This window comes from Lygodium microphyllum, chromosome 8 (assembly GCF_053477565.2).
Source record: "Lygodium microphyllum isolate KBCC chromosome 8, Lygodium_microphyllum_v1.1.10, whole genome shotgun sequence".
Taxonomy (NCBI): Eukaryota; Viridiplantae; Streptophyta; class Polypodiopsida; order Schizaeales; family Lygodiaceae; genus Lygodium; species Lygodium microphyllum.
In genome coordinates, this window is record NC_141142.1 from 82,133,514 (window position 1) to 82,277,692 (window position 144,179).

The 144,179-nt window shown below is 41.5% G+C and overlaps 1 protein-coding gene across 1 annotated transcript; it reads left to right on the forward strand.

The window, feature by feature from the left end:
• The first annotated feature begins 4,895 nt into the window (after nt 1-4,895).
• Nucleotides 4,896-86,019, forward strand: LOC148032501 (phospholipid scramblase family protein C343.06c-like). Its single transcript, XM_087683181.1, has 11 exons — nt 4,896-5,628; nt 33,211-33,297; nt 58,342-58,383; nt 58,499-58,543; nt 58,764-58,829; nt 58,968-59,024; nt 59,216-59,277; nt 59,850-59,970; nt 84,373-84,510; nt 84,603-84,709; nt 85,309-86,019. The coding sequence occupies exons 1-11, from the start codon at nt 5,095-5,097 to the stop codon at nt 85,343-85,345; spliced, it is 1,296 nt and encodes a 431-aa protein (XP_087539307.1). The 5' UTR covers nt 4,896-5,094; the 3' UTR covers nt 85,346-86,019.
• The last annotated feature ends 58,160 nt before the right edge of the window (nt 86,020-144,179 follow it).

The following is a 144,179-nucleotide window of genomic DNA, read 5'->3' on the forward strand; positions in this document are numbered from 1 at the left end:
AGAACTCAGATGTATGCTCTAGAAATGGAATCCATATATCCAACACGAGACAATCACATATACAACAATGATTCACTAGTTGTGTGGGCATTGGCATTGGCTCCTCTCTCCACGGAGTCTCCACGCATGTGATTGACAGATGAGTGACTGAGTGAGGAGTAGGAGCCTCAATATATAGGACAAAAATATGTCCTCAATATGATCATGTCAGCTAGCATTTAATGTTGGTTAGCTAGCAATAAATGCTAAATATGACCAAAATGAAGACCATAAAAAATGCCTAAAATATCGTAAATAATATGCTCAGTCTCTACATGCACAAACTCACATATGAGCTGACATATCTACTAACACCCTCTCTCAGATCATGGGTGATCTGATACAATACAATGGTACAATGAGAATGAATCATAAACCATACAACATAGAACCACCAAGTAGAACCATGGATACCCAAGCAGTGGGTGATCAAGCCACCACCAAGGTGCCTTGCAAAGAACTTGATGTCAAGGTCAATCATACGAGCTCCTAAAAAGAGAGAAGATCATAGCATATCTCTGTGTTTGTCCTAATGTCTCTCGGTAGCATACATGACCATCATGTCAAAAATGCCTCTAGAACATATGTGACCATGGATTCCCCTACCTTTGGCCAACCGCCAAAGTGTCCCTCATGTGAGCTCATGACTAGGAACCAATCCCACTCAAAAATGCCTCTGGAACATACGTGACCATGGAGGTGCAATTGCCCCATCTCACCATCCTCTCACACTCCCTCTCTGGTAGCACTAGAGAGTCATGAGGGATGCCATCATCACCATCACTAGAAAGCAACTAAGGAAGGGGCCATCAATCTCTTCCCTTGAGCCGAAGAAGCTGATCTTTCCACGCCTTTGACTTCTCCTTGGTTGGAGGATCGGAGCCAGAGTTTGAGGAAGGACTACAAATAGTCCATGTCCCGCTTCGTCTTCTTCTCCTTTGTAGTCCTTCCATAAATGACCTTTCTTTCCACAATTGTAACACTAGGTTTTCGACTTCTTGTTCTTTGAACCCCTCTCTGAAGTTGCAAGAGCCTCATTAGAACCTAACGAAAGCCTCCCCTATAACCACAACGATGCCTCATGCTCAAGCAATATCGAGATCATATGTGTAAAATTGACAGGAGTTGATGATGTTTGTGCCCTCAAAGCATTTGCCACTCCATTGAACACCAGAGGGAGTTTAGAGAGTACAAGTCCAATAAGATGAGCCTTAGGAAGGGCAGATTGCATTTGCTGAAGTTGGTCTTGGATTTGGATCACACAAAGTAGAAAAGAATGGATAGTATCTTTGGCCTCGAACGGAATTTATTGGAGGTGTCCATAAAGAGTAATAACCCTCATGGTGGAAGGTGTTGCATACATTAGCTACAACTTTGTTTATAATTTAGAAGATGTCCTACAAGAGGTAACCGTTGCATACATTATCTACAACTTTGTTTATAATTTAGAAGATGTCTTACAAGAGGTAACCATTGGACTTCTTTGGAAATACACCGAAGAGTAAGCACATGCATCATGTGAATCCCATGTAAGCACTGCTTCCTCATGGTTGTCTTCATCAAAATCAGATGGAACAAGAGAAGCCCACTGAGGACGTTCAATAGCTCCGCAAACCACGTACCATAATTGCTTCTATATAAACCAAGCCTTCATCACAGCACTCCATGTAAGATACCATGTAAGATAATCAAGTCCATGTAACTTATCATCAGAGGATGTGCATGGAGGAGCCATTTGGGGAGGCTTTAGAAGAGAAGTAGAGAAAAGAAGGTATTTGGAGAGGGAACACAGCCAAACCACAAGCACAAACCATAGAAAATGAGAGTTCACATGCGACATTCACCAAAATCTGACCAAAGCAAGAAAAAATCTGTTGTGAGAAAAGGTAAATTAGTCAAAAATTACCCGAAACAACAAAAACAACACGGGAATGCAATCACTAGCTTGGAGGAGATGCAGAGACACCAAAATGTAGGAGGTTGGAATTGACACACAGGCAATAGAGGGGTTGACGTAGGCAGTGCAGATGCTAATGTTAGCAAAAACAGGTTGCCTAGTTGGAGCAACAATCGCTTGATCAGTATTGGTCAAAACAATCCTAAAATCAAGAAAGAAAATACAATAGGAGGACAGAACCTGAAATTTGATACCATGTTAGAAGTGGAGTAGCAATGGAAGCGTAAATGTATGCTATAGTAAACTACTTAAACACAAGACAAAAGAGAATGGGAAAGAAAGAACACAATACAAATGAGAACTCAGATGTATGCTCCCAAAATGGAATCCATATATCCAACACGAGATAGTCACATACAACAGTGAGTCACTGGCTATGTGGGCACCGACATTGGCTCCTCTCTCCACGGAGTCTCCACACGTGCTTTACCTAAGCTTCAACAATAGCAATTATAAATTGATTTGTATTTACTTTTGTTTATGTTGTAGAAAGGAGGGACTAACATGGAAGAAAATCGAAGGTAAGAGATTGTAGTAGCTTCCTTCTTTGTGGTGGCTGAGCAAAACTATAATAAAAAGGTGGGTAAAATTGTCACAAAAGGCAAGTTAGTGATAGTGACATACAATCAAACATTAGAGGGTTTGGCATGGGTAATGGAATTTGTGGACTTACCTGATGGAGTTGTAGTAGCTATGGAAAGTGAAGGTTGCCATAGCTCCTCCATTTTCTAATGAGAACCTCCCATGTATCCATTGAGGTGTATCAAATATCTTGAATGTGCTGTAGTTACACACTTATCATGCTTATAGTATTGTTAGTATGCCCCATCTCTTTTTTAGGGGATTTCATTTTCTCATATGTTAGTGCAGCCTGGATTTTTATAGTCCAGTCAATACACATGTATAAAACTAAATATATTAATCTATAATTTGATTTTTGTGAGAGAATTTGTATGTTTCTATTTTTGGAAGTTTGCAATCCAGTTAGCACAACTTTTCCTTCGACAAATTTCATTTATTTTCTAATTTTAAGAAGTTTCATTCAAGTTTTTTTAATTTAGTTTGAAATTTATTATTTTTCAAGTTTTTTTTGGAAGTCTGGCTTGGGATGCTCTAACTAGCTTCTATTTTTAAGAAGCTTCATTTAAGTTTTTTTTAAAATTAAGTCTAAAATTTAAAAGTTCCAAGTTTTATTTTTGGAGGTTTGGCTTGGGATGTTTTGAATGGCTACCACATAGGTTTGGTAGCAACTTAGGTAGATTCCTCTATTATAAGTTGAATAGTCTAAAATTTAAAAGTTCCAAGTTTTATTTTTGGAGGTTTGGCTTGGGATGTTTTGAATGGCTACCACATAGGTTCGGCAGCAACTTAGGTAGATTCCTCTATTATAAGATGTTGTCTACAAAAATGTTGTCAGATAATGTTAGCTATTATGATATGTATACTACATGTAACATTATGTTTTTGAATGTTTATACCATGATAAAGATTTACATTATTATAATGGTAAATGTTATTATAGAACATCTATATACAATGGTATTAATGGACTCTAATAATATTTCGTATTAAATTCACCTTGCATTCCTTGAGGCTATGATAACAACTTGACACATATGCTTTCTCATGTACACTGCCCTCACATTTTGACCTACATTTCTTTATCCTTAAATTTGGAGCTTGAAAAACATCTAGAGCCTAAAGCACATAGACTTTTAATATGCTCCCATCTCAAGCTAATAAATAGATGTTGTTGCAAGGATAAGCACTATTTTGCTTCTAAATGTGGAGAGTGCATTGCTATTGAATATGTCTTAATCTAATGACAACAAGGTATGCTATGGAAGGCGCAAATTTGGATCATAACTTGTGTCAAAAGAGTGCACAATTCTTCCAATACGACTCAACTATGCATGCACATATCAAAAAGAGTACACAACTCTTTGAATATGACTCAACTATGCATGTATGTGGAACCCCTAAGTATGTATGAGCCCACTTAATTTCAATGTGCATGAGCATAAGTGTGTGTTTTGTATGTGATTGGAAGGGAGGCTTTACTCTCTAGCATGCATAGACCTAGGTCTATCTCTACATTTGATTGCACTTACCTTTTGTAGATGCATGCATATACTTATGTGTTAACCAAAATGTATCCCCACATCTTCATTCATGCTATCTGGAATTTACAAAGTCATTGTGAACCTTAAATCTCTCCCAAGCTCTTGAAGGTCAAGATCTTTAAGCATGTCTTAGGACATAAAACACCCTAACTATTAGAGATGTTGGTGTGAAGCATCGGCCTAGCAGATGTGCGAAGCACCAGGAGAATCTACGCATGGTGTGCCTAGTAGAGCATTTGGATCAATTTCGTAATTTGTATCTATTTCATGCTACTCAATATCATCATGAACACAATCTACTTATCTTGTGTATCTATTTTATATTACTCAATATCATCATAACAATAATCTATTTATGTGTTTGAAGAATAAAATGGAATTCGTTTTCCCCTTGAAGAATTTCATTAACTAAACTTACCTACATGTGTCTTACTACTAGTTTACATTGTGTAAGGTGCCTTGCAGTAGCCCATAATAATGGAATCCCTTGCCCTTTAAGTGTCTTAGAGGGGTTTTGCATATGCCCCAATTAGTCCACTTACCAGGATTAAAGAAACTTTGGTCCATTTTGCAAACTGCACCCAAAAGAGGAATCGTTTGAGAAATGAGGCACACGTTATAGTGCGAAGATAGGAAAAAAATCCAGCATTAATTGCAGAGGTAAGGTGGCTCTGTTTAGCTTAGTTTATGTGCGAAAGGCCTTTTATTAGTTAGATTATGTAAGGTGCCTTAGAGTAGCCCATAAGAACGGAACTCTTTGACCTTTGAATAATACACCATCTTTCCAAGGTACCCACGATTTGAGGAGGCCAAAGAATACCTGCTGCGACTTAAACAATTTCCACGCAATTGGAGCGAGGCATGGTTAGCCTGCCTGCCAGGACTCAGTAAATCACTACAGCAAATCTCCCTCGAGCTCTCGGTTTCATCGGCCATGGACACGACTTGATCGCGCTTCCATTGGAAGCTTTGCAAATGGCTGCCCTTGCGAGGGCTCGGACGCGCCTTCGCATCAGGCAGTCTGGCTCGTTGCTAGAGCGATCGTTTGCAGAAGTCCTCGGCGTGAAACATTCAAGCTCAAGTAGCCATGCCGTTTTCTGCCATTTAACGGCTCCGGAAGGTGTAGTCTCTCTTCCAGCCCGTGAGACGTTTTTGCGCTCACGTGCAACCTTGCCTGAGTTAGGAGAGAAGCAATGCTGGTTCAGACCATTCCATTCTACATGGATGAGAACGGTGGATTTATGCTCGTTCGGAGGTCCAACCACGGAAAACAGTCAGATGAAACGTATGATTCATTCAAGTCCCGAGTCCACACACCCTTGGTCCAGAGACAAATTGGCAGAACGGGTTGCACAGTTGAGACAGAGGCGCATTGCAGATCGTTTGAGGAAAGAGAGGTTTCTTAGAGTTTGGAGAGACTGGCAAACCGTTCCATCGTCAATTCGGCCTGGGACAACCATACCAAGTCAACCTTTGGTGGGAATTTTGCAGCCAAAAAACCCCCAAGAAGTGAGTAATTGATGCATTTCTCTACGTACATTGTGCTTTGCACGCTTTCTTTTAACGAGACAGCAATCATGTTAATTTAGAGATAGGTCGTATTAATTTAGAGCTAGACCTATTGAGCAAAACCGAACTCCGAGAGCAAAACTTGCCAAAAAGAAGGAAGACATTGTTTAACACTCACTTGAAAAACTCATCAATCATAGTAGGTTGATCCGGAGGAATTAGATATTCTAAAGCATAGTAAGTCATGGAATTGCCATAGTGAGACTGGTAGCGTTAGAACTGTGCATGTGGTGATTCCAAATTGACCATTTATTGACGAGGTTAAAGGGAGTATGCTTATATAATGCAAGGTTTTTACCTTAGATGGGCACGTACTTTTGCAAGTTTTCCTTAATTGCAAGGGCCCTATTTCACAAAAACACTATATTGATTCATGGGAGATGCAAGGGATAATGCAAAGTATCATGCAAGATAAAATGAAACACAAAGTGTATTGGTACCACTTGAGTTGTGCTCTCATAAGGAATTGTTCACCTGCCTAAGTGCCCTTTTGTAAGCATGATCATCTAGATGCAAGAGGATAATGATACAAATACATATGGATCAATGAAGAAGTTGAATAAAATCGTGTGATAAGTACCAAGAGAAAATAGCCACCTCCTCTCACTATTAGATGGTGGAAGGGTAAGCGATGAGGGCCTTTGAAACCAACCTTCCTTCTTAGAGAGAGTACTAACAACTTGAATTAATCAGTAATTACGGCAAGCAAATAAATCACATAAATTGAAATGCACACTTTACCCCCACTTTAATCTTGGACAATGGATAGCTTGTTGGTCCCAAAATTGGTGCCCCTTACAATATTTCTTTATCTTTAATTGCAAATAGATGGAGTACAAGTGGGATTCTCTAATCTCCTCTGCTACTCCAAGTGCCTCTTGTTGTTATAAATGATTGGCAAGTCTTTAAAACAATTTGCCCTTGGTTTGCTAGGGGATTGGTATTCACCCTACTCCTTGTGAGACAAATTTAGCTCCAAATTTGATATTGGTTGGTTGGTTGCTTGATTCTCCTCGAAATGATTCAATTTTAGCTATTGAAATTCAAGTCCTAAGCTCACAAAGCATGTATCCCAAGGCCTACTAAATGCTAATTTTTACTGTAAATCAAGGTTTACGGCTCAAATTAGCCAAAATCTTTATCTTTGATGGCTCAAATGGCTAGATTTTATCGAGATAACAAGAGAAATTGCTAGAGGATTAAAAAAAAAGTTGTAGAGAGAGAAATTTCAGAGTTCCATTGCGAGAACTTAGGAGTCAAAATCTGTTGTCGCCAGTCTTTTGAGCAGTTGCTTGCTGTCTAGGTTTCTTCCTAATTGTCGCATATACTTGTAGGTCTTCAAATTGCTGTTGCTAGCTCATGGGCAGGTCTTTGATGGCTATAGATCATATCATTAGCCTCTCGTCTCTCTCTAACAGCCTTTTTCTCTCTTTGAATGGCTAGAATAATTGTCCATCAGTCTCCAACAGCCTTCTTTCTACTTTGGGCAAGTATTGCCAAGTGTTAGCCTTCTAATCCCATTTTTAAACATTATTCGACTTATTAAATTTATTTTTAAATTTTAAATTTTGAAAATTAATTAGTATTATTTTAGTGTCCAAAAAATAATTCCACCAACCGATAATTAAATTGGCCTAGCCAATTTGTCTCCCAAGTATACTTGAGCAGTTATTAGCTCTTAGACCAACATTAATTAATTAATTAATGCTGAGTCTTTAATGTCACCATTGATTTTAATGGCCAATAAATTGGTCTAGGCAAAAAAACGGACACTAGGTACCTACCACCTAGTACCTGCCAGGCATAACTTATCATAACTTTTGTCTTTGGGACCGACTAATATATTGGGGTCTTGGGTCTCACATTGTGAAATAATTAACTTGTGTTCCATATTTTGAACTTATATTTGCACATTTGAGTAACTTTTAATCAAATGCTAAGTAAAGAATGAAAACTCTGAAAGGGATAGAGGGTATGAGGGAATCACCAGAGGAGATGGTGAGGGATGGGATGGAAGATGTGGGATGAATGGTGCACAATTGGGAATGAGTGGGGCAATAGAAAATTGCCTCAGAGGGCCTTGCACAATGGAAGGGAAATGGAGCATAGATAGCCCCTCCTGCCAACCTGTCACAAAAGTGGCTTTTGTAGAAGAATCCTCAATAAAGATGGCCTGCTTGGACCATGAATTGAGAGGAGAGAGAAGCCCAAGTTAGAAGCATGTAGGGTCTAAAAAATGGAGCTTGACGGACGGCCATACAATAGTGGCAAGTTGCTAACACCACTAATAGGCATTGAAGAAATGTCACTAGTAGTGACAATACCCTTGGAGGGATGAAAAACATGTAACAAATCACCTCGGGGAGTCATACGACTAGAGGCACCACTAGCAATGAGCGAAGGCTGCTCAAAGGAAGAGAGAGTCAAAGAAGGCTTCTCTACTTGATAAATGTATAGAAACACGGACTCGGTGGTAATAGCAGGTGATGAAGTAGAGGTAGACGAAGGCTCCAATGTAGATCCATTCTTCACTCTCGAACAAAGGTAAGCGTATATCCTCCAACACTTCTCCTCGAGGTGCATGTCATGAGGATGTGTAATTTTGAAACCTCACTTAACATGTGGATTAATTTTTAATCACTTGGTTAAGTAAATGCTGCACATGTGAGATATGCAAAGATATGTGCATTTTAAGCTTTCAACATACATATGCATATTGTGTGAACATTTCATGATCATGTCATCTTATTGATTGTAATTGTTTATTTTGGCAGATCTAGCCCATACTTCAAGGTATTAATTCTTTTTGTGTGCAAGACTTGCCTCGATGTCCTGGAGTTTCGGTCAGGGGCACCCAATCGGGTCATATAGGTGAAAATATGTATTATCTTTTCTTTGATCCATTCTGTGGTTCCACCATAACTAGTGACCACTCATCAATGGGCGAGCTCTAATGCTTTTTTCTTTATATCTAGTAAGTGCAAAGAAAATAAATTAATAAACGATTAAATATGTAAATAATAGAAAGGATACAAAAACTTTTTCTTGTGTTATGACATAGTGCGACGGGAGTTAGTACAATGTATACACATCCATTGTAGGAGAGCAAGGCATAGGCCGATATAGAGATAAAAATGCATGCCAATGTAGAGATAAACACAGTCATCTATCTCGAGCCTCATGTGATCTTGTGGGTAGATCGGTTTGACAATTGTTCTCTTGAAGGCAATCCAACATGTGCCACTTTGCAGGTTGTTGTGACTTTGTAGAGTGCAGGCTATGGCTGATCTTAACATGTCACTCATTGACCAAGTGGTGGCAAATATGGGTTCAGATTTAGAGCAAGAAGAACTAGTGCCATGTATGGAATTATAGCCAGTGGTTAAATATAGTAAGCATGATATGGACGAGCATGTGGTTTTGAGAAATCACTTCTTTAGTTTACATACTTCATTTAGAGTCTCACACTGTTAGCCCCCAAAGATGGATTGGTGTCCACACTTTGGTCACTTTTCCAGTGGGCACCCAAACAGAGGTGTGCCACCCTAGACAACTTATGCCTATAAATAGGTAGTGACTTCATTCATTCTTCACCGCTTTGTTCACTCATTCTTCACCACCTTCTTCAGTCATGACTCACCACCACCACTTCCCTCATCTCACTAGCCCCTTCCACTGCCCTCACACCCTTTAGGAGGACATTGTGGTTCGTGGTTCGTGGCTGCCTTCACCCTTCTTTTTCTGCTTTAGGTGTCCTTTTCCAGCATTAGGCCTTGCATTTGTAGCATCTTCTACCCGGCGTCACCATCCTTTGTTTGGCGTCAGCACCCTTTATCAGCCTCCACCTTTACGTACGTTTTTTAAGTCTGGAGGTTTTCTTCTTGCATAGCGTCGTCATCTCTAACTTGGCATCAACATCCTAGCCTCTGGCCATAGTCTACACCACTTAGCTGCAACGATTTTATCATGTCTATCATAGGGGGCTGTTGGGACCTGTGTTTTTGCACCCTGGCTCCTCCTCTATCACTTGACGCCACTCCTTTGTCAGAGAGGCTGTTGGGACGTGCATTTTTGCAACCCAGCTCATCCTCCATCATTTGGTGTCATCATTATTTACTTGGCGCCAGCATTTGGGCTGCTCTCCCTACGTTTGATAGCTTTGATACTTTGGGATTTGCGCTTTGTTGCCCAGGTCACTCCTTGGCATCGGAGGACTGCTGTTCTATCCCTCGACAATTGGTGATCATCTTCCACATCTCGAACAACATCAAAGGATTGTGGTCGGCTTCCTCAACGACTGTCTTTTACCTTTCACTAGAGTTTGTAATGTTTAGACAATTGACTCATCCTTTTGTGAACTTCCTAGGCAGGTTGCCTTTGCGCCTCGGTTCGTCCTTTCTACAACATGAATAAATAGTATAGAATTCATCATACTTCCCTTTGCAAAAGCAAATATTGCACGTTGCTGGTTCAATCTCTTATGGTTGATTCTCCAAAGGATGCTCTGGTGGTCTCACTATCTAGGTAATTGGCTTATCTCATCAAGCACATTCAGTTGCTCTCTTATCAACAGGCTAAGCTTGCAGCTTTGACAAAGGGATTGTAGGATAATAGATGATAGTTGCATAAATTTTATCAGGGGTTGCATGCCTCTTTTGCACAAGAGAATGTGGTGCAGTTGCAAAATTTTGCCAACCGAATGGCCACAAATCCCTAGACTATTGTGCATATGTCCTGGCAATACTTCATGGATCTAGTTGGGTGGCATCAACCCATTTTAGATAGAATTGCTGATGCTTAGTTTGTGTTTTATGAGATGATTTGGGATTAGGTTTCCCTTGATGTAGTTGCTAGTTTGAAGGTTGATATTCATGAGGATGAGATGATGGATGATATACACTATTAGTAGGGGTTCATCCTCCCAAGTCATGGTTAATGCTGGTGTTACTTGAGCCATTTGTTCTATCCCGGTCGGTTAGGCAGGGCTGCCCCTTGAGTCCTCTTTTCATTGCTCTTGCAATGCACCTCGTTCTAAGAATGCTGTCACATTTGGCTGTTGCAGGTGGGTAACTAGTGGGCTGTCTCTTCCTTTGAATCAGCAGTTTCTTGGCCAAGCATTGGTTGATGATACTTTATGATTTTGATGGCTGATCGGGATAATCTTCACAAAGCTTTAGATATATGGGACTTATTTGCTCATGCTTCAAGGTTACATATTAACACTACCAAATCGGCCCTCGTCAGTCGCATGGAATGCAATTTGCAAGCCTAGGGGTGTCAAGCGGAGGTCCTACCCAAAGGAAGTATTGCATGGCACTTGGATTATCCTTTGGGTGTGAATGTTTTGCCTAGGCAATTATTGGATTGGATTTCTACATGGGTGGAAGGCAAATTTGTTTATTGAAGATTGCAAGGATGGCCTTTTCATGTGCAGCTCAAAGTGGTTTAGACAATTATGCTGCCCATGCTTTCCTAAAATTTACCATTGTTACCTTGTTCCAAGGCCAGCTTGAGGGATATTACTTACTTGATCCATTTTATGCTTCAAAAAAGGATTCTATGCATTCTGGCATATCTTGGATTTTGTATCACATTTGCACACCCAAAGAATGGGTGGTGGTGCAATCTTGGATGTGTTAGAAGTGGATGCAGTGGACGTGTGGAAAATTGCTACAATAGACTGCTGAACACAAAAGAGAGAAAAGAGAAACACTGCAAACGAAAAGAACACTGCACAAAGAACTCTGAAGCAAAGAGATGTGAAAATTGTAAACGCAGATGGCAGACTGGAAAATTCTGAGAAAATAGCAGAAAAATAGGCCAAAAATTAGTAGACCATGGTTGCCCAGGCTGTAAATCAGTCACATCAGTCAGAAACATGTCCAATCAGCAGACGAAAAGTCAAAATGCAGATCTGCACCAGGAGAAAACAGCAGCAAGAACCTAGATCTTGCAATCTAATACCGTGTATGTGTTAGCAGTCATGTTTGTCATGCCTTGTCATCTCCTGCCTGTGAGCCTCAGTCTGAGTCAGATGAGGACTTTAGGAGCTCTGACTTGTCTATCACTTGTTTTGACGGAGGAGGTAGCTCATTCTAGAGCACTCAGTTTATTGTATGTCAGTGCATTTTCTCCTCCAGTCGGGATTTTATGTGCATTTGCCGGGGCAGTTTCTGCATTCTTCAGCTTGCCTCACCTGCCGGACATTGTCCATCCTTTCCGGGATTTTTCTGAGCATTCATGGCATTTTTACCAGCATTAAATGCTGGTCAGACATATTTATGGCCTCAAATTTCAGGTCGGCCAGTTTTTGGGTTTTTTGGCTATTTATAGCCATTTCCCACTTGGCAGTCAGTTGTATTATCATCTTCCCTCCTTCTTTGGCAGGTGCACACTCCGACTCCGTCATCTTCCTCCGTCTTTGGTGCTGCCGTCATCATCAGCTTGATCTAGTGCCCTCACTGATGCTTCGGGCTGCGTGCAGGGACTGATCAGTCCACAATTTTGTATTCAGCATTCATTTCAGTCAATGCAGATTTTCTTCCTTCATTCCCTGCTTTCTCTCTCTCCTCTGTGTTTGTGTTCTTCTTCCGTTGCGCACTCTCACATGGTATCATCGCCTGATTGAGAGCACGGAGGACATACCCACTGGAGAGAGATACCTCACTGCTGCTGTCATCTACTCTGCAACTGCCCAGGCGGCCCTTGTTGGAGGCTTTTCTTCCTGCGTTTGCTGAAAACGCTGTCTTCAGAGGCTACCACGTCATCCAACGACACATCATCCCTGCGTTTTCCACCAGGCTGTCCCTCCTTCTGCTGGGCGACCCATCTACAGCCTGCGTTTTGCAGTTCTGCTGGTCGCTACCACTCCAGGCGGCACATTTCCTGCTGCCGACTCATTTTCTGGCTGTTTCCTGGTGCTGGTGGTCTCTTTTCTGGTGATCGTCATCAGTTATCTTTGCATTTTGCAGATCCAGGTGTTTGTAGGCATTCTCAGTCTGCGTCTTGGTGGTTGGTGACCACACTGCTGGTCATATTTCGACATCGGTATAACTTTCTTTGGTATTTTGCAGATTGGAAGATGTCTTCTCATCAGTTTACAGGCTTTGATGACTCAGATGACGAGCTTTTGTCTCGACACTCATCTGAACGGAGGCGTGATTTCTATCAGGAGGACCGTCGTCCGGAGTCTATTTCTCTTTCCCGTCCCCCTTCTATTCATGTATCTCGGTGATCCCCTTCCAGTGGGCCGAAGATGCAACCTTTGGTACCCCCTGTACAGGTACTCGTACTTCCTCAGCTGCCCAAAGAGGACATGTTGGATGGCTCCAACTTTTCTCTATGGTCCTGCAAGGTGGAGTGTATCTTGGACTCCTTCGATCTTTGGGAGCTTGTTTCTGTTCCTATTCCCAGGCCTAAGGTGGATCCCGCAGATGGGACATCTATGGATCGTGTAGCCTTATGGGATCGGCTTAATTCTAGAGCCAGATCTTTCCTCTTTCTGAGTTTGGAGGATTCTGTCCTTGTTCATGTTCACAGGTTGAAGACTGCAGCAGACGTGTGGAGAAAACTTGCGTCTCTCTGTCATCAGAAGACATTTGCCCACCGGATATCTCTCGAAAAGAAGTTGCGGATGCTCGCTATTGATGATAGTCCTTCCATGAAGGACCACATCAACAGATTACAGGATATGAGGGATGAGCTTGCATCCCTCGGTCGGACGATATCTTCTGAAGACATGGCTATGATTCTTTTGACTCAGCTGCCATCGCCTCGGTTTGATGTCTTCTATACCAGCCTTCTTACATGGAGGACCTGTGAGAAGCTTCTATGGGAGGAGCTATCCTCGCTTGTCTTGGAGCATGACGAGCGACTCAGAGAGGTCAGTGCTAGTGGATCCAACTCCACTAGAGCCTTTGTTGTAGGTTCGGGAGGACAGAAGAAGAAGAAGAAGTCAAAGGCTAAGAAGAAGGACAGTTCTTCAGGCTCTGACTCAGATTCAGAGAGACTGAAGTGCCCACACTGTGGGAAAGGGACACATCCCGAGGAGAAATGTTGGAAGTACCCTCACCTTCGTCCAGGAGCGAAGGGTGGATTTACATCGGAGCCTTCTTCTACCTCTACACCAGCTGTTACCCATGAGTCAGTGTTCCTTCATATCCATGCTTTGGAGGAGGATCCTTCTTCCGTGGCTGCAGTGTCTTCTGCGCAGCGTTGGTTAGTGGACAATGGTGCTTCGAGTCATATGACTCCCCGAGGTGATTTGTTACAAGATCTCCGTCCATCAGAGGGTTCAGTCACTGTTGGTGACATTTTATCGGTGCCTATTAGTGGTGTTGGCACATTGCCTTTGTTTACCGACCGACCTTCGAGCTTCTTTTCACAAGCCCTACATGTTCCGGATTTGGGCCTTCCCCTCCTCTCAGTTTATGGCCTTACGAGGCTTGGCACACGAGTGATCTTCACCGAGCATGCCGTTGTTATTGAGGATTCTTTTACAGGAGCTGTCTTGTCTACAGGTTGGCAGGAGAGCGGGCTTTACAGGCTCCATTCCCCTTCCCCTTCTTTGATATAGGGTCCTCCGAGGCAGTCTATTGCTACACCCGTTCCCGCTTGTGCACCTTCTTTTCCACAAGTTCCTTTCCATCCCCCACCCTCTCCTCCGGTGGTTCCCTCGTACCCCCCATCCCTTTTAGAGGGGGACAATCTCGGTGATGCGGCTGTGGATTCCCTGGCCTCTCGTGTTTTAGAGGGGGATTCCCAGGATCGTGAGGAGCTCCTTCAGCAGCAGTCTACATCGACGGACTTCATTGACCTTGGCATTCCTCTTGCCACCCCAGGATCCGTTTCTCCCTTGGCCTTCCGCCACATCCAGGATCTGAGAGGGGGTGTTAGCAGTCATGTTTGTCATGCCTTGTCATCTCCTGCCTGTGAGCCTCAGTCTGAGTCAGATGAGACTTTAGGAGCTCTGTCTTGTCTATCACTTGTTTTGACGGAGGAGGTAGCTCATTCTAGAGCACTCAGTTTATTGTATGTCAGTGCATTTTCTCCTCCAGTCGGGATTTTATGTGCATTTGCCGGGGCAGTTTCTGCATTCTTCAGCCTGCCTCACCTGCTGGACATTGTCCACCCTTTTCGGGATTTTTCTGAGCATTCCTGGCATTTTTACCAGCATTAAATGCTGGTCGGACATATTTATGGCCTCAAATTTCAGGTCGGCCAGTTTTTGGGTTTTTTGGCTATTTATAGCCATTTCCCACTTGGCAGTCAGTTGTATTATCATCTTCCCTCCTTTGGCAGGTGCACACTCCGACTCCGTCATCTTCCTCCGTCTTCGGTGCTGCCGTCATCATCAGCTTGATCTGGTGCCCTCACTGATGCTTCGGGCTGCGTGCAGGGACTGATCAGTCCACAGTTTTGTATTCAGCATTCATTTCAGTCGGTGCAGATTTTCTTCCTTCATTCCCTGCTTTCTCTCTCTCCTCTGTGTTCGTGTTCTTCTTCCGTTGCGCACTCTCACAGTATGATGTCAAGTGGATGCAGTGATGGAAGCGTGGAAAATTGTTGTAATAGACTGCTGAACATGAGAGAGAAAACTGAAACAGTGCAAAAGAACTCAAAAGCAAGTAAATGCTCGGGAAATGGAATTCATATACCAAGATATGAGAGGAGGGATTGGAGACTTAAGGGTCGATTACATTTGGAGCATGCCTTAGTTAATCGGATTTATCATTCGCATATTAAGGATCATGATTGGCTAATAGGTAAGGGAAATTCCATTTGGGGACTTCACAAAAGCATGAGATGTGGAAATCAATGATAATGGTGGTTTGGATCAACAAAACAGCCTTTAAATGCAAAGTATTTCTTCGACGAATGTTGGTGGGTGACCTTTCTCTTGCTTCAGCTCTTTCTTGATGGAATATCTCTAATGGCTATTGTTGCTTCTACACTAGAAGCACGGAGACTATTCGCCATAGGTTTATTTCCTGCCCAATGGCAAGAAAGATATGGTCCTTTTTGTTTGAGATTTAGTGCAGTCTAAATTTTCAGATCTTGTGCAGATGCACATGAAGATTCTGTTTCACTTCTTGCACTTCTAGGGTTGTTGACATGATTGGACCACTTGAAATGCCTTTATTTTTGACTCCTATTTTGGTGTGCAAAGTCATATTGCTCAACTAAGAAGTCCCCTTCACTGGCAGCTTGATATTGTGCATACACATAGAGGGAATGAAAGAAAGAAAGGTCTATTAGCGTCCTTTGGAGGCCAAAATTGACCTATAGGAAAAAAGCAGATAGTTCATTACATTCCACTAAATGCCATGCAGGCACATAAAAAGAAAAAAGAAATAAACTTTGAGCTCTTATGAATTATAAGAGCTTTAATTACAATCTTGGGTTTCATTACAAATGTAAAAGATAGCTACAATTTCATCACAAGGCGACATCTACTTTTGGGGAGGTGGGTTGGAGAAATCCCTGATGATTGCTTTTCCTCCTCAATGTACTGCCCATTTTCCATTCTTTCTTGCCTCTCTGACTTTGGCTAGTTCTGCTAGTCGGATTTTTGAGTTGGAGTGGGGTCAGCTTATCCACAATCCACACTTTGTCCCTTGTAGGGACTCGGTCTTTTTCATCATTGCTATGTTCTCTATCATATCCATATACATAACCTTTACTTGTATACCTTTTTGGAAATGCTGATAGTCCCCCTTAAGTCTGTGAATGAGACAGCCTTGTTTGATTGCGCTTTAAGTACATCTATTTCCAAAATGAAATCTTGCTGAGACTTTGAGGCAAGGTTCTCAAGTGTATTGAAACAGAGTGACCATCTTAATAATCTTTTGTTTTCGATTTCATTGGTTGGTTTTTTAGTGAGGTATCTAGGCACATGTATTAGGTTAGTGCGGATTGTTAAGGGAACAAATTCAATAAAGATTTTGAATGTTTTGATTGCTTTGATCATTGCCAGAATCTCTCTTTGGTAGGATGGGTAGTTTCTTTGAGTCGTGGAGAAGATTCCTGAGGCGTATTTGCATGGATGTAATTCTTTCGATTCTTCTTCACAAAGACAAGCACCCTAGCCAGTGTCAGAAGCATATGTATATAGAAATAATGGAAGACCTGTGGGCAACCTGAGAGGAGAAAGATTTTGGATTATCTTCTTAATATTTTGGACTACAATTGTGTGCATTGGTTTCCATTTGAATTTATCTTTGTTGAGTAGAGGATAAGAGTTCGTGGGAGTAATGGGCTATATTTGGAGTAGAGGAATTGATCCAGTTTAAACATCCTAGGAACTGCTGTTTTATTGTAGTGAAAGTGTTTGGCATGTCTGTGATTTTAGTCAATACATACTCTTGAAGCTTTATGCTGCCTTGGTTTATTTCTATACCAAGAAACTCTATTGATGTTTGGAACATTACTGATTTAGTAGGTGAAAGTACTATTCTTGCTTCTTCCATTGCTTTTGCAAATTGAGAAAGATGCTCTATATGTTCCTGCACAGTTTCTGAAAATACAAGAATGTTATCAATATAAGTTAGGCAAAAAGGATATTTGTCAAAAATGGAATCAGTCAATTCTTGAAACTTTGTAGGGGTTATCTTGATTTCAAAGGATAGCATTGTCCATTGGTAATGGCCTTGAGAAACATAAAATGTTGTTTTATACCTGTCTTTATTCTTTATAGGTAATTGCCAGAACCCTGATTTAAGATCAAACCTGCTAAAGATATTGGCTTTTTTCAATCTTTTCAGAAGAAGATCTTTTAAAGGAATAGGATAGCCATGTTCTATTAGATATTTGTTCAATGGTTTGTAATTGATCACTAATCTCTTTTTTTTTCTTTTTTGTTCTGAATGCTTGTTGACGTAAAAGGCTTGACATGCCCATGGTGAGTTTGTTGTTTCTATTAAGCCTTTTGTCAGTAGAGACTGAATCTCTTCTTTGCACAAGTGTAAGTCTTCATCCTTCATGCCTGAATGGATTGCTTTGGTAGGGACTGCATTAGATTGGATGGGTAAGGATACCGCAAACTTTTGTCTTTTCTCCTGATAGATCATAGGGTCATCATGCATGAAAGTCTTTATATGTTCTTGTATTTGTGTTGTAGCTTGTTCCTGTTTTTTCAATTTTGTCTTTATCCGTTGAGATCTTGAGCTTTCTTTAGCCTTAGCATTTGCTTCAGTAATAGAGTAAACAGTTCTTTCAGTCTTTGTGAGTAGTGTCATGTTAGCTTGTTTACCTTTGTAAGTTACTGTAAACTTTCTGGCCCAAAAGGTGTAGGTCACCAAATGTTGCAGGATGTCTGTACCAATCAATAAGTCATACCTCATCCGTTTCATGAGTTGTATTTCTATGGGCACTTTGATTGTTCCAAGCTGTAAATAAGCCTATGTCACGTGAATGAGTGTGATTTTTTTGTTATTGGATAATTCTATTATGATGGGTGTAGAAACCTTTATACAATTTTTGGTAAAGAATTCATAGAGGGCTATTGTCAATGAAGATCCTGTATCCAATAATACATCCACAAAAAGAGAAAATTGTGGCATGTTTTTAACATGTACACACACTATAGGAATAGGTCCTCCTGTATCTAAAGCATCTAGTTTGTGGATTCTAGTGTGGGATGACCTTACTTGGTTTACTAGATGTATATTGTCATGTGGAGTTGAGCATTGCAATTCTTGTAAGATTGTTGTAGTTCCTTGAGCTATCTCCTTTTGGCTTAGCAAGATTCTTTTGTGGATTTTACAGAGTGAGTGTAATTCCTGTTGCATTTGTAAAAAGGCATTAGTCATATCCTATCCTGCTTGTTGCATACCTGGAGAGACTGAATTCAGTAATTGTGATGCTGTCCTAGGATGGTGTAGCGTTTCCAGCTTGTGTGAAATGAAAAGATTTACCTATCCTTTTGTTTCTGGGCTAAGAGTGCCTTGCTTTGACAAGTCATATGGATTTGAGAAGAATTCTTGTCGTATCTTATTCTTCTGTTTCTTGTTTTTTTATGAGGAGGTATCTATATCTTCAGATTCTTCTGGGCTTGATAAACTATCTTCAAGTTTCTTTCCTTTCATTTTTGAAGAGGAGACAAAAGCATTTTCCATGAATTTTCCTTTAGAGGAAAAATGATCATTAATAGCTTGAAAGTTGTCTGGGTTTACTTCATCATTTGATTCTTCAGTTATATCAGAAGGTGTGTCTTCTAATGTATCTGAAAAATTGTTTGTTGTATGCCAAGAGTCTGTTTTTGAAGATGTTTTAGAAGATTCTGTTTTTTTTTTTCTTCTTCTGTGGCATAACTGCTGTTGTAGGAATATTATTCATCTAAATAGCTATCATTAGAATAACAGCTATCATAGTCATAATGGTGCATCATGTTGACCTTGGCGGTATCTGCATTATTCTTTTTCTTTGGACATTTATTTGCTAAGTGTGTAGCACTTTCGCAAATAAAACATTTCAAATCTTTGTTTTTTAAACTTTTATCATATTTTTCTTTTTTGAAAAAAGATTTTTGGTGATACTTAGCTTTTCTAGTTCTTTTTGATCTTCTAGAATGCATGCGAAACCTGTGGCTATATGAAGCTTATTGTTCATAATTTGGTTGATGTCCATAATGTCTTTGATGATGATGATGCCTGTTGTTTTTCCTTTTGTAGTAGCTGTGTGTGGAAATATCATAGTGACATTTGTCACATTCAAAATCTGCTTCAAATTTAGAGGTTTTTTTGCATATAGATTGTGGAAACTTTTCATTCATATGTTATTTTTTGTTGATGACAAACCTCTTTGATTGTTTGTTCGATGGTTTGGATGATCTGTTCAACACTATCAGTAAAGTCCCCGTTTTCATTTTTCATTTTTTATTTACAATAGAAAGGAATGGATTGTGGAAAGGAACATACTAGATGCTCTTTCATGGAGTTGTCATGAGCTCCAAGACCTTTATACATAAGGTCTCTCATATATACAAGGTATTCTTTGTATAATTTGGGATCACAGAGTTTGGATTTGAAAAATGCTTCTCTGGCTTCTAGTACATCATCTAGTTTATTTCCAATTAGTTCTCCTAATAATAGCTCAAAGAATATTTGAATAGGGTCTTGATGTTGTACTATAGCTAATTTAACCTGAGGATGAATAGATATCCACCATTGTTTAAGTCCACCCACAAAACCATGTGTCATTGCATTGAGAATGTCTATTCTATCTGTTTGTGGCTTTTCTATCATTTTTTTTTCCTACATATGCATACATCATGTAAATAAAAAGTTTAATTTCTTCGAATGTTTTGCCATCAACAGACCATATTGGAAAAGATCCAACTTTTTCCGGCACACAAATCTTCTTATAGAAGTGATTATAAGAGGGCTTCGTTTTGGATGTTGATACAGAAGTAGTATTCACAGTATTTGTAATAATAGAAGAATTACTTACAGAAGAAAAGTGAGTATTCAATTGAGCTCGTAGTACTGAAGTTAGTGAAGTTGGAGATGGCTGTCGATGTGGATTTATAGGGACAAATGTCTCTTCAATCACACTATCTCCGTCTTCATCAGAAGATGATACAGTGAATGTAATTCTTTCTTGAAAATGTGCTTGATCATGGTAATATCATGCTAGCAATTCTGAAGATGGTTGATTCGGAGCATTTTATTCTATGTATTCTTCCATAATCCTTGAATTAAGTCTTTTGTGTATGCTGCGAGTGAGTTCATCATTATCTTTTTCAGAATAACCAATGCACAGAGGTATTTGGTCTAGTACCTGAGTTGCTTCTTTTTGTCTGTGAATCTTTTCAAGATTCTTTTCATCAATGTCTTCAAAAGCTGTTCTATAGTCATTGTCAGACCAATTTGGGAATATTAGCTCCAGATAATCTGCTAAGTCTGTCATAGTCTTTTCGGACGGAAGATGTTGCTGATAGGAGGAAGGACTGATTTCAAGAAAATCTTCATCCAGATCTTTTAACAAAGGATAATAAATTTGTTGCACTTCTTTTAAAAGAATGCTTTCCAAATCATATTCTTGATCATTTTCAGTATCTGGAAGTGTTTCATAATAGTATATATCCATATCTGTTGGAATAGATGTGTTTGCATTGGAAGTTCTTTCTCCTGTGGAGATAATTTCCTTTTTTTTTTCCCTTTTCAGAGATAATATGATAAACATTGAGTGTACCTGTGGAGGGTGAAGCAAAGTGAGATGTCCAACCTTTTTGTAGTCTCTTGTTGGAGAAAGTAGATCAGTCTGTGGCTGTTTGATATGAGGGCAGTAATGAAGTGGCAGTCTGAGAATTGGGTGCTGCAGTAGGCCTTACAATAGAAGCTTTGTGTAGTTGCTGATATAGTTGAAGAAGTTTGTCTGTCATTTGATGTAGAGATTCTATTTTTTCTATCAATCCTGTAAGGGCAAGATGGGTCCAATTTTCAGCTTGAAGTTCTGCTGTCCATGATGAGTTATCCTATGGACGAAGATATGGGGCTGCTTTATATTGGTTCCCTTCATATTTAAATTCTTGGATATTGTTTATGACTCCAGAAGTTGATCCAGCTTTTTCTATCAGCTTGCGACAATGTTAGCATACTCCTTGTATTATCTGATCATGATTGCATGATTGGGTATGGAACTTAAGAGCGTTTGTCTTTTGGGATTGTGAGTTCCTAAGTTGATTGTATCACTAGCTTTTGAGGAGGTAGTTCTTGTAGAGACAAAGAATCATTCTGTAACTGCTTTTGTCGAAGTAGTAGTGTTTTACCTTTGATGTTTTGTACCTTGATCACTTTTGGTGGAAGTAACTTCTTTTTTTGGATAGAAGAAATGTCAAGTTGCCATTTATGGGGCAACTCTATTTCAGACCAGTTTACACTGTCTGGAAGGAACCTTTGAGTAGTATCTTCGGATTTCATGATGATCGTTTGACCTTTATCTTGTAATGAATTTACTCATTTTACAATTCTTGGAATTGCTAAAGAAATATATCTAAATACCATACGGTATTGGATAGCTAAATGAGCTGATGAAGCTTTCATTTCTAAACCTAGAGTTCTAATATGTAACATTAGAAGTTCAGGTAGGTAGGGATCATCTATAGCTATAACATAAAGCTGAAAATTGGACCCATCTTGCCCTTACAGGATTGATAGAAAAAATAGAATCTCTACATCAAATGACAGACAAACTTCTTCAACTTTGTCAACAACTATACGAAGCTTCTATTGTAAGGCCTACTGCAGCACCCAATTCTCAGACTGCCACTTCATTACTATCCTCGTATCAGACAATTACAGACTGGCCTACTTTCTCCAACAAGAGACTACAAAAAGACTGGACATCTCACTTTGCTTCACCCTCCACAGGTACACTCAATGTTTATCATATTATCTCTGAAAAGGGAAAAGAAAAGGAAATTATCCCCACAGGAGAAGGAACTTCCAATGCAAACACATCTGTTCCAACAGATATGAATATGTACTGTTATGAAACACTTCCAAAAACTGAAAATGATCAAGAATATGATTTAGAAAGTATTCTTTTAAAAGAAGTGCAACAAATTTATTATCCTTTGTTAAAAGATCTGGATGAAGATTTTCTTGAAATCAGTTCTTCCTCCTATTAGCAACCTCTTCAGTCCGGAAAGACTGTGACAGACTTAGCAGATTATCTGGAGCTAATGTTTCCGGATTGGTCTGACAATGACTATATAACAACTTTTGAAGACATTGATGAAAAGAATCTTGAAAAGATTCATAGACAAAAAGAAGCAACTCAGGTACTAGACCAAATGCCTTTGTTCATTGATTATTCTAAAAAAGATAATGATGAACTCACTCGCAGCATACACAAAAGACTTAATTCAAGGATTATGGAAGAATACATAGAATAAAATGCTCCGAATCAACCATCTTCAGAACTGCTAGCATGGTATTACCATGATCAAGCACATTTCCAAGAAAGAGCTGCATTCACTGCATCATCTTCTGATGGAGACGGAGATAGTGTGATTGAAGAGACATTTGTCCCTATAAATCCACATCGACAGCCATCTCCAACTTTACTAACTTCAGTACTACGAGCTCAATTGAATGCTCACTTTTCTTCTGTAAGTAATTCTTCTGTTATTACAAATACTGTGAATACTACTTCTGCATCAACATCCAAAACGAAGCCCTCTTATAATCACTTCTATAAGAAGATAGGTGTGCTGGAAAAAATTTGATCTTTTTCAATATGGTCTATTGATGGCAAAACATCTGAAGAAATTAAACTTTTTATTTACATGATGTATGCATATGTAGGAAAAAAAATGATATAAAAGCCACAAATAGATAGAATAGACATTCTCAATGCAATGACACATGGTTTTGTGGGTGGACTTAAACAATGGTGGATATCTATTCATCCTCAGGTTAAATTAGCTATAGTACAACATCAAGACCCTATTCAAATATTCTTTGAGCTATTATTAGGAGAACTAGTTGGAAATAAACTAGATAATGTACTAGAAGCTAGAGAAGCATTTTTCAAATCCAAACTCTGTGATCCCAAATTATACAAAGAATACCTTGTATATATGAGAGACCTTATGTATGTATAAAGGTCTTGGAGCTCATGACAACTCCATGAAAGAGCATCTAGTATGTTCCTTTCCAGAATCCATTCCTTTCTATTGTAAACAAAAAATGAAAAATGAAAACGGGGACTTTACTGATAGTGTTGGACAGATCATCCAAACCATCGAACAAACTATCAAAGAGGTTTGTCATCAACAAAAAATGACACAGCTGAATCAAAAGTTTTCACAATCTATATGCAAAAAAGCCTTTAAATTTGAAGTAGATTTTGGATGTGACAGATGTCATTGTGATATTTCCACTCACAGCTACTACAAAAGGAAAAAAAACAGGCATCATCATCATCAAAGACATTATGGACATCAACCAGATTATGAACAAGAAGCTTCATATAGCCACAGGTTTCGCAGGCATTCTAGAAGATCAAAAGGAACTAGAAAAGCTAAGTATCACCAAAAACCTTTTTTCAGAAAAGGAAAATATGATAAAAGTTCAAAAAACAAAGATTTGAAATGTTTCATGTAGGGAAAGATTAGTCATGGAGATCGAGGCAAATAGTCGTTATGCGCAGTAAAAGAGACAAAGAGAGTGTGAGAGAGCAGAGTAGAGAGTGAATACGTTTTTTAGTACAATGACAAGTGTACCACTTTAGGTTTTTTTAGATAGATATATGTATGAAAGTGCGATATGCTAAGGATGTGTTCACACCTGTGCACATATAAAAGGCACGATGGCCCTTTATTCCCAACAACCTCCCATCTAATGGCAATGTGTCTTAAGAGGAGAAAAAAATCAGCTAAGTCTAAGTATGTACAAAGCTGAAATAAATATATCTATCCAACTCCCATCATTTGTCGGCAATGAGCAAACCGCTCTGCTGGAAGACCCTTCGTGAGAAGGTCTACAGGGTTATCATTTGTATGCACTTTGACAAGCTCAATGCTCTTGCTATCAAGTACATCTCTAATGAAGTGGTACTTCACCTGTATGTGCTTTGTCTTTGCATGAAAGACAGGGTTCCGTGCTAGCATGATAGCACTTTGACTATCACAATGGAGAACAGGTAACTCTGAGATGCCAAGTTCTCCCACCAGACGTGAAAGCCATAAAGCCTCCTTGCATGCCTCAGTGGCAACCACATACTCTGCCTCTGTAGTAGACAATGCAACACACTTTTGTAGCCTGGAGATCCAAGAGATTGCTCCTCCTGTGAAAGTAAACACATACCCAGAAGTGGACTTCCTGCAATCTACATGACCAGCATAGTCTGTATCCGTAAAGCCAACAACAGATGCCTTCTGCTTTCCAAAGTAGATGCACAACTCCTTTGTGCCTTTGAGGTATCTCATAATACCTTTCACTGCATCCCAATGCTTCTTGCCAGGGGTTGCCATGTATCTGCTAACCACTCCAACTGCAAAAGCAATGTCAGGACGTGTAGCAACCATGGTATACATCAAACTGCCAACAGCTGAAGCATATGGTATCTTGGCCATTTTAGCCTTCTCATCATCAGATGTAGGGTTGTCCTTTGCACCGAGTTTCACATATGGAGGCAATGAAACCTCAATTGTTTCCCCCCCCTCCATATTGAAATGCTGTAAAAATTTGGAGATATACTCTTGCTGAGATAGATAGAGTAAGCCTTTCGATCTATCTCTGAGTATTTGCATGCCAAGAATGTGATTTGCATCACCCAAATCCTTCATGTCAAAGCTGCCATGAAGACTTTGCTTCAATGAATCCAAGGCATGAGTATCCCTGCCAGCAATCAGCATGTCATCTTCATATAAAACCAAGATAATCAGGTTGCCATCTGCTGCCTTTTTGGTGTACAAGTAGTGATCCACTTGACTTCTATGAAAGCCTTGGGAGTGAATGAATGTATCAAACTTATGATATCATTCTCTTGGTGTTTGTTTCAGCCCATACAAACTCCTTTTGAGTTTACATACCATTTTTTCCTTCCTTTGTTCAACAAACCCTTCAGGCTGCTGCATATATATGTCTTCATGCAGATCACCATGTAAAACACAGTTTTTACATCCATCTGTATGAGCTCCATATTCTCAACTGCAACCAAGTCCAAAATGGTTCTCAATGTAGTCATATTGACTACAAGAGAGAAAATCTCATCAAAGTCAATTCCATGCTCCTGCTTGTACCCCTTTGCAACCAATCTTGCTTTGTACTTTGGTGTGGAACCAGAAGTGATCTTCATTTTGTAAACCCATTTGCATGGAAGGATTTTCTGCCCTTTAGGCAACTGCACCAAGTCCCAAGTGCCATTTTTTTCAAGAGATTCCATCTCTAAAAGCATGGCTTTATACCATTTATTGCTGTCCTGTCTGTCCATTGCTTCCTTGAAGCAAGATGGTTCACCACAGTCTGTCGGCATGACATAATCAGCCACATTAATTGCACTAGGAACAAACCTGTCAGGTTGTCTAGTAGCCCTAGACGATTTCCTAACCCAATGGTTATTGTTTGCTGGCTGTTCTTGCAAATTTCCATTTTCAGCATGCTATCCTGGCATTTCAGCCTGCAAATCAGTATTAACAGCTTGCTGTCCTGGCTGTTCTTGCACATGTAATGGCTCATTTTCATGGGCAATAGCTGGCTGATCATTTCCAGCATCATTTCGTGCATTTATAGGTTCATTTACAGTAGGTATTTGTTGCTGTACCACGGTCACATTTTGCTGTCCAAAAGGCATTTATTTCCGGAATACAACCCTACGGACCTCCTCAGTCTTTTTGGGCTGTTTGTGCATGCGATCTTCCCGGAAGATAACGTCATTGCTGCGTACTACTTTCCTTTTCTTGGGATCCCACAATTTATACCCCATTTCACCCTCGTCACTATATCCTAGGAAAATGCATTTATAGGACTTTGGCTCAAGTTTACTGCGTTTTTCTTTACGAATGTGCACAAAAGCCTCGCAGCCAAACACTTTCAGATGAGCATATGAAGGTGGCTTGCCTGACCACGCTTCTTAGGGAACTCCCCCCCAAAAGACCTGTTTGGTGACCGATTAATCAAGTGAACGGCTATCATAACAGCCTTTGCCCAAAAACCATGGGATAATGCAGCATGAGACAGCATCGTACGGACTTTATCGTGTATGGTCAGATCCATACGCTCTGCAACTCCATTTTGGGATGGATTACGAGGGGCAGTGAGCTTCCTCTTTATCCCTTTGCTATCACAAAATGCCTGAAAGGCCTTGGATACATATTCCCTACCATTGTCAGAGCGAAGACACTTAAGTGTTTTATCTGTTTGATTTTCAGCCAATGCCAAGAATTTTTAAAACTTGTCAAGTACTTCATTCTTGCTACGAATAGGGTAAACCCATACTTTCTGTGTAGCATCATCAACAAAGGTGACAAAATATTTCTTTCCCCCTAAAGATAAACCTGGCATTTGACATACATCTGAATGTACTAACTCTAGAGGAGAAGATTTCAAAGAAAGAGAATTTTTGTGAGATGTTTGTGCATGCTTGTCATAAATGCAATGATCACAATGCTCAAAATCAGCATAACGAAGACAAGGCAAGTAACCCAAACGAAAAAGCACTTTCATTCCTGTTTGACTCATGTGTCCCAACCGGCCATGCCACAAAGAAACGATTGGCTGCTCGGTCATGGCAACAACATGGTTACGCACACTAGATACATGAAGTGGATACAAAGTATCACTCTTGTAACCTCTGGTAATAACCCTAGATCCCTTACAGATCTTCCATTTTTCATCACCAAAGGTGGTATGAAAACCATCATCATCTAGCTGTCCTATGCTAATCAAGCTCTTCTTGAGGTGAGGTACATGCCGTACATGCTGAAGTGTAAAGATAGAGCCATGCTGAAACTGTAACTGCACACCGCCAATACCTGCAATCTCACATGCATAGTTGTCCCCAAGATGGACAACACCATGTCGACCCCCTGTATAGGCGGAAAACCACTCATGATGAGGGGTGACATGAAAGGAAGCACCTGAATCAATAATCCAGGTATGCATGTTATCATCAGTATCTGCAAGTAAAGCATGTGCACCAAAATGTGAAGAGGCAAAGAGTACATCACTCCCACTGTCACTGTCATGAGTGACTACATTCACCTCTTCAATTTTTACACTGCTCTTCTTAGGCCGAGTGTCCTTCTTCTCTTCCTTGCAATCATCTGTCTTCTTGCCATTTCCTTTCTCTTTCTTCCATTTGTAGCAGTCACATTTAAAGTGACCCTTCTTGCTACAATGATGGCATTCAACATCTTTGCCACGTGATTTATTGCGTCCCTTGTAATCATATATGCCCTTTTGCTGTGATCTGCCCCTAGTATGCAAAGCATTGGAAGACTTACTGGATGCATTGTTCTGCCGATTCATCTCTTCCATTAGTAGAGCACTCTCTATATCAGCATACAAAAGGATCACATTAGAATTGCTCATAGCAGTCCTGAATGTATCCCAACTCTCTGGTAGAGTGCAAAGCAAGAAAGTAGCCTTGAATTCCTCATCAATCATGAACTTCAAGGCAACCAGCTGGCTGAAAATGGAGTTAAACTCACTCAAGTGAGTAGACATTGCCTTCGTAGACATTGCCTTCTTTCATACGCAAATCCATAAGCTTTTTTAGCCAATACACTTTGCTTGCAACACTCTTCTGTGCATATAGTTCTTCCAGTCTAGTCCATATAGCATATGCAGAATCCAAACCTTCAATGTTGAAGACCAAGGCATGAGAAATCGATAGCTCTATGGTTGAGCATGCAAGCTCATTCAACTCATCCCAATCGTCCTAACCCATGTCCGTAGGCTTTGCCTCTTTAGTTTTGATCGGCTTTGCCTGCTTCTTTTGTAACAGGATATTGTAGCACTGTTTTTGCCACACTGCAAAATTATGTGCGCCTTCAAGGTTCTTTATATGCATCAAATTACTGCTGTCATTGCTGCCAGCCATGGTTTTCAGCCCAAATGTGACCAAAAAACCAGCAAATGCAGGCCTAAACTGTCACCCAAGTGACCAAGGTACAAACAAGTACCAATCAGCAATAAATGACCATGCAGAAGTACGGATTTCAGATCTGTAATTAAGTTTTTAGAAGCACCAAACCAAGTGCTACAACATTATCCAACTGATTACAGCTGTTCCAAAGGGCATGTATATCACATTACATGAGAACTCCCAAAATTTCAGCTGCAATTTCTGTTATACATGTACCGGCGGGCATAAAATTTGACACGAACGGTCAAAAGCCCCAAAATTTTGTGCTCAAAGCGTCAAACACACATTTGCATTTCCTCTGTCATGCATAGGACTGTCCAATTTTGCTAAAATAGAGCAATTTCAGCAAAACCCCCAAATTTTACCAAGTGTTGATGTCCAAATTGTGCGGAATTCAACTTGCATGTACATAAAATGACCAAATGCTGCACAAATTTTGCCCAAATTGCAAAAGCCCCAAATCGCACGAGGTCCAATGTGCCTCAATGTCGAGAAATTTGGTCAATTTCAGCCCAATTTATGCATGTACATGAAAAGCCCCAAATGTTGGGGACAAAATGTCACAAATTCTTGCAATTTCTAAGACAAATTTGCTTGTCCTGCATCAAATTCCTCAAATCTGGGAAAAACCCCAAATTTCTAGGCCAAATGTCGAGAAATTTCACTCAAATAAGCAAAATTTTAACAATTTTTGGCGAAATCCCCAATTCAAATGCGCAAAATGTCTGCAATTTCAAAGCAGATGCCTCAATTTTTCATAAACAGTGCTCAGTTTGGCGAAGCCTCAACTTTCTGGGCCAAAATTGCACAAATTTGAGATTTTATGCTTACACGTGTAAAACCCCATCAGTGGGTATAAGCAATTAAAAAAAAAAAAGAAAATTTTGAAAAGTTCTGACGGGTTTGTTGACCCACCAGGCGTCGCCGTGAGCTTGGAACCCCGCCGGCTGGTTGTGCTCGTCAGCGTCTGCTGCAGTTGCATCGCGTGACCGTCATGCTGCCTTTTCGCCGTTCGCGCTGGTCGCCGTGTTGAACATAGCGCCTGTTGGAGGTCCCTCACGCCGCGTTAGTTGGTCGCCGTGCAGTCACCCCCGTCACCCGTTCACAAGTTTGCAGGTCGACAGTTCGTGTGGAGCCCCCGTTGTGCAACTTGTTACCTGTCACATAGCTTGACTGGTCATGCAGCTGTCGCCTGCTCCTCAATAGTCCACAAGACTGTTACACGAGACTCTGCATGTGGCCTGCACCTCTCAACAGTCCACAAGACTGTTACACTTGTTGATCTACCCCTCAATAGTTTGAGTGAGCCATTGGCTTTGATACCAATTTGTAGGGAAAGGTTAGGCACGGAGATTGAGGCAGATAGTCATTACGCGCAGTAAGAGAGACAGAGAGAGTGCGAGAGAGCAGAGTAGAGAGTGAACACGTTTTTCGGTACAATGACGAGTGTACCGCTTTAGGTTTTTTTAGATAGATATATGTATGAAAGTACAATGTGCTAAGGGTGTGTTCACACCCGTGCACATATAAAAGGCACGATGGCCCTTTATTTCCAACATTTTATTTGCGGAAGTGCTTCACACTTAGTAAATAAATGCCCAAAGAAAAAGGATAATGCAGATGCCGCCAAAGTCAACATGATGCACCATTATGACTATGATAGCTGTTATTCTTATGATAGCTATTCAGATGACGAATATTCCTACAACAACAGTTATGACACAGAAGAAGAATAAGAAGAAACAGAATCTACTGAAACATATTCAGAAACAGACTCTTGGTATACAACAGACAATTTTTCAGATACATTAGAAGACACACCTTTTGATATAGCTGAAGAATCAGATGATGAAGTAAACCTAGACAACTTTCAAGCTATTAATGCTCATTTTTCCTCTAAAGGAAAATTCATGGGAAATGCTTTTGTCTCCTCTTCAAAAATGAAAGGAAAGAAACTTGAAGATAGTTTATCAAGCCCAGAAGAATCTGAAGATATAGATACCTCCTCATAAAAAAACAAGAAACAGAAGAATAAGATACGACAAGAATTCTTCTCAAATCCATATGACTTGTCAAAGCAAGGCACTCTTAGCCCAGAAACAAAAGGATAGGTAAATCTTTTCATTTCACACAAGCTGGAAACGCTACACCATCCTAGGACAGCATCACAATTACTGAATTCAGTCTCTCCAGGTATGCAACAAGCAGGATAGGATATGACTAATGCCTTTTTACAAATGCAACAGGAATTACACTCACTCTGTAAAATCCACAAAAGAATCTTGCTAAGCCAAAAGGAGATAGCTCAAGGAACTACAACAATCTTACAAGAATTGCAATGCTCAACTCCACATGACAATATACATCTAGTAAACCAAGTAAGGTCATCCCACACTAGAATCCACAAACTAAATGCTTTAAATACAGGAGGACCTATTCCTATAGTGTATGTACATGTTAAAAACATGCCACAATTTTCTCTTTTTGTGGATGTATTATTGGATACAGGATCTTCATTGACAATAGCCCCCTATGAATTCTTTACCAAAAATTGTATAAAGGTTTCTACACCCATCATAGTAGAATTATCCAATAACAAAAAAATCACACTCATTCATGTGACATAGGCTTATTTACAGCTTGGAACAATCAAAGTGCCCATAGAAATACAACTCATGAAACGGATGAGGTATGACTTATTGATTGGTACAGACATCCTGCAACATTTGGTGACCTACACCTTTTGGGCCAGAAAGTTTACAGTAACTTACAAAGGTAAACAAGCTAACATGACACTACTCACAAAGACTGAAAGAACTGTTTACTCTATTACTGAAGCAAATGCTAAGGCTAAAGAAAGCTCAAGATCTCAACGGATAAAGACAAAATTGAAAAAACAGGAACAAGCTACAACACAAATACAAGAACATATAAAGACTTTCATGCATGATGACCCTATGATCTATCAGGAGAAAAGACAAAAGTTTGCGGTATCCTTACCCATCTAGTCTAATGTAGTCCCTACCAAAGCAGTCCATTCAGGCATGAAGGATGAAGACTTACACTTGTGCAAAGAAGAGATTCAGTCTCTATTGGCAAAAGGCTTAATAGAAACAACAAACTCACCATGGGCATGTCAAGCCTTTTACGTCAACAAGCATTCAGAACAAAAAAGGGGAAAAAAGAGATTAGTGATCAATTACAAACCATTAAACAAATATCTAATAGGACACGGCCATCCTATTCCTTTAAAAGATCTTCTTCTGAAAAGATTGAAAAAAGCCAATATCTTCAGCAGGTTTGATCTTAAATCAGGGTTTTGGCAATTACCTATAAAGAAAGAAGACAGGTATAAAACAACATTTTGTGTTCCTCAAGGCCCGATATCCAAGAATTACATCCTCAAAAGCCAGTGATACAACCACCTTAACTCAGGATCTCACCATCCCAAAAGGCAAACACTCTTAAGTTCCATACCCAGTCATGCAATCATGATCAGATAATACAAGGAGTATGCCAACATTGTCACAAGCTGATAGAAAAAGCTGGATCAACTTCTGGAGTCATAAACAATATCCACTTTCTCTTGATACTTTCAATCCTCTCATTCTCCTTAATCACTGATACAACCTCTTTGTATAAATATTTTGAGTTAGATAAATTCACCTTTTGTATCTGGCTGGTCAATTCTGCTTGTAATTATTCTGTCATGGGCTCTTCCTTGGCTTTTTGTTGCTCCTTCATGCTTTGTTCATTGTTGCTAACTCTCCTTGAACTTTTTTTAGTTCTTGCAGCAGGTAAGATTCCATGGTGAAGGTTTTGTAGTAGTAGTGGGGCTAAAGGTGCTTGGAGTCTGACTACTGCAGCAAAGGTCTTCTTCTCCATCCCTACAAGGAGCTGACCAGGAACAGGGGCATGCTGCTTTGATCTACTACACTTAAGGTCGGCATGTTGCTTTGATCTCCTCACCTCTTTGAACGGTCACCCCACTTTGTGTATGTGAGGTGTGTGTGGTGACCATTTGGAAGAAGTTGGTGAGCTTTGGGGGGGGGGGGGGGATTACCATGTCGCCATGGTGTGGTGGGATGGGGTGAGGGATACGATGTCGTAGTTGGTGTGTGTTGGGGGAAGGGAGGGGTATGCCATGACATGGTGGGGTGGGTTGGGGTGAGGGACACCATGTCTCCCTTTGTGCATGTGAGGAAGGGGGAGGGTTTTGCCATGATGTGGTGGGGTGGGATGGAGTGAGGGGTACCATATTGGCGTTTGTGTGTTGGGCAGGGGGTTGGGGGCGGGAGGGATGTGCCATGATGTGGCGGGGATGGGTGGGGTGAAGGATACCACGTTGCTGTGGTTTAGGGGACGAGGGAGGGGTGAGCCATGACGTGGTGGGGTGGATTTAGGGTTTCATGTCACTGTTTAGGGATTGGGGGTGGGACATGGGTGTGCCACGACATTGTGGGTGGGGATTGGTGGGGTGATAGGATACCAACCCCCCGAGAGAGAGAGAGAGAGAGAGAGAGAGAGAGAGAGAGAGTTGTATTAGGCCAAATCAGCCTATGAGACAAAAGTAGATACATCTGAAGTTCAAGGCACTGACATGTTTCCCAAGTAGAATAATGAGATCATAATCTAAAAACATCTAGCTAGGAAACAATAACTGAAAATACTAAAAAGCACTAGGGATCATATACAATGTGGGACTGACATGGGGATCAGGATCATCTCAAGATATCCCTCATGGGTCTGTCCAGCATGGATAGGAATTGTTGAAGTAGAGTTGCTCAGTGATGTGCTAGTGTGTGCGTGTGTAGAGAGAGAGAGAGAGAGAGAGAGAGAAAGATTTGGGGGGCGGGGGGGGAGGCAGGGAGGGATTGTGATTATTAATCCTCTCTTGGATGACATTGGGTTTCCTATGTTTGCTAGGCAAAAGTTGCACCTTTACTTGCAAGAAGTGATATTATAGTTACACGAAATATTGAGTGGGCCAATCTTTTGGTTGGTTTTGAACAAGTAAGCTGTATAACCTTCTTCTAACTTTAACTTTCTTCTTGGATGTATAGTTTGTTGAAAAGTTAAAGCTCAATATTATTTTGAAGTTGACTGCTAAAGAAGGCGTTGCTATTTGCTCTGTGGTGATTATTGGTTATAGAAGATAGTTAGGATTTGTTTCTTGTGGTAGTGTTTAAACTATCCTGATGATTGATTGAATTCTTGAGCCAATTAGGAACTAAATTTCAGTAACATTTTGAAGTTTGTCATAAAGAAGGTGGTGCTATTTGTTCAATGGTGGTAATTGGATATTGAAGATGGTTAGAATTTTCTCCTAGTTAGTCTTAAGGCTATGCTGACAATTGACTGAAATTCTGAACCAATGTTTTTTTTTTGGATTCTTAAATCAGGCTGCCCCAGTTCTTACACCTGCCCTTTTGCTGCGGTCTTTGAGAACTACATCTCATTTTATGAATTTAGAGCTGGCTATTCTACAGACCTTGCATTTTACTCAACAATGTAGACAGATCATTTTGATCTGAGTACTGCGATCAACAGTTAAGTACTTAGTTGTGTGCCTGTTCATCCCTATGTTCAGGCCCCCCCTGGTGCTTCTTGGTCCACTTATTGTGGTCTGCAGGGTCCATATGCTTCATTCTCTCCACCTTGCTCTGCTGATTGTCCTCCTGTAGGCAGGGCTGTTCACTGTTGGTATGAGCAGACCTTTTGGGGTTTGTACATTGAAGAATTTTAAGGGACTGCAGATTGGCCTTGTTGTTCCCATGCATTATTGGGGTGGCATCAGTGCGTGTCCTCTTTTCATGGTTATTTTACCACCTCTTCTCCCTTCTCTGTTCAGAGGCTCTTGTTAAGCTACTCAGAATTAGCCTAAAAGTGAATCTTAAAGTATGGGCTTCTTCTTTCTTTGTACTCTTGTATAGCCATAAACTATTTCTAGATCAAATTTATGTAAATACAAAACTGGAAAGTTTTTGGTATGACAACTGGCTCAAAACTTTCTATAAAAGAGGATCATGGGCATGCAAAATCTTTCATCCCAACATTCCTTACTCTCACCAGTTGCCATCAGTCTTGTTAGTCATTTATCATCCTCTGTTTGTGAGCACACATTATTGTGTGTAAGTCTGTCAGTATATAGGTGTGTGAGCCTTCTACACCACCAAGCATTTTGTAAGGGTCAAAAGTGTGGGTGTGTACCTTGGCCTATACATTGAGGTCCTAATTTTGTACTAAAATAATAAAAAGATTGAGAGATTATCTTTTGCCGCTGTCGTCTGTCTTCTGCAATTATTCTCTCTGAGTCTCTCTCTTTAGCATCACATGATTCAATCATTTTGTGCATTATTGGTTACATGTCTTTATGTTCTGTTTTTCATGTTCGTCTATTTCATTATCATATTAATTTCGGGTTAAAGTAAGAAGGTTTTAAGTCACAGTCAACAAAGGCTTCATAACAAAATTGAAAACTAAAGCTAGCAAAACAAAGTGAGCAACAACCCATTGACTGCACCTTGCCTAAGCAAATTGAGTGTTTAAAGAAAGCCAGATAAACATTGTGGAAACAATCAGAGATTACTCTGATTTTGTCACATAATATTTGACACGATGATGCTGACAGAAATCAGCTCTCCTTTAATTAAGAATTCGTATTAAAACTGCTTGCCTTGTCATTTGAATCTAACTTAGCAGATAGCTATTGCCTCAAAAGGAGCGATTGCTAAGCCAGGGTAAAGGAAATGGACTTAAAAAATCACATATTGCCTATTGTATTATGTACATTTCCATTTCTTTTTTCAAGCAAAGTGTGCAACACTTTTTGTTTTTCATAGTTTACATGAATGGGGCTTAGACATTGGTTCTTTCTAACTGAAACCCCATTGGGAAATCCAACACTACGGTATGATGTTAAGCCCATTCATTATGGTGGCTAATCGAGAGCTGCTAGAACACGAGATACAAGAACTACCCAAGCCAATGATAGAGGCAATAAGATTTTCCATCCAAGTCTCATTAATTAAACATAGCAATATTGTAAAAATGCTGCACAAACCCTTATATGTACAAATGGAAATAAAATAACCTTTATATTGAACCAGATTGTGTCCGAAGTCCCCTAAAAACTAGGAATCTTTAAAACGAATGGCCAACCCCCGAAAAAAAAAGAAGGTACATAAACTAGAAGAGTAAAGGCATGGCTCTATGACCAAAGGCCCGATACAATAAGGCCTTTGGGCCTTTCTCTAATGAATAGATTACAGGAATGGTAGGATGATCCAAAATTGTTAAGGTGTCATGACCATTTGGAAGCTGCACATGGGCGAAGAAAGTGAGGACTGCATCATTTGGAGCAGCCTTGACAAAATCTATGATATCCTTGCAAAAAAAGTGCGGAAGCAATGCCGGACCTATGCAAAATCCAAGACCATGATTTGGAGAATGTAATAGAAATAATAACTGCCATGTGTGATAAGGCAATGCAACAAATGAGGGAGGAAATGCTCACAAAAAAGGAGGAATGGAATATATGATGAGCTACAAGTACAATTCACCTCATGAGGAGACAAACAAGGTAATTGAGGAGTTGAAACAAGAGGTAGCCAACTACAAAGTCTAACTTGGCCTATTGAACGGACAACAGATTGACGACTGCTGCTGCCTGAAAACATGATAATACTCAAGGAAGACAGCAGCACCTCTCTCCTAGGATATGTGTGGTTGATATAGCTGGGTATAGTGACAAGCAGGTGATGATGATGATTGCAAGTGCTGATGATAACTCATGAGAATAGGGGTTTTGCGATTATTGGGTTGAAAGAATGGTCCAGCCGATGATTGTTTTAAGAGAACCTTCTAAGCTAGTTGTCCTACCAATAACTCTTGATTAAATCTTATATATAGAAAGTATTGGGGTTGTATTATCTATAGAAAGTCTTGGGGTTGTATAAGAGCTGAGAGAAATCAGCTCTTAATTTGAGATTAGTTTTCAGCTAACTTTGAGTAGCTCAACATCCCCTCTCAAACCTAGAGTTGGATTGCAAGGAGATGAGAAGTAGACCCTTTGCCTGGCCCAAAAGGCCCCATCCAAAAGAGACCAAAGACATCAGTTTGTTGGTGCCACAAAGTGCTGCTCAAGAAGCTACTAGGATCACAAAAATGGGGAACACTTGAGTCACTCAAGATGTCCATCCCAAAGAAACTGAGAGATTGGACCAAGGGTGTTACGAATGATTGCCTAGTATGCCATGATTGCAAAGGTGATTGAAACAACCATATGGGTCTTAGTTTTTTTCTTCTTTTTTTTCTTTTTCTTCCTTTGTTTGGATTGTATTTGTCAATTGGCTAGTATATAGAGTTTTTAAAGGTTGGTATTATTCATTCCATGTGTGAATACACTTTATGTGTGTATAAGGGTCAAAGGTTTGGGCCCTAAGTATCATACTTTCATCATCAATCTATTAAATCATTCTATCTTCTTTTGTATATGTGCCGGAGTTCGCTCTCTCTCTCTCTCTCTCTCACACACACACACACACACACACACACACACGTTCTTTTTTTTCCATGAAGAAGCTTAGATTAAATAAGTAAAAGTATTTACACATACTCTCTCTATCTCTCTCTATCTCTCTCTCCAGCATGGAGCTTAACCCACCTTAGCTCTATACCTAACAATGGTTTGTCTGTGTGTAGCAAATGTTAAATTGGTAGCTTGCATACATTTAAGAAGAGGACAAGAAGCGTGAGAGTGTGCAATGGAAGAGAAACACAAAGATGGAGAGAAAGGAGAAGAGAAAGAGAGCAAGAAAGGAAGAAAAATCTGCACTGAGTCTGAAATGAATGCTGAATACAATGATAGACTGATGAGTCCTTGCATGTAGCCCAAAGCATCAATGAGGCACTAGATTAGGCTAAAAATGACGGTAGTACTAGAGACAGAGGTGGAGACAAACGTTGGAGTGTACAACCTGCAGAGGAAAGACAAGTGATTTGCCCCAAACAAGTGGGCTGCTATAAATAACAGCATATCAGCGAAACTGGCCAAGCTGATGAAAGAGAACAAAAATATGCAGTTGGCTAGATCAGAAACTAGCCAACCAGCCATAAATGCTGTTGAAAATTCTGACATGGCATCATTTGGAGCTGATCGCAAGTAAATAGGCTGTAGAACATGGCTACATGCACAATGCAAATACAGCTCACATGGACACAGGAAGAAATGTATACAAACTGAATGGGCAAACATAGATAGAGCTCCAATGTCTTTGTTATAGACCTATAGGGCTCACAACCAAGAGATGACTGATTGACAAAATGGCAAGCTAACACCCCCTCTCAGATTTTGGGAGTATTTGAAGACCTAAGGACCTCGTGTGATGAAGCATAGAAGCTTGTGAAAGAGGCTTCATGAAGAGATTTTGTTGTAGTGGTCTCTGTGGGATAGTAGGTCATAGCTAACTTGGAATCCACGATTTGCTCTTGTACAAAGTAGTACTAAACCTATAGGGCTAACAACTAAGAGATGACTGATTGACAAAATGGCAAGCTAACACCCCCTCAGATTTTGGGAGTATTTGAAGACCCAAGGACCTCCTGTGATGAAGCATAGAAGCTTGTGAAAGAGGCTTCATGAAGAGATTTTGTTGCAGTGGCCTCTGTGGGATAGTAGGTCATAGCTAACTTGGAATCCACAATTTGCTCTTGTACAAAGTAGTACTAAACCTCTATGTGTTTTATGCGAGTATGAAACACAAGGTTCTTTGCCAGAGCTAAGACACTCTATTTATCCATGCACAATTGTGTGGGTAGTGTTTATGGAAAGCCGATCTCCACCAACAAGTGACGGAGCCAAACTGCCTCTTGAGATGTGGAACAAAGTCTAAAGTGCATGATACTCGATCTTCGTAGAAGATAAGGCCATGATAGGCTGCTTCTTACTGCTCCATGTGATAGCTCTCAAAGCAAATCTTGTAGTGGAGTTCCTAGACTCTACATCACTATCCAATCAGAGTCACTCCATCCAACAAGAGTGGCTTCCTCTCTATATATGATCCCAAAGGATCGAGTCCCTTGTAAATGGTGCAACACACATAAAGCAACTCTCTTGTGAACTTGAGTAGGAATCAATACAAAAGAAGACAATAATCCCACAAAAGAGATGTCTGGCCTAGTATGAATGAGTTAGATCAATGATCCAACTAGACACATATATTGAGTAGCATTTGGAAGGGGATCTCCGTTAGTAAACATCTTGAACTTGGGGTCCATGGGGTATGAAGTGGGCTTGCAATTAGCCATATGAGATTCGAAAGAAGCTTTGGGATGTACTTGTGTTGGGAAATAAAAATGCCCTATGTCATTTGATAAATCTCAAGACCAAGAAAGAAGTTTAGGATTCCAAAGTCCATCATGTCAAACTCCTTTTGCACCTATCACCTTCTGCTTGTGTGGATGCGGAACCAACTCCCAAGACTCATTATACTCGATAGAATCGAGCTCCTCCCATATAGCATGATGCCATACATCCTATGCAAGAGCCTCATCAATAGTAGTTGGCTCATGATCTTATAAAATATGAGACATAAGGGAATAGTTCACATAGAGTGAACTACCTTGGCGGGCTTGTATCTTGGTTGATCTACATGGGTCTATTGGTATTGTGGGAAAATGAGAAACATTTGCATTGTGGATGAGCTGTTATTGTATATACCTTTGGGGAATAACAATAGGATCATCCTATTGTGATGGAGACCGAGAGGCCTCTAGTACCTGTAATGTACTTGTCTAGGATAGGGAATCCCCCTCATTGGGCTAAGGTATATCCCCCCTTATCAAATGAAGAGGGTTCCCTCTCAAATGGTCAATACCCCCGAAGACCCCTAAGGGGATGGGAAAGGAGTAGGAATATTGAAGGTATATCCCCCCTTATCAAATGAAGAGGGTTCCCTTTCAAATGGCTCAATATCCTTGAAGACACTTGAGGGGATGGGGAAGGAGTAGGAATATTGAAGGAAGAAGGAATAGAAGGAGCCGTCAAGGATGGAAGGGGAATTGAAGGGATGGAGGGGGATGAGTCAAAGATGAAGGAGGGGTGCCAATAGATAACTAGGAAGGAAGGGGAGGGGCTGATGGTTGGGGGGAAGGGGTGAGTCGATGATGAAGAACCATTGACAATAGAAGCAGTATCGGTTGGCCCATTCGAAGTTGCAGCCTCATCAAATACCACATCCTTGCTAACCTCAATCTTTCGTTTCTTTGGGTCATAGAGCTTGTTGCCATGCATAGTCATGCTATAACCAACAAAGATAAGCTTCTTTGACTTTGAAGCAAGCTTGCTGCGTTTCTTCTTGTCCACATGGCATAGGCATTGTAGGCGAAGACGCGAACATGAGACACAGAAATATGGAGTCATGTCCTTGAAAGTCGATATCAGAGATTTGTTGTGGATGTACACTGTTGTAGAAATCACCCCACCCCAAAGGGAATGAGGAAGACCTCGATGCTCTAGTATCGAACAAGCCATCTCAAGCATGATCATGTTGGTGCGCTCCACCACATCATTCTCAAATGGTGTGTTTGAATAAGAATACTCCATCAAAATCCCATGCTTTTTGCAAAAACTATCAAAAACTTTGGAGTAAAACTCTTTGCCATGATTTGCTCTTATACCATGAACTTTGAAAGAAGTTTACGTTTTTTTAGACACCTTCCAATCACAAAAATTGGAGTATGCCTCACTTATACTCTAGGAACTAAGGCCATATGTATGTTCTAAATTCATCAACAATAAGCATAAAATATTTGGCCTTTCCAATGGAGACTGTTCCCATAGGTCCATAGTATGCATGAACTCAAGCGAAGTAGTAGCCCTGCGAGAAGCAACATGTGGATGAAGCCGCTTATATTACTTGCTCCGTAAGTACCTAGGGTACAAAGTGGGAATGGGAGATAAAATTGGAAGTATCTTCACTAACTTCTTTTGAGAAGCTTGTCTAATGGAGTCAAAATTCAAGCAGCCCAAGCTCATGGGAATTCTGTGTAGCAAGGGCAGTGAGCTTGTAAAGCTCACCCTCTTATGTAATTGTCCAAAGAGTAGATCCCATAGAAGCATCCTCAACAATCACAACATCCTGGGTAAAGATCATGTGTGTACCTAGCTATCTCAAAGCATAGAGAGATAGAAGATTAAAATCTAAATCTGGTACATAAAAGACTTTGGCTGTTGAAGCCTTATATGTGGCAAAAGGAGAATACTTCCCCTCTCCATGAGCTAGGAGAGAAGAGTTGTCATCAATGGTGACAGAATCCTCTCTGGAATGGAGATCCTAAAGCGAATTCTATCGGTAGGTCATATGTGAAGATGCCCTATTGTCAATGAACCATGGCTTCTCCTCAGTGGTGTTGGAATGAGTGTGGAATGAAATGTGAGATAGAAATGGAGCAGGAGCAATGTTGAGAGTGAGAGTGAGAGAATCCAAAGATGTGTGTACTACTTAGTCATGGTATACAAAGAATAAAATGTATTTATATGTTAGGGTACAAATAAGGGTGTGTTCACACCCGTTAGTATATACACACGGAGATTAAGGGACTTCACACCCAACAACCTCCCACTTAAAGGCCATAAGTGGTATCTTTAAGCTAGCCAACTCCCACTAATAGGATGCAATGCTCATGTTGAGCCTTTGCAAGACTCTTAGTGAGAACATCTGCAGGGTTATGTTGGGTTTTGATCTTAGTCAGTGTGACAAGACCATCATCCAATACCTATCGAATAAAGTGGTATCGAACATCTATGTGTTTGGTACGTGCATGAAACATGGCATTCTTAGCTGGGCATATGGCACTGTAACTATCACAACCAAGCATTGGAGTACATGAAGAAAGACCAAAATCTTTGACCAAATGACCAAGCCAAATAGCTTCCTTAGAAGCTTCTATGGCTGAAATATATTAAGCCTTTGTAGTACTCAGTGCTACAATTTTCTGCAACCTTGAACACCAGGAAATAGCCCTATGAGTCAAAGTAAAGACATACCCACTGGTAGATTTTCTAGTGTCAAGATCTCTTGCCATGTCTGAATCACATAATCCTTGCAACTTTAGTGTACCCTTTTCATAGCATATACACTTTTCCTGTATACCTTTTAAGCATCTAAAGATACATTTCACTACTTCCTAATGTGGCTTGCCAGGGTTAGACATGAATCTACTAACAACTCCCACTGCATGAGCAATGTCAAGACGAGTTGCAACCATGGCATACATCAAAGAACCACAAGTTGATGCATAAGGTATGCCCTTCATAGCAGTAGCAGCTGCATTATCTTTTGGGCAATCAACTTTGCTAAGCTTTGTATGTGGTGGTAAAGGCACGCCAAGAGGCTTAGCATCAGCCATATTAAATCTGTCAAGTACTTTGCTGACGTACTTGTCCTGTGAGAGAAACAATAGGTGCTGCCCTCTATCTCTTTTAATGCGCATGCCTAAAATGTGTTTAGTTGCCCCCAAATCTTTCATTGAGAAGGCTGAACTCAGCTACCTTTTAAGAGCATTTAAAGTATTATTATACTTTCTAGCAATCAGCATGTTATCCACATATAAGGCCAGTACAATAAGGCTTTCATCATCAGCCTTTTTAGTGTATAAGCAGTGATCTGCATGGCTGTGTTTAAATCCATGGCTGAGCATAAAAGTATCAAACTTTTTATACCACTTTCTAGGGGCTTGTTTTAGCCCATATAAGCTGCGTTTCAGCTTACAAACTAAATGCTCTTTCCTCAGAATAGCAAAACCTTTCGGGCTGTTTTATGTACAGCTCTTCATCGAGGTCACCATGAAGAAAAGTAATCTTCACATCCATTTGAACCAACTCTAAATCTAAGGATGCAGTAAGAGCAAACAAGACACGGAGCGTAGTTATCTTCACCATTGATGAAAAAACCTCCCGGAAGTCTATGCCTTCCTTTTGTGTATAGCCCTTAGCAACCAAACGTGCCTTGTACTTGGGGCTTCCCATCAATACATTTCACCTTGTAAACCCATTTGTTAGGGATAGCTTTCCTATCCTTGGGCAAAGGTACAAGTTCCCATGTGTTATTTGCATAGAGAGACTTCATGACCGTGCCTCTGTAAATGTCAGAGGCTCAAATGCAATCCAAAGATGGTTAAAACCACTGTGGCTGCCTTTTGACATGTGTAGATCTTAACCAATGATCTGTATTGTTAGGCAATGGACCTACATCCTTAGGTATGTGCACACCATCACCTGGTGGTTGATTTTCAGCATTTTCTTGCTGCTGTAACCTGTTTTCAGCAAGTTTTTCTTATTATCCTATTCCATATTGTGCATCTCTTTGCTGTCCATTATCTTTTGGCTGTAGCACAATAGGTTGCTGCTCATTTTTAGCATCAAAAGGAACAAAATCTTCAGCTAATGGTTGTTGAATGGTTGGCTGTTCATGCTAAAATTTGACATTCTTTTTGTCAAGGTCATCATGTGTAGCATTTTTCAGCAACTTTGCCTCATTAAATACTACGTCTCGATTGCGTACTATCTTCTTGTCTTGAGGAAGTCAAACTGTACAACATATCTCTCCCTCATCTCCATATGCCATGAAGATGCACTCGATGGATTTCATGTCTAGTTCAGTCCTTTGATTTACAGGAACATGCACAAAGGCATCATAACCAAAGACACGCAAATGGTCATATGAAGCAGGTTTGCCAGACCAAACCCTTCAAGAATGCCATTTTTCAATGCACGATTGGGAGAGCGATTGTATACATGAACTGCAGTTTTAAAAGTCTCTCCCCAAAACTACTGCGGGAGATTAGCTGTGGACACCATGCATTTGACTCTCTCACAAAGTGTGCGATTATATCTTTCAGCCATGCTATTTGATGTAGGATTGTAAGGGGCTATTAACTCCTCCTTAATATCATGCGTCTCACAAAACTTGAACTTATTAGAAACATACCTGTCTCCATTATCTGGCTTTTAACTCAAAGCCCTTTCTGTGTGGTAACAAAGGCATGAAACCTTTTAAAAGCATCCAACACTTTTTGCTCTTAAATATATACACCCATGACTTTCTATTGAAATCATCAATAAAAGTGACAAAGTACCATGCATCACTATGTGAATTAACAGGCATAGTATACACATCAGAGTGTACTAAGTCGAGCATGGGACTTCTTGATGACACTAGAGTAATAAGGAGACTTACACATATTTTTCATATATACAATCATTATAAAAGTCGAGACTAAAGCCTTTTACATTAAATCTCCCTAAAGAGGAGAGAATCTGAAGGCCTGTCTGGCTCATATAGCCAAGTCTTTTATGCCAAAGTTCCATTTGTGAATGAACTTTAGTCTCGGCCAAAAACTTGCAAGGTAATGCTTTACAATTCAAATAGTACAAAGTCCCCTTTTTGCTGCCTTTAACAATCAACATAGAGCCCTTGTGGACCTTCCAAGATCCACCACCAAAGGTAGTAAAATATCCTCTTGCATCAAGCTATCCAACTGACAATAGACTTTCTTTATGCTAGGTACATATTTGACATCTTGTAAAATCAGCTCTTGGCCATTTTCAAGGGTCAAGTGAATGGTACCTACATCCTTTGTTTCACATCCATAATTGTTGCCCAAGTAAACCTTGCCTAGGAAACCTACAGTGTATCCAAAAAATGGCTCCAAAGAGGGAGTGACATAAAAAGAGGCACGTTGTTCAATATCCATGATTGGGACAGCCCATCATGAGCTGAAAGTAAGGCATAAAATCACCTCCTTTTTATGTGATGTGCATATCCCTTGCTACTACCATAACATCTACATCATTGCACGAGGCTAGCACAAGTATCTCTCTAGTGTCAAAGAGCTCTTCAATGACCACACTAGATGCAACATTTGCCTTTGCAACTTCTTTGAGGATAGAGCTTTTTATGCCATTTACGCCCACATTAATAGCAAGTAACATCCTACTGTTTGCCCTTGCTTTTACTCCTACTTTTTCCTTTACTTATTGCATTTCTCCTCTTTTCTGATTTGCCTCTAAGATGATAGGTTGAACCATTGCTTTCTCCACTGGACTTTCTTCTGATCTCCTCATTGAGAATAGAACCCCTAACACCATCAAAGGTTAAAGTAGGGTTGTTGCTTAGTGAAACAACCAAAGACTTCCAGCTATTAGGCAAAGTCATCAACAAGAAAATAGCCTTCAATTTATCATTGAAGGGTTGCAAACCAGAGTTTTGCAATCGACTCAAAATCCCTGTGGAAGCACTTAAATGTTTCAATATTGGCTAAGACTCGTCCAACTCCATGTTCACAAGCTTGCTCATGAGATGCACTTGATTTATTGGAGTTGTATTCTCATAAGTGTCCATCAACTTTTTCCATATGGCATAAGCCGTATCAAGATGTTTAATGTCTATAAGTACATCATTAGATACAACCATTTTAATGTATGCAATGGCCTTCTTGTTGAGTCTAGTCCAATCTTCATCTATCATAGGTGCAGGCTTGGTTTCCAAGAGAGCACCATCACAATCCTTGAGAAACGAAATTCCTTGCATCATGTGCTTTCACAAATCAAAACCAATGCCATCAAACCTCTTGATTTCACGAAAGGATTTAGTGTCACTGCTGCTAGAAGCATCAGTGGCCATTGTTCAGCAAAGTGCTAAGTACCAATGCTGTATTTTATGATAGTAAATATTAGGCTGAATATTCAACGAATTTCAGTCCAAAATTTCAGGAGATAAGAGTAAGATTTGCTCCAAGTTCATGTACAATAGTAGAAGGAATGACTTGCAACAATATAATTGAGATTTTAGCATATAATCCATGTATACACCACTGCAAAGTGACTCCACTTCAGCAATATCACCAAAAATACAATTGCAACAATTTCAGATCTGCAAGTGATCACTAAGACTGTTGTACCATGAATATTCAGCAATAGATGCTCATGATCAAAGAAACAAATCATGAACCGGTAAACCTATACAATTAAGCTCCCCAAAATCTAAATTTGGCAACTCCTAAAATTTAAGAGGTTACTATTTTTGAAAGTTATCCAAATGGAAATCTTGTTCACGTCGAAGAATATAGAATTTCACAAGAAATTTTATTGTCTTCAACGGCTATCTCGAATTCTTAACAAATTGAGAGAATTTTAGAGTGGAAGGAATATAAGCTTTTTTCGTTAGAAAAGTGATGTGGTACTAGAATAGGATGTGTTATTTTGAAGAGATAAGTATTAGTGTACTTGTCATTTTTAGCAAACACTTGTTATTTGTAGCCTCTACTTTTCACTTTTGAGCATCCAAACTCTATATCTACATATTGAGGGTCTCTCTCTTTATTTCAAATAAGCTCTAATGCTGAAATTTCAGCCACATACTTTGTACTCTCTTATCTATTCCTCATCCAAGAAGCATTTTCTACTTAGCTTGATCCAGTCCAAGCACTAAATAAGAAAATTAGCTTTCTACCCAGAGCATATAGAAATTAGATTTTCAAAAGCCTAATTTTTAGAATTGCAGCAGTAGGCAAGGAGTGCACGCTTTTCGAGACGAAACAAGTTGCAGGGTGTAGGAGACGTGGTTGAGGCAACCAGCAGGCTTAGGCCACACTCTGCAAGAAACAATCGAAGGCTAGTAGGTAGATCGTGAGGTGGTGGGTTGTAGAAGGCGGACTGTTGGAGAGTAGGCGACAGTTGCTGCAGGTTGATAGGGAAGTAGTCGTGGCACTGGGAGACAAGGCAGGTGGTAGGCGACTTGTAGCTGCATGATGGGGGCATGATAGGGCAGTTGACAGGCGTAGGCGACTATCAATTGTGTGATGATCAGTCGAAGGGTTGCAGCCGTCAGAGGGGACGGATGATGTTGTGACCGGACGAAGCGAGTTGGCGACACGTGCTAATAGGTCAACTCGTCAAGTTTGAGACTCGATGGGTGGACTCTTTTTTCGTCATTTTTTGTCAAATTCTTGAAAATTTTTATTCTCCCCTTTTGTCGGGCATTCATATGCACAAGCAAAATATGCAATTTTGACCTGAAAAATTGGGACTTTTTCGGGATTTGGGGACCTTAATGTAGAACTGGACAATCTGACTTAGAAATTGCAAAATCGGTGCACATTTGCCCAAGAATTTGGGGCTTTTCACATTTTAGTCAAAATTTTTCAATTTCACAGAAATTTGTGCACACTAGATCCGAGAAATTTGGGGATTTGTCCAGATTTGATGCAAGCAAGACATAACAGTGATATCTGTCTCAGAAATTGCAGGGATTTGTGACATTTTGCCTCCGACATTTGGGGCTTTTCATGTACATGCAAGAATTGGGCTGAAATTTATCCAAGTTCTCGACATTGATGCACATTGGACCTGTGCAATTTGGGGCTTTTGCTGTTTGGGCGAAATTTGTGTGCCATTTGGTCATTTTATGTACATGCGGGCTTTATTCCATGCAATTTGGACATCTAGCTCTTGGAAAAATTTGGGGGTTTTGCTGAAATTGCTCTATTTTGGCAAAATGGCTTGTTCTATGCATGTTAGAGAGAGTGCAAATGTATGGTTGATGCTTTGAGCACAAAAATTTTGGGGCTTTTGACCGTGCGTGTCAAATTTTGTGCCCGTGCTTGCATGTACAACAGAAATTGCAGTTAAAATTTGGGACTTCTCATGTAATGTGATGTATTTGTCATTGGAACAGCTATAAACAGTTGTGGAGTGCTGTAGCGCAAGGTTTAGTGCTTCTGAAAATTTATTTGCAGGTCTGAAATTTCTGCTTTTACATGGTCATTAATTGCTGGTCACTTGTGTGATAGTTTGGGCCTGCATTTACTGAAATTTTTGGTCACATTTGGACTGAAAATCATGGCTGGCAGCAGTGACAGCAGTCATCTTATGCATATTAAGAAGCTTGAAGGAGCATGTAACTTTGTAGTTTGGCAAAAACAGTGCTATAATATCCTGTTGCTGAAGAAGCATGCAAAGCCGATTAAGACCAAAGGGGCAAAGCCCACAAATATGGAATAGGAAGATTGGGATGAGTGAAATGAGCTTGCATGCTCAACCATCGAGCTATCGATTTTTGATGCCTTGTTGTTTAACATTGAAGGTTTGGATTCTGCCTATGCTATTTGGACTCGATTGGAAGAATTGTATGCACAAAAGAGTGTCGCAAGCAAAGTTTATTGGTTGAAAAAGCTTATGGATTTGCGTATGAAAGAGAGTACAGCAATGTCTACTCATTTGAGTCAGTTCAACTCCATTTTCAGCCAGTTGGTTGTCTTGAAGTTGATGATTGATGAGGAATTTAAGGCTACTTTCTTGCTTTGCACTTTGCCAGAGAGTTGGGATACATTCAGGCCTGCTATGAGCAATTCTAATGTGATGCTTTTGTATGCTGATGTAGAGAGTGCTCTACTCATGGAAGAAATAAATCGGTAGAATAATGCATCTAGTAAATCTTCCAGTGCTTTGCATACTAGGGGCAGATTATAACAAAAAGGCAAATCTGATAGCAAGGGACGCAATAAATCACGTGGTAAGGATGTTGAATGCTATTATTAGGCAAGAAGGGTCAATTTAAATGTGACTGCTACAAATGGAAGAAAGAGAAAGGAAAGGGCAAGAAGACAGATGATAGCAAGGAAGAGAAGAAAGAGAGTTAGCCTAAGAAGAGCAGTGTCAAAATTAAAGAAGTGAATGTAGTCACTCATAATAGTGACAGTGGCAATGACGTTGTCGCAGCATGTAGGGTTGAAGGTCACTACAGGGGTTTGGTAAGAAAACTCGACAAAATAGATAGAGATGTGTCTTCAGTGAATGTTTAAAGGTTTAAGAGGTATTTCACGGTCAATCACAGGGGTTTGAGAGAGAGGAATGTATGGGGGTTCAAGAGCTTAGACTCCGGAGATGGTAGAGATAAGAGAAGGATTGAAGGTTTCAAGCCAAGTTCTCGAAGATGTTAATAAAGCTTTCAAATATATGTTCTTAGCAAAGATTACAAGAGTATTATCTCATAAGTTCTAACTCAAATTAAGCTTGCTTTCTTGACCGTAAGAGCAATCACAAATTATAAAATCAAGTACAATATGCTGTCATGTATCATAAACAACTTTGCATCCCATCATTCATACATGATGCCATAGCATGAATCAACTTTGCATGATTATATTCATTGTAGATTGTTAGGGACAAAAGCTTATGAGTCAATTACAAGGCTTGTAGGGCAAAGAGACTTGCTTCAAGAGAGCTTCAAATTGAGTTTTTGATAAGGATAAGTTACCACAGCCAAGAAATAAGAGAAAAAGCTCCTCTTAATTCAACTCAAAGCATCTATGAATGATTTATAGGGGCACATAATACTTGCATATTTTGACAAAATGTATTCTGTAGAGTAAAAAATGAATTAAAAGAACACTGTTGTAGCTAATTCTCTGAATGTGGCTGAAGATATCAGCCCCAAATTAGCCCAAATATTTTATGGAATTCATCTTTGATGATAGCATAAACTTCCCCTAACACGGTGTCGGTGCGCTTGGTGTCGAAAGTCTACCACGGGGGTAAGAGATAGCAGGGTGAAGGGAGATTCAGGGAGAGGAGTAGACGGAAGGGAAGGGGTTCAAAGAAATGGAAGACATAGAAGAATACTTACAGAAAGAAATAGAAAATATAGAAGAATACTAACAGAGATGAAGCCTGTCAGTTTATTTCTGCATTATGAGAAGATAAAACTCTTGTAGACAAAAACGTGTATAAAATAATACATTCCTCTATGCTGCTCAGATCGCTAATCTGATGCTTTCATTGGCTCTGAAAGGAGGGATAAAATGCCAGTATGCTTGGCCAGAATTCTGCCAGATCACTCCTTCTTCATCTCCCACTTCAGAGTGCCTGAAAACAGTGATTGCGCGTTGTGCGATTTCGCTAATCTTTCTTTTTACATAAAATCCTCTCAAAATAGCTGAAAGCTATATGCTTTCTTTTACATGTTATCCTAATCTAGAAGTTGTTTACAGTTTTATGGTTTTTTACAAGAGATAATATCTAAAATATCAAAAATTGGCTAAAACTTGTCAAAAAATATAATATTTTTGAACCATGGACACTAATACTAATACCTAAAGTGACATTGGCTCTCTAGATCTATAAGGAAGCCGTACTCTAGAGTTTTTCAGATGATGTGCTTGTAGCGGCATGACAACGTACTCTTTGTCTCTTCACACTTTAGTACACATGCTTTACTTGCAGATATAGATGGTGGCATGCATACTTGGATTCTCGATTCAGGTGCTACCTTTCATGTCACCCCTCATCGTGAGTGGTTCTCTGACTATATAGGGGTTCGACATGGTGTTGTCCATCTTGGGGATAACTATGCATGTGACATTGCAGGCATTGGCAGTGTGTAGTTGCAGTTTCAGCATGGTTCTGTCTTCACACTTCAGCATGTACGGCATGTACCTAAGCTCAAGAAGAGCTTGATTAGCACAGGGCAGCTAGATGGCGATGGATTTCATACCACCTTTGGTGATGGGAAATGGAAGATCTGTAAGGGATCTAGAGTGATTGCCAGAGGTTGTAAAAGTAATACCTTGTATCCTCTCCGTGTATCTAGTGTGAGTGATCATGTTGTTGCCGTGACCAAGCAACCAAGTGTTTCTTTGTGGCATGGCCAGTTGGGACACATGAGTCAAACCGGAATGAAAGTGCTTTCTTGTTTGGATTACTTGCCTTGTCTTCATTATGCTGATTTTGAGCATTGTGATCATTGTGTTTATGGTAAACATGCACAAACATCTCATAAGAAGTCTCTTTAGCTGAAATCTTCTCCTCTAGAGTTAGTACATTCTGATGTATGTCAAATGCCAGGGTTATCTTTAGAGGGAAAGAAATACTTTGTCACCTTTGTCGATGATGCTACATGGAAGGTATGGGTTTATTCTATTCGTAGCAAGGATGAAGTGCTTGACAAGTTTAAAAAATTCTTGGCATTGGTTGAGAATCAGACTGATAAGACACTTAAGTGTCTTCGCTTTGACAATGGTGGGGAATATGTATCCAAGGCCTTTCAGGCATTTTGTGATAGCAAAGGGATAAAAAGGAAGCTCACTGCCCCTCATAATCCACCCCAAAATGGAGTTGTAGAGCGTATGAATCGGACCATATAGGATAAGGTCCGTACGATGCTGTCTGATGCTGCTTTACCTCATGGTTTTTGGGCAGAGGCTGTTATGACAGCCGTACACTTGATTAATCGGTCACCAAACAGGTCTTTGGGGAGAGGGGGGGGGGGGGGGGAGTTCCCCAAGAAGTGTGGTCGGGCAAGCCACCTGCGTATGCACACTTGAAAGTGTTTGGCTGCGAAGCATTTGTGCACATATGTAAGGAAAAACACAGCAAACTTGAGCCAAAGTCCTGTAAATGTATTTTCGTAGGATATGGTGATGAAGGTGAAATGGAGTATAGATTATGGGATCCCGAGAAAAGGAAAGTAGTACACAGCAATGATGTTATCTTCTAGGAAGATCGCATGCATAAACAGCCCGAAAAGACGGAGGAGGACCGTAGGGTTAGATTCTGGGAAGAAATATCTTTTGGATAGCAAAATATGCCCATTGTACAGTAGCAAATACGTGCTGTAAATGAACTTGCAAATGCAGAAAATAATGCTGGAAACGATCAGCTAGCTATTGTCCATAATGATGAGCCAGTGGGTGTGCAGGAACAGCCAAGACAACAAGCTGTTAATGCTGATTTGCAGGCTGAAATGCCAGGTCAGCAAGCTGAAAATGAAAATTTGTAGGAACAGCCAGCAAACAATTACCATTGGGTTAGGAGATCGTCTAGGGCTACTAGACAACCTGATAGATTCATTTTTGGTGCAAACAATGTGGCTGATTATGTCATGATGACAAACTGTGGTGAATCGTCTTGCTTCAAGGAAGCAATGGACAGACAGGACAACAAGAAATGGTATAAAGCCATGTTGTTAGAGATGGAATCTCTTGAGAAAGATAGCACTTAGGACTTGGTGCAGTTGCCTAAAGGGCAGAAAACCCTTCCATGCAAATGGGTTTACAAGATGAAGGTCACTTCTGGTTCCTCGCCAAAGTACAAAGCAAGATTGGTTGCGAAGGGGTACAAGCAAAAACATGGAGTTGACTTTGATGAGATCTTCTCTCTTATAGTCAAGATGATTACATTGAGAACCATTTTGGGCTTGGTTGCAGCTGAAGATATGGAGCTCATACAGATGGATGTAGAGACTGTATTCTTACATGGTGATCTGCATGAAGACATATATATGCAACAGCCTAAAGGGTTTGTGGCAAAAGGGAAAGAGAAGATGGTATGTAAACTCAAAAGGAGTTTGTATGGGTTGAAATAAGCACCAAGAAAATGATATCATAAGTTTGATACATTTATGCAGTCTCAAGGTTTTCATAGAAGTCAAGTGGATTACTGCTTGTACACCAAGAAGGCCGCATGGTAGTCAGATTATCTTGGTTTTGTATGTTGATGACATTCTGATTGCTAGCAGGGATACTCATGCCTTGGACTCAAAGTCTTCATGGCAGCTTTGACATGAAGGATCTTGGTGATGCAAATCACATTCTTGGCATGCGAATACTCAGAGATAGGTAAAAAATTTTACTCTATCTATCTCAGTAGGAGTATATCTCCAAAGTTTTGTAGCGTTTCAATATGGAGGGGGGGAAAACAATTGGGGTTCCATTGCTTCCATATGTGAAACTTAGTGCATAGGACAATCCTACATCGGATGATGAGAAGGCTGAAATGACCAAGATACCATATGCTTCAGCTGATGGCATTTTATATATGCTATGGTTGTTACACATCCTGACATTGCCTTTGTAGTGGGAGTGGTTAGCAGATACATGGCAAAACCTGGTAAAAAGCATTGGGAAGCAATGAAAGGTATTATGAGATACCTCAAAGACATAAAGGATCTGTGCATCTGCTTTGGAAAGCAGAAGACATATGTTGTTGGCTTTACGAATGCAGACTATGTTGGTCATGCGGATTGCAGAAACTCTACTTCTGGGTATGTGTTTATCTTCACAGGAGGAGCAGTCTCTTGGATCTCCAAGCTACAAAAGTGTGTTGCATTGTCTACTATAGAGGCAGAGTATGTGGCTGCCACTGAGGCATGCAAGGAGGCTTTATGGCTTTCACGTTTGGTGGGAGAGCTTGGCATTACAGAATTACCTGTTCTCCATTGTGATAGTTAAGAGTGCTATCATGCTATCACGGAATCCCGTCTTTTATGCAAAGACGAAGCACATATAGGTGAAGTACCACTTCATTAGAGATGTATTTGACAGCAAGAGCATTGAGCTTGTCAAAGTGTATATAGATGATAATCCTACAGATCTTCTCACGAAGGGTCTTCTAGCAGAGCAGTTTGCTCATTGCTGACAGATGATGGGAGTTGGATAGATATATGTATTTCAGCTTTGTACATACCTAGAATTACGTGATTCTTTTCTCTTCTTAAGGCACATTGCCTTTAGGTGGGAGGTTGTTGGGAATAAAGGGTCATCGTGCCTTTTATACGTGCACGGGTGTGAACACACCCTTAGCACATTTGTACTTTCATATATATATATCTATCTAAAAACCTAAAGAGGTATACTCGTCATTGTACCGAAGAACGTCATGCTCACTCTCCTCTCTACTCTGCACTCTCTCTCTGTGTTTCTCTGCTGTGAGAAAGCATTGCGTATCTCGTTCCTCGCACTCTCTGTCTTAACATGCTTCAGCTTAAAAACCCATTTGGTATCACTTTCTTGCCAAATGGCAACTCAAGAAGATTCCAAGTATTGTTGGTTGCAATAGAATCCAATTCTTCTTGTATGGCCTATATCCTATGTAACTCTAAATGTGGTGATATAACTTGTTTAACTTGTGTTCACACCACAAACTAAATGACTAGAATATTGGGCACTACTCAAAGAATTGACAAATTTTAACAAGATGAATGTTGGAGTATGCAACTTATAGAAGAAAGACAAGTGATTTGCCCCAAACAAGTGAGTTGCTATAAAAAGTAGCATATCAATGAAATTGACCAACTTGATGAAAAACGACAAAAATATATAGTTGATCAAATAGAAAATTGGCCGACTAGCCATAAATGCTGATATGGCATCATTTGGGGCTGATTGGAAATATATAGGTTGTGTATCCTTGGCAAAGTTTGAAAATGGTTGCATTCATAGCATGATCACACTTGACACTGATTGAGGAAGAAATGCACACAAATCTAAATAGGCAAATAACGGAGCTCACAACAAGGATATGATTGATTGACAAAATGGTAGGTTAACAAGAAGAAGGAGAAGTTTTGCAGTCCACGATTGCTGAAGAAGAATAAGAAGAGGAGGAGGAAGAATAAGGCACATGCTTGCTGGTTTGTCTCCTATCTAGTACCATTGACTTGCTTCAATTACACCTGGGCTGAACCGAATGCATTGAGGATTGTATTTATTCATTATTTAAATTTTTTTAAATCTTCTGTATTCATTATCTCTGTATTATCCTAACTCTAATTGTGTTTCTTTATTAGTTTTTACGTTTGTTATACGAATGTATTTGTATTATGTAGTTGAAACCCAAGCCCTTGATCAGAAAGTCTATCTTCAAAGAAGGTCTATCTTCAATAATAGGAATAATGAAGAAAAGATAACATTGAACACTTCTACATCAATTCAGTCTTCAAAGTACCCTATCTCGAGAAGTGAGTAAGAGTGGATTCCATAGCCTACCTTGCAAGATTTCACCATGGATAGAGATACTTTTGACTACCCTGGAGAAATAAGACCTTATTCTATTATAGACAAGGAGCTTAAGCTGATCATTGCTCACAAAGTAAAGAAAATCAAAGGGCTTGACAGAAGAATTGCACTTTCATAACAATTACTTAATAATGGTATCCATGATTCTTTCTCTTCAAATGTTGCACATAAATCTGGTGATGTTGTAGGGCCATTGAGACCTCCATGAGGGATGGGCCCTCTTATTGGAGAAAGAGATTCGGAGTATGTCTCTTTCTTTTAGACTTTACCTACTATTCATGTGCAAGATACACAAGTTTCTACTTATGTTTCTTCTTATTCTTTTATTTCTATTTCTTTGCAACATTTCAATAAAGATCATTTGGAAGATACAATTCAAAATGTTGACTATGGAAGATGCTCTCTTGAAGATTAATTCTTGTATGTTAATACATGTAGAGGGGATTATAATAAAAAGTTTGGTAACTCATCTTCCATTTTTCCTGCTTTAAATTATGCTTCTTAAAGTTAGAATGAGTTTGAAGTTTCATATTCAATGCATTCTGCATCTTTATCTTCATTTCAATATCCATCATTAAATCAACAAAGTCAATTTTGTGTATCTACGTCCATATCATTTATGTCTCAATTTCAAAAAACTTCTTTTGTTGCATCACAATTATCATTCACACTATTTATTTTTCCTCTCTAGACATTGCATGTCACATCACACACTGTACCAAGGGATTTTTGAAACATAAGTACAACCTTTAGGACCTTACCATTTTTATTTTCAGGTGGTGCTCATGTATCTATAGGGGAGGTTTTTCTCCATCTTATGCATCTTTGGGATATTCACAACATGGAGTAGCTACCCAAGCTTACCTTGGTGTAGACAAGTCGATACTGCAGTTTGCCAACATGGCAAATCCTAGTGGACCATCTGGTTATGCCATTGTGTTTTAGTTGAGAGTTGCACCAGGTTTGAGAGTCCTTGTGCCTTTTCCATAGGCACATGTGGATCCCTCTCAATCTAGTCATGCCTACGTATCCTATCTTCCTCCCTATTCGTACTTTCCTTTTTTGACACCTCACAATTCTTCATTCTTGTTAGCCTAATATTCTTTTAGTGATAAGACTCATTTTAGTGGGTCTAACTATAGCACTTGGTCAAATTTGATGAGACACGTTCTAGATTCTTAGAACTTGTGAGACCTTGTTTGGGGGCTGCAATCCCAACCAGACCCGCACCTTGTTCCACCAGAGGTTGTCCACTCATGGAAGGCCAAAAATACCTCCATTATAGTCGAGCTGATGTAAGGTATTACTTCTAGAATTTTACTTATAGCTACAATACTTTGACCTACCATCAAAGTGGTGGAAACACTTGAGTGACCACTATGCAGCTCAGGATAGGATCCGTCACATAAACCTTGACCATGAGCTTAAAAATTTTAAAGTCACTAATTGGGATGACCTTAAGGTCAAATTGGTTGAGTATTGGCGAGTTCTTGTTGAATTCTCTACTATAGGGGCTTCTAAGTTTTCTAACAGTGGACTAGATCACTTTGTTCTTGAACAAGATGCCTAGAAAATGCTTCCACTTTTTGCAACAAGTGATCTCACGAGTCACAGCCCCACTATGCCTATGTTCTATGAGTTTGAGTGTTAGCTACTACATTACGCTTGGTTGTTTGGTCGGTTTCATAGTGTATCCTTTGTAGAGGGGGCTTTCGTTATCTCTTCTCAAAAGGGGCAGCAAGAAAAAGGGAAGAAAAATCAAAATTAAAATCAAACTCAAAGTCAAAACCAAGCTAGTGAGTACAAGGGAACTCCCAAATCATCCTTAAAGCTTGGGTGGCAAAATGTATTGAAAAGAAATAGTTATTGCCAATGTAGGCTGACCACTTTGATAACGAGTGTGATCAAAGGCTAGAGGTGTCCAACCCGAAAAGAAGTCTTAGACTGCCACCCCTCACTCAGGTAACTCCCAACAAGGGAGGTAGGGTGGTGGCAATCAAAATCAAGGGTAGTGGCGAGGAGAGACCCATACTGCTATTGGTCAACCGTCACAACCCATATCGCTCGACTCCAAAGGGCATATCTGATTGGTTTGTTGGACACGAGGCCCACCATGTCCCATTAGAGACATACGAGGCCGTGAGCTTAGTCCACATTTGCAGGTTACCTCCTAACGAAGTGGCCATAGAGTTACCTCTTAATGAGATGATCCTATACGTTCTGATTGAGCATACTGATTTACGAAGTTTCCTTTCAATGTGGGCTCTGTAGGAGATAGTTGAGAGTAACACTCTTGTTCTGCTTTTGACATAGGTTGTGAGGGAGACTACTTTTGTGATTAGTGGATAGAGACATCTTCCCTTTTGTGTGTTCTTACTTCTCTTTAATATCACACTTTTAGATCAATGCTAAGGTATCTCTGAGTGAACCTAGCTTTGATACCATGTAAACTCCAAATGAATTAAGATTTAAGAATACAATGAACCTCAAACCTCCCTGTCTTGGGTGGAGCAGGGAAGAGAAGCTGGAAAATGAGACTTTGACAGCTTCTAGAGTGTGAGTGTGATCAGCTGCTGCAAACACAGATCAGAGTGACAAATCAGTCCAAAACAGGCTGAGCATTGAAGGTGGTAGGCTGGCAGCAGGGTGGCCTGCTGGCAGTCAACACAGTGGCAGCAGCTCTAAAAACGCAGGCAGCAGAAGAAATGCAGACCTGCCTGAGTGGGCGACTGCTCCTAGACGTGGTATGTTGGATGGCAGCTGCAGGCTGAAAATGCAGTTGCTGGCTGATGTGGACAGGGGGCTGTCTGCTTTGAACAGGCTGGGTGGCAGTGATACAGTAAAACACAGATGTTGGTGATGGTCAGCAGCTGGGAAATGATACCAAGAAAGTGGGTGACTGCTGCCAACAAGGCACCTTGTAGTAGAAGCTGTCCAATGCCTTAGTAGTAGAAGACTGGACAACAGTTGACTCCACGAACTGTGATATGCACTAGTAGTGGCGTGGACAGCAGTAAGATGTAGGGACCAGCTGATGGATGAAGGTGGATTGATCAGGATGGCAAGTAACTATGCAGCCCATCTATTTATAGATCAGGGACCAGCCAAAATTTGTGGGTTTGCTTATGGATACAGAAGCTTTCTAGATTTTGAGTTTTGGGGCTGTTTAAAAGAGCTGATTAAGGTATTAATATGTAATGCACCTTTTTAAGCTTAATTACCTCCTCTATTGAAGTTTACATATCAGTATTGGTCTGTCTTTGGAGTAACTTGCAGCCTGTTTGTACATGTCAGAAAGAGCAACAGAGAGAGAATTTTGTAGGTGAAGCCCAAAACACAGCTGTGTCAGGTAATGGCAATGAAGTGGCAGGCAGTGACAGCAAGACAATTACCTGGGCAGCAACATGCAGGTAGCAAATGTGGCATTCGAGGACATGGCAGTCCTCGGAAGGAGTGTTGCAGGTCAGAGCAGCAGCCAGAGCGGAAACTGCAGTTGCAGCCATCAAAAGCACAGGCAGCAGGTTGATCACCAGCTGTTGATGGTGACACCTAACTGAGATGATGACACCAAAGGGATGGACAGCAGTAACTCACTTTTGGCATCGTTTTGGGTGGCTGCAGCTGGCATAGTGATATGGAGATGATGATGATGATAATGGGGATAAGGTGTTTGGAATGATTGAGATGGAAGAGTGGTGCAGCTCATGATCTCCTTTTATAGAACTCTCTAAGCCAGTTATCCATACTTTGGAGCGACTTTCTTGCATTTGGACCGAGTTATTTGTACTCTCAGGATAGGTGGGAGAAACTGCAGGGAGACTCTGATTGCATGAGCAGGAGCTACAGGCCTTCAATCACATGCTACAAGTGACTCTAAGCCCCCCACAATGCACCTGTGTTTATTTTAGCTCTGCATTTGACAGCTCCTTATGCAGATAGCCAAGAAGGAGTTATTTCCCTTGATTCCTATTATTATTGCACACTTTGATATGGGATTTTGTGCTCTGTAGCTTACCTTGGTATCTTTGATTGAGGTGCTCTTAGTAGGATTTTGTCTTCTTGGAAGGAAAAAAGTGAGCATAGATGCATGTTATGTTCATAATATCAGCTGCATTTTTGGTCTGGGATATCTAGGGCTTTATTAGAGTGTTCAACATGGTTATAAAATAGGCAATGAAGTGGTGCTGAAGTGGTCTTTTGCAGGCAAATCGATATGTTATCATGGACCCTCGAGAAGGATTAATGGTAAGTTGAAGTTCAAGTTAGTCCATGGAAATTGGGTTGTGGAATCAATCTTAAAATTTGTGGACACATAATGGAATCAGATTTGTACTGAACTAAGCTACTGTCCATGGTACAGATGGTTGGGTACATAATTGAATCAAGCCATTGGCTGCTTCGTCAAGTAAGCTCTGCTTTTTGTAATGATTTTAAGCTATTAGTTGAAATTCTTGAGCACTTTATCCCTTCAGTTGTTAGCCTTTCACTTGAACCTTAGCTTTTCCTTCTGCGCATTCATATATGTGTGATAAAGAACTTCAAAAACACACATGGTACTTCCGAGTTGCTCCTAATAGCATTAACCGTTCTGTTGTATATGCACATCTATCTTATTTTCAAAACAGTTTCTACACCGAAGGCGGCCATTCACTGCTTCTATTATGGATGCATCGGGCAATGTCCTATTTACTGTGAGTTCTCCACAGGAAGCATTTGATAGTCTGCATTAATATTCGCAACTCTAGTTGTTAATTAGTGCTGAATCATTTGTGAACTTGAAAGGGTTATCTTGTTCCAAATTCTTATTGGTTTTCTTTAATTCTATTCAGGTGAGGAGACCGCCTTGGTTCATTAACAGCACGATTTATGCTGAGATAGATGGAGGAGTAAGAAAATTTTGAATTTTCATTAGATCTCTTCAGTTTTCCAATCGGATTTCAGTAAGGGTTAGGTATCTTTTAGTACAATGACGTGAGGAAGTTGACTCTTCTTAATTCTTGCAAACTAGCCTCCAGCTCTGAGCTAAGGGAGTCTTCAATTGCTGGACTTTTTGACTCTGTCTGTACACATTTTCTAGGTTGTGGGCTTTGCCAAAAGGAGATGGCATCTCTGGAAACGTATCTATGACCTTTACTTAGGGTAATGTCTAATGTCTTGCAATCAAGTTTAGTTTTCTTACTGCAGGTGTTTTCAGGTATGAACTCACAAGTAAAAGTTAGTGTTGATAGAAACTAATCTCAGGATTATGACTGTAAGTGTTCTAGCTGATCATAATGAAGCACATACAGCTATAAGAGGTTGTAGCTGAACTCACAAGTAAAAGTTAGTATTGATAGAAACTAATCTCAGGATTATGACTGCAAGTGTTCTAGCTGATCATAATGAAACACACACAGCTATAAGAGGTTGTAGCTGAACTCTTTATTATCTAGACCAGAACTGTGAATAATGTTGATGTCTCTCATATGAATACTTCTCATATTTGTCACCTTTTGGCTGAAGCGTTATATAAACCTTGATAACAAAGAGATTTGTTTTGTTACTTTGTTTGCAGCTATAAGAGGTTGTAGCCGAACCCTTTATTATCTAGATCAGAACTGTGAATAATGTTGATGTCTCTCATATGAATACTTCTCATATTTGTCACTTTTTGGGTGAAGCTTTATGTAAACCTTGATACAAAGAGATTTGTTCTGTTATTTTGTTTGCAGCAAGAGGCAGTTTGCAGTTGTAGAGAATCCTGGTTTTTGGAATTGGACTTTCACTTTGAAAGACGAAAATGGAAAAGTTCTTGGTGAAATTGATCGACATTTTCGGGGCTTTGGTTATGAGGTGATGCATTTATGCAGTTATAAGAAGTTGGTATTTGTCTTTGCTTCAGTAAGAGACCATGTGTGCCTAGCTTGTTGTGGAGCAAATGTAACCGAACCTATTTGTTGCATGCGTTTCTGCTGCCCTCTCTGCCTTGACTCTTTTTCTTCTTGCCCATCTGCTTATGTCTAACATGCCAGCATGCATGGACAGACAGGCTTGCAGCGCACAGATCTGAAGCAAGCATAAACTTCAGGATAAGAACTTCTCTGGAAAAATCTCAGTTGACGTGAGAATGTATGTTGAAGATTCTGCTTGGGGATTAAGACTGGCCAAGAATGGAAAAACATGGAAGAGCTTGCCAAGCAAACTTGCATTTGAAGTTTGAACAGAGGGTCTGGCATGTACTTTTCTCACACCTGACCTTCTCTTAAATACCCCCAAACCGCTGAACAAGAATGTGCCAAAAAGAGTTGGCATGATGAATTCTGGGGACCTCATGCTTGCGTCTATAGCATAGAGAAGCACTGGGGACCTGTACACATGGCCAAGCATGGCGACCTTTCACCACCTAGTCTGGAGGAAGAAGCAGGCATACTTGCCCAAGTTGGGGCACAAGTTTTACTAGCTAGTTTTGTCACCAGACAGCAAAGTGGCATCGAAGGTGTTGCGCGAGCCTAAAGCCAAGACTCCTATTACCTCTCCAGAGACATGGTATAATTATGCTACCTTGCTTTACCAAGTACCTAGAAGCCCCCTCTCCCTCGGCTACTGAAGAGCAGGTCCACTGCCTCTACCTTCTTCACTACGGAAATGATTTGAGACACCGTCGACAGACTGCAGAATGGCTGAGCATAGGACCATGATGGACTAACAATAGAGCACTTCTCACATGTGAGAGTCGTATTGTCTCCATTCCTAGAGCAGTTGTTTAATAGACCCCCTTTTGAAGGACTTCCCTACAATCTAGTCAGTAGATACAATGCCACCAATCAGAAAAGCCCGAGATTCTAGGATTCCCAATAACTATGAGACTGTCATGGTTGGCCATGTGCTACCCAAGATTTATGGTGGATCTGTACCGGAGCATGAGCTGAGTAAATGGGCAGAGACACACAAACGTTTAGCATGTGGACAAGCAAGGTTCAGGAGAGGATATTCTACTCTCACTCGCACATTGCCACACTCCAAGCTATCTAGGAGGGCAGATTACATGGGCAGAGCATCTACTGTTTCTTTCTAGATTTCCACAAAGCCTTTGGTATGGTGCCGTGAGTTAGGCTGATGAAGAGGCTTAAGGATCTCAGGTTGCCAATTGAGTTGCAGTGGGGGCGTATTGGCATTGCATGAGTCGGTGAGTTTGAACCCTAGGAGGGATGTCAAAGGAGATCACAGGCACCATTGGGATGAATCAGGGAGCCTACCCTCACTCACTCTATTCGGGCTGTATGTTGATGTGACATCAAATTATGTTGATAGGATGGGAGGAGACGCCGGAGTTGACCTTGGGGGAGTATTGATGTCTTTACTATCTCTATCTCTGTAAAAGATATGGTGCATCCGAGTGACATTGCAAGCCCTTTGGTGAGTCTGAAATAATTATATTATCATTGACATATAATAATATTGATATTAACACTCTAGTTAGGTTGGATCTTGGGGGCCTTGGAAGGTTTGGTAATATGTCTCTTGTGTCCCTGCAAGATATTGTTAAGGTCAAGATGGCATGATCCATTACCATCCCAATTGGTCTCCTTGAGATCTCAAAGTTCTTGATGTCTTGTATTAACGATGGTGATCCTAATAGGTAGTCCATTGTACTTGCATAGTCGCTTGAAAACAGCGTTTCGAACCCCCAAAATGTGTTAAACATTTCTAAACTGAAATGTGTTTTGGGGGGGGGGTGGGTGTGCGGCGCTTGACCTTAACCCACCCATGTTTACATTTTTACATGATAGGCAATGCGTTTTAGTTTCAACTTTCATTTGTAGCCTTCAAGTTCTACTTCTATTGTATGTGTTTGCATGCTTAGTTCTCTCATTAAAGCCATCTATAATGAGAGGATGCATGGAGTGACACATAAGATTTGCATAACTATAAAGGTTGTACTAACTCTTAATCCTTGAAGTGTACTAGCAACCGGTAGCTACAAAATAGTGAGTGTAATAGGTATGCTTGGCAATGTTAGCATCTAATTATATAAAAGTCGAAGCACTAGCTTGTAGAATATACTATGACTATACTTACATACTCTCACACACTTACATTTATATTGACATTATTTATATTTATATTTTTCACTTCCCAATTTCATCATTTTAGATCGATGCCTTAGTAGGAGTTTCAAAAATGGCAAAAAATGGAGTTTTGGGGTTTTGATTAGTCTTGGAACCGGGGGGGAGGACTTTTGGATTTTAGCATTGAACCCATATAGGCACATTAATATATCAATGCACACAACACCATTTACTCAAATTTTATGCAAAACTCCAAGCCTTCATGTCACATGAGCTTGTCTTCATCTTGTTTCCATCTCTTATATCAAAAGGATGGTGACAAGTCAAGGATTTCAAGCCTTTCTGTCACTATTTTGTAGCTACCGGTTGCTAGCAAGAGTTGAGAGTTAGTACTATCTTAGTTATGCAAATCTTTGTGTGATTGCTTCCATTCTCTCACTATTGATGTCTTTAATTAAGAGAGAGAGGCACACAAATACGTGTAATAAAAGTATAATTTGAAGGCTAGAATTGAAAGTTCAAGGCCTCTTTCCCCCCAACCAGAAAAATTTCTTCCAAACATATTATTAAAAAAAAGGGATTAATCTTGAAACAATTTGGGAGTTTCTGAAATATTTCTGAAATGTGTTTTTGTTTCAGAGGTCCTAAACACCATTTCGAGATATTATGAATGAGGCTGAAACTCCATTTCACAACTCCTAAACATGTTTTTGTTTCCTGTTTCTGAAACTCTTGTCAACTATGTACTTGCCTCTCGCATGTGATTCCAATATGTTAGGGCATCTGATCTTGGCTTGCATGAGAGACCATTGAAAATGGCTAATCTATGTGCACTTTTCAAAGCTAGTCTCTCCCGTAGATACCCACTTCTCTATCCTAGGCCATGTGTATGGACCCACCTCATCTACATCAATCTCTTTGAACATGGCATCCTCCTACACATAAAAGTCACTTTATTTTTCCTTGGTCCATACATTAAAATTACTTACCAATAATATATCTCTTGAGTTAGCATATCTCATGATATCCTTATATAGTGCATCAAAGGGTGACCCATCCCGTAAAGCACATCTTGAGTTTGCAAGGGAAAAATAGAATATTGCAATGAAGATGTCGTGTTGTCTCCTTGCACGTATGCTGAAACTTGATCCATGTGTATCGTACATCTTCATCTTTGTGCACCACGTGCATGATAGCTTTGAGATCCTCTCGAAAAAGTATGGCCACACCCCCAGAGCCCTTATTGCCAGCATGTTTTCTAGCTTGTGTGCGGAACACACTTTCCCATTTGTGCCCCTATACATTTGGTAGTCGGCTCCTTTTGTAGTTGTGCATTATGTATACATGGCTGTATCCATATTTCAAAAATTGTCCTCACAATACCCCTCATTGTTAGGGTGGGACGCTCATTGTCTCCTGAGATGTGGCAAATGCCTAGAAGCTATGGAACACAGAGCACTTGGCTGTTGGCTCGATCAGGAAGTGTGTCATGTGGTATAGGCCATTAGGCTGTGCCTCACCCACGAGCAATCACTAAACCAGTCTGAGAGTCAAGGACCTCGACTGTGGTTGCTGTAAAGAAAACTGCTCACCCCAGCTGACAAAGCTGCTGAACAGATAACAAGTTTACCCCAAGCTGAGGAACATGATATACATTGTCCAGCAAAGCTAGATCCAGACCCTTGTCCGTGGCAAAAATGACGCAACCTTGAGCCTGAATCTTAACCAAGGAGTTGTTTCCTACGCGCCACCCGCTCGGTTGTAGGGGCTCGGGTATGAAAGATGTCCTCTATAGGAGTCATGTGATGTGTAGCTCCACTGGCCACAATTCAAACATGAGCTGAAGTGCTTGGCTGTGACAAGTGTGCTTCTGCGGAAACCTTGTTAGGAGACAACTCACAGATATGGATGAAACTTGCATCTGATGTCTCTATGGATACGATGTGGGCCGTTGTAGACTAGTCAGACAAGCTCTCTGGAGTTGAGAACGTTGTCGACTGAGATTGCTGACCGGTGGTAGTGTGAGCCTGAGCGTTAAACTGCCCCTTGCCATCACCCTGCCTTCCTTGCTGGGGGTTGCCCAAGGGGAGTTTGTTTAGAAACAGTGTGACCTGATCGTCAGAGGACTTGGGAGTCTCCGTAGTGGAGAATTCGGCAAGATGACGCCGATACTCAGCCAACTTGACTTTCAAGTCATCTCGATCAGAGATTTTGAAATTTTGAAGCTCATGGTCAAGATTGATATGATGGATTCTATCTCGAGCCGCATAGAGGCTAGTCAAGTGTGCCCATCGCTCTAACTCTAAGTCAAAATACTGAAGCTGAGAATGAAACTCAGGCAATAAGCCCTGCATCAGCTCAGCAATAGCGGATGCATTCCTAGCCTTCCATGAGTGGATAACTTCATATGGAATAAGTGCGGGATTGCAAGACTTTAACTTCAATGCATAAGCTCTTTCTCAATTTGCCCACAGGCTCTCCTTATCCCTATTTATAGTATCTAACAAGTGGTAAAGTTTGACTCGTTGAAATGAGTCTTGTCATTGAATGCATACTTGGCTGAAGATGAGGTAGAACCACGAGGTGTTGGGAAAGTGGGGTAAGATGGATGGTTGGAATAAGATGGTGGTGGTGGTGGTGGAGGGGTTTGATAAGGAGGAGGGGGAAGAGGTGGTTAGGCAGAAATGGGCTGTGAATGTCCAATGAGTGCTGATTGAGGCGGAGGCACTGGAACATGAATGTTTCCATAAGGTGCCGGTATAGGTGGAGGCACTGGGACACGCAAGCCCTGTCCAAAGTTCAGCTAGGGCATAATAGGATGACCAGAAAGTCCACTAGATAAGGCCATGGAGGCAAATTGTGGTACCAACTGATCCACTTTCGGGAGAAACTAGAAGGGATACCTAGGCTGCAATGATCCCGAAAGTGTGTGAGAAGAAGATGGAACACCATCCAATTGAGGTAAGGATGAGGTCCTAAAAGGTGTGCCTATGTTTCCATATTCCCCCGGTGTGATGTGCGGTGCAACATGAGGTGTCTGAAATGGGAATGTGAATGGTGTGAATGGAAGTGGAGAAGCAATTGAAGAAGTTGGTGTGATGGGAGGGTTTTGAATTTGTGGAGTGAAAGGTGAAGATGTATTTTGTTTATTTTTTCCATTTAATGATTGAAAATGAAAAGATGATGATGAAGATGCACCATGTAATGAAGGAATATGAACACCAAATTCATTTTGATTTTGAGAAGTAAATTGAAAAGAAGGAAGGGTAGAAAAAGAAGTACTTGGCTTTTTCTCATAATCCCCACGATGCGTATTAACATACAAGAATTGGTCCTCAAGAGAACCTTTTTCATAGTTAACAGACTGTACTCTTTCTTCCTCATGATTTCTACTAGTATATTGCAAAACAGAAGAGGTAAAAGACAAAGGAACAAAAGACGAATCTAAAGTACCTTGCATTGGAGTAGACAGAAGAGAATGAAAGAATGGAATATACTTCGGATCTCTTTCTCCAATAGGGGGTCCCATCCCTGATGGAGGTCTTGATAGCCCTGCAACATCATTAGACTTACGTGCAAAATCTAAAGAAAGAAAATCATATATACCTTCATTGAGTAGCTTTTCAAAATCACATATATCTTCATTGAATACCTTCATTAGACTTATGTGCAAAATCTAAAGAGAGAATATCACGTATACGTTCATTGACAAAAGTAAAACATTGTAATGGAGCAACTATCAAGCCTCTGAAGAGCCTTTTGGAATGTTAATTACTATTTTCTAAGGGAACACTTGTTAAATACTTTGCCTTAACAAATGCATCAACCAATGTGTATATTGAATTTTGGATTATGGCATAACACTACACATTGAAATTTCAAACTCTCCCCAACAATTGATAAAGGGGTAGAAAGTTATGCATCCACATGCACATCTATTCCTTACAAAAGCAAGGATATTCATAACCTATTATGTTTCTCATAACCATTATCCTCAATTTGTGCAACAATAAGATATTGGTTGTGATTGATTCTTGGGGTCTACTTTCTTACCTCTGTGACTATTTTCTTACCTTTGCGAGTTTCGATCCATGCGTAGGTAGCATCGAGGACATATGTGTGAAGCTCATAGGTGCATAGATGATGTTTGCGCCCTCAAAGCATTTGTCACTCCATCCAACTCTGGGGCGAGCTTGTAGAGTATTGTCCCTACAAGATGTGCCTTTGAAAGGACAAACTGCATGTGTTGAAGTTGATCCTGTACTTGTGTAACATGGAGCAAAAATGACTGAATGGTGTCCTTAGACTCAAACTTTATCTGCTAAACCTGTCCATAAAGGGCCATTGTATGCATGGTGGAAGGTGCTTCATCCAACATTTGAAGCTTTGACCATACTTTTGGAGATGTCTTGTAGGAGATAACCGTTCGTAGTAACTCCTTTAGAGATACATTGAAAAAGAGCAGAATAGGAACGTGTATCATCCAAATCCCATGTAAGTATGAAGAAATGCTCTAAACAAAGAAAACACAAAACCAATCGTACAACAAAGCATAGACTGATAAACATAGAACGCAGTTAGGGTTAGGGTATGGTAACTCATAGACAGTGAACACAATGAATAATAAAGTGAATGAATAATTAATATACAGTGCTCATGCAACAAACACACTACGCAGTGAGTACTGAATCTCGAACTCTTGTATCTCTAGGATCAAGGCAGAGGTTATGAGTTGTAGAATATGTTCTACTTTGAACAAATCCCAAATCACAGCCAAAGGTAGCCTTTGAGTATCGAACACCAACAAACGCAGCCAAGGAAGGTTGGATTTGACGTAGATGGTAGTGCAGGAGAGAGAGAGAGACTAAAAAGGAGGTACCTAAGGAGAGAGAAAGATTGGGTGACAATTGCTAGGTGCAAGGGTAGCTTGTGGAGAAGAGAGAAGATCATGGCGATAGCTCCAGACTATTGGTGACAACACAAGATGCTGACGTCAGTATTAAACGCAGCACTCAAATAGTAGGTGATAGCGCTAGGGTACCAGGTGATAGGTGCAGACAGGTGGTGAAGGTTGGAATTAGATGTAGGTGGTAAGCAGATGGCTAGCTAACCACGATGTCCTGCGCAAATGGGGTGTGGGCAGCGAAGATGTGGCTTCTGAAACATGAAAAACGAGATTAAGGGAGAGTGGTGGGTTTCATGCCTATTTATAGAAAGTTTGGGGCACCCAAATTGGGGTTTTGCATGTGGGACAGAGTAACTCTTTAGGATCACGTTTCTTTTTAAAATAAGAGGTTTTCTTCATTAATTAAGTGTGTTTTGGGCTATTTAAGCCATGTTAAATTCTAAGTGCATTAAAATACTGACTAAACAAACTAACCAAGAATGCAAGATCTGGCCTTGTACGAATCAACTAGAGTAATTTCTCTACAAGAGAATGATAGGTATGAGTATCAAAAGGTTGCCCGAGGTATCCTTGTGTAGATGGATAGTGGGATCTAGAGGTGTGGCTATTGGCGGTGTCTAATTAGTGCAATACTGTTTCCTCAACTATAGTGCGTATTTCTGCTATGACAGAAAGATACTTCCCTTGAATCTATCAATCTCCATCCCCAAGATATAAAACAACAAATCTAAGTTAGTCATCTCAAATGTAGAGTAAAGTTGCGTCTTAATTTTTGCGAGAGCCATAGAATATGAGTCAGCAAGTACTATATCATCAACATGCAGCACGATATAGCTGACCCCTGTGCTAGTGGTACGTACATATAGATTTGGATCATAGGGGGTAGAATAGTATCCATGAGTTTGTAAGAACTCATCCATCCTGTGGTACCAAGACCTCAACGCTTGCTTTAGCCCATGAAGAGCTTTCCGTAAGCGAAATACCTTGTTAGTCTAGTCAACAGAAGAAAAACTGGAAGGTTGCTTCAGATAGATTTCCTCCTTTAAATACCATTTAGAAAGGAACTTTGGACGTCCATCTGATAGTTTGGTCAACCATGGTGAGTGGCGAGTGTAACCAATAGATGACATGATATCAACTGAGTGGTTGATGCAAAGGTTTCTTCATAGTCAATGCTATGATTTTGCATGAAACCTTGCACTATAAGGTGAGCCTTGTATTTGTCTAAAGTACCATCAGCCTTTAGCTTGGTCCTAAAAATCCACTTTGTCCTAATGACTAGTTTGTGACGAGGACAATTCACCAATGTCCAAGTCCCATTGCGATCAAGACTATCTAGTTTCATCTCCACGGCCTTATGCCACAGAGGGTCCTGGAGGGCCTCTTGCCAACTGTCTAGCTCAGAATGTGCAATGTAATCTACTATAAACAACGATGAATATGAAGGCTTAGGGGCAAGCTAAGCAAACCTTCTACGGCTCTTTGGAGGGAAATACGATGAAGGATCCCTAAATCTTGCATGATGTGCTAGTACCGGCGAGGTAACGGGTCTGGTAGAGGAGGTTGGGGAGCTGAAGTATTTGTTGGAAGGTTATGAGCGCATAGTAGAACCGACTTAGTAGGCACGATCTTGAATGATGTGAGCAAAGGTGAGGATGAACAGTCTAGTGTAGAGGACTGCACTATGTCCCTTGCATCATCAAAGACGACATTCCTCCTAACAATTACCTTGTTTGTCCGAGGATCGAACAAACGATAAACTTTTGCTTTAGGAGAATAGCCCACAAAGATCAAGAGATCTACTTGATGGGTGAGCTTTCCAATCTTGTCATTAAGAGTGTGCATATAAGCATGACTACCGAAAAGTCTGAAGTGAGAAATAACAGGCTGAGAGCAAAAAAATATATTATATGGAGTCTTTTTAGGGATTGTGGCAATCGGGCATCGGTTGAGGATGTACATTGAATGAGTGATAGCCTCGACCCAAAGGTGCTCAGGAAGTTCTGTTGCGAACAATATAGAGCATGCCATATTTAGGACTGTGTGGTTTCTACGCTTTCTGACTCCATTTTGTGCAGGGGAGTTGGTAGAGGTGAGCTGGTGTGCAATGCCTTGCTCGTGTAGAAACTTAGAGAACTCATGGGAGGTAAACTCGCCACTAGAATCATTCCTCATAGTACCCACATGATGACCGGTCTGGTTATGAATCAGCAGCACCGAAGCACTGAAATAAGTGAAGGTATTAGACTTGTGCTTTAGGAAGTACACCCATATGTATCGAGAGAAATTATTCACTATCAAGAAGAAGTATAGTGTGCCATTTAAGGTGGCAATGGACATGGGACCATAAAGATCTACATGAATGAGCCTAAGGGATTCTGTAGCATGAGTGATAAACTGCTGAAGAAAGGTTGTATGATGTTGCTTACCTAGTTGACATTCTTTACAAACCTCTAGAGATAGTTTTAGCCGTGGAAGGCTCTCAACCATCAAGTGTGTCATGTAGTAAAGGCCATTAGGCTGTGCCTTGCAGCAAGCAATCACTAAACCAGAGTTTAGGACCTTGACGGTGGTTGTGGTGAAGAAAACTGCTCGCCCCAACTGACAAAGCTACTAAACAGACAATAAGTTCATCCCAAGATGGAAGACATGATAGACATTATCCAACAAAGCGAGATCTGGATGTAGATTAGTGGGAAAACTGACACGACTTTGGGCCTGAATCTTGATCGAGAAGTTGTTTCCTATGTGAATACTCCCGGTTGTAAGGGCTCAAGAAATGAAAATGTTTACTCTAGGAATCACATAATGGGTAGCTCTATTATCCACAAGCCAAATAGGTGTTGACATGCTTAGCTAGGACGAGTGGGCCTTTATAGGCACCTCATCAAGAGGCAACTCGTAGATGTAAACGAGACTCACATCCAATGTCTCTAAGGAGATGATGTGGGCTCGGTAGACCAGTTAGAAAAACCCTCTGGAGTTGAGTAGTTTGCCGATTGTGATGATTGACCAATGGTAGTGTGGATCTGGCCTCGCCATTGCCCCTGCTAAGGGTTGCCACCACCCTACTTCCCCTATTGGGGGTTACCCAACTTGGTTGTGTGCCTCTTGCCTTAGATCAATACTCGTTGTCAGAATGGCGAAACATTGACTATACTTATTCTTTTTAGGTACATTTTGCCATCTAGGTTTTAGTGTAGATCGAGTGACTCCTTGGGATTCACTTGCTTTGTTTTGGTTCTAATTTTGATTTGAGTTTTGTTTGCTAATTTTGATTTGAGTTTTGTTTGCCCTTGCCCTATTGTCTCCTTTGAGAAGATGCAACTAGAGCCCCCTCTATTGAGGGCATGTTATGAAATTGATTAAACAACCATGCATAATGCAACAGGTGACACTCAAACTCATAAAATGTAAGCATTTGAGATTGTAAATCACCTGTTGCACAAAATGGCAGCTTATTAAGAGACAAGGTAACTTGATCGTTTAAGGACTTGGAAGCCCTAGTGGTTGAGAACTCAATGAGGAGACGCCGATACTCAACCAAATTGACTTTCAAGTCATCCTTGTGTGTGATTTTGAAATTTTGGAGCTTATGATCCGAATTGATGCGACGGGTTCTATCTGGATCTGCATAGCAGCTAGTCAAATGTACCCAGTGCTCGGATGCTAAGTCGAAATGTTGAAGCTGAGAGTGAAACTCAGGCAATAAGACTTGCATAAGCTTGACAATAGTGGAGGTGTTATGAGCCTTCCATAATCGGACGACCTCCTATGGAAGAAAGGCACGATTTTGTTGGGGATCCAACCCTTCCACTAAATCCCATAGGTTCTAAGAGTCTAAGACATGTCTCATCAAATTTGACCAAGTGGTGTAGTTCGGCCTGTTGAAACGAGTCTTGTCATTAAATGCATGCTTGGCAGATGAGGAGTTAGAACCATGAGGTGTTTGGAAGGATGAATAGATGGGATAAGATCGTGGTGGTGGTGGCGGATAAGGAGGAGGTAAAGGTGGATAGGCAAAAATAGGCTGCTGATGTCCAATGAGTGCCAATTGTTGCAGAGGTACCAAAACAAACACATGTCCATATGATACCGTAGGTGTAGGTGGAGGCACTAAGACACGATAGCCTTGTCCAAATGTTGGATGTGTTAGCGATATCAGATCCCTGGCTGTATAGTACGGCAGACTGGTCAGACTGACCAGTCGGACTGCCATGTGGCAGTCCGACCTGTACTGGTCAGTCGGCTGCATTTAATGCAGCCGACCTGCATATTCTGGGCGCATATTTTCAGGCTATTTATAGCCGATGTTCAGCACAGTCTTCTACACAATTCTGTTTGCAGATTTCAGGCTGGAGATCGTGCAGACTGCAGCAGACTTCGAGGTGAACAGCAGGTTGCATCGTCGAGGTGGAGACACGCAGTCCCGCGCACTGCGCCCGTGTACATATCTGCATATCTTTGTATATAGCACACTTTATACAGCAGATCTTCATCTTCCACTGTCTCTTTCTCTCTCTCTCTTCTCTCTGCGTTCTCTCTCTCTCAGTCTTGGTCCCACGCTTCCGCATCGCTGCACTTTGACATGGTATCAGAGTAGTGAAGAAGGGCTGACTGAGTGAAGAACCTACCTGAAGAGGAGATTCCATCGCGACACAAGGCTGCGTTTCCAGCGTTCGAGGGCGAGCGGGAGGGCTGTGCATCGGAACAAGGCTGAAGCGAGCGTGAGCGTGCGGGAAAGGAGTCCAGTTGGTGGATTTGCTGCTGTTTACTATTGTTTGTAGAGGAGGAAGGCTGAGTTTTCAGCTTTCAAGTGCAGGTTTTGCTTTTTCATCGCCTCCGGCAGGTAAAGAATATAGGGACACGGAAGAAAGAGCCCTAGTAGGCTGCGTTTTCACAGTCAGAGGGGGCTGCTTTTGCGTTTGTGAAGGCGTTACAGGTTAAGATGTCTGCAAAGATTGACTTGGAGTTCTAGACGATCATGGATCGGAAGGTGCCTGTCTTACCGGCTCTTCCTGCAGATCAAAAGCTCGATGGCGACAATTACCGCATCTGGCGCGTGATGATATTGGCCATCCTTGAGTCTTATGATTTGGCAGAGCTTGTACGGGAGGAGATCGACCGGCCCTCGGTGAGAGATGAGTCCAAACTCTCTTCCGATGCTTGTGCGGAGTTGGCCAAGGCACAGTCTCACTGGGACAAACTGAATGCCCGGATTCGCTCTTTTCTTTTTCTGTCTTGTACTATAGTCGTGATAGCCCACATCGAGCACTTGACGGTGGCTCGAGAGATATGGCTGGAGCTTGACCAGATGTATAACCGGATGACCCTTATGAAGCGGGTTTCTTTGGAGGTGCAGATGCGAACCTTGTTCGTGAATAAGTCTTCTTCGTTGCGGAAGCACATCAACAAGCTTAGACAGCTTCAGATGCAGGTTCAGAATGTGGGGAAGCCGGTTTCCTCCGAAGACATGGCGATCACACTGTTGTCCCAGTTGCTGCCACGATTCGGTGCTTTCTTCTCCGCCCTTATTGCCTCGGGGTGTGAGTCTACTCTTCGGTGGAAAGAGTTGGTTCCTATGGTCTTGGACCAAGAGGAACAACTGAAGGGACAGCATGCTTCCAAGTCGGAAGCCTTGACAGGTCAAGCCTCTTAGAAGAAGGGGAAGGACCAAAAGAAGAAGAAGGAGGACAACAAGTCAAAGAAGGACAAGGAAAAATAATCCACATGCCATATTTGTGGTAAGACCGGCCATTGGAAGAAGGATTGCCCCGACAAAGACAAGAAGGTCACCAACAAGAAGGACACGAAGGATTCTGGAGTGGTGTCTGCACCCTCATCAACTACGTTTCTTCATTTAGCAGTCATTGAGGACTCTACACCGAAGGCTTTTGATGCTGCGATGACAGCTCCCCAGGCTTGAGAGTGGATTGTTGACAGTGGTGCCTCCTGGCACATGACTCATTCCTCAGTTGGTGTTGCCCAGTTGCGATCGTCGCGTGGGCATATTCTCATCAGAGATAGCTCTTCGGTGTCTATTGCAGGACGGGGTGAAATGCAGCTTATTCCAAATGGACGTGGTGGTACTCATACCTCAGAGGTCTTGCATGTGCCAGGTTTAGGTTATCATCTACTTTTGGTTCATAAGATTTGTTCACTTGGACTTTTGGTGGAGTTTGACAGTGATTCGGTGCGAGTCCTTGATCGTGGGTCAAGGAAGGTTCTCTCATCAGGATATGAGGAGAACGGCATCTACAAATTGACGTCTTCTACCGCTCTCCCTACTCTTCTTCTTACCTCTCAGGCACAGTCAGAGCTATGGCATGCTCGGTTTGGTCACCTCAACTATGATTATCTTCGGAGGGCGTCACGTGGACAGCTTGTTCGAGGGTTGCCGGACATAGTGGTGAGCCAGCAGCCATGCGTCTCCTGCATTCGTGGGAAGCAGCATAGGGATGCGTTTCCCAACAAAGCTTTGTGGCGGTCTACTTCATCGATGGAGCTTGTATCTACGGATCTTTGTGGCCCTATGAGGAATGAGTCATTGCAAGGGAGCTCTACTTCATGCTGATCGTAGATGACTACAGCAGGATGACTTGGGCCTATTTCTTGGCGTTGAAGTCGGAGGCTTTCTCCCACTTCAAGGATTGGCTTCTCTTTGAGGAGAACCGATCGGGCCGGCACTTGAAGACCTTGTGATCCGACAAGGGTGGTGAATTTGTTTCTAATGAGTTTGCTTGTTTTTGTTCAGATAAAGGTATTCACCAGGAGTTTGATAACACCAACAGTCCTCAAGAAAATGGCATTCTTGAACGGAAGAACCGAAGTGTGATCGAGAGGCGTGCACCATGATGGAGCACCGATAGATACCTCAGTTTCTGTGGGTCGAGGTTGTGGCTATTGCAGTCCACATCCTTAACCGATCCCCCACTTCGGCCGTTGCTGGGATGACACCTTTTGAGGCTTACTTTGGGACTAAGCCCGATGTTTCTTATTTCAGGGTTTTTGGGTGTGATGCCTATGTTCACATTACCAAGACTCATCGCGATAAATTTGAAGCAGCTTCTCGAAGATAGGTGTTTGTTGGCTACAGCTCTCAGTTCCAAGGCTATCGTTTGTATGATCCCGTCAAGCGGGATGTGTACACCAGTTGAGATGTGCGGTTCGTGGAGGTTCCGGCCATAGCAGCGGGTGAGAAGCATCCCGTTCTTGGAGATCCAGGGGAGAGTTGGGCTCCCGAGACAGTTCCTTTGGAGCCAACGCCTTTTGATTCCGATTCTGTTTCCGATACAGAGTCTACTGTTCCACCGGTCACCCCTGAGGAGTTACCACTGGTGGATATCCCAGAGTCTTCAGTTGATGGAGAGAGACGCGGCCTTCTCCTTGTTGGGCCCGTGACATACTCCGTGATTTAGGGATCGAGGCGGTCCCTGAGGAGTGGGGACCGCAGGATGGTCCGTGGCGGTCACAGAGACACTAGGCACATTCTACGGAGCTTGTTTGCTCTAACTATCGTTTGATGACCCGTGTTATGCAGGATTGAGAGCCCACCTCCGTGAAGGAGGCTTTACAGTCCGCACCATGGAAGGAAGCTATGGAAGTCGAGTTGGAGGCTATTGAGAGGAATGACACTTGGTATCTCGTGCCTCGCCCCTCGAATAAGAAGGTGATTGGCGTCAAATGGGTCTTCAAGACCAAGTACCTTAGCGATGGTTCTTTGGACAAGCACAAGGCTCGCCTTGTTGCTAAAGGTTTTGCACAGCGCCCAGGGATTGATTGTCATGACACTTTTACCCCCACTGCTCGTATGGCGACTATTCGAGCTGTTCTTGCCTTGGCTGGCCATAGGAGATGGCCTGTCTATGAGTTGGATGTGAAGTCAGCCTTCTTCAATGGTGATTTGAAGAAGGAGATCTATGTCGAGCAGCCTCCTGACTTTGGATCTTCAGATGGGCAAGTCTACAGGTTAAAGAAGGCCTTGTATGGCCTCAAGCAAGCTCCGCGTGCATGGAACGAGAAGATTGACTCGTTCCTTCAGTCACAGTTGGGATATCGGCGTTCCCAGGCCGATCCGTAGCTTTATGTACACACTTCCGAGACTGGTTGGGTGCTTTTTGTGTTGTATGTTGACGATTTGATTGTCACAGGTGATCATGCATAGAAGGTCAAAGAGACGAAGACAGCTTTACATCAGGCATTCGAGATGACGGACTTGGGTCTACTCCATTTCTTCTTGGGCCATGAGATTTATCAGTCTCAGAGGGGGATTTTCATCTCTCAACAGAGATATGTACATGAGCTCTTGGTTTCTTTTGCGATGGAGGATTGTCGGACCATTTCTACTCCTATGGATCCGAACTGGAAGGCCACTTCACATTCAGATTCTCCCTTGGCAGATGCTTTACACTATCGTCAGTTGATTGGATCATTGATTTGGCTCCTCAACACTTGTGTTGATCTTTGTTTTGCTGTTGGTCTCTTGGCAGGGTTCATGAGTGAACCTCAGACGGTGTATTGGCAGGCTGCCCAGAGGATACTTCAGTATTTGAGGGGGACATCTGACTTAGGGATTTATTATCCAGTAGGCACAGGTGGTTCAGATCTTGTACTTGTAGGTTGGAGCGACTCGGGCTGGCGATGTGGACCACAGGCGGTCTACTACAGGCTACTGTTTTACCTTGGGTGCAGGTGTTATCCATGGAGTAGTAAGAAGCAGCCCACGGTAGCCCTTTCGTCTACTGAGGTGGAGTATCGGGCCGCGTCTTCCAACACATGTGAGGCTGTGTGGCTTCGGAGATTGTTGGAGGAGCTTGGCTGCCCCCAGACTCGTCCTACTTTGCTGCAATGCGTCAATGAGAGTTGCATTGCCTTGGCACGGAATCTTGTTTTCCATGCCCAGGCGAAGCACATAGAGATCCAGTACCACTTCATCTGGGAGAAGCTTCTGGATGAGACCATTGCTGTGGAGTACTGCAAGACGGAGGACAATCTTGTAGATTTGTTTATGAAGGCGCTTCCCCAGGCTTTACTTCGGAGACATGCCAGATCCCTCATGCTTCTGTCCCGTCCAGGCTCTGAGAGGGGGTGTTAGCGATATCAGAACCCTGGCCGTATAGTACGGCAAACTAGTCAGACTGACCAGTTGGACTGCCACATGGCAGTTTTGGGCGCATATTTTCTGGCTATTTATAGCCGATGTTCAGCACAGTCTTCTACATAGTTCTGTTTGCAGATTTCAGGTTGGAGATCGTGCAGACTGCAGCAGGCTTCGAGGTGAATAGCAAGTTGCATTGTCGAGGTGGAGACACGCAGTCCCGCGCACTGTGCCCATGTACATATCTGCATATCTTTGTATATAGCACACTTTATACAACAGATCTTCATCTTCCATTGTCTCTTTCTCTCTCTCTCTTCTCTCTGCGTTCTCTCTCTCTCAGTCTTGGTCCCACGCTTCCGCATCGCTGCACTCTGACAGGATGGTACACAACATAATGATTGGATGGTCTGCTAGGTACGTCTGGGATAACAAACGATCCACACTCGAGTATGTCTGGGATGCACCCCCATAGGGATAACTCGAAAGTGTGTGTGTGGGAGGTCGAGCCTTCATCACTGATACACTAGCCAGGAACGGGTATGTAGAGGTCCTAAAGGTTTTGTCTAAATGTGTAGAATCCCCTTGTGTGGCATGTGGTGGATAATGTGGTGCACTTAATGGAAGCAGAAAGGAAGGTGCAACGGAAGATGAGGGAGGGATGGGCAAAAGCCCAAATGGATTTGTGATGGATTTTGTTGTGGGAAACATGGTTGGTTCCTTTTGTCCATTAAATGCACTAGATGAAGATGCATCTACTCCATATTGACCATGAGAAATAAAATCATTCGAAGGAAAAGGAAGGCTAGGAATACTTACAAGTTCTTTTAGTTTCTTACATAGTTTTGAGTTTATGAATAAATACATTTCTTCCTCATTACTCACAAACCAAAGCTTGTTTTGAAGCGTTCCTTCTTGATGAGCATCTCCCAATCCAATAGAAAATACAGAAATAGTTGGCATAGAATCTGAAATACTAGGGTTCGTGCGTGGCATTAGAGAAAAGAATTACTATGGAAGTGATGTGTAATCCGAGCCAGGTTCCACTTACGGACGGTTGATCAGTAGTGGAGATTTCGAAGATCGTGCAGGATCATTAGTTTTGTGCACCAAATCTAAAGGGAAAACTCAGGCTTACCTTCAACCTCCTGTTGAGTGCTATGCATAAGGATGAGATCATACTCAATGGCAGAAATTTGATATGGTCTGTGGACTCCATGGTAGTTCGATGGTTCTTTGCCCATGTTAGGTCACAATAGCAAGTTGACAGACCCAATCCTGATCGTTTTTGTCCATGTTTGGTTATGGAGATTGGAGTGGTGTTATGAATGTGTTGAAGTCATTTGACCCTTCTCTTGTTTATGCTTTCACAAATGAGCTTTCCGATCAAAGGCCAAGGTTTCTCAAAGAGTAACTAGCTTTGATACCATGTGAAGAAATGCTCTAAACACAGAAAATACAAAACCAATTGTACAACAAAGCAGAGATTGATAAACATAGAACATAGTTAGGGCTCAAATTAGGGTAACTCAGAGACAGTGAACATAACGAATAATAAATATACAGTGCTCATGCAACAAATACACTTATGCAGTGAGTATTGCTTAACTCTCGTATCTTTGGTATCAAGGCAAATGTTATGAGTTGTAGAGTATGTCGTACTCCGAATAGATTCTGAATCACAGCCAAGGTAGCCTTTGTGTGTTGAACACCAGCAAATGTAGCCAAGGAAGGTTGAATCTGATGCAAACGGCGGCAATGTACGAGAGAGAAAGACTAAAATCACAGGCATCTGAGGAGAGAGAAAAATTGGGTGACAGTTGGTAGGTGCAAATGCAGCTTGTGGAGGAGAGAAGATTAGAATGACAACTCCAAACCATTGATAATAGCACCAGACACTGACATTAGCATCAAATGTAGCACTTAGATAGTTGATCATAGCTCCAAGGTACTAGCAGGCGGTAGTTGCAGACAAATGGTTAAGGTTGAAATCAGGCGGCAGATGGTAGCAAACGGCTGGAGAAATCTTTGACCACGATGTCCTCTGTGAATGGGGTGTGGGCAGTAGAGATACGGCTCTTGAAACTTGCAAAACGGGATTAAGGGAGAGTGGTGGGCTGCATGCCTATTTATAGAAAGTTTGGGGCGCCCAAAATAGGATTTTGCATGTGGGACATAGTAACTCTCTAGGATTGTGTTTCTCTTTAAAATCAGCTTTTGCCCAAAGCAGGCTTACATCGCAGCACTCCATGTAAGATAATCAGGTCCATGTAACTAAACATTTGTAAAAGTGCATGGAGGAGCCATATGGAGAAGATAAGATAGAAGGTAAACCAAGAGAGAAAACTGCCAACCAAACAATACAAATTGCCCAAAAAGAGAGTTCGCATGCAGTATTCATAGGCTGATCACAAAAACACAATGTTGATAGTACCAAAATCTGCAAGAAAAAAGTCAGAAGATGTTGCCCAACAGTGGAGCAGTGTCAAAGGCTGAACATGCAGAAAATTTGGATTAAACATAGTAGGCAACAACAACACAAGAGCTGATAGATGCAGCCAAAGGGTTGCAGCCTGAAAGCACAAATCCTGGGAGGGCTGACGTCCGCTGGCGCTGCAGTAAATGCAGCAAAGGCAGAAGAATCAGAGGGAAATCTGCACGATGGACAGCATCAAACAGTCGTCTGATCAGCAAATGAAGGGGACGGCCTGAAATCAGCAGAAAAATCGCAGTATGAAAGTCAATCTTGCAATTTGATACCATGTTAGAAGTGGTGCAGCAATGGAAGCATAGACAAGTGCTGAAATAAGCTACTGAACACAAGACAGAAGAGAGATAATACAGAAGAACATTGCAAAAGAAGAGAACTCAGAGATGTGCTTAGGAAGTGGAATCCATATATCAAACATGAGACAATTGCATACAATGGTGAGTCACTGGCTGCGTGGGCACTTGCACCGGCTCCTCTCTTCAACGGGAAGTCCACTTGAAGAATGATGATGACTGATTGAAGAGGAGGAGCCTCACTAAATATAGGTACAAAATAGGCCAAATATAGCAATTGGTTGGCCAGCATTACATGCTGACCAACTGGCATAAAATGCCACAAATAAATCACTACAATAATCCCTCAAATAATGATAATGTGTCCAGTCCTGACAAGCATGCACAGACTTACACATGAGTTGACAATCCTGCTAACATGTAAGAACCTCTTGAGTAGGCACTTGTGCATCCAAAATCTCCTCCACACAGACAGGGATAGCTTGATGGTTATGCTCGATATATTCTCCCAAGAGGGTATTCGCGAACTTGAGCCCAATTCGGTTCCTGCAAATCTTGCGAAGCAACAGAAACTACGTGAGCATATGAGCAAGGCATAGAATCACCCGAGTTCTCATGGAGATGCTTGCTGTGTTTGACAAATGGCTAAACATCAAGGTGGGGTGAAGCCATCTCATTGGTGGAGGTTACCATGTCTCCTTTCAGTGCATCTTCTTCCACGTCCATGTTTGGACCCAAGATTGTATATAATGGATCCATAGCATCCTAGTTTAGGCCTGCCATGAAAGAGCAGGGCCGCTAGTTCACTCTTCCACAGTTGCCCATAAATTGCCTTGTCCTTGCACGTAGCAAACAAAGCAGGCTTGTGGGTTTCTTTCAACGCGTGCTCAGGGAACAGACAAGGAAGAAATAGGTTGCACGTAGTGATTCGTCCCCAAGAGTAGGTAGGGTGGCTCTCAATTGTTGTGTGTGTGTGTGTGGGTGTGTGCGTGCGTGCGTGTGTTTCCGGTTGTGCATAGGGCAAGACAATATGCATTGTCTTGTAGAGGCATTTTAGGCAGTACGTAGGTTGAGGGCGGTGTGCACAGGACTAGGTGGGTAAGAGAATGTGGGCCTAGGGCAGTAAAGGGATAGGCCTAGGGTTTCATCAACTTGGGCTAGGCGACCCAGGGCAACGCCATTGCCAAGACTCTCTCTCTCTCTCTCTCTCTCTCTCTCTCCCTCACATAGAGAGATCAGTGAATTCACCCCCACCAAACACACCACCCCCACCCCCCCTCCCCCCCCCCCCCCCCCCTCCCCGGGCCGGTCATTTTGGACTATGTATCGTGCCATTAGTTCTCTCATGAGACAAAGTAATGAGTGCTTTTAACCATGTTGTCTCCGCTTGAGACCAACAATGAAAATGGAGACAACTAAATATGCTCATACTTGCGATCATAAGGACTGCAACGTAGGCTAGTATGATGTACTAAATAATCTCCCAATCATAGTTGCCCAGAGTTTTGGAAACAACGAAACAAAAATGTGTTTTGGAGTGGCAAAACAGAGTTTGAGCCCAAGGCCAAAACGGGGAAATGGACTTTACACCTATCTCTAGGAATGTTTTAATATTAGACATACATAAATGGATAATACCATTTATATGTTGAACATCTACACGAAACCACTTAAACTCCTCAACAATATAGAGTATACATGTAACATTAGAAGGGATTTGACAAGTATACATGCCTCTACCAAAGATTTAAGATAGTAAGATTGTAAAACCATAATCCATGAGTTTAAAAAACTTTCAAGATTAAGATTTAGAAGTTAAAACTTAGAATCTAATATAAAAGATTGCAATATGCCATGGCTCGTGAATGATGATGACGTATGTTAAGATTTAGACTCAATAGTGAATAACCATAGACTCATGTCATGCCATATAGACTCAAAAAATAGAGTACTAGGTAAACAAACTACAATGCATGAAAAATAAATGCAACTATGATGTATCATGTATCAATGGTCACGTATCAGTGACAAGTGTCAAGACTCAAGTGACTCAATATCTCATCCAATTGCCAATGAACCATAAACATGATTAACTAACAAGTGTCAAGACTCAAGTGACTCAATATCTCATCCAATTGCCAATGAACCATAAACATGATTAACTAACAGGTGACAAGTCTACACGGTACAAGTCTATGAATCATGATCCATCATCTAATAAGTCACTTAGCATCATCCAAAGACATGTCTTCTGCCTTGTCCTCTTGAAGGCTACTAGCAAGAGCACTTGTACAATTGCTAGAGGAAAAGGAGGTATCATCATTATCATCATCGGCCATTGGAGTTGTAGAGGTAGGAGTTGCATGCCGAAGTTGAGCTCCTCTTGCTCTAGATCACGCATGGCTAGACCATTTTGGATGCGTAGGTGCAAACCTCTCCTCATTTTTTGTGTGAAACAAAGCCCACGTGCACCAATTTCTCTGAGTACGACTACTATCACAATTCTATGAGAGAATACAGATAGCCACCCTTTTCTACCAAACTCCAATAATATTAGAAATTAGAATAAGAATTTGGGATTCAAGAAGTATTAGTTAAATTCAAGCCCTAAAACAAAGAAGTAAAAGAAATTTACCATACTTATTTATGCTCATTAAATCTGTTTACTTGCCAAACTCGGAGTACAATTTCCGTATGTCTCTCACCTAGACTCAAGCTAGAGGGTTGTCTCATGTAACTCTGCAGTGGGGTGTGTAAATGAAAGAGTATGATTACGAAACTTGAGGAGATCATCCTCAAGCTGGGTAATGATGGAAACATCTCAATTAGTCCACTTATCAAAGTAGTCTTGCAACCCCTCTTTAAGCTCCTCACTTGAATATTAATCCTCGCTACACCAAAGGGGATGCAAGCAATGTGCAACATCATGGATTGGTTTGTGAAACCAATTTAATCTTCTGTTCCACATTGCACGAATGTCTTGCACCCTATTTGATTTATGAAAGTTAACCCACATATTTATAAAAATTATGAATCGAAATAAATTATAGATATGATTCGATGCACGCGGCACATGGAGTCCACATGATCTTAGAGAACTCTCTCTAACAAAGCACCCATAGCCACATAGTTACTATCATTGTCAATGATAACCTGCACTGCATTTTCTGCACCAATCTCCAAAATAGCAGCCATGATATGCTTATAGATGTAATTATTACCAGTAATCATTTTCCTTGCTGGCAATGCATCTATGGCACGTAAAAACATGGTCCCTTTGTAGGAGGACACCAACATGTTATACACATTCCTTCTCCTCACACCCATCCATCCATTGCATAAGATAGTGTAGCCATATTTTTGCCAAGTAGTCTTTAAGTGTTGCATCTCTAGCTCTACAACTTGTTTCTCTCTAACAAGCTCATGGTTGTGTACAAAGCCTCATGGGTGGGGCCCTCCCACTCACATCTAATGCGATTGATGGCCCTGATTGTCCTTTTCCACCTCTTTGTGTGTACAACATGGAAAGGGATGGTGCACTGTATAAATAATCTCGTGATCTCACGAGTAAGATTTTCCTTTGCTTGCATTTGAAGGGGTGTTGTAATTTTTGCCCTTTCCAATGATCCCCTTGTTGCCCCACTGGTACATGCACGGTGCACCTACGAATGAGCTACTACCATTGTGCACACCCCTAGGATGTGGCAAAGGGATCCATGAAGCAACTAGACCCCAATAGATGCACCTACACTTGCCTGAGTCGCCTTTGTATTTGCATCCATAGAGATGTTGGTACTAATAGAAGCACCAATATCTATGCACACTCTACCCCTCTTTGGGGTAGTATCACGTACGGTAGGTCACATGGAACCATAGGATGTGCACTTTGTCGTGGAGTATACTGTATCATCATCATTTGCCACACTGACCACAAGGTGTTGCCACCTCCAATGCTTTAAACTAGCAAACACATCATTAGGCACTTTAGGGCAATCATCAATATCCTTACCACTAGCTCCATTCCCATGCATATGACATGGCAATAGTTGCATTCCCACTGCTTCGAGCCACCACTAGCTCCATAGTTGCTGATGGTGCACGTGTGGCTCTAAAATGTATCCTTCACCATGGCTGTTCTTGCTAGAAATAGAGGAAACCAGCAACAAAGGAGAGGGGTTACTCGCTGGAAACACTAAAAAACAGCTCCAAAACTGAGGGAGAAGTGCTGCAAATAGTGTAGATAGGAAAGGAAAAGTATTGGGCAGTTGAGGGATGAGGGATGTAGGGTTTTAAGGCTGTAGACAGCAGTAGTGTGAAAAGGGGGAAGAAAACAGCAAGTAGGGACAGTGATCAGCTGAGAAAGAGGGTGGAGAGCAGATGAACGAGGCCAAAAACTGAGCGCAAAAAGGCGAAATGAGCAGCCTGCCATGAAACTGGGAGTTTTGCCTTGCCTGTCTAAAACGGATGTCTGGAAACATTTTGGGACCAAAACCTGTCCATTTTTGGCAGCCTGAAATGCCTGTTTGTGCAACTATGCTACCAATAGACTTGTAGCTGACCCATAGAATACCCATTTGATCAATAGATATATTGTACATTTCTCAAGGCAAAGATATGTATCATGGGATGATCCAAGATGGCAAGTTGGCTGAAAGGAGGTAGTATTCATCTCAGGTGGTGAGCAATCATGATTTGCATTTGTTCAAAATAAGGAGCTTAGGAAGGGCACTGTGCTCAGCAAAGTTGATTTCCTGATCTGCTGTGACCTCTCTGACTCATGGATGATGTGCCAATGTTGTTGGTGTGTCAATGCCTGGCAAGCTGACCCTCCAGCTAGCACTAAAGAAATCTGTAGGACCTCACTGGCTCACTAGCTTTTCTTCTGTGCTCTTGCTCCTCAAAAGGCTCCGTGTGTGTGTCAAGAGATATGGTAAAAACAGCCCAAGCATCTTTGATCTTGATCTTCCATCACCCTATGGAGAAGCCCAAATCCATCTTGGAAAAGCTAAGGAAATCTCCCTTCGATTTCATGATATATTGTACATCCACAAATAGAGTGCTTCTCAAACTCAACCTCCTAGTGACATAATTGGCAAATCTGCATCCTGTGATGAGTCTCAACCCTGCTATCAAGCCAACTTTGTGCATGCACGCACGTGTGTGTGTGGGCACACGTGGGTGCATGTATGTTTGCATGCTCATGTGTGTGCATGCAGAAGAGGCATGGGCATGATGTGCTTGTTCAGGCCTTTTACAAAACTGAGAAAGAATGTTGGGGAGGCATAAAGGGTGGGTTCAGCTGTTTTGAAAGCCTTATCTTGTTCTATTATTGTGCGTGCTCAAAGTCTGGCTGGTCAATAAAGACTGTTCTAAAGATTTTCTTTGATGCTAATTTACAGATGCTTACAGATGCTGGCCAGTATGCAATTCGATTTGGTGATATTGCCCCTGCTTATCACCCGAAATCTGCAGTAGATGCAATGTCTGCAGACAAATCTGTTCTGCCACAAGGAATTAATGTGAATCATGAATATGAGGCAAGTTAATTTTTGGACTTGTTTTACGGTTTTTTTTAAAAGAAAAGTAGAGAGCAAGGCAGAAACAAAGGCAACTTGGAAACATTTTGCAGGCTGAAACATTTGAAGTAGATCGCCCATTATCTCTGTCAGAAAGAGCGGTGGCACTTGCACTTGCAATCTCTCTTGATAATGACCATTTCTCAAGGCATAGTGGATGGTAAGGCAGATCTTTTCTTTCTTAATGTTAATTGTCACAATCTTTATGTGCTAATGGGGATTGAACCCACACCACTGGGGATCCTTTACCAGTCATCAGCAAGGTGTTACTCGCAATTGCTGAGAGTTGAATGCATTTGGAGGGGCTGTTCTGTAGTTGATTAAGGCCTTTGGATATAGAAATTTTCGTTGGGTGCTTTGAAGTTCAGAGGCATGTTTGTCTGAGTGCCTATTTCAGCTGTTCTAGACCCATACTCATACTCATAGTCATACAAATGCATGTGCATGTTGTTACATCAAGCTCACAAGTGCATTCTTACAGCCAAATACTATATATATATGGCAGACCCCCATTACCTGTTATTGGTAGAAGTATGCTCTAGTTTTACATGCAACAGTGGAGGAAGGCACTGCATTTTGTGGAAATTGTCACATGTACCTAAGTGAGCCCTAAAATACAGTAAATTTTTTTTTTTTGTCTAAAAGACATGAGAACTTTTGGATCTCTGTACAATGAAATATTTTTGGAGGCCATTTAACCTCTGATGACACCATGGATAACACAACACTCTTTGTTTGACTTGTGGAAACACCATACAGGTTCTTTCCCATACCATTTATAGGAGGTGAAGAGTAGATTGTTATGAAGAGAAGCTGGTATCTCTTCAAGTATCACTTCATATTCTTGTACATAATTTTGGAGGTAATGGAGGTTTTTACTTCTGGCTATTTCCTGGCAGTTTGTCAATGCTTTTACCTGTTCATTGTCCCAAGGGACATTTGCGACATTGGATTCATGTTTTGTAGGTCTATGTCTAACTCGTGAATTTCAAGTCTTGCCTTTGTCTGTGGTCTCTGTCTAGAGTCGGGGTAAGTGCAGGGTTTTCCTGCATTTCATGTTGGCTAAAGTGCTTTGCAAGGCCTGCTGGTGACCTCGGCATGCTTATTTCCATGTCGAGCAGCTCGCTTGGATCTGTACAATTGTTTTGGACGAAGTTTTAACTTGTAAATTCTATCGGAGCAAAGAACTCCTAAAGCCTGATGGGAGAAATCTTGACCTGCCAGTTGAAGCAAAAGCACTCGAAGTAATATGGTTACATACACATGGCAGTGTGGAAATCTTAAAATAATACATGGATTTGGCATAAGTTCTGCCTCCTGAATTTTATCCAATTATTTGTAGTGTCTAGGACACGGATGTACATTGAGGTGTGGTTTCCAGTCCTCAAACCTGCTAGCAGGTAGTGACATCAATGTTAGTATGGTGTTGGATGGTGGTGTTTGAAGTGTACGCGGCTCTTGTTCTTTCCAAGAAGATTGCATAACTCTGGGTTCAACGTGGGTATTGCAGAAGGATCGAGGGTGATGCTCTGAGAAATTGCAGAACTCCCAACTCTATATATTTTCTGTGAGTCTGGAGAAAGAGTGGCATTGTAAGAAATTGAGGTGCAAAACACTGATGTTTAACAGATATATGATTATGAGAGAAGAGTCAATGACACTGGGTTAGGTAAGAATCATTAAATTGGAGAGAAAATTAGTTATAATGAGTAAGGCAAGGGTTATAAAATTGGAGACAAAAGTGAAGCATAACAAGACAGGCAAGACATACATGAGGTTTGTGAAAAATGAATGCGTGTCCATCCATGGTGTATGAATGAGAGAGAGAGAGAGAGAGAGAGAGAGAGAGAGTCAAAATCATAGGACCGTAGCATAGGTATACTAATAAAGTGGCAAAGGTATCATTCGGACTTCATTATGCAAGGCTCTCATGTTGGGTCTCCTAAGGATAATTTGTAACAATCAATGTTATCCATTAATCATGTTGGGTCTCCTTTGTAACAATCAATGTTATCCATTAACAATTGAACGCTGTGTGAACTGCTTTTGGATGGATCAAGTATTGAGTGTCTTAGAACTTTGCATCCTTTCCTTTTGGTCATTTTGTATCTCTACCTTGCATTGCCTTATTATTAGTATTTTGAAAAGCCTATTATCCTCGTTATATGTGCAACTATTTTTGTGTTTTTGTCTATCCTATTTCTTGCATATCGTCTTTACTTATTTTATTAGCTATTGCATAGCGGTCGATCCATTTTTGTTGCAATGATTCATTTTTTGTTTTCATCTTCATTAAAGTAATAAATGAATCAATGCCATGTCTCCAATTTCATACTCTTTATTTATTCTATTATCGTCTTCAAGTCATTGTTATGTTCTTCGTGTGAATGTTAGGTTATTATGGATTGCTAATATTGTTAGTGGTTGTGTTTACTTTAATTCTAACTACTAATGTGTTGCATCTTTAAATTTAATTGGGTTTTCTAACAAAGGAATTTATAGAGGAAAATTTGAGTCTCTGAATGCGCTTACTTTAGTTGAACATTGGATTGAGCATCTATCGTCCTATCAATCCATTTGTTTGGGAATGCTATGATGATATGAATATTTGTTTTATTCTTAAGAATTAACAAATCATGTATTCGAATAGAAATTTTGCTATTGAGTTAGTAGAGGTATATTGAGTAATGTGTTGACTTTACACTATCAGGTTAAATATTATGTTAGTAGTACATGTTTTATTTTCCTTATTTGTTTGAGGTATAGTACTACTAGCTTGAATGGTTTTGAAACTTCTATGGTTAGGAGTAACCTTATGAGTTTTTTGAGTGGTGATTTGCATGTCTATACATTTCTTGAGATAGCTTACTATCTTGGCCTTTTTTTTTTCTTATGAATTTTGAACACTTATAAAATTCGAGATGCTTAATAAGAGCGTGATTGAAAATAATTAATGTAGTTGTACAGATTGTATGATTTTGGCTTCCTTTAAATGATCTATTTAATATAACATATTATTTTTGGACCTAATATATACTTTTTGTATTGTATGATTGTTATTTTGAGGTCTCATAAAGGATTTCTCATATTTTTGGATCTTGTTAAAGTCATGTTTTGTTTTGAATGTGCTTATTCTAAAAAGTGCATCAACAATGTTATTATCTAAACCTTTGTAACATCTAATTTCAAAATTACAGTCATTAATGGCTAAAATCCTATGGAGTCAATGGCATGGAGCTTGAGATTTGTTGATCAATGTTATTAAAGGTTGATGACATATTTGTGTAGTTAATGTTGACATGTTTGTTTTTTTCTTGTAATATCCATGTCTATCTATATAGGTGTTAGGTTGTCTTGTTATTTGTTACTTGTTTAAGAATCAATTAGATTTTCATTCAATATGTTATTTTTTATAGGTTATGTGATTTGAATCATCTCATGTAATGTTCTTTTACCTTCAGTAGACAAGATTTAAACTCACTTTTTGGCCTTACAAGAATTGTCATATCATTGTTCTATTAAGAAAAGAAGACCCATGGATAATTATATCCATTGTATATATCTCCAAACCATGTCATATAGCATATTATTGAAAAGATGTTGATAATATGATTTTGACGTATCATTCTCCAATAAAGTTAGAGTTCATGTGTTAAAGTTATGGTCTCCTGGCTAAAAAGTTACCTTAAAATTTTTGTGATGGTAGCCTCACCCTCATTTGTTCTTATGGAACATTCCCTTGAATTTCAAAGAGCTTTAAAGGCTTGAAAGTGACTCTAAATGCCCCCCCCAAATGGGACTTCAACTCAACATGCTTGGTCATGTTTTAAACAAGGCCAAGGTACAATTCAATGTAGTTTAAGTTCACCTCACCCAGAGTTTTTGTTTTTTCTTTTGCAAAAAGAGGTGTGGTTAATGATATTGTTTAAAATATTTTTATAAAGAATTATATATTCTCATTAGTTTAGTTGAAGTTGTTTAAAAATTAATAGTTTGAATTTATGTGAAAATTATCAAACAACCATTTAGACATGTCTCTCGAGATAGTCTAAGGGATGGGTGATAGAAGATATAGGGAAGGAATGTGTTGTCATATGGGATCACTTGCCTGCATCATGAAACAAAAGCCATGGATAGCCCAGGTGAATGAATTGTTATGGGAGCTTCTACAGGTGATAAGAATTGCCATGTAGAGTTGATTCCATTGGTCGTTGAGTAAGTAAATAATGGATTCCAGGAGATCTCTCAAGGTTGCATTTACCAAGAGACTCTTGCCATTGAAAATCATTTGGCAGTATGATGTCCCAAGCGTCTCATAACTAGGTGGTTGGGAAAGGCCTTTAGGATAACTATAATATAAGAGTTTTCCTTGATAATGGAGATTGTATCATGCATCTTTGTCTCATATTATAGATGGAGGCCCTTGTTTGATTGACTCCTATAATAAAAGACTGCAAGAGACATACTCTAAGCTAGACAAGATTAAACAAAAGACTCTAAGCTAATGGTTGGCACTTCTCTTCATACATGTTGGATTGTCTCCACATGATCAAATATCATGCATTGGATTCTCCAAGTGTTACTATGGGTGATACCTATAGACACAATCTTGTCATGTCTAGGCTAACTCTTGACTCCCAATCCCCCATGTGCTAGAAGTTGTATAAAGTAGAACACTTGCCTTAACCACTAGCTATCTTGCATGCATCATTGAAAGACATGGCGAAAAGAATTCATGATATGTTGTTGTGTCAAATCTGTTATGTGAGGGTGCATAATGCATATTAATATGCATTAAAACATGCTTGCTAATCCATAATGTGTTGGTGAGAACTTCTCTCTTGGATTCCACTTCAACTCATCTAGAGATTCACTTCCATATCCAAAGTTGTATGTATAGATTGAATTTCCATGACTTTCCTTGGAGGCCAGTGACATGTATTTTTCTCTTAGAGATGAAAGGGAAGGCTAGACTCTCATGCCCTTCATTAAGGGCTAATGGGCTACCCTCATATCTTCGAAAGAAGTACAAGAGGAGCCAATGTGGAGTTTGCTTGCCATTTGCAAAGGAATGTTTGTTGGCAAAAATTGTGCTATCGGCATCCCTCTTGGCTACACAAGATCTTTGTGGAGATGGATGTTTTGGGGGGGGGGGGGGGGGAGGGTGGAGGTTGAGTTAATCAAACTTAGGGGATTGTTGTATCATTCTTTGTCCTTATAATTTGTTTATGTGTGACCGATAGTCTAACTGTATGTCTAGCTATACACAGCAAGTGTGGGACATTTAATAAGTCAATGGTCTCTAACTTAACCACAGTTAGTACATTAGCTAGATGACCTAGTTGTAACTATTGTGCTCTACTAGTTACTTGAGGGAATAAAGAAAGAAATGGGATGAGTTGACTGCTCACTCTCTGTTGCTCCAAATCTACTTTGTCATTTAACATGGTATCAAAGCCATGAACCATGGAATTCCTGAGAGCTTGTAGCTTGGCATTGGCATTGTAAAAGCTGGAACATGAAGGAAAAGTTTGAAGCTGCAGGGAAAATAAGCCATAACCAACATTGGAGAAGTATACATCAGATTTGGATCTCCTACACCTATTAGAGCTTGTTGATGTACGCATGAGGGATCATTGGCAAGTGAGAGAGTCTATCATTAACTCATTTGTGGTTAGTATAAGCACCAGTATACAGACGTGATGTAGCAAATTTGCACCTGAAAAACGTGAGCAGATCTGGCCACTACTAATCATCCACTTTCTTGAGCAATCATATGGAACATTTGAGGCATACATTAGAGCCTTCATTGAAGAAGCATTAGCTTGCAAGTGACTAGCAATAGGTCAAAAAATGTGGCATGTAGAAGCTGCGTCTATTATTCATACAACTATACCTGGAAAAATTTGAAGGCATCCTTGATGTCTAATGTATATGCATCCAATGTGACATATTACTTGCTAAATGGTTGAGAATTGGCATGAGCTCATGGAGCATTATGTATGCTGTATCAAATTGATGTAAAGCAGTTTAAATGTGACCAGCAAACCTGTGTAATGCATGCTTAATACACTTGTGTATGGTAACTCATAAGCAATAGTGAAGTCTCAACAGACAATGATCATTGAAGAGCTTATACTTGGTGGATGCTTGACAAAGCATATGCATTATCTCTTATGTTTTTGATCTTGGATTGGGAGTGTCAAATGCTCAGTGTTTGAAGATAATGACATGCTGAAATATGTCCAAAAGTTTTTCAGCACTAATACAGGGCACCGTTTGATCCACCAATGCTTTGGAATGATGGATATGACTATCAAGAATGCTTGATAAATATTTGGGCAATATCCATGTACACTTGGGTATGATTAAAATGGATTAAAAATTCAGTTTTGGAATGCATTTAGAGATCCGAAAATTACAAGTTGAAATCTGTAATTTGAATGTATGACAGTTATCACTCGAAGGTTGAAACATACTGACATCCATTTGGTACTTGTAAGGCTTAAGTCATGCCATTGTAGCTGTAGGTATATTTGTGGAATATTGTGAGTATTAAATGCTCAAATTTGGACTAATTTGCTATTGATTATAGCAAGGTATGAACCATTTTTATTAGCTGGAAGAATATTTACTTCCATACATGATGTACATGCACTGCAATGTGTCCAGATAGACATGTATGGATATTTGCATATAGTGGCAATTTTTTGGGATGTTGTGGGCTATGTTGAGGCATAAATACCCTTGGTTTGGCTGAGAAAAGACTGCTAGTTGCGCACAAGTTGTTCATAGACTGCTTATTTGTTCACTGCCAGTTAGTGTGTTTAGATACAGAGCATGTAGTAAATACAATCCATACAAATAGGTTGTTATACCTAGATGTATTGCCACTCGACTTGGGATATGGTTGACATGTTTACGGACAAAAATACTCTGATTTGAACAGTGGATTGCTAGTGAAAATTGTCATTGAATTGGAAGGCTGAAATTGATCAGTTAAGAAACCTTAGTTTGCACGAAGTCAGGCAGTGTTTACAACATGGCAAATGCAGACAAAGATAACATAACCCAAATAGTGGGTGAGAAACTTGACAACAAAAACAACTATTCCATCTGGAAGTTCCGCATGAGAACTTTCTGATAGGAAAAGGATGTTGGGATTTGGTAGCAAGAGCAGAGAGGTTGAACCCAAATTGCCTACTCCCACTCCAGATTAGCTGAGAGCTCATAAATCTTGGACGGAAAGAGCACGCAGGGTTCTACATTGGCTATCATTATGTATTTTAGATCATATGTAATGTAGATTATGAACTGTAGCTCTCCAAAGGATGCATGGAATACATTGATTAGGTATTATGATGGCATTATCACAAGTGTTAGGAAGATATAGTTGAAGTAGAAATTCAATAATATGGAGAGAAATGGTAGGTCTATTCAGGACTATGTCACTGGAATCAAGACCATTGCGGACCAGTTTGCATCCATTGGCACACAGGTGGAGGATGAAGACATGGTTGCAATTGCATTAAATGGCTTGGTGCTTGAATATAAATCTTTTGATACTTACATGTCTGTGCAGGCTAAAGTGCTAGATTTTACTAAGCTTGTGGCATTGCTCATTCATGAGGAAGTCAAACTAGGATTGGCTATTGGTTCTAGTAGCTCTAAGAGCAAGGATGTTGTCTTTTGCTCGAATCAACACGATTTTACTAAGCTTCTGGCATTGCTCATTCATGAGGAAGTCAAGCTGGGATTGGCTATTGGCTCTAGCAGCTCTAAGATCAAGGATGTTGTATTTTGCTTGAATCAACGCAGTCGTGGTAGCCATGGTAGGGGATTTGCTCGTGGCAGAGGAGCACCATAGAATACATCTCATGGTAGTAATACCCAACAGGGTTCAAACACATGAGGAGGTGGCACATTTAGAACTAGGGGGAGACCTAGCCCTAGGGGTGGAGGTTCCTAGTAGCCATAACGTGTCTCTGACAATCCTAACAAGGATAAGATTTGTCATTATTGTGGCAAGTAGTACTAACACATTGCCAAGGACTGCTGGAAGAAGCAGGGCAATCAAAAGGGCAAACAACATGGACATTATGCATCATCCAACCATACAGAGGATGATTCTGCAAATCAGTTGTTTGCCATGACTTACGTACAGAATAGGGCTGCTAATAAGTCGAATGCAGATGATGTTTGGTATATTGATTCGGGAGCATTGAATCATATTGTTAACCCTCAAACAAACAAGCGAACAAGGTGAAAATTTGGAAAAATCTAAAGTAGAAAACAGAGCCAAGGCAAAAGCAAAATGGAGAACAAAGGCATGCCAAGAAAAATCAAAAAACACAAGAAGTGTAAAAAAGTCCTAAATCAAGGAGAGGTGCTCAAGAAAAAGCACAAGTCAATACTTTTTAAAAGAGCGCAAGGCGCATCGTGATTTATTTTAAAAGCGCATGTGCAAATTGTAAAGGTAGATGGGCGGTAGGAAGGAAGTTAAGAAGATAGGAGGACAATGGAAAAAAGGGCCTACGTCACAACTAGCCATGTAAACAAGGGGATAAGGGGATGACCGTCCAAAAGGGATTTAGGGCTTTGTATATAAAGTTCAAAAAGTGAATGAGAGCTCATTCTTTGGTCTGTGACAAAGTGGGCTCTTCTACTTCTCTCCTTCTCTTCTCTTGCTTACTTGTGAGTGCTTGAGGGAGGGAGTATGAGGGAGTGAGCTTGTGAGAGTGAGGGATCTTGGAGGTGAACCTCTCCACCTTCTTCTCTCTTCTTCTTCTCTTATCCTGCGTGTGGATATGGAAGGATGAAGCTTGGAGGAAGGGGCTTGAGGATGCTTGAGCTATTTAGAATAGGTTAAGGTTAGAAAATCGGTTGGAAAAGTGTAGGGTTTGTTGCTGTAAAATAGGCCAAATAGGGTATAGATTTGTGAAAAATCGGAGGAAGGAGAGCTGAAGGGGGTTGAGACCGACAAGCAAGGGGGCAGGAGTAGCAAGAACCTTGTGGAGGAGGGGTTTAATAGCCAGGAGACCAATGGGAAGCTCATTTGAATCCCTGGTTGCTTGAGAGACTGTGTGTGTGTGTGAGAGAGCTTCATTGCATGGGCTTGCCTCAATCTCATCGTCGACGAGTTCATTGGCCACTATAGGTATTCCCACACCTTCTCCTGCATGTGTAGTTAGGATCTGGAGGTGCTCAGGCAGTGGGAAGGCTTTGATCACTCGGCATGGTGAATTTAGTGTTAGCTTAGTGAAAACGCGTCGCATTCGGCCTGTTTGAGTGAAAGCGATTCTGGGTCGAGTCCTAGAATCGACCCTCGTCCCACCCTGTAATATTCAGCTACTCGGCCAAACCCATTCGGACAAACCACTCCACTTGGCCCTCGGCCATTCGGCCCATCCGAATCGACCATTCGAACCAACTTGATATTTGGCCCTCGGCCCACTTGACTCTAACGGCGACCGCTCGGCCCATTCGAGTCAACCATTCCGACCAACTAGGCATTTGACCCATCTTACTCGGACACTCAAAAATTCAGCCCTTGACCTTGCTAACTCAACCCAATCTCACTCGAACAAAGCCTGCTGCTCGAATTCACCATTCGGACCTTGGCCAACCTGACTTGGCCCTCGAACATTCAACCCTTGGACAATTGCATTTGGACTATCCGAATTTAACACTTGGACCAATTGCATTCGGCCCTCGGCCATTCGGATGGGATGAGTCAAACATTCGTCCCCTGCAATTTGGACTTGTTGGGTCGAGTCTAAATGATTAGAATCTTTTGAACATTAAACTAGACCACTTAGACATCGGTTGTCCGAACATTAGAAGACCAAACAGACGCTAGAGAAGCCCTTCTGGCACAAGGAACAAAAAGCTTCTCTAGCATCTGTGTGGTCTTCTGATGCGTCGCCTCTATGCTTGCTTCTTCCTGATGTTCCTTGTGCTAGAAGACCGCACTCTCTTTTGGCACAAGGAATAAAAGCATAGAGGTGACGCTAGTTGACCATCTAGCGATTCAGCTCAACAACATCATCAAGTGGAGTCTTAGAGCACTATGAAATCATGATAGGGCAGCGAGAGTAGCAGAGAATCCTACAAATTAGTAGGGATAGCAAAAAATCGGGCATACGAGCCTATTAGGCTAGACCCATGGCAAGAGTGATAGAGTCGTTTAGGCACTTGTCTTCTCACTCACTATGAATTCCAGCCCTCAAAGCATGATGGAGAAAAGCTAAAAGCTTGATTTCACATAGTGCACAGGAAAGAGCATACATGCACACACTCACAGAGTGAGGGTAAGTTGAGGACTGGTTGTAATTAATAAGGAACTCACCCAGACGCAAGAACTTGAAGGAACCCACTAGTAGGAGAAGACCCAAATACATAGGCGGGTGATTGAGTTCCCGAAGGGAGGACCAAGCGAGGAATACAGCTGAAAACCAGACACATACTATTGTGGAGGCGGATTTACTCGGCCTTATCGACATGATCAACTACTTGGTAGTACAGGAAGTCCTAGACATGGAAGAGGGCAGCTCAGGTTGTAGAAGTGATTAGGAGCTTAACTTAGGAGACTTTCCTGAGGTTGTTCAACAGTTAGTGTACAAATACGACGCTCAAACCTGGCTAGAACACCCCGACAGACCAGTCGAGGACATCTTAGCAGACTTGGAGGAGGAAAGAAGACTGGCCCGCAGAGCTCTATAAGGCCTAGTTGCATGCAACCAGGATCAGCAAACTAGGAACTTATGCCAGAGTTTAGAAATGTGAGAGATCCATAGGGTGTTAGCCCTAGCAGGTAGGAATCGGTTTAGAGAGCGAGAGAGTGCTGGAAGGAGACCTCACACTGAGCGAGCTTTTGACAAAGCGACTGCTAGATAACACGGCCACAGAACAAAGCATTGCAGCATTGGCAACATCGCTACTGATAGGGTTAGTAGTCATCCAAGGCTCTAAGAGCCAATCAATGGAAAAATACAAAGCTACAAACAACTCATATAGCTTTGTGGAGCAGTTTGAGTAGGTTTGCGAGGCCAACAGCCTCACCGATCCTACTCCGCTCCCAAGCCTTCAGACTATGCTTAGGCAAAAAGGGTGATCTAGTACACAAGTCTAGATGCTGCAGAGCGTGCCAATTTCAATGGCTTGAAAAATCTCTTTATTAAGAGATTTTTCGAACCTAGATACTCCAATAACTTGTTGGTGCAACTTTTGAACATCAAGTAGAAAGAGAGAGAGGATATTCGAGATTACGTGATCTACGTGAGGAGCCTCTTCAAGAGAATCCCTATGGGCGAGAGACCAACCAAAAGGGCGGTATCATCGGTATTCGTCAATGGAATATGAAGTGAAGAGCTCTACAAAGCCTTGGCTAGCAACTCAAGTTTGCAGTGAGACGCACTGGTAAGGGTCTTTGAAGAAGCTATTAGAGTGGATGACTAGCTCAAGGAAAGAGGCTCTAGAGGCTCGAATCAAGAAGAGTCCAATGTTAGGAGATCTGAGAGAGCCTTAACACCGAGTGAGAGGGTAGACTTAAGCACTTAGGACACAAAGAGCAGGGCACTGAGTCGGGACAAGAGCTAGCTGAGATTAGAATGGACATAGCCAAACTACAGGAGATGATGAGATGACCAATGCACCCACACATCCAATGTGTGCATTGTGGCGGAAACCACTTGTCACATGAGTATCAGGATCCTAGGTCACAACCTTGTGCTAATTGTGGTAGGTTCAGCCATGACACCATGCATTGTTGATTACCTTTGGAGGCTCCCATACCCACAGCCTTACGATCAACCCCACCTTGCGAGCAGGCCACCAAACTTCCTTGGAAGGGGAACCCCATTTGCTCTTCCAGCACCAAATGACGCTAAACCGACCATCCCTAGGATGGAAATGAATCCTACAGGCATCCCTCGACCACCTAGACCCTATGTGACCCATCCATCAAGCGACACCCTAGCCCACTATGTGGATGAGCCTAGCAACAATGAGCCTTATGTAAACCTATACATGTCATACAATGAGGAAGGCAACGCTATCCTCATGGACTATCAACCAGTACCGGTGATGGCTTTGGGAAGAGGGAGAGGTAGGGGCCTAGGAGGGTAAGCCCAAGAGCCAATCATGTGCTGGACTTGCGGTCACCCAGGACATATTTCTTCACACTACCCCGAGAGGGAGCAAGAAAACATAGATAAGGCTAACCTGAGATGTGCTGAGTGTGGAATCACTCATCTCTTTGTCGACTGCCCTAGGCAGAGACCATCCTCTATTTTAGCAAACAAGCCATCGGTTTCATTGGGGTTATTTGGTGTTGAGACACTCAATGGGGAGGCCACACCTATCCTGTTGCATATCATGACCTGTGCGCAAATGAAGCAGGCTGGCATATCATTACCAAGGCCTAGCAACCTTGAAGCAACCTCAGTTGGAAAAAAGTATTGAAGACAAAGGAAGAAGAGATTGGATGCCAAGGTCACCCTCAAAACCGAAAGTGCCACAACACTACCGGTTGGAAGGAAAGTCGTTGAGACAAAGGAAGAAATGTCGGCTCCATGGACAATGGAGAAGGGAAGTGCTAAGATCGGGGAGTACCCCAATCTAAAGTGCCAACTCGAAGCCATCAAGAAGGTGAAGGAGTGGATGAAGGAGGCCCAGGAACACCTAAAGGACGTTGAATCTATATAGAGAATAAGATCGATGATCTCAAGCATAAGCATGCCAATCTCTCCTCCACGATGAAGATGAAGGGAGGCAATGGCACCACAAGTTGGGACACCCAAACAAAGTCTAAATACTTTGGGCCACCAAGCCAGTCAAGGCCATTGGCTAAGAACCACGGAGTTAGAAGAGAGACAAGCGGCTAGCAACCTCCTCAATACATTGGTAACCACCCCTACAACTCTAAGCTTAGGCAACTTGCTTAGGCATCACTCAATGCTATGGCTGGAGCTAAAGCAGTGGGTTGAAGAACCAAATGAGCCAGTTGCCATAGATTTTCCTGAGCATGATGCAAAATCCCAAATATCGAGTCTGACGCTACACTCCATGCTCAAATCCCTACACATTAATGCCTTTTGGAAAGGCACGGAATTGCATGCAGTCCTACCTGTCTTAGCACTAGGGGATGTCACTAGAAAGGGGATCTTGGACACAGGGGCAGGAGTGAGTGTGCTAAGCCATGTGGTGCTCCAAACTTGGGGCAACCCACTGGTCGAGATTGCTAGATTTAAGGTCACATTGGCAAATAGAAGGTGAAGGTGAAGCCATTCGGAGTGCTGAAAAACTGGCTAGTAAAGATCACAGGGATCCAATTCTCAGTTGACTTCATAGTCATGAAGGGAGTGGACTACGATATCCTGCTAGGCTGGCCCTGGATGCGCAATGCGAGAGTCATAGAAGACTGGGGTAATGGTCTTATCTTCTTAGGAAATCGAACAGAAGCTATAAGAGTGGAGATGGAAACTTGGAAGACCACACCAGTTGACCTAGACACCATCTCCACCATACTGAAGGGTGATGGACATACTAGGGGATCCTATGGAGCTCTTACCAAGTATATCCCATGCCCTGAGGATGAGTGAGATTGGATGCATGTCCTTGCTACCATCGACCTACTGATCTCAGACACTGACGAGTATAAACAAGCCATCAAGGCAACTCACAAACTCAAGGACACATCTTCGGTGTTAGTCTACTTGATGATTGGAAGCCTACGTGGAAGACCCAACCCTGTTGCATCCCAAGTCCCAAACAATAGACAAGAGCTCCAGGAGATCCTAGGATACTTAACCAATAAGTTGGCTGGCAACCTAGCAACGAACCTTAAGCCACTCCAAGACCTCTTGGACAAGCCTGAATGGTGATGGTCCAAGGTACATGATTTAAACTTGAAGTAAAATTGGGCCTTAATCCTCGACCAACAAGAAAAGAATTCTCAGAAGAACCAGGAAAATGATGAGCAATCGGACAAAGACAGCTCTGATGATGAATATGACGATTGTTGTTTCTTTAGCGACGAGAGCGAAAGGAAAATTGATACCATAGAATACGACACTGGGGGATGTGTAATCGAACAAATACGAGTAGACTCCAGACCACGCAAACAGAGTGGTCTTAGAGTAGAGAAAGGAGTCAGACACAAGGACTGCGATCAAACTTGGTTGGAATACATGAGAGCAATTGACTACGAGCGGGCAGGCCTAACTCTGCCAAAGGATGCACCACTGTTGCGCACAAACTCACCTTCTAAGCTACGACCTCTAGGGGAGAGCCTCTCTTTTAGAGAAGAAGAAGAGTTTGATTCCAAATCAAAAATCAACTCAAATAGTGATCCTGAAATACCTCAACCTCCCAAGACTAGACGCGCCAAGGGGGACCTACCTGTCCACTTAAGGCGCCAATGGTTGAGGGAGGAACGACATAAGCTACCTAAAGAGACGCAAGCAGAAGAACAACAAAAACCACAAGACCTATTGAAACGATTCACAAAGTTCAAAAATGAAGATAGGGTGTTAATCTTGCCGGGAGCCAAACAATAGGGGCAGTCAAGTGAACCAATTAAGGGATCAGCCAAGGTCAAGGAGGTCAATTTAGCCTGGGAAGGGGAGACCTCGCGACCTATCTTTATAGCAAATGACTTGGTTGAGCAAGATGAAGCAAGTCTTGTTACTCTCCAACGAGAGTATATAGACGTCTTTTCTTGGTCCCTAGAAGAGTTCAAAGGAGTAGACCCAAGTAATGTGACTCACAACATGCCTATGATGCCTAATACAATGCTTGCCAAGCAACGACCGTATCCCATGAATCCAAAGCATGCTCATGCTGTTAAGGAGGAAATTAACAAATTGATGAGAGCAAGATTCATCTATGATATTGAACACACGGACTGGGTCTCGCCCATAGTCATCGTACTTAAGAAGAATGGGAAGATTAGAGTGTGTGTCAATTACAAGAAGATAAATGTAGCTACCAAGAGAGATAACTACCTAGTGTCATACATCGAGCATATGCTTGAGAGAATAGCTGGCAAGGAAGCCTACAATTTTCTGGACTGTTTCTTTGGATACAATCAGGTGCAAGTGCATTCTAACGATAGGCATAAGATTGCATTCGCCACTGAATGGAGAGTCTTTGCCTACATAGTCATGCCTTTTGGATTGACTAACGTGCCAACTACTTTCCAATGGTTGATGTGTACAATATTCAAAGACATTTTGAGGAAGGAGTTATAAGTCTTCGTGGACAACTTGTGTGTTCACTCCACTTGGCAAGAACACGATAGACTCCGAGTGGTTTTTGAAAGGTGTCGACTATACTGCCTCTCATTGAACCCCTTGAAGTGCCAGTTTTGGGTGAAAATGGATGTATCCTAGGACACATGGTGTCGAAGAATGGCATTGCCACTGATTTTTCAAAGATCAAGGTCATTGTTGATCTTCCACCCCCAGTTGATTACAAGGGTGTTCAATGATTCTTAGGACATACCGAGTACTATCGACTGTTTGTGTTAAACTACGCAATGATTGCTAGGCCTATATACAAGCTTTTGATTGTATTTGAATGGTCTGCAGAATGGCAACGCGCGTATGAAGAACTAAAAAAGGCTCTAACCACCCCTTTGATACTATGAGCCCCAAATTGGAGACTCACGTCCCATGTGCACATCGATGCTTCGAAATTCATCATAGGAGCTATGTTGTGTCAACCTAGTGAGCACAAACTCGATTATCTAGTGAGCTTTACTAGCAGACAACTCACTGAGACTGAAATGAATTACTCGACAACGGAGAGAGAGGGCTTGGCCATGGTGTTTGCTATAAAGAAATTTCGGCACTATCTTTTGGCCATGCCTTTTACTTTCTTTATTGACCGTGCCTTTTACTTTCTTTATTGACCATCAATCCTTGATGTATCTAGTTAATAAACCATACACTACAAGACACATTGCTAGATGGCTTCTTCTGCTTTTGGAGTTTGATTTCTCCGTGATGGTGCATAAGGAGAAACAACATTACATGGCTGACCATCTATCTTGCATCCCTACGGGAGAATCGACTGGACAAGGAATTGTGGATGAACTGCTAGACTCACATCTATTCTGCTTGTCCAGTGAAAAAGATTTGTTCAGAGCTGACATGACACCTTATTGGGCAGATGACATTGTTCAAATGCTTGAATACAGACTACCGGAACGACCGATAGAAAAGGCCCGCCGACTTATGTGGCTTATCCTGAAAATCCAACCCTACCAGTTGATAGCTGGCCAACTTTACAGGCTGGGACAAGATGGGTTACTGCGGGGATGTGTGTGTGAGCATGAGATGCACGACGTACTAACAGAGACACACAACGGAGTCGTAGGAGGACATTTCAACGGAGACACAAGAACTCGTAAAGTGTTGTAGTCCCAGCTGTGATGGCCTACCCTTTTCCAAGACGCAATGCGATTCGTGAAGCAGTGTGATGATGAGTGCCAACAAACTAAAGTGCCTATTTGTAAAGATTGCATGGAGGTAACCCCAATTATCACATGACAACCTTTCGAGAAATGCGGGATTGACTTCATCGGCCCCATTAGTCCTGGGGCACAATGTTCACATGCTAAATACATCATTGTGGCCACTGACAATCTAACCGAATGGGCAGAAGCGTGAGCTACTAGAAAGAATGATGCTCGAACCAACTCTAAGTTCCTATGGGAGTAGGTGATCTCACGATTCGGGTGCCCATCAAACTAGTTAGCGACCAAGTCACCCACTTCATCAATGAAGTGATAGCTTACCTCCTGTCCTCCCTCCTAATCATCCATTGGAAATCTTCACCATATTACCCCAGGCAAACAGTCAAGCTGAATCAACAAATGAAATCCTAATGAATGTCCTGACGAAGGTCGTCTCCACGTCACACAGTGATTGGGATAACAAATTGATGGTGGCCTTGTGGGCCTACCGCATGGCTTACAAGATGGCGATAGTACAGACCCCCTTTAGATTGACATATGGCACAGAGGCAATCCTCCCTTTTGGAATTCTTCATACCAAGCCTTAGGATTTCCCTTCAAGAAAGATGGGATGGGAAGGGGGCATGGACAAAACACTTGATTGAACTCGAATGCTTAACGGAAACCCAGTTTCTAGCCACCCATGCGCTCATATGCGAGAATGCAAGACACAAAAGCTAGTTTGACAAGTATGTCAAGCAGTGTAACTTTGAACATGGTGACTTAGTACTGTTATACTTAGTCAAAGGACATAAGCAAAAACTGAAATTCTGAGGGCTAGGACCTTTCAAGGTTCGAACCATTAGCCGAACTGGCAACATAGAACTTGAAACCCTAGAGGGCGAGGGCATATGATTCTTCAATGGCAGCCGCATAAAAAAGTACTTTCCCCCCACACACCCATTGCATGATCCCACAACACCAATGCTACCTGTCAATGTACGAGTAGCCACTATCATTGACATGGATAGTGAGAATGAGGAAGCAGTACCACCAACTTACCTATGCATGACAGTCACTGCCAAACACACATGCACCATCAACGCATTGATTGGCGAGGGAGCTGATTTTAATCTCTTAACCCATGACCATTGGACCCAAATTGGCAAACTGCCATTGCAGCCTATTAATGCTAGTCTCACCCCTTATGCAGGCCAACCCTACAAGCTTTTTGGGAAAGTGCAAGGTTGCAATTTTTATCGAGTTTGAGAGCATGTTGATAACTTTCTATGTGTTGCCTAACACAAAAATGTAGGCACAGAATCTTTGTTAGGATGAACTTTCAACAAGCAAGCTTGTTGCAATGCCGAGTACAAGTTGTAGTGCATCCACCTAGCCATGGGTAACGTTCGCATGGTTATAGCTTTCAGGAAAGGCGGAGTGACCCTTTCTAAGTCCACGAAGCCACCGATAGAGAAACCTACCCCCAAGTCTCAAGAGGGAGATCGTGACTTGTCACAACCTATCTAGTCTCGTGGCCAGCAACATACTAGAACTGCCACTAAAACCCATAAACCCCAGTTCCAATGGGTACCTAAATAGGGAGCGTTACCTAGGAATAGAAACCCACGGCTTTGCAAGACTAACAATTCGCACCCAAAACCTAGGCGGCCAAGGTGGAACCATAAACATCAATGCATGGTCAAGCTGCGATGGGTCCCTAAGACCTAATTGCGTGCACAAGACTACTATGAGGGTAACACCTGGATTTGGCTACCTAAGCCAAAACAACCAAAGGCCCTACTCAAATGCCACCCTCAAACTTGACCACACGAAACATCATGCCAGAGACACTCACAATGCAAGAGAATCAAGCCACTAAGTCTGTAGAATCTCCAAAGTCTAGCTCAGCAGGGCCTGAACCAATCTATCGCCCAAAATCGCAGCCCGCTACTAGCAAAATGCCCAGCTCTACCGCTAATGATACAACTCACATCTCGAATGCATCTAGTGGCATGGCAACTGCAACTCCCACTAAACCCATCGAATGTGAGGCCAAACTCCTACCTAAAGAACAACCCAAACTACAACTATTGATTGCTAAACTCTCTAGTCCTATTAAGCCTCCACCCCCCACCGACTTTTGACCCTCTTATGAGCAACGATCAATCTTAACCTTGGCCACGGACTTAGTTGAAAATACGGGGGATGACTTGGTTGCTTGCCTTCGATGCTTGGACACTACCTTCGTGACCTTGGTTAAAAGCTACGAATGACTAGACTTAAGCCTCTTGGATGAACCTATAGCAACAGAAGTATGAACACTCCCTTGCTCTTGGAAAGATTCAGAATTTGTATTCGTCAAGGCTTCGAAAGCAGCTCAGGAATTAATTGCAATTGAGATATCCCACACACAAGCCATCAAGCAACATCTCATTACGTCATATAACATGACTACAACCCTGGCCACAAATCAAGAAATTTTAGAGTTGGAACAACTTATCGACCATGACTCCTCCTTCTTATGGAAATGGTATGCTCTACAATTGCAATGGGAGCAAGTGGGATACCAAATAATGACCAATGTTGAACAATGACACGCAATCAAGGCATTTGAATAAGAGGCAACCTATGTCGCCCCAACTTCCTATAGGGTGTTGACTTCTATTCATAACTGACCCCTAGAAGAACACATTGAGGGACATCCATTTTTAGATCGCATCATCATAGAGGAGTTGCATGTCGCTAGTGGAACGGACTCTGGTTACTTCTTGCTTGACGTCCTCACTTATATTACGCACGTAGGTATCCGCCTTTTCGACATGGATAGCTATGCTAACCTTGATTATAATTCAAATTTCTATGCTTGGCTCATGTGAAGGTAAAGCACTTACATTGTGTGCTGAACGGCCCTCATCCTCTAACCCTTAATCCTAGGAAGAATTCTTCTCAATTCTAAGAGGGGGAGAGGCATGGTGAAACAAACCAAAACACATAACAAGAACCATAAAGGAAAATAACACATATGAGGGACCTCAATGGTAGGACGAAGTAACTTGTGACTGAGAAATTGTCAATTAAACTTGAAAAAGAAATGGACTTAGACTATTGAAGGAAAAAGTCTAATCATGTACTGAAAATAGGTTTATCTGCTAAGCATGAAGTCTTTTCTTTCAGTAAAGCTAGGTGGAAAAGCACTAATGGCAAACCGTGGCTTATGATAGGAGTTGAGGATATCGCAGCAAGACCGAGCCCACCGCCTACCTTTCACGGAAGAGGAAAGAGCAAAGTACGGCCTATCCCTTGAAAATCGGGCGTACAACCAACTAGGTTTAGGAGCATCCACAACATTGAAGGGGTGGTGACCAGTGAAGAAGCTATTAGGAGGATTGTGGATCAATGCAACCTCCTCACGTATATCAAAAAGTTCGGCTGACCACACTAGGTGTGTGGAATTCTTGAGGACGTATGACCTTGAAAAGGAGAGTGGGACAATGTCCTTGGCAAGCAGGGAAGGAACCAAGCAGGTGTAGGTCTTGCTCAGCAAGACCTTAGTGGAAAAGGCACTGGGATTGGAACTGAAGGTGGAGAAGAGGCACAAAAGAGATGTCCATGCCATGCTGGGGATAAAGAAGGAAAGTGTCCTAACAAATGATGGCATAAGCATTCTGAACATCCTCGACGCGGAGATCAAATTGCTAGCAAAGGTGATCCACACCCTCTTCTCTAGCCTAAGGTACAATTTGCTCATGCATAGAATCGGCATGCCTGTGTGCTGGACAGTGTGGCCACACATTCACTGCATGAAGTGGATTGAAATGGCTATGTGAGGAAGACCATTGATCAATCAGCTAGGATGCTAGCCCTTGGAAGTAAACCAACGAGTGGAGAGTCCCTAGCATCAAAGGGAACTAATAGGAAAGAAACCCTCGGCCAAGGCCGCATTCATAGGGTATGGAGGAGTCTTGACTGCCCTTATTCAAGAGGCTATAAAAGAGGCACAAGACGGAGAAGAAGGATCAGATGAAACGCCTGAGAAGTCATCTCCTCGTCATGACAAAGAACCATTAAGTGCGAGGATGATTAATGAAGAAGAGGGAGAGCAAGAAGCTCAATCTGGCAAACGGAAGGCGAAGATGCCTAAAAAGAAGGCAAAGAAGAAGAAGCAGGAGGAAGAGAGGAAGAAAAAAGAGGAAGCAGACCTACTTAAAGCCAAGGTTGAGTCGAAAAGAGCTGCGGAACAAGAAGAGGAGTTGAGAAGGAAAGAAGAGGAGGACCTGGCCCAAGTTGTGCACATGTCCATTAAACAACAGTGCAAGCAGGAGGAACTAGCAGCAATGAGCTCGCCTAGGTAGGACAAGCCACCAGTGCTCAAGTGGCAGAAGACTTGCCTCCACTCGTGTCCTTGAAGGAAAGGGCAAAGCCGCACTCTACCCGACCTCGCCTACCTTCTTGCCCACTATTCCAACCATTACAACAACGCTAGTCACCCCAGCCACAATGGACGCCAGCAACCTCATGGCATGGGTGCAGTTCTTAGTCAATCAGGCACTCCTGTAGTTGCGGGAACCCCAACTACAGGAGTGAAAAGATTCGCTGTTGCAAATGCTGAATCTCAAAAGGGATCCAAGCGACCAAAGGTAGATGCTATCACCACGGAGCCACATGGCGCAGACCAGGACGAGCATGTTAGGGAGCTCTACGCTCAGTTGGAAAGGAAAAAGGAGGAGAAGAGAGCAGTAATGGTGACGCTGGAAAATAGAAAGGGAAATAACAAATGCCTCCCAAGTAGAAAATACCCACCAAGTGGCCCTGCAAGACAAAGAAATCCACGCGCTAAAAGCAAAGCTAAGGGCCAAGGAAGACAATGAAGAACAATGGCGAAAAAGACTGGAGGAAGAGAACTAGGAGCTGGTCCAATGCAAAGAGAATACAAGCTCCTAGTTCTATAGCAGGCAGAGCTCAAAGCATAGGTGAGGAAACTTCAAGAGGGCATGAAAGAGCTTGCTGTGCTGGAAGCAGAGAGAGCACAAGAGCATGAAGAATGGAAAAAAGAGAGAGAAGAAGTAGAACATGGAATGCAACGACAAAGGGAAGAATAAGCAACACTAGAGGAGAAGATCAGGTGCCTAACAGAAGAAAAAGAGGACCTTGTACAAAAATGGAAAATGCAAGAGAGAGCCGATGATAGTGGCACTATCACAAAGGAAAAGCAAGGGCCTAGAAGAAATGAGAAATAAGGCAAAGGAATGGGAAACCAAGAGTGAGAAGCAAGTGAAGGATCTAGTGAGCCACTTGGCCCTTGCAGAGGGAGGCCGAATATCACTAGAAGGTAGGGCAGGAGCCACTCAAGCTAGCCTTGAAATCCAAAAATGTGCCTTCCTCAACACAATCTTAGATGTCACACTCTTTGAGGAGGAGGCAGTTGATGTGCTTAAAAGAAAACTAGAAATAGCCTGGAAGGTGATAAAAAAAGGGTTGTGCTCCCAGGTCCAAGATGCAAACCTCGACTCGATCAGTCAAGATCAACAAGAGAAATGGTTAGGATCAGGCTTGATACCATAGGAGATTGACGCCTTGGAACTTCAGGAACAACAATCCCAGGAGGCAAGGGTAGGGTCAAGCCGTGAAGGAAAGCAACAAGATGAGAAGTGGATCCCATCACCCCCTCACCACAACCAAAGCCCCCTCAAGAACAAGATGCTACAGTAAAAAGGAAGGTAGAAGCAAAAAGGAAGAGGGCCATAATGTTAGATCAAGCATGCAAAAGAGCTCAAGCACAACCACTTGTAGTTCCACAGCTGCCCATCCCACTAGAAAGGGATTGCTTACCCATGAATTGAAATACAGAGCTGTTAGTGTGGGAGCAGTGGGAAATTTGTTGCCAACCCTTTGACTTCACCTTTCGATATCTAGTGGGTTTGAGCAAAGTGCTATCCACTGAAGTAGTAATGGACGTAATCACCATGGAAAAAAGGCTTGGTGAAAGATGGCTCACTGAAAGAGAGAAAAATCCAATAGCTTGGGGGACAAAGTCCCCAGATTACTAGGAAAACAAGGTTGAGGAGGCACCCCACACGGTGAAAGGCTACGCATCCCAACCTAAGTAGAGGAGAAGAGTCTAGAACGACAACATGGATGCATGGATGTTGTTTTGCGGCTCACTATCCTTCGAACGGAACAACTCGGCCTATCTACCATATCCTCGAAGGGTGGGAGTAAATTTTGACCTGAACATCCATGGCTCATACAACTTCCTAAGGATCTACAATGTCAACGCCACAAAACCAAAGGAGGCACTCGCCTTCTCAGAACAAGATCTATGGGACTCCATGGCCCATTTCCTAATGGAATTCTCCTCTTGCTGAGACCCTACCTTTGTAACAACATGAAATTATATTAGATTACTTAGGACTCTCCTCAAGCAACCCCCCGCACCGGTAGAGTACCATCTTCCACTACTCTTTTTTGACATTAATGTGGGAATAGATGGGTGCGCCATGACTTGGCTCATGCTGCACACTGCTTTACTCCCATCCTTTTGCATAGCCCTTCTTGAGGACATGAACGATAGCCAATTTACCAAATGTGGCCATCCATTCTTGTCCACCACACCTCTCCACATTAGAATAGGCCAAAAAGGGTATATGCTAAGCAAGCACTTCCTTAACAAATCATTAAAGCTCCCAACTTCCCCATTCCACGCCCATGAACCCAAAAAATGAATATGTCATCTTGTACTACTCCAAATTCAAGAAACTGTTTATTAAAAAAAAACACAAGCTACACATCAATCACCGTCACTGCACCTAGGGGTTCTCAAGTTAGGTGTGCCCGATGGCATCGGTTAGCCACCTCCGTTCCTAGCCTCATTTTGATCCCCCACTGCACATTAAGGGAAGGACACACCTAGGGAGGTAACACTTGCCTGTGGTTAGACTTGTCACCCTAAGTTTCATCCCACTAACAGGCACACAATGCACCCCCCCGACAATCGCACGCACCCAAAGGTAACGCATCTTGGCCTCAACCGAGGGCCTCCCCACCAGGTTCAGTGACCCCATTATCCATGCAATGTGCTCCCCATCTTATGAAACATCCTACCATGCTGGCCCAACAAACCAAGGGGCAGATGTAACAACCCCAATCGAAAAGTAAATGAAGAAGCTCATTTCAAACAGTGCATACAAAGATCACCACAGAGGGCTTGGCGACAAATCCATCCAACACAATATTCAATTTCAATCCCAGATCCGCCCACTAGCCTCTCTCCATGACCAGGGTGGCTCAATCTAGCCTCAAGGGCTTTTTAGGTCCATAAATCCCTCCAAGACAAGGGATCATGTCCAACGCAAGGGCCTTTCAGTTCCAAAAATCCCTCCAATAGGTCCATAAATCCCTCCTAGACAAGGGATCATCTCCAACTCAAGGGCCTCACAGTTCTATAAATCCCTCCAATACACCTTCTAACTCGACTTGTACACACACTCAAAGAGCTACTTGGCTCCTCCAGCAACAGAGTCCAACTCATCCCCCAACATGTGCCATGGGACTGGCACCCAGCTAGGAGGGGGTAATGTTAACCCTCAAACAAACAAGCGAACACAAGGTGGAAAATCGAAAAAATCTAAAGCAGAAGATAGAGCCAAGGCAAAAGCGGAATAGAGAATAAAGGCATGCCAAGAAAAATCGGGAAACACAAGAAGTATGAAAAAGTCCTAAATCAAGGAGAGGTGCTCAAGAAAAAGCAAAAGTCAATACTTTTGTAAAAGAGTGCAAGGCGCACCATGATTTATTTGAAGAGCATTGGGCTCTCACCCGTGCAAATTGTAAAGGTAGATGGGCGGTAGGAATGAAGTTAAGAAGATAGGAGGACAATGGGAAAAAGGGCCTAGGCCATGGTCGGCCATGTAAAAAAGGGAATAAGGGGATGACTGCCCAAAAGGGATTTAGGGCTTTGCATATAAAGTTCAAAAAGTGAATGAGAGCTCATTCTTTGGTGTATGGCAAAGTGGACTCTTCTACTTCTCTCCTTCTCTTCTCTTGCTTGCTTGTGAGTGCTTGAGGGAGGGAGTGAGCTTGTGAGAGTGAGGGATCTTGGAGGTGAAGCTCTCCAACTTCTCCTCTCTTCTTCTTATCTTCTCTTCTCTTATCCTACGTATGGCTATGGAGGATGGAGCATGGAGGAAGGGGCTTGAGGATGCTTGAGCTCGCATCACAAATCGTGGAGCTATCAAAGTGCTTGAGAGAGGAAGCAACTCAATCGGGAATCCAGGTAAGCTCACTACACTAGCAAAGAGGGATAGCATGTTGGCTATGTGAGAGGTAGCCATTAGTGCTCACTTGAAACACGTGAACAATAAGTGGTCCGTGGGTCTTGGTGGTTGAGCTTGTGTTTGCCTCTACACATAGGACACCTGACTGGTTCATAGATATGGTGCTTGACAAGAATGGTTATGTATGTACATGCGACGATACGCAGCATAGCATTGAGAACAAAGGCATAGCACCTCTAGTGATTCATGATGGCAAGAAGAAGAACATGCATGATGTGTTGCATGTCCCATCCATTACGAAGAATTTGCTATCTGTGGGTCAGATGACAGAGCAAAATTTGTTGGTCCATTTTAATAAGCATGGTTGCTTCATTGAAGAATTTGGTAATGGTTGCAAATTGATTGCTCATGGTCATAGACTTGACAAGATTCACATTAGATGCCACTTTACCACAGTTGAAATCAACAATATTTGCTCATGGTTCAGGCACAGTCAAAGACATAGAAATATGGCATAAGAGAGTGGGGCATGCAAATATTCAGCGGTTGCAATTGATACAAAAGAGACAGCTTGTTATTGGCTTATCTTTACCTACATTGATCTTGGTCATGTATATAATGCCTGACAAGTTGGTAAACAGTCACGATTGCCTTTTGTCAGGCATGTACAAAACAACACAATACCTTTTCAATTGGTCCATTTTGATGTGTGGGGTCCAGTCTATAATGGTTCTATGGGAGGCTCTAAATATTGTGTGACCTTCATAGATGACTTTAGACGCTATACTTGGGTTTATATACTAAAAGCAAAGAATCAAGTGTTTGCTGTTTTTAAGCAGTTGGATATTGAGAAAGAATTTGATTACTACATCTCTTGTCTAAGATTGACAGGCGGTGGGGAGTATATATCACATGAGTTTGATAGTTTTTTGGTTGAAAATTGTATTCGTAAGGTAGCTTACATGCAACTACACTCCACAACAGAATGGAGTAGCTAAACAGAAGAATAGGGTATTGATGAAAGCTACGCGTGCTATGATAAATGAGAAGAATATGCCACTTTACTATTGGGTTGAGGCTATTATGACAGTCATGTGCATTTTGAATAGGGCTCCCATTGCAAGCATTCATGATGTGACACCCTTTCAAAAGTTGTATGGCTACAAACCTGATATCAGTCACATGAAAGTATTTGGTTATATTACTTATGTGCATATTCTTGATGAAAAGAGAAGGAAGTTGGATTCAAAAGCACATAAGTGTGTCTTTATTGGTTATGCACAAGAAAAGAAGGCATATAAATGTTTTGATCCGTCTACTCGAGAGACACTTGTGAGTAGGGATGTTATATTTGATGAGGTGGCTACTTGGTGTGTACCACCTACAGCAGTACCATTTGACATGCCTTCTGCACATCCTTCTATAGTTGATTCACAATAGAGCACTGCATTGACAGGTCCTAGTGTTACAAATGTATCATCCCCTATATCTCCATGGACAGGGAGATTGCGGAGTTCTGACTCATCATCCACTGACACCACTCTGCTAGTGAGGGGGAGATATGACATGATGGACATCAAAGGGAAAGAGAAAGTTTTTGATGATACACCTGGCATGATGACTTCAAGCTATGACTCGGTTGATAGTCTTAACAATGAACTTGGTATTCCTACTACGTATACGACTGGTACTTGGTAGAGCAAGTACATTCTGCCTCATGAGAGAGGAGAATCTGGTAGTGCACCATAGCTCAAACACTTGCAAAGTGTTAGGTATCATGTGGATAGACTGACTTACAATGGTTACTCTACGAAGCATTATGCTTATATGACAAAATTTATAGAGGTTAAAGAACCTGCCACTTATGTTGAAGCAGTGATGGATAAGAATTGGTACACAGCCATGGATGAGGAAATGGCTGCCTTGGCTAAAAATAGAACTTGGGATCTTGCTCCATTGCTAGATGGGGAAAAGACCATTGGCTGCAAATGGGATTATAAGATTAAATGCAAGTTGAATGGCAATGTAGAGAGGTACAAAGCCAAGATGGTCACCAAGGGATATGCTCAACAGTATGGTCTAGACTACGAAGTAACTTTCAGCCTTGTTGCCAAGATGGCAACCATACAAATAGTGATTGCATTGGCTGCTGTAAAAGCCTGGAAATTGCAATAGATGGATGTTAAGAATGCTTTCCTCAATGGTGACTTGGAAGATGATATTTACATGGATAAGCCTAAAGGGTATGTAGGCCCTAAGTTTCTACACTATGTCTATAAGCTGAAGAAAGCTTTGTATGGGCTTAAATAGGCTCCTAGAGCATGGCATGCAAGGATCTGCAGTTACTTGCAAAGTTTGGATTTCATGGTTGGTAGGGCTAATCATAGTCTGTTCACAAAAAAGACAGACAGAGGATTGGTAGTGCTGCTTATTTATGTGGATGGTCTTATAATCACATGTGATGATGACTTTGGAATGCAGAATGTCATGAGTATGCCGAAATCTAAATTTGATATGAAGGATTTAGGTGAGTTGAAATTCTTCTTGGGTATTGAGGTGATAAAGGCAGATAATGGTTTATGGATGATGCTATAACACTATGACATGGAAATGCTGAAAAAATATGGCATGGTTGAATGTAAATCTCTTGATATACCTCTGGATTAGAATGTTAAGTTAGACATAAATGTTAGAGTTGAAATTGATGATGCCACTATGTACAGGCAGATGGTTGGAAGCTTGATCTACTTGACCATCACAAGACCAGATTTGAGTTATGATATTGGGCTCATAAGTTAGTTCATGCAGAAGCCCAAAAAGCCACACTTGGATGTTGTGTTAGACGGATTTAGCCGTAATGTAAAGTCCACTATAGATCATGGGCTATTCAATGAGAAGGATAAGGCCTTGAAACTCATTGGTTACACTAATGCGGATTCGGCAGGATGCTCATATGATCGTAGGTCTATGAGTGGTTATGCCTTCAGCTTTGGAAGTCGGTGGTCTCTGACTTAACCATAGTTAGTACATTAGTTAAATGACCTAAATGTAACTATTTTGCTCTACTAGTTACTTGAGGGAATAATGAAAGAAATGCGATGAGCTGACTGATGGGACCTCAAATGGGCCAGCACTGGCTATAGCACTAGCCAGACCTCATGCTCATAACAGACAAACACACCCACATGGCCTCACAGGCCAAGAGCGTCTATCTGCTGCTAAAGAACTAAAGCCTAATCTATGTGTTTATAGTTTTGTAGTCCAATGTTTCCCTTTCTATAAACTCCAGAAAGGGAGAACCCATACACATTGGCAGTAAATGCCACGATAATCACATACATGGGAGGCAACCTCTCGGTGGAATCACCACGGCCCCATTACAGCTCTCCTATATCGCAGGGATTGCCCCTTGATGCAGTGCTCAACATATAGAACAAACGAACAAACTCCACTCTTTCATTTTGAATGTATTCTAGGAGATACCATATATCCTTACCAAATAATTCCCCAAGAAATGAATGTCTATCCTATAGCTTAGGTTGCTTTTCCACTCTCAAGTGTGGGTCATCGTCATCGAAAACATGTGCTATACATCTAGTCCTTTGTATTCTGATACCATGGTTGACATGCACATGCAAAAGTGGATGATCCTAAAGTGCTCAAACATAATTTTCAATCAGAAACGTGTGGTGCACAACCAGGCTTTCCAATGCTCATTCACTAATGGCGATGTAAGGATAGCACCAAGACAACACTCATGCTACTATCCTCTTAATTAAAATACAACAAACTCTATGTCATGATATGCATCAGAAAATCAGCAATAATCAGCACGCAAATCGCACCGTTCAAACATCCCAATCCCCTATGTTTAGGTATTGCTTTCGTTGCATAGGTGTAGAGGTTCATTTTGTCATGTTTTGATGTATAAAAAGCGATAAATCACAAACTTTGACAAGAAGATAGGGCAAACTAAGGCTAAACCTCATGCTTTGTCACTACCATACATCCACAAACAATCATTTTTTCCTTATTTTTGTGAAGCGTATTTCTATTTTTCCCCTCATTTTCTCCATTTTCTTGATTTATTTGTCAATAAAATATGCTATTTTCTTATTTTTCTTGTTCCAATCACTTTAGCATACCAACATTCAATTTACTTTTCATTTTTCCCCCATAGGAACATATTTCACCCACCCGAAACGACAAAACTATCATTTTACCGCTTAAAAATCACATTTCGGGTTTTACGGGAATTAAATAGCATATGTAAGTCATTGCAAAATCAAGATTTTTTGATACACAACAATTAATCATGATGCAACCAGCACTCAAACAAATTTTCATCCAATAAGAACATCATTACCATCATAAAATACCAAAAACCCTTCATTTTCTTCATAAAAATGGTCATATCGTGTTTTTACGAAACCCAAGACGCATTAAATGACTGCATGACCAGCGGATGGAGCCTCCATTGCTCTCAATCCAATGCTGCACATCAATCTTTAGCATCTCCATCACCGTTTTCTTCAATCTCCCTCCCGATTCCTCCTTCAAGATAGTGCGCATGAACAACCCATAGAGAGGAGAGAGAGGGAGGAGAGAGAAAGACTAGATTCTGATCTCTTCATCCAGTCAGCCATATCTTGCGCGAAGACCGGCAGTATGATCAGGGAAGAAGGAGCATTTGCCGGGCATTGTCTGTTAGATAGGTTGCTTGTATGCTCCATTCATGATTTGGGGGGGGGGGGGGGGGGGGGGGGGGGGCCGGCATTTTTTCGGCGCCATTTCTTATCAGCGTGCTACCGCCATATCCACGAAAAAAAATGAGGGGGGGATGCCCCCTCCCAAAGGGCATCCCATTTTTGTCCTAATTTTTTTTTGTCCATCTTTTCAAATCTTGGCCAATTTTTGGCCTCTTTCGCGTCTAGGCTCCGATTCGACCTTTGAAAAATCCTGCACATCCGTCTTGGCATCCCGCACTAACTGGCAGCTCCTGGCATCCTGCACGGTAGTCGAAAAAATTATAAAAAATCCACAAGTGTCGCTCGGGCGCCTTTTAAAAGCCGTCTTTCACTTGATTCTTAAAATCGTCCTAGCTGTAGCTGCCGCCTTTGATGTTGAACATTTTTCCCCTAAATTTTGGATTTTTTGGCAAATTTTAGGCACATTCTAGGCTCAAAACTTCGCTCTCACTCACTGCTCACTCTCTATTGATCCAAACCTACTTTGTCATTTAACAAGTCTTGCTTTGGCATCTTGTTGCTTGCTATAGAACCTTCAAATCCATGATCATATAGATATCCTTGTTGGAATAAAGCACAATGTGGTCAATTTCCCATCTTACTCACTAATCTTAACTATACGTATATACACTTTTTTTTATTCTTTGAATGATAAGGCAATAAGTTGTTATCCACAAGAGAGTTATTGAAGGCACCATAAACATTGTGTTCTCTCTATCTCTCACTCGTGTGTGTAATGCGCATGCTCGCAATCTCGATTCTCCCTATAGCTCTATTAACCAGTATCAAAGTGGGTGAGAATCTCAAACTAGCACTGCCAAAATAAATCTTCAAGGTCCGTGTTTGGGACAAGATTTGATATACACGAAGAGGTTAATAATTTTTTGCAAAGAATTAGTTTGCTCCATTTTTGGATTTGTGATTTTTTTCAGCTTTGGTTTTTACTTGTAAGTGCTAGATAGGTTGTTCCATCTGGTTACCAAGCATTGGTAAATAGTGTGAAAGATTGGTAGAAACAAATAGTTTTAAGTTGCAAATTGTTTGACATAGGTTGTAGATTATAGATTTTACAAATTTGGAGTACGTTGTTGGTTGCTATTGTATATATCAAGTGTTGGTAGAGTAGAGATTGTAATATATATGCTATAGTAAAGCTCGAGCTATATATACTATCAGTAGTCCATGCTTGTGAATGAGCAAGAATACTATTGTTTGATGTACTATAGTGGTTTCAAGGAGTTTTTACATAAATGGTTTGATTGTTTGCAAGAAACAGAGAATTGTATAAAATAAGGAATTTTGATAGTACTAACTTTAGTTTGTGGAAGGAGTAGATCCAATATGTGTTTATTTAGTAGTAGTTGAGACTTATAAGAGGCATAGATGCAAAATCAGTAGATATGCTTCAAGAGGATTGGTTGAAGCTTGATGTATTATCAAAATCCACTATTAGCTTGCACTTGCCAAAATCTGTGTATTTTACAGTTGTGGATTTGACCACTACATATGACTTATGGAAGAAGTTATGCAATACTTATGAGAAGAACTGCCTCTGATAAGGTGTCTCATGAAAACCTTGTTTGAGCTATAGATAAAGGACACTACTATCACCTCACATCTTAATGAATTCAACATCATATTCAATTAGATATAGACTCAAAAGTTGAAGGTCAACATGAAGATAAGGTCATATTTTTGATGTGCTCTTTACTAGCATCGTGGATATCTTTGGGACAACCATAAGTAAGAAAGGTGAGCTAAAGCTGAATGATATTGTGGACAATTTATTGGCTAAAGAGATATGTAATAAATCCATAAATCAATGCAGAAGTGGTTAGGCATTAGTAAAACATGAAGAAAGAGATAGAAAATAATAGAAAGGTAAGAACTAGGAATCTTGGCAGTCACAGAATAGATCCAAGTCCAAGAAAGATATTAGATGCTTTCATTGTGGTAAATGATGTCATATCAAGGACTGTTACGAATGGAAGAGAGAGCAAAAAGATAAGAGGAAGGAGGATAAGGATATTAACAAAAAACAAGGTAAAGGAAAGGTGAAGATTAAAGAAATAAATGTAGTGACTATGTATACTAATGAAGATGAAGTACTCTTTACTTCTACTCTTCCTATACATATGCTAGTTGCAAGAGATCGAAAAATGGATTAAGATTGAATACTTTATTTGGATGCATCTTTTCATGTGACATCTTATAAGGAGTTGTTCATATGACAACAGCATGGATGGGTGAATCCATCATAAGTATGACTATGTATGTGACATAGTTGTTACATGTGATATGTAAATTGCTTCTTAAAAATGGATTTATCTATAATTTTTAGAATGTATGCTATGAATCCAAGCTTAATAAGAGCTTGATATCTGTTGGTTAGTTGAATGACTTGTGATACTCTACTACTTTTGGGAGTTTACAAGTCTACAAGTCTACAATGGATAATTTATTGTTGCTAAAGGATCCAATTATGGCACTTTGTATCCCCTTCATGTATCTTGTTTCCAAAAACATATACTTGCAGTAATTGAGAAACCAAATGTATCTTTGTGGTATCATCCATTGGGACATATGTCTAGAAAAGGAATGAAAATGTTATCCGATTTTGGTTACTTGCTTTCTCTTTATTTTTTAAAAAATTTTGTTTGTGACAGTTGTATTATGAAAAGCATCATGTTCAATCCATAAGAAAAACTTAAACAGAAAAATGAGCCATCCACTTGACTTAGTGTGTAGTGATATATGTGGATCTATGCCTATAAAGTGTATAGGAAACATCCTAATTTATCACATTCAAAGTGTGGGCTTTTACTATGGGTAGAAAAGATGAGGCTTTCTTTTGTTTTTAGAAATTTCTAACACTCACGAGAATCAATCTTGCAAGAGACTAAAGTGTCTCAAAACTAACAATGGTGGGGTGGAGAATATCTCTCATGAGTTTAGAAATTTTTGTAAAGCACATGGAATAAAAAGGAACTCAATGCACCTAACAATCTTACCCAAAATGGTGTTGTATGAATAGGATAATAAATGAGAGCAACCCAAAGTGGCCTTAGAAGGCAAGTTCCACTACCCCATGGTGGTCCATGGGTGTAGGAGTGGAGTGATGTTTGTTCCCTAAGCTGATGAGAGCACCTCCAAGATCCATGCTAGCATCTAAGGCCTAATAATATTGAGAAACCTGGACTAGTGCCCATATGCTCATAAATATGCATAGGAAGCCTGCATTGTGGTGTGGTGTGGAGGAGGATGTTGAGCCATGTAAACTCAACACCAATCCACCAATTATTATATGTGGTGCACGTAGGCCACTACTCCAATAGTAACTCTAGAAATGGGGAAAGCCATGACTTTCCTAGCTTATATGAGACCTTGTCAAACCATTGGTCGCATATAATCTCCTTGACCTGAGCCTCCATACATTTTCCAAGGTGAAAAACTAGGAGATAATTCAGCCCATCCAAAGGGGCCAACAAAGTGGGCATTACCACTCCTATGTTTATAGATATTACAAAGATCCCCTTAACTCACAACTCTCATCCAACATCCATAATAATAGAACTCTTGTGGTAAGAGCTGGTGTGTGTAGTGGAAAGGCATATGTCCTACAAATAGGGTTGCAAGCTAGCTCCAGAATGGGAAGGGTTGTTCAATTGTTGTTTAGGGGACAATATGGGTGTGTGGTGCTCATCACTACCTATGGGTGGGGTCCAAGAGTGCTAGAGTGATGCAAGGATGTAGTATATGGTGGTGGGGGTGAAGGTGGATGTTGAGCATTTTTATTTTGGTGGGTTGGGGGTAGGGAAATTTTTGTGGGGGTGCTATGGAGAGGGAAAAGGTGGTGGGAGTGGAGAGTGGTGTTTCAAGAGTGGGGAGGGTGGGGCATGATGATGCCCATGTGGTGGGGGAGGTTTTGACTCTAAGGGGTCTCACGGGATGGGCATGCCAATATGACCACCTACCCTTAGTTGAGGCTATTGGGGTGGCTATTGTTGAGCAAGTTGAGAATGTTGGGGCCATGTTGCCTACAATGTGGCAATCCTCGTTTGTCCCCCATTGGTCCAATCTAGAATAGCAAGGTGCAACTTTTTCCATGCTTCATACTTCTCTCGTTGTTTCACAATCATATTTCCTTCCTCATCTCGAGGTGCAAATACAAATTTCCTAGCCTTAGGTCTGCCAAATCATGGTTGGCAAGGGATATTTCACTCTTGCTCGATTTTTTATTGCCCTTTTTTATTTCTACTTGGCCCTCGTGCAACCCAAATTCAGAGAGGACTTGTTCTACCTTCATGCATGTAGCATCAGCTTTTGACATAGGCTGCATGTTGTATGTAAAGCATGCATATTCATATATTAGCTTTTCAAGTATTCTAAACAAACAATGCAATGTGTAAAAGTGAACCTCGTTAATGGTATTTCTAAAATTATTTCGTATGGATTTCTTGACAGATGCTTGCAAAAAAAACTCTCTTAATTTCTGTCCTTGGTCTTTTGTGTGTGAATTTGTCATCACGTATGTGAATTTGTCTCTATTTACAAAAATCTCTCTATTTTTTTCCTTGAAGGGCAATGAATCCTCTCTTTAATTAACTAGAAAAAGAGATTATGAGACATTTACAACACAATTGACAAGCCACTCGGATTGAACCCAAAGTACAGTGTTACTTTCATCAATACATTGCAAAGTCTACCACTACTACCATCACTGATAGCCCAATAGTTTATCACTGTTGCTCCCATCGTCAGCAACAATTGTGATAGCCATGATGTCTACCTCACCGACCTACTATGTATGTGCTCTCACAGACACGAGCCACTAGACATGCTATCTCCTTACATCGCCCCCGACCTGCTGTGTGCACTCTCTCACCTACCAAACTTGTTACCTATGTGGCTCTACACACACTCTCTCTCTCTCTCGTAATTGATAATGAACAATATATATGCACAATTATATATGTATAATACATTGATTAAAATACAATTGTAAATCTTTTATTAATAAGTAACTGATGTACATAATCAACTCTATTATTGTATCATTATACACATAATCAAGTACATTAAAGTAGTAACAATCGTAATACATATATCACAGTTATTGTTGATACAAATAATACATAAAGGATAATAAAAAGTAATAATAATTAGTTAAAATTATAATATATTATTTAAACATATGAATTATAGTTATCTATTAACTTATATACATGATACATAATACACATATATTAATTAATTTATTAATTATTATATACATTATATATATTTTATTAATAATTTATTAATATATTAATAGTTAATAATTAATATACAATAAATTATATTAATGTATTAATAAGTATAAATAATACTTATAAATATGTAAGCATATCATGTGGATTCAAAAGAATAGCAATTTTAAATATCATTTTTATACAAATTTTTTACATATACAAGGATGCTAATAAAGGAATTATTCACATATTAAATAGAAAATATATGTGTTTTGTTTTTTAAATTCACAAATAAATATATATTTTTAATGGTCCTTGAATGCACATGATATAGAGGATTTATAGATAGTAAACCCCCTAGAAATATTACAATAATTATAAAAGAATCAAAAAATAATTTTTGCATGAATGCCCCAAACATAATCTGGTTTATTAAAAGCACTACATATAATGGGCACACCATGTGAACTTCCCTTCTAATTGTGTGTTACAAAATATCTACATGACTTGAGGAATCTCAATTGCATCCTAGGTGAATGATCTTCAAGTAATGAGTTCAAACTTTGATACAATGTGCCCAAATATGAGAGCACAAAAGTCTATGTTTGTGTGGCTCAAGAAAGATGGATGATCCAATGCTCAAGGTGTGGGTTAGGGACCACTCAAAGTGAGGGCTAAGGTCTAGAAAGATTTAAAAAGGGTGAACTTCTTAATTCTCCTCATAAGAGCTCTATGCATGTGTGTGTGTGTGTGGCAATATCCCTTTTTAACCACTCAATGGTTATTTGATTCCAACTACTATCCTCCATGTTATATTACAAGAATTCAATACCTTAGGAGCATTACATCTTGTAAAAACAAGTCATTGCACATTGCACTTTAACCAAGGCAACAAAAATATTGTTGAGCTCATCATATTCATGAGTTATGTTTCTGTCTTCAATTCCTTTTACTTCCATTTGACTAAAAAATATTATCCTATTGAACTAGCAATGGATATAATTCATGCTTGTCTATAGCTTTAAGTCAAAATGGACTAGACAAAATCATATGCTTTATTTTTCTATGAGACAATGTATTTGCTATCATACCATATATGGCCTCATAGCCTTCTCAACTAACCCCAATTGTATCACATGCTTTTTGAACTTCTTCCACACACAAGCTATTATGGACATCTAGAAGAAGCTCATTCAATGCAACAAGGTAAGTGTTTGATGTTGAGGGTCTCTGATAATCACAATAAGATATTTTTGTTTTCAAAAATACCTTCATAAGCTCAAATTCTTTGTAAAAGAGTGGGGATAAACAGGTAGGACACGGGTTAGCACACGAATACCTAGTTATACTTATGAGGTATTTAAGGTGTTGGGAGATCCAATTAGGGCATCGGTTATCAATAATCAAGTCTCTTTTACCCTTCCTTCCAGCTTTCATGGCTTCCCTTCCCTTTCTCTCTCTTTTCTTGTCTTTCTCTCTCTTCTGCTAGTCTTTCTCTCTCTTCTTCCCTCACCTTCTTTCTCTTTTTCCCTCCTCTTTACAGTCTCTCCCTTCTCTCCTTCTCTCTCCTAGGTCTCCATTACAATTGCTATCAGAGCTTAGGTATTTGGTCCCTTCTTCTTTCTCTTTCCTCATTTGCAGTTCTATTTTACACAAGAAAAAACTAGTTAGATAGATACAGCAGGGATAGGAGCTGTAAGAAGCAGTGATAGAGTACCACATGGTGTCGGCAGCCTTTCTTGGAGATTTAAAATAGCTATGGCCAACTTGGAGGCACTCAGGTCAAATTCAATAGCTCATCACAAATTTTGAGGTAAAAATTTAGGGATTCCTAGTTGAAGTTGGCTAAAAGGAGTTAGAGAAGAGTAAAACTATTGCTACTTTTCAAGAAAGACCTTCTTCCTCCTCTTCCCTAAAGCTTGCTTCAGGCTACCATGGTCTCTCTTTTGATGATATCTCTCATTCCTTACTCCAAACCATCTGCAACATCTTGAGGGAAAGCTTCCTTGTGCTTTGTCCTATCATTCAAGCACCCTCTTGAGGCGGATTAGTTCAACCATGTGGGAGACATCTTCATGCAGATTCATGTGAGAGTCCCATGGTGAAAAAGGGGGCAGGTGTAGGAGCATGACAATGTTATGGAGATGGCTGCATGACTGGACCTTATAGGCCACTATCAGTTTGCCAGACAACTAAAAGGGAAGTGGGCAAAAGGGGAGAGAGGAGAATAGGCAATGTCAGTGTTGGCCTTCTTCCTTGACTTCTTATCGGCTCCGCCTTCCTTTGTAGGCTTCTTCTCGGCCTTGGGCTTCTTCAATGCCACAAGCTTCTTCCCGGGTGGCGATAGGCTTGGTGGCCTTCAATGCCTTCTACTCGCCCTCGCCAGTAGGCAGCTACTTAGGTGATTTGTGTGTACATGGAGCTTTAGCAAAACCAACTCGAATCCCCACTAGAAAGTCATATTCACTATTGTAGTATTGGAGGAGAAGGTCACATACTTTGGGGTTGAGCATTGGCAAGTGAATCTTTTACACTCAAAGTACATAGCCCTTGCTTCACAACCTCACCATTGTGAAACAAGTTTGGTTCCTACTACTTCTCGACCAACTGCTTGCATGTGGATGGAGCTTCCAAATGATGACTTTGAATGCTTACTAAGTGCAACTTCATCCATTTGGAGAAGAAGCTAATCCCTCACTTTCGCTTTAGGCACCGTTTCTTTGGCTTCTACAAACACAAATGTTGAGATGACAAGCTCAACACATGCGGACATTGATGATGGACCGCCTGGTTAGATGGGTCCACACGTCTACACTTAGCACGTCGGTGGTCATTATGACTCTCACATGGCCACTGACTCATTACTTATTATATTCAGGTTGTTACACCTATTTACAGCTGGCATAGTTATAGCGCCAGTCGACTAGTGTAGTCGGTTATGCATTGTTTGACTTAGTAGGCCACTTTTCTTTTATGTTGTATCTTATCTATACTTTGTGTACATTGTAAAGAGTGTGGAAGAAGAAGAAGAAATCAGCAAGAAAACGTTTTGGCCTCCATCTCTCTTCTTGTCTCTTGAGTGAGCTTCTCCTTGTGCATTCTGTGTGTGTTCGGCGCAGCATCTTGAGCAATCCCCTCCACCACGCGATTCTTAACAACAAACCAACGCACAAACAAAGCAAAGTAGAGAAAGAGAGAATTTGAGTGAGCTAGCGAGAAGATGAAGAAGAAGGTGCAAGGTGTCCTTGGTTGGCTTCACAATAGGCTTCTTCCAAGGGTTCTAGGTGGCTGCCACGGGCGGAAGCTACATTAAATTCAGACAATCCACACTGGCAATCTCCACACACCAAGAATATTCATGAAGGTCTTTACCAGCAGGGCCTCCTCATTAGTGCAGTGCCATGAGCCTAGTGATGAATTGCCAATCCCAAGCTATAGCCAAAATCTCTACCCATAAGGATTGCAACCACATTCCCAACTTGAATATACATTTCCGTGACATGTCCAAAATGCATGTAATAATCCGTGAAGCCTTACAAATGGGCATTTTCCCATATTGTCAATACACGATCTTGAAGTGGATGAATAATGATTTGATTTTGGGGCTCTACCCTTGTTACTATAGTAAGCACAGTTTCATCCCACCATAGCCAACCAAATGGCTTGGGTTAGTGACCTTTCACAAAAGAGATTGCATAATTAGGAACCAAAGGTTTTCCTAAAGGCAACATAACCCTCTTCATCTTTGGATCAAGTGCTACTATACCATCATCCTACATGTTCTTGGATAATCATCAGTATTTAGTTGAATTGGTCGATGATCATGAAGCATTTGCTTCAACTTCTTGCAGAATAATAATGAGGTAGTTCTTGTCCAAACTTGTTTTGGAAGCTTGATAAACCTTGGAAAATCAGTACGCGATCCTCCATCACACATTGTAGACTCTTCCTCTTCCATGTAAAAGGGATCAGCACCTGTAGCATTATGAAGTGGAACAAGCAATGACCTAAACAAATTAAGGGATATACTTCTGAAACTGTCCTCAATAGCAGCTTCATTGAGCTTTGTTGTTTCTTATGCCACATAATCCAAAAGTTTCATCAATATTATCCATTTAATATCCTTCTCCCTAACATTTTTGGTGGAATCAGTAAAGTCACAAATGACACAGCACCAGCTTCTTCCTCAATAGAGCATGTCTTTTTGAGCTTGGCACATCCCTCCAAGTAGGCAGGTGGAATAAAAGATGAACTAAGGCTTGAAGGAGGTATATGTCCTAGCTTTAGTGAGTAAGCCTAGAGCAAGAGCAAGAGCAAGATTGCAATTAAACATCCTGAGGTGAACTTAAATCAAGAGAGTGGGCAGACAACATTGAATGCAACAACAACTACAGTTATGGATGAGAACTAAATGTTGTAGTGATTCCAAGACTAAATAATGATGGCACCCACATTGTTATACACAATGAAGGAAATTACGTTTGTGGAAGATTACAAGGCTTACAATACTAAAAATTGCGGACATTGAAGCAAGCTATCATGAGTATCTGAGGGGTCCATTGGGCAGTGAGCAACAGTGAGCAACAGCTAGATAAATTGAATCATGGCTCCTACTTGCAGAACATAGTCAAATCATGTTTGAGATGGACTAAGTGATCTCAACCATCTCAATCACCAACATGCAAGCCAAGGCAATCAATGACAAACTTGTAGCCCTTACAACTCAAGTTGCTCAAATGGTTGTGATTAAAAGGATGGATCAATGTGATTATGAGCAACAACATGGTCTCTCTTATGGCAATTATGAGTACCATGATTGTTGGTATGAGTCTAATGAGAAAAGATAATAGCATGTGCCTACTTATGGTCAACATGCATATTATTATTGTGCATATTTTAAGCAATAGCATGCATCCGATGACTATGCATATTCTTATTAGCTATATTTTGGTCACATGCATGGACAACCATCTAGACAGCCTTATGTACATGGGCAGCATCATGTAAATGTATACGAGTATATACATGGAGAGAAACATCACTATTAGCAATGGAGTGCTTGATATCATCAGCCACTTGATCATTACTATGAGCAGCTATCTCACTACAGCTTCATGAGTAGGTGCCCCATCAGCCCAAGGCCATTAACTTTGAATGCCCAATAGTAGCCATGAATGTGGAGCTCATGAACAAGCAATGCCTTGGGGTTGATGGAGTGTACGTAGTAGTGATTGTAGCCTCATCTGCTCCAGTTCTACATGGCACACTGGTTTCCAATGATTTTATGGACAAGTCAATGCATGCTACAGTATGGTCAATGAAGATCTTGTGCCACCATTAGTGCTTGAAGATGACACCATGAATTGCTTCTATTATACATCGGATGCATTGGATCACAATTATCTTTTTGACCGCAATGGTAGTGTGATGACCCATGCTTGTATGGATTACCCTTATTCTCTTCATGCTTATTATGTAGGTTATCCATTTGATCCTGGGGAACGGAGTGGTTTTGGAAAAGCCGTATCCCAATCAACATTTCACCAATGTAGTTATGCCCCTACTTCAAGGGTGCAATTTTGATTGAGGATTAACTAAATTTTCTCTAGTTTGCACTACAGACAACTTGCAAATAGCACACTATTTTAGAACAGTTTTTACCCTACATTGACTATAGTCAAGTGTTACCTATATCAGCTGAAAGTACACTCTATGAGTGTAACCCCCTGGAGCCCCAAGAGAGACACCAAGGAAATAGGGTTTCTACTACAAGAAAATCTATCTTGTCATCATCAACAAGCTCTTTTATTAGGTTTTATATGATCACAATGAAGAAAAGAACACCAAGCACAACAAATCTTCATGCAGCATCATGTAGATCTCCCACGGCTTTGATAAAATCAACCATAATCTTCAACATCTTCATAATCTCCATCAAAATAACAAAGAACACAAAGGAATACACCATATTTGAATGAAAATACATCACATAGTATTCATCTTCAATGTCTTCATAATTCTCTCTCTCAATCTCTCATATACAATTACACTGTTTTGATAGATTTGACTCTCTCTCTCTCTCTCTCTCTCTCTCTCTCTCTCTCTCTCTCTCTCTCTCTCTCTCTCTCTCTCTCTCTCTCTCTCTCTCTCTCTCTCTCTCTCTCTCTCTCTCTCTCTCTCTCTCCATCAATAGTACATCATATCCTCACTACAACACTCAATAATCACTCTCAATAATCCTTCTTAGGTCGTGGATACACCTTCCAAAAGGTATGTCTGGTATGAAAGGTCACCAGAGACTTCATAGTGTCCTGTGAAATCTGTCTTCTGTAACCTTATGTAAATCTTCTGTAACTCTTCTATAAATCTTCTATAAACATTCATTCAACCATCTCTACTACCAAAACAGAAACAAAACAGAACAAAACAGAAGAAAATCAGACCTTACAAAACCAAACATCCTCATCAAAAACCCTTCAAACTTATCCAAACCTTTCCAAACACTTCAAAATAAACAACCATTTATCATCAAAAACAACAAAAAATCAGCCCAAAAACCAACATATTTCACACTCAACATATCCCCACACTTAGAAAAGGAAGCGTCCTCGTGACCTCAGGAAAAAATGAATAAAAGATCTAATCTCTTTGCTAAAAAATCTTCAATCAGCACAATGTAGTAGCTACAATCACGACCCCAACATCAGCTTCATAAACCCTATATAATATATTTCAGCTTCCAAATCTTCAACTGCAACTTCATCTAGCTAATAAGCAACATCATCAATCTTCACAACTCCATCTTCATCAGCTCCTCATCCACCAAGAAAAACAACAATACCCAATACCCAAAAAAAAAACCCATACACAAATATAATCTGAATGGCACATCTCCTCAAAAATATTGAAGAGAAAGAAGAAATTTCCATTAAAAAGAAGAGAGTGGATACAATCAAGAAAACCCTCCTACTAAGTAGGATGAAGATATTTCTTCTTAAACTGCAAACTAATTTTAAGACGGTCCAAGGCTTTGTTTTCATCCACAAAGTACTGAGGAACATTTTGGAGGAATTGTACACAACACATCCTTTCCAATAAAATGATGAATCCGATAGGGAAGGCCTGTGCAAAATAATATAAGAGATCCATTTGAGCAACTACTACATCCTCATTTGGATTAATCATCATCTAGGGGATACCCTTGCGAGTATTCAAGTGTGACTGATAATGCATGAACGCAAGATACCAGCAAAAATGAGCAGTAAAACGAACTGTGGTATCTCCAGAAGTACCATGTACTCTAGCAAAGTGAAGGTAAGAATTGGAACACGCTGCAGAAGTATCCCAGGACCCTAGAATGAAAGGCCAATTAAACACTGGACCTATCACTGAATCATGTAATGTCCATTGTCTTCTATGAAGGATGTCACCATCATACCCTGGGGTATCCAGCACTGTTTGGGGAGGAAGGTTAATGTAATCTATCGGAGAGGGTAATGGAATGAAAGGAGAGCATTGTAATGGAGGATAGGACAGATCATAAAAAGAGGGTAATTGAAGGGATAAAGAAGGTGGAAAAGATGGAGAATACATCAAAAATGTATGAAGGGATTCTATTGGAAAAACTGAAGGAACAGGAGGAACAGTAGGTGGAATGTTGGAAGGAGTAGGAGATACTATAGGATCAGCAATGAAAGGACATGTAGTGAACACTGGAATGTGAGGAAATCTTGAAGGGGTAAATGATAAGAGAGGAATATTATCAAGTCTAGATGAAAGAAGAGAAACATACAATGGAAAACGATAAGACATTAGGGAATATGATAAAAGATCAGCAGGATCTAAAGGATAAATAGAACATCGGAAATTTAAATCCTGAAAGAAAGACTCAGTAAAGAATGGGTTATTAGCAATAAAGCTCAACAACTGAGATTGAAGAGGCTGGATATCTGATTTATGAAAGACACTTCTAAGGCGGCGAGGTTCCAAAGCAACATCCTCCAAAGGTGGATGCCAAGCATATCCCTTGCACCAAGACATCTGCTCATGATAAGTTCGTAAACTCTCTGCTAATAGAAGCTCAACTAAATGTACATACATCACTACCTGTAAGATGACATCTCCCACATAAACATTTAAATCTTCCTCATCAGGGATCTGTAGATAGCCTGTAAGATACATGAAAGAGAGTAACTGGACCTCATTGGAAATCAAATCATCCACAAATCTGTCAAAAATAGCTCGTAAGAGATCTGCAGGCCAGAGATTGGACCATCCATCCTCGGGAGGCTCTAAATCCACATTGCTCAAAGAAATATATAAGGCAAACCTTTGTTGATGATATTTCACCCAAAATGATGGAGGAGGTGACACCAATTCAGTATAACGGAAAAAATCACTCTGCACACAATCCATCCGCTCTGAAGGCGATCAACCTTAGTTGAGAACCCATGATTCACAGAGCTTAGCCTTATGTTGCAACTGATTAAGCTCCTCTTGGGATGACACCACAGAAGATATGGGAGCAGGAGGGGAAACAGAAAGAACATCCACCTTCTGATTAAGTTCTTCAATGAGTTTTTGTTGGGACTCTACAATGTCCTGAGATTGCTGAAACTGACCCTCACTGGTAGCAAGCTTAGTAGCCAAAGTGACCATCTCTACAAGGGCAGAATTCTTCTCAAGCATCAAAGATGCATTCTCCTCCTCTAGTTTAACAACCTTAGCTTCTAGCTCCTGAATAGTGACCTTCTGTGAATCCATTAAGGCTGTGGTAGTAGTCATCTGATTGTGGATATCACTAAGGGTAGCCCTTTCTGAAGACAGATCCTCCAGTGCCTTACTCAATTGACTAGTGAGGGAATCCACCTTGTCTTGCATGGAAGTGTAAACACTGGTGTACAGTGTCTGAAGACAGGAAGTAAGGGAAGTTTCCAAAGTAGATTGGACATTGGAAACCATCTGTGAAAGCATGGGTCCAACTAATATGGTTTGGAATGATGAAGGGATCTGTGAATCTAATTTTCCTTCCTTTTGAGCGGCAAACAAATTGGTACAAGAAAGGAATGAAGAAAGGGCACTGCCAGACACAGCGGGAATGGATATTTGCACCACTGGTTCTTGGATAGAAGGATTGGAAGGTCCCTTTGTGCAAAGGCGTTTCTTTCTAGAAAAAATAACAGGCGACTCCTCATCTTCTGAATTAAGCTGCATGGGCCTAGGAGAAGAAACTGATACTGTAGGCTGCACTGGTAAAGGAACTGGATCTAGCACTGGAACACCACCAGGAGGAGGTGCAAAAGTAAGGATCTTCTATAGGAAGGCACCATAAGAAACAGTACTATTTTGACCTTTCCTGGCACGCTGGAAATGCTGATCCATCTTGGATAATAGGAAACTTGCCCAGTTGAATTTAGCTCCCTCCAGAATCTTCATAGAAGCTGCGAATAATTCTTTTGACATGTATTTGGATGCATTCTTCCCTGACATGAGCCGGTCCTGGAGGAACTGGCATAACTTCTTCCAGACTGGAGAAGAAATGTGGGCAACAGACACCCCTGAGCTATTAATGAGCTGGTTAAGGAGCAAGGGGGTGGAAGTTTCCTTCTTCATCAGGGTGACTATCTCCTCAGTCGTCAGTAGCTAGTTACCACTGGGCACAAAGGAAGCAGATAAGGGCAAGCATAGTGCTTCACTAATATTGGCTACTGATAAATAGAATGTTCAGTTGTAAGCCAGGCCAGATTGGTTTTTGTAAGAAGCAAGGAAAGAATGACATAGCTTCTCATCCACATGTGGTAAAGTGAGAGCCACAAACGAGCGAAGGCCAGCTCGTCGAATACAATCTGCCTCTAACAAAAGAGAATAATCATGGACCGCAAGAGGAACATGCTGGACCACAATGGGAGGCGTAGAAAGAGGTGCCATTCAGAATATGGTAAAAGAAAAACCCACACACACCACCAGGAAAATAAAAAGAAAACTTGCAAAACCAAAAACAAAACCAATACTGAGACCATTGATAGGAAACCAATTAATTAACACGACTGACTGGACCATAACAACCCCCAGGCAAACCACATCCTAGAAAAAAAATAGCATGACCTCTACACACGTGCAACCGAAAGCTTCATGCTATGCAAACATACATGCACCCTGTAACCCCGTATCATACAGAAAATAAAATAAAACTACATTTCGTAGCCCAGATAGAGACTCAAAAAATCATGACACAATCATAAATACCATGTTGACCAATGTCACTTTACTATTTCCACTCCCACGTAGCGTTCACATCCTACAGTACGATGGAGTGGGTGAGTGAAACTAACGACTCATTTTTTATTATGTAAATAATTAAGCATCGTTCATTTTTAAATTAACCCGTTAATGCATGGTGAGTCGACATTGTAACCCAGCCCCACTCAAATTTTGACACGACTGACTGACTGACTTGGTCTCTACTAATGCAGTTCCTTGTTATAATTAGATTATGTGTGGCACTTGCGTGCATGTATGCGTGACTTCGGGGGTTGATTTTAATTACAAATTAATGTGTCTGAAACGGGTGTGCGTGTGCATTTGTGAAGTGATTTTAATTTACAACTTATGTGGGTTAGGGTGCAAAGGTGCTCGTGCAACGGCGGGGGTTCGTTTTACAATTGACGTCCCATTCATTTTATTTACAATTTATGAGGTGCAGTCTGTTAATTATGTGTGTGCGATGTTCAGTTGATTTTATTTACAATTAATGTGTGTTATTATGCAAGTGAGAGAGGGAAAAAGAAAATAACCTGGTAATGTGTGGGTCTGTCTGCAAAGTCTAAAATCACAACCTTCAAAAGTGGAATGCCCAGTCCACAAAAATCCAGAAAGCTGTCAAACAGTCGACTGCCAAGAGTCGTCCTGTTGGATAGAAAAACAAAACAAGCTAACACCATGACCATGACCAAGAACAATGAAACGGATGACCAAAAGAAAAGAAGAAAAAATTGTAAGTCTTGGATTTAGTTGGATGTGTTGATTTGTAGGGTTTTTATGTTTTTAGTTTGTGGTGTTGTTTGGTTGTTTTTTTTTTTTTGGTTTTTGTTTTTGTTTTGGGGTTTATGGTGTTTGTTGTTTGTTTTATGAGTTTATTTGTTTGTGTTTTTTTTTTAAGTTTAAATTTAACCAAGAACCCAAATTTTCCCACTACAACGACTGAAACCCATATTGTGTCAATGTGATGGAAATATTCATTTAATGTTGGGGAGTTTCGAAAAAAAAAATTGATTTATAATAAATACATGGTCATGAGATGTTGCAAAAAGAAATAAAATTTCCAATATTATGTAAATAATATTTATTCCAAAAAATGATCAAAATAGGAAAAAGGATAAATAGGATTTTTTGAAAATTTTTCTAATTATTTTCTGATTTTTATGTATTTTTCTATAATCTTTTAGCAATTTCCATCAAATTAAAAAGATTTTCAGCCAATTTAAATTTTTGGAAATTATTTAATATGAATTTGGAGGCAAAATTTTTATAAAATGGTGGAAAAAAGGTTTCAATAATTTTGGTAAATTTTTAGAATTTTTTCAAAATTTTTTTCTAATTTTAAATGTATTTAATGGAGTTGTGGATTTAAAAAATGATATTCGGGATGTCAAAAAGGAATACCCAGACACACGTGACAGCTGTGCGTGCATGAACCAGCACGCACCATCTCATGGACAAATCCCAACGCGCGTCCCGCGCGTGAACAGCTGTTAAAAGACACTCCCGCACGAACAACGCACATGCAAATCCGCGCACGCGAACAGCCGCTAACGGACACGCTAAAAAAACACCACACGGGTGGTAGGTGGTGTAGATTCGGTCGTTTAGTTGTTGGACTTCGCTGTGGGAGGGGTGAACAAGGGCTAAGGGAGGGAAGGGTGGGCTTAGGAAGGGGTTAAGGTATGGTGGGGTTTAAAAAGGGTGGTGGAAATGGGTATTAAGGGGGCGGTGGTGGGAATGGGGATTTGGGTAGGGGTGTGTGAATGAATTGGGGGGTTTATGTGGGGGAAGGGGTATGAAGGGTGTGTAATGGGGGTTTGGAGAGGGGGTAGGTGTATGTGTGTGGGAATGGGGGTGGTAATGGGGAGGGTATGTGTGACTGGGGGGCTTAATGGGGGTGTGTGAGAATGGTGGGATTGGGGAAGGTGAGAACGGGGGCTATGGTGGTGGGAAGGGGGGATTGGGAGTCGAAGGCGCGGCGGTGGTAGGGAGGGAGGCAAGGCGCCAGGCGGCGGCGCATGACGGAGGAGGGGAGGAAGGCGCCTGGGGCGGCAAAAGGGCGGACAGGCGAGCAGCGAGCGGCGCCTGGGAGGAAGGGCGCTCCAGCAGGCGACGGATGGCAACTCTAGCAGGCAGGCGGGGCTAGGGCGGCGCCTCCAACAGGTGGCGCCAGGGCGGGCGGAGCCAGGACCAGGTGGGCGTCAGAGCCGGGGCGGCTGGCGGAAATGCCGCACCAGGCGGGTGGCAGAGGGGACCAGCAGGGGCGGAGCAGCGCCTGGGCGGAAGGGCGGCGTCTCCAGCAGGTGGCGCCAGGGAGGGAGGCAGAGGGCCTGTGGGGCGGCGGCCCAAGAGGAAGAGGAGGAGAAGGAGGGGGAGGGGGGAGGTGAAAGGGAGAAGGAGGGGGAGGAGGAGGAAGGAGGCAGGGAATGGGGGGAATATGGTGGCGGGAGGGAACAGAGGAGGGGGGGAAGGGAGAAGTTACGGGGAGAGAGAGGGAAGGGGAGGAGAGAGAAAGAAAAAAAATAAGAAGGAGAGAGAGATAGAAATAAGGAGAGAGAGGAGGGAAGGGGCACGGAGTTGGAACGGATGCACGAGAGGGAGTAAATAATTTTTTAAAAAAAATAATAAATACTTTTTTGTTAAAATAAGCAATAAATTAAGAAAAAGAAAGGCGTGTCCCCCCGTCCCGCGCGCGTACACAGGGCAGGGTAAAAAAATTTGCAGTGGCCCGATCGGAACAGCGCCGGGACATCGGCATGGGGTGCACGTACGCAATCGGGCGTGGCAAGATGTGTAAAACCACAAATGCGAGCGTTCACGCGCGAGATGAGTCGCGCGAAACACGTCAAAATAAAGAAAAATTAATATCTCACAATTCATCGTCGAAACGAAATGGCGTAAAAATAAAAAATATACCAGACGGCAGGGGGAAGATAGGGGAAAAGGTCAATGGGGGTTCCGAGGAAAATAAAGGGCGTGCACATGCAAAAAACACAAAAAAGGCCCCAAAAACACATACGGGGATTAATTTCGGGAAAGCCACTCACCATAAGGCAGGGCGAAAAGAAGGAAAAATGTGCAAAAGAATGCGCTCAACAAAGCTATCATGTCAAAACATAATTTCGACCACGAGAGGACGTGTTCACATGGGAAAAACATAAAAAGGACACACACAAATACGGTCGGAAATTAATAACAGAAGATCGGTTCATCGGAACAAAGGGCAGCAAAAACGACAACTGTGCGGGGGACAGGGTTGCACAGGGATGTCACGTTAAAACACAGTACCGATAGGGTTCGGAGGCATTCACATGCAAAAAATACCAAAAAGACACTCAAAAATACTTTTTAAAATTAATAATAATAAATCCAAAAGTCAAAATAGGGGGGAGAAAAAAGGAAAAATGTAGGTAAAGGCGCGCTGGACACAGCTGTCAAGTCAAATTGGAATTCTGGTGCAAACAAGGTAGGTTCACATGGAAAAATATCAAAAAGACGCACGAAAAGGTCCTGAAAAACCGCAAAAATTAATATTGGACAAACCGTGCATCGGAATGACACGGAGTAAAAAGAAAAAGTGGCAAGAGGAAAGTGGTTGTCAGGGCTATGACGTCAAATCACCGTTCCGAAGCAAGCAAAGCGCGTTCACATGGAAAACTATCCAATTTACACAAAATCCATCAAAATTTAATAACTCAAAAACCGTGCATCGGAACAGGGGTAGATAAAAAGGAAAATTGCACAGTTCAAAGGGATGAACATGACTGTAAGGGTAGATGGGGAGTCCCCTGAACGTAGGGTGCATTCACATGGAAACACATCAAAATAAGGGAGAAAGAGAAATGGCGGAGGAACAGCCCCAAGGAAGGGGTGACAATGGACGGGTGGGCGGGGAAGGGACCCCATGAGGGTAGAAGAAAGGCATGTCATACATGCATGATCAAAGTGAGGCATATGCAGGGCGGTATGCAATGTAGACGCGCAGGGACGCATCCCCACACTTAAAACCTTAACGGATAGGGTTGACTGAGCGACAAGGACCTAATACCACACAACAGACCAACCGCTAACATCCCCACACTTAAAACATGACTGTCACTGACAAAACAAAGTGTAGGGTTAGAAAAACTTGGCCCATGTTGTCGAGAATCAAGGTTGACTGTCAATGGTACGTCCACTGTCGTTGTCGGCTACAGGAGGTACCAAGGTATCTTCACAACACACGTCCTTTGTGGCAGGGACCACGCAGCAGCACCCAGGGAGGTAGCTGGTGGATGAATCGTGTCGAGTCAGTGTCGCTATGATGAAGGAGAGTCACTCAGCTTACAGCACTCAGATGGGATGAGAGAACAAACAGCGACTCGCCCCATTACGAACATCACTCGATGAATAATGATTGAAACCCATATCTCACACCCGGTTTAGGAATTGACAAGGGGAATGGTACAGAGGAAGTATGCTAGGGTGCACAGTTGATGGTGCATCAGTGCGTCCAACCCGTCTGGCATAGGTGCAAGGAGGAAGGCAAGGGAGCCTTACAGTGCAGTGTACAGAATAGGGTGACATGTCCTGTGTTGATGGTAGAAACCCACCCCATGGGTGCATAGGGAAAAGAGAACATACCTGACTCCAAAGGTCATAATGTCCCTCAATCCTCACCTCTCGGTAATTGATTGAAGAAACTCCAGCCACACTCAGTCCACCCTCTGTCTCACGCTCTGTTGAAAGATACAGAGGGCAGCCATGTCCTAAAACCCTTTGATGTAATCCTCACGGTCACTTGTGCAAAGGTTGTATACCATGTGCGCATTTGATGGTGCAACTGTGCATCCCGCCCTGTGCCGGTATACAGTGCAAGAAGGAAGGCCAAGGCCCCTTATAGTGCAGTGCACAAGAACAAATCGTACTTTGTGCATTGAGAGGCCTATCCCGTGCATACAACACTTCATTCACACTTCTCACCTCTCGTTTGATTTGAAGGGAAAAGACTGGTCACTCGCCCCACCCTCTGTCTCACTTTCTGATAGATACAGAGGGCAGCCCATGCTCACTTCCCCATCCTATTAGGATGAAAGCTCACGTCACTCGATTGTTTGTCGATGAAGATCGCGTCGTCAGTTGTTGAAGAGGCGTACCCAGGGAGGTAGCCATCAAATCAAACGTTGTGTTAGATAGGAACATGGCATCTGCTAGAGGACTGTCAAACGCTCTGCAGAAAGGCACAGGACATAGCATACCAAGGGAGGCAGCTTCGGAACTGGATCTTGGGAATGTCAACCGATGAATCCACTTTCTGGACTGTTGGGTGTTACCACCTTTGCCACAGCCAGCTTCCCGCCCAAGGGTGTTAACCACCTTGTCTTGGAACGAGGCCTACTATGACAGGGAATTTCTTCCTTTTCTCCCATAACAGTTTTGTTTTTCTTTTTTTCTTTTCTTGTTTTTTTTCTTTTCTTTTTTCTTGTTTTGTTGTTGTTGTTTTTTCTTTTTTTTTCTCGTATTCCCGAGGGTTTCTCCACCTTTTCTCGAAGAATAGGTCGGCATGACAGGAACCGAAGTCCTTTTCTCCCATGACCGATATGTATATTTTTTTTCTTTTTCGAATTAAGCAAGGGAATGGTCGAAATACCATTTGTCAAAACCATCCTCGCCACTGCCGCTGGTGGAAAATAGAGGATAAGATATCAGGGGCATGAGGTGGGCCTGAAGGAACAGAGGGTTGCGTCCGCCTCATCAAGAGTGGCTGAAGAATGGCTATTAGAAGTAGCATCATAAGAGTTACAGTGCCACGCCAACGGGGAAAAGGATCAGATGACTGTGATTGTCAAGATCCCCAAGGAGGGAAGTACTTCTTCAGGCGATATCCATTGATCAGAAATGGATCATTAGAGGCATCAATGGTCTGCACTTGGACAGAGCCATTAGGGTTGACAGGAAGTACCTTATATGGGCCCATCCACCGCTGTTGAAGCTTGCCAGGAAGCTTGCCAAATCGTGAATCATAGGCTAGGACCAAATCACCTTCTTTGAACTCCTTGTGCTTGATGAAGTTGTCATGGTAAGCCTTACGTCGAGCTTGCGTGGCTTCCATGCACTGTAGAGCCATCCTGCGAGTTTCGTCCAAACATTCCAAGTGCAGGAGACGACGTTATAGTGAAACATCATCCCCCAAACGCTCTTTGATAGCCACTTGCAAAGAGGGCAATTCCAGTTCAACAGGGAAAACAGCTTTTGTACCATACACTAACTGGAAGGGTGTCTGTCCTGTAGCTGCTTTATGGGAGGTTTTGTACGCCCAGAGGGCCTCTGTAAGTCAATCATCCCAATCACGACGATGTGTGGCAATCGTCCTTGTCAGAATTGAGCAAAGGATGCGATTGGTGACTTCGACTTGGCCGTTGGCTCTGGGGTAGTAAGGAGTGGACTTGCGATGGCGGATCTTATACAGCTCTGTCAACTCTTCCATGACTTTATTAATGAAATGAGTGCCTCTGTCACTTAGCAGCTCTAGGGGACTGCCAAAATGGGTGATGATATTCTCGTACTTGAACAGGGCCACACTGTTACCGTCGTCCCGCTTTAGGGCTTTAGCTTCACACCACTTTGTAACATAATCCGTACATACGAGGATGTATCTATTCTGTTTTCTTCTGGTGGGAGGATCGATTGGGCCAACGAAGTCGATGCCCCACTTCTCGAATGGCTTCAAAGGAAGGATAGGTTGCAGTGGCATAGCGCTGGTCTTGTGGGTTTTCCCATCCTCTGACAGGCATCACATCGCTTGCAGTAGTCATAGGCATCCTTGTGGAGGGTCGGCCACCAATAACCTACTAGCAGAGCCTTCCTGGCTGTAGCTTCTCCTGCAAAGTGGCCTCCACATGGCTCGTCATGGCAAGCCTTCAAAACAATCCCAATATCATCTCCTGCAACACATCTTCTGAGCACTTCATCTTTGCCTTTCTTGTACATTGCACCGCCTAATAGGGTATAGGGGGCTGATTCTAACATAAGCTTCTTCCTTTCTCGACCAAAAATGCCAGGAGGGTACTATTGGGTTGCTAGCAGATTGGCAATGTCTGCATACCAGGGGGTTACAGTTTCTACCAGAAATAGGGAAGCATCAGGGAGGTCTGGATCATCCTGCTCCTCGTTTGCAGTCTGTGGGATACGCGACAAATGATCAGCTAGAACATGGGAACGACCAGGCTTGGTAATTACCTCAAAGTCGAACTCCTGGAATAGAAGGAGCCATCTCATCATTCGTCCTTTCACGTTTGCTTTGTTCATCAGGAAGGACATGGCCTCATGATCCACATAAAATTTAAAGTGGGTAGACAGTAGGTAGTGGCGAAACTTCTCTAGGGCAAACACCATTGCCAAGCACTCCAGCTCGGTCACTGTATAGTTTCGCTCTCTATCAGTGACTTTTTAGCTTGCATAATAGATCAGTTGATCTAATTTCGAGGGGCCCTTTTGACATAGGACAACACCTAGCCCTTCAACTGATGCATCTGTGTGTACATGAAACTCCTTCGTCCAATCAGGAGGTTGCAAGATGGGTGCCTCAATCAGACACTGCTTCAGAGTGTTTGTCACATTCTTCCGTCCAAATAAACTCTGCATCTTTCCTCAGAAGCTTGTGCAAGGAGGTTGCCTTTGTTGCAAAATGGGCTATGAACCTTCTGTAGTAACCCACATGGCCTAGGAATCCCCTCAATTGTTTGAGGTTGGTGGGTACTGTCAGAGCTGCAATCTTCTCGATCTTTGTAGGGTCTATTGATATCCCTTGTGCAGAGACAATGTAGCCCAATAGAACTCCAGAAGAGACTCCAAAGATGCATTTGTTGGGGTTGAGGGAGATCCCATACTCCCGGCATCGGTCAAAGCATTGTTCCAAATGTCCCCAGTGTTCTCGGATCAAACTATAGACACAGAAGTCATACAAATATACCTCAATAAAGTCGTGTAGATGATTTTGGAATGCGGCCATCATGACTCACTAGAAGGTAGCAGGGGCATTGTAGAGCCGAAACGGCATCACTCGGTAAGCGTTGGTCCCCCATTCTGTGGTGAAGGTTGTTTTGGATTGATCTTCTTCTGCTATCTGCACTTGGTTGTATCCACTGAAGCCATCTAACAAGGAGTAAAGCTCATGTCGTGCCACTATGTCTAACAGCTGGTCTGTAAAAGGGATAGGAAAGTGATCCTTCTTCGTCTTGGAATTCAACTTGCGGAAATCCACACATATACGAAGCTTGCTATTCTTCTTGGGTACAACCATGATGGGTGAGACCCATTCACTGTTGGCCACTGGATAGATGAACTCCGCTTCCAAAAGCTTCAGTAGCTCTGCTTTCACCAATGTGGAATAATTCGAGTTCATTCGCCTCTATCATTGCCGTACTGGCTTGGCATCAGGATCCAAGTCAATATGATGCTGACATATTGTGGGATCAATCCCTTTTAGGTCTTTGTAGGACCATGCAAACACATCCAAATTCTCTTTCAACAAGTTGTACAAGGTTGACAACTTCTCTTCTGGTAGGCTGCTACCCACCTTCAAGTGGCATTCAGTGCCATCTGCATCCACAAAGGTTAACTGCCTTTCACCTTCTACTTCACGGATGAACGTCCCATGGACTGCTTCTGGGTACAGATCCGACTCCTTCAAGAGGGTGGTGTTCTCTTTTGACGTCCCACTAGACCCAACGTCTTCTTGCAGTAAGGACTTAGGTTGCTCCTTGAAGTGCTAAAATGGGATCAGCGCTGTCTTGGTTTTGGTTTGAATGTTAATTACCTTAGAGCTTGAGGATTCCTCTTCAGAGGATACATCCAAGAATGTTACATAACAAGAGCTCTCAGAATTCTGTTGTGGCCTTGGGACTGGTACTTGTTGACAAGGAGCATCATCATCATCCTTTCTTGACAAGTGTGGATGGGTGCGATAAGAACCACTAATAAAAGACGGCTTATTTTGCTTGATCCACTTCCTATATAGGCTTTGCCTATGGAAAGATCCATTTACCAATCCAAAGGGTAACATTGCCATTTTGTCCCACAGCATGGAGTCTTCTGCCTTCTGTGGGTGGAGTGGTTTCGTCTGTCTCGTTTTCAAAGTCTCCTTCTTCAGACTCATCATCATCCTCTTCAGACTCCGGCTCTGCCTCTATAGGCGCTCTATAAGAGAAGAGCAGGTCCTCTGCTTCACCTTCTGCCTCTGTCTCTGGCTCTACTATGGCCATGTAACAGGGAGAGCAGTACATCCATGCTTCTATCTCACTGTCAGAAGTGATTTCGAAAATCGTTTCTGATTTAGGCAGGAAGTATTCACCCATTGATAATGGCTTTGCATCTTTTGGGAGTTGGCTTACAGTATCCACTGTTAAGGAACGTGCCTCTGTTTTCTTGGGAAGGATCTGTTTGACAGCATCTTCTTCTGCTGATGTTCCATCTGTAGCCTCATTGGGGGAGTCAGAAGATAATTCCAAGGAGGTGGATCCATGTCCTTTTTGAGCACCATATAGCTTCAACACCACTTTATTGGGTCCTCTATCCAAGGTCAAGGTTCCTTTGAACCAATCCGTCCTTGCTCTGGCTTCAAAAAGCCATGGTCTGCCCAGTAGCAGGGGGTAGGATGTACCATAAGAGTTTGGCTTCACCACCAGATAGGTTAGCCAATAATCTTTTCCAGCCACTGTAGTCTTCACATATGGGAGAATGCCCAAAGGCCTAATTCTGCTCTGATCTGCCAGTCTGATGAGCCATTGGGTTGGTTGCATACCTTGTAGGCCTAGATCCTTCATTGTCACATCCGTCATAATGTTCACTAATGAGCCACCATCAATCAGTGCATTTGCAATAAAGCAGTCTTCTATCCACATGCCAGTCTCTGGGTTACCAGGATCTAGGAAGGCGTTAGCCACATCCACTTCTTTTACAGGCTCTGGAGCTTTGTTGGACTTTGTTGCTGTTGAGGGAGCAATCCTTAAGCCATGTCTTCTTATCAGTATACTTTTGAACCTTTTTCGGCAACTGGGAGACAACATCAACAATTGTCGAAATATGAGGTTTGGTTTAAAGGTATCTAGTTCTCTAACCAGATTGTATTCCTTAATAGGATCCACTAGCTTCTCTAACCAGTTAGGGAATGGGACAATACCCATTTTCATTTTTCGTTTTCCTTCTTCCAACAGGGACATCATGGGGCCTTCTTCTACCACTTGTGGCACTTCCTCTTCTTCTATCTCCTGGACCTCTGGTCCTATCTTTGGAACTGTCTCTGTGACTCTCTATGGCACTGTAGTGCTCTGTACGACATTGTCAGACTCTGTTCTGTTCTGTTCTTCTATTGGAAGATTGAACTTCATTGTTCTGGCAGGAGTATTATTTTCTTTCAGGACAAGTGGTTCCTTCTTCTTTGCACGCGTAATGGTAGCCACTTCCAATTCCACTAAATTGGAGGTAGGCTCTTGGGCCTTGGACGGATTATCAGTAGCACTGTTTTTCACTGGGGCTGGGCTTGGACAGTCTTTTGCAGTGTGGCCTTCTCCTTTGCATTGACTGCATAAGGGCTTGTAATCCACTAACCTTCTGGGATTTGGACAATTTGGTGAAATGTGTTCCTTTTCTCCATATCTGTAACACTCCACTTCTGATCTCTGACCACCGCCAAACTGTCTTCCTCTGTAACTTTGGGAGGGAAATCTCCTTGGATCGAAATTAGGACCAAACTCTCTAGGCTTGGGTCCAATATCCTGTGTTGTCATTTTGGATTCTAGCAAGTTGAATCTTGCGTCTTCTTCCTTCCTTCTCCTATCATGCATCTCCTTCAGAGAGCAAATATCCTCTGTATGATTCTTCATAAGACAGTAGGAGCAAAAAGCTCCAGGAATGGTTGGTTTTCGTGTACATTCAATGGCTAAATGGCCTGCTTGATGACACTTACCACACCAAGTATTTGACTGCATCACATCTCTTCCTGCTCCTACAATGTTGGATATGCTAGCAGTATTCACTTTCAACGTCTGTAGCTGCTTTGTAATCACATCCATCAACTCCTTTTTTATATTTGCAACTGAGTTGGATAAATAATCCTTCAAGCTTTCTCCTCCTGAGGCACTGGCAGTAGGATTTTGAGGAGTCTCTGTAATCACTGCATAAACAGGTTGGGCTGGTGCAGAGGGGTCTCTATTCTGATTCTGATTCAAAGCTCCTGTTTGAACTGTTGGCTGTTGGCTCCAATTGGTAGGGTTCCACTATTGCTGCTGATTTGGCATTGGGGGAATTGTTTGGGACCATTGTTGTTGTGGTTGAACCATCATTTGAGGCATTGATTGTGGCCACTGTGGATTTGGTGCACTATACTGTGATACTGGGGGCATTTGTTGGTAGGGGTAGGGGACAGTCCCTGGGATTGTATTTGGTGGGTACATCATTCCTGGCATCAGAGGAGGTGGGATTCCTCTTCCTGGATTCATCGCCAATCTAGCCTCCACTTCATCATATAGTCTTGCACCTTCTGTTGCAGCTTGCAGTGTGGCTGGTCTTTGCAGCTCCACAAACTTACGAACTTCTGGTTGTAATCCTCTGAGAAACACTCCCTTCTGAATGCCATCATCTAAATTATGGTTGGTCCATCTCTTCAGGATGGATTCCATTTGTGAGACATAAGCTTCTGCTCTTTCTCTAGAGGACTGACTTAAATTCATGAACTCCTCTCGCATCCGCTCTTTAAAACCTTCACGCCTGAATTTAGTGAGAAAGGCCAACTTCAGATCGTCCCATGTGCCAAAAGTTCCTACTGCTTGTCTCTCATACCACTGAAATGCTGCGCCCTTGAAAGTGACGGGGAACATTGCCAACCAATGCTCAGGGGTTCTGGCATTGTTAGCCACACATGCTACCATAAACTCTGCTACATGAAGATCGGGATCTTCATTGTACTCTCCCTTAAAAATTGGCAACGGGACTACATTCGTTGGCCTGTCATCAATATGTCCAGGACGGATCTGGCTTGGAAGTGGACCTCCAGCAGGAGGAGGAAGGGCTTGATGTGCCATTGGGACTTCTGTAAAGAGTTTCGCAAGGGCGTCAAAGGCGGCTTCTCCTGCTAGCTCATTTTCGACTTTTATTTTTGCTTTCTCTCTTCTCACGTACCTCTGGACTCGTTCTAACGCTTGCCTCTTTATTGCGTCATTCATCAGGGGGTTGGCTCCACTATGTCGTTAGTGCTCCACAAAGGGATAACAGAAGGCTTCAGTCTCTAGAGGACTCTCTTGCCAACATTTCTTCTACTTCTTCCTTTTCAATGTCTCTGAATTCTGCTTTCATGCCACTGCACAGAGGAAGGTATTCGGTTTTGAAGGTGTCAAAATGCATACGTCTAAGCATTGTGGTGGTGCCATCATCATAGTAATGCCAGCTTCTGATGGTTTCAACATTGTATGTTGTAAAGAACACTCTATTTACCAACTTCTAGTGGATTGCCAATTGGACAAACAAAAGATTGTCAGAACACCAAGCATCCCACGTATCTTGCTGTTGAGCGTCTACGAACAAGTCCCAGCTCTGTTCCTTCTTATTTTTGTGAACCTCCACAGACCACGACTCCTGAAGCTTCTTGAATATTTCCCACTTGATGATGTCTGAAAATTCTTCAATGAAGGCCAAATACTCCATTGATACTCATTCTCTCTGTTCTACTCTTTAGTTTGGTGGGAGGAACTTTGCAACTGTGATGCAACTTTCTACAGCTTCAGAGGATAGTGAAAACAGACCGTCTCACAGAGGGACTTCATCAGAATGGCATTGTGCTTTCTCCATTGGGGAATGAATCTTTTGTAGAATGTTGCCTTGTCAATGAAGGCTTACAATTCCTCAACAATGGCAGGAAATCTACTATCCATTGATTTACTTCTTTTTCCACAGTGCCACTTCTTTCATTTTCAGCCTCTGTTTGTGCTTGTTGATGGCAGTTTTCCCCGACTGCGCACCAAAAACATGGAGCCCCAAGAGAGACACAAGGAAATAGGATTTCTACTACAAGAAAATCTATCTTGTCATCATCAACAAGCTTTTTATTAGGTTTTATATGATCACAATGAAGAAAAGAACACCAGGCACAACAAATCTTCATGCAGCATCATGTAGATCTCCCACGAATTTGATAAAATCAACCATAATCTTCAACATCTTCATAATCTCCATCAAAATAACAAAGAACACAAAGGAATGCACCATATTTGAATGAAAAGACATCACATAGTATTCATCTTTAATGTCTTCATAATTCTCTCTCTCAATCTCTCATATACAATTACACTGTTTTGATAGATTTGACTATCTCTGACTCTCTCTCTCTCTCTCTCTCTCTCTCTCTCTCTCTCTCTCTCTCTCTCTCTCTCTCTCTCTCTCTCTCTCTCTCTCTCTCTCTCTCTCTCTCTCTCTCTCTCTCTCTCCATCAATAGTACATCATATCCTCACTACAACTCTCAATAATCCTTCTTAGGTCGTGGATACACCTTCCAAAAGGTATGTCTGGTATGAAAGGTCACCAGAGACTTCATAGTGTCACTGTCTTCTGTAACCTTCTGTAAATCTTCTATAAACATTCATTCAACCATCTCTACTACCAAAACAAAAACAAAACAGAAGAAAATCAGACCTTACAGAACCAAACATCCTCATCAAAAACCCATCAAAAACCCTTCAAACTTATCCAAACCTTTCCAAACACTTCAAAATAAACAACCATTTATCATCAAAAACAACATAAAATCAGCCCAAAAACCAACATATTTCACACTCAACTCCGCCAAGACCCACGGATCGCTTATTGTTCAAGCATTTCAAGTGATCACTAACGGCTACCTCTCACATAGTCGATGCACTATCCCTCTCTACGAGTGTAGTGAGCTTACCTTGATGCCCGATTGAGTTGCTTCCTCTCACAAGCGCTCTGATAGCTCCATGATTTGTGATGCAAGCTCAAGCATCCTCAAGCCTCTTCCTCCAAGATCCATCCTCCATAGCCATGCGCGAGACGAGAGAAGAGAATAGAAGAAGAGAAGAGAAGAGAGGAGAAGGAGGAGGGCTTCTCCTCCAAGATCCCTTACTCTCACACACTCACTCCCTCACTCCCTCACTCACTCACAGTCTCTCCCTCAAGCACTCACAAGCAAGCAAGAGAAGAAGAGAAGAAGAGAAGAAGAAGAGTCCACTTTGCCACACACCAAAGAATGAGCTCTCATTCACTTTTTGAACTTTATATACAAAACCCTAAATCCCTTTTGGGTAGTCATCCCCTTATCCCCTTTTTTTACATGGCCGACCATGGCCTAGGCCCCTTTTTCCATTGTCCTCCTGTCTTCCTAGCTTCCTTCCTACCGCCCATCCACCTTTACAATTTGCACAGCCGACGTTGTTTTACAAAAGTATTGACTTGTGCTTTTTCTTGTGCGCCTCTCTCCTAGATTTAGGAATTTTTTACACTTCTTGTGTTTCCCAATTTTTCTTGGCATTTCTTCATCTTTCGTTCCACTTTTTCCTTATACTTGTCTTCTACTTTAGATTGTCTGGATTTTCCACCTTGTTTGTCTGAAGGTTAATATTACCCCCCTCCTACTTGAGTGCCAGTCCCATGGCACTTGCTAGGTGG

Coding starts and splice junctions, on each gene's coding strand:
- LOC148032501 (XM_087683181.1), top strand. CDS start 5,095: ATGGCTGCCCTTGCGAGGGCTCGGACGCGCCTTCGCATCAGGCAGTCT. Junction 59,278..59,849: donor ATCTATGACCTTTACTTAGG/GTAATGTCTAAT, acceptor TTTTGTTTGCAG/CAAGAGGCAGTTTGCAGTTG. Junction 59,971..84,372: donor TTCGGGGCTTTGGTTATGAG/GTGATGCATTTA, acceptor GCTAATTTACAG/ATGCTTACAGATGCTGGCCA.